The 144,179-nt window shown below is 37.5% G+C and overlaps 2 protein-coding genes across 4 annotated transcripts in view; both read right to left on the bottom strand.

Moving 5' to 3' along the window:
* Positions 1–45,346, bottom strand: part of GRB14 (growth factor receptor bound protein 14) — a 58,298-nt gene extending 12,952 nt beyond the window's left edge. The window contains exons 1-6 of the mRNA XM_053948362.1: positions 45,216–45,346; positions 43,459–43,591; positions 12,197–12,353; positions 7,672–7,793; positions 5,418–5,492; positions 343–480 (exon numbers count right to left, since the gene is read on the bottom strand). Coding sequence (XP_053804337.1) covers positions 343–480; positions 5,418–5,492; positions 7,672–7,793; positions 12,197–12,353; positions 43,459–43,591; positions 45,216–45,346 — 756 coding nt within the window. The remainder of the gene's footprint in view (positions 1–342; positions 481–5,417; positions 5,493–7,671; positions 7,794–12,196; positions 12,354–43,458; positions 43,592–45,215) is intronic.
* A 16,789-nt stretch (positions 45,347–62,135) lies between these two features.
* COBLL1 (cordon-bleu WH2 repeat protein like 1) lies at positions 62,136–139,532 on the bottom strand. Of its 3 annotated transcripts, none has more exons than XM_053948033.1 (14): positions 138,761–139,532; positions 97,696–97,875; positions 92,455–92,656; positions 91,320–91,548; positions 89,644–89,682; positions 88,680–88,774; positions 88,316–88,555; positions 80,099–80,243; positions 79,082–79,150; positions 73,698–73,956; positions 71,170–71,255; positions 68,215–69,827; positions 67,368–67,589; positions 62,136–64,671 (listed from the first exon to the last, which is right to left on the bottom strand). In XM_053948033.1, exons 1-14 carry the CDS (start codon positions 138,832–138,834, stop codon positions 64,585–64,587), a joined length of 3,540 nt encoding a protein of 1,179 aa, XP_053804008.1. In that variant the 5' UTR covers positions 138,835–139,532; the 3' UTR covers positions 62,136–64,584. The 3 variants fall into 3 exon arrangements, with proteins under 3 accessions (XP_053804008.1, XP_053804009.1, XP_053804010.1); XM_053948034.1 differs by having other exon boundaries at positions 67,407–67,589; XM_053948035.1 differs by lacking the exon at positions 138,761–139,532 and adding an exon at positions 138,000–138,148.
* Between the last annotated feature and the right edge of the window lie 4,647 nt (positions 139,533–144,179).

The following is a 144,179-nucleotide window of genomic DNA, read 5'->3' as shown; positions in this document are numbered from 1 at the left end:
TCAGAACATCTACTTATACTTCAGAAATTTAACTAGAATTCGAAAATTCATTTTAACAGGGTACTCTGTTATGAGAAATATCAAGCAGAATGAAGCAAACTTATCAGGCAAAAAGAAACCAGAGTTTCTAAGACAACACCTTCCCAGTTTTGTATCTCCATATCTCTCTAGAGTATCTATAATAACTAGATTTATTTTTCCTTTTTTTATCACTGTAAGTTTAATTATTTGGTTATAAATTTTGGTTATTATTATTACAATGAATTATAAATACATACATTTTTGCTCTGACTTCACAGTTCTTGCTTTCTCTCTTTTTTTTTTTTTTTTCTCCTCCCTTACCTTAGATGTACCTTTAGTGGAAAAATAAAGGCCAGATCTTCTCAAAAGGAAGTACAATTTTTTCCATGATTTCTTCCCCTGCTCCTTTGCATGCAAATAACCATGAATCTCAGGATATGTGCTGGAGCTAAGGAACATCTGAAAGAAAGTATCAGACATGCATTTTTCTTTTCCTCTGAAACCAGTTTTGTGTTTTATTAACATACTCAGGGCTAAGGGGAATAACTCCTAAATACACTATCACACCACAGTAATTCAGTTATGATCACATCTAATCCCATCAACATCACCTCTCATTTAAGGCATGTAAGAATGTTACATAACTCCAAGGTATGCTAAGTTACATATTTATATGGAACCATATGGTTTGGAATGAGAGCATTACTTCTGCAATATGTGAACTTCTGCAACTAAACCAGTGTAAGAAGTACTGATGCCATGCCTCAGACCCTATTTATATAAAACTGCTAATCAGTGCTAACATCAGAAGAAAAAAATTATGTCCCTCCCCTCACCCACCATGTTACAAACCAGAGAAATTAACTGACCTGAGTTAAAATTAATTCAGCAAACCACAAACTCTGAATTACAAAACCATGCAGGTCAGGCAGATATTAGCATTTTCAAAAGGAGGGAATAAAGGGCTCTGCACCTGAAAGGTGCTTAAGGAGGAGCTTTAGTTGAACCAAAACCCGAGACACGGGGCCAGTCCCCAAGACAGCTCCTGCCTCTACTCAGTATATTCCGTGACTTCTCTTCAGCCATTTCATCAGACACTGACAGAGTGCAACACAGCTCTTATCTTGCTGAGGCTTTGACAGTTCTACTCAGTCTTGCTGCAAAAGTGACCACTAAAAGTGAGCAATCATGTTAACTTTACCCCAATTCCATGTAATGCATTAATTTTTATCACTCTTCTTCCAATAATACTACTCAGAACTATGACTCTAAACATATTAACCCAGAATTCTTCTATTTCCATATATGCCACAGAATCTGTTATTACTGAGCTCTTCAAGGAACCTTGCCCCAGGGTCTGTGGTATCATAAATTCTGTCAAGCCTTATATAGAGATATGGCACAAAGGATTTTCTGGTCAATATCTGCAGTTTTCATTGCTGAATTTTCCTTCTTACACACTTCTATTTCCAGAAAATCTTATTTGAGGAGTGAAACAACAGATTACAAGGCAAGAGATGGACTGGCCAGTACTGGACTCCAGCAGAATAAAACAGTGAACGTTATTTTGGAAGCACACAAAGTTCTCTGGCCACTAAATAATACAGTCCAACCAAGATATACAAGGTTTCTTTGACTTTTATTGTTTTGCTGCCTTGCAGTGAGGTGCATGAGTACCAGCTGCAGACCAACCTGAGCTGGTGTGAATGCAGTAACATGAGTAGGGCTCCACTGGCCAGGGCAGTGCCCCAGCCCACCACCAGGACTGCATTATGAGCAGCTTCACAGCGATTCACCTGAACAGTTCAATTACAGTAAGCCTAGGCACATCTATCTAAACGTGCTGCTGGCACACAGCTGTGTGCAAATGCAGTTTAAGCTATTTTAGCCACACTGAAGCAGATGGGTAGGACTTCATACATGTTCCAGCTGTTCATCTTCCCTTTTGCCATGTACTAACAGGTACACTGGTGGGAAATATGCAGGCTGAACTGAAAAAGTATAAAATCCATAAACAAAGTCAAATTAAAGCCTTAAGAAAATCTAAACAAGCCAATGTATGCAAAAACAAAAGAGCATCTTTTTAGGCTTTAATGTCTCTGCTAAAACTAAAAGGAGCGGTTGGCTTCCTGCCTGCACAAGTGTCTTCCCCAGAATTTCTGCCATAAGAGCTTCAAACCAGAAATGCTGTCATGAAAAACACTTCTCTTACTCAGCAGACCAAAGTGGAGGAGCAATACAATGCTAAGCTTCGACAGTCACTGTTGTACCCATGCTATCAATTAAAATAAAGTAGAAGTAATGCTAGGAAAAAGGCAATCTTAAATCCATCTTTTCCTTTCTAAGGAAAGACAGCTGAGGACTATGTGAGAAAATAGAACATGAACAAGCTGTAGTCAAAACCATTAACTGTCAGAAGGATGAGCAGTAAAAATATTTCAGAGTGAGAACTGAATGTCTGTAATAAATGCCAAAAATGAATTATAGCAGGAAAGAAAATTTCCTTGGGTTGATTTTTGTTTCAAGATGATTTTTCTTGGGGTTTTTTATTGCCTTTTGTTTTGTTGTTGTTTTTTTTTTTTTTTTAATGGAGGTACGTACAAGTTTGTTATAGGAGGGAATGGATCCCTGTTTATGCAGATAAAAATAAGAAAAATCCTTAGTACTGGAAGAAGACAGAAGAGCTAAATGATAACTGCAGACAGGGACTACTGGTCACACAATATGCAGAAATAAACTTGCACCCTCTTCTCCACACAATCAAATATATACCCTGATAAGTAGAGTGGTGTCAAGTGCCACCATGTCCTTCAGATACTGATATAGACAGCACTAAGGAGTTGAAACATATGCAGTGTTTCAGGAGTTAAGAAGCCATCATTATACTAGACTTTGTGAATCATGTTGAATTTGATGACTGATTTCTTCAAAGATGTGATGACAGCTAGCCATGATCCAGACCAATACTACTGGGAATGAGCTGGATTTTTACCCTGAACCTGCTGAAGAATTTTGGGACCACCAAGTAATTCTAGTGAAGAATTGATTCTGAATCTCAATATTGTCCCCTATAGACTTCAGTCCACCTGAAAGGTTTAGACTGGGAGGCAAACAAACTTCCTAGAGTGGAAGACAGAGTAAGGCAATGGGGAGATTAAAACTACATCCAGGAGATTGGCAAGAGACGGAAATTCAGTACAGGTCTGTTTCAGCCTGAAGCCCGAAATGGCAGTCATGTGAGAAACTGGTTAGGGAAAGAGGGACTTGCTATAGCAGAGAGATTAAAGAAATGAAAGCCTGGCTCTTAATAATGATCTTCAAATTGTCATACTGTGTTCATTTTTGACATATTTTAAAACATCCAATTTGCAAAAATAGCCTAAAGCAAGTTCTAAATAGCCCAGACTGCCTACCACTACACATGCACATACAGAGCTGTGTCTCAGAGCTGCTGTACCCTGACACACCTCTTTCGTAAGCTAAAGGCTTTCATGGCAGCAATTAAACCTCTCTTTGGTATACACAGACATTCAGTATACCCTAGACCTAGTGCTTTTACTTAGCACATGCTAAATGGATAGGAGACTCATGAACTTCTCTTTTGTTTTTGTGGCTCTGTTCTACAAAGATGCTCTGATTCAAAATCATCAGCCAAAATACTCACTCTTCCACTTCCAATGAGAGTTAAAAAAAAAAACAGACCTTGAAAACATTTTACTTGCTTACAGCTCAATCCACAAAAGAATGTCAAAGTATCAGAAGTGATTTTTTAATCACTTGTAAGCATTGAACTGTCAGACTAATATCTCTTTTTGATACTTAACCAAGCACATCACAAATAATAATGCAGCCCATTAACTTGTCTTAATGAAAGTTTCCAAGGAAATAGTGACTCACTGTAAACAATTTACCCAACAGTTTCTGCTGAAATGTGCACAATGGCTGCACAATCCACCAAGGTAGTCTCTACTTTGTGCCTATTAAGTTTTATTTGTTGAAATACAATTAAGCATACAATGCAACAAAAATAGCAACAAAGGAGAGTTTGCAACATGTTTTTCAATCTACCAAAATGGCAAGTAACTACTTATATATTTAGAATGATTCTTAAACTTACCTACCAGCTTTGAACATATAGATCTCACAATATGGGCTCAAATAAGTTCTGCACAAGAATATATGGCAAACAGTTCTCTTATAAAAGTGTTCATTATTTTTTAACGACCAAATTACATTTGTGAGGAAAATTATAAAGTTCTATTAACATAGGGGACAGAATTTTCTAAATTAAATGTTTATGCTAGACCGCAATATCTGTATTATATAGGCGGCAAAAGGGACACTATTTTCATTAGATTTGCAGCACTTCTGAAATCACAAAAATTTTATTTAGGTTTGTAAAAATTATTTACTGAATCTAGTGTGTGTCAAATCTAATTCACAAAAATTTTTACTATATTTGGGATAATCTTAACATCTTGATTAAAATCTACTCTTATAAGGATATAATTATTTAATATGAAGGATTGCTTTGAGAATTAGTTACTTAAAATGGTTTCATTTACTGGTGGATGCTAAGGTAGACTTATCATATAGATTTTTTTAAAACTGTAATTTCTGTGTTTCTTTTGCTTCTGCCTTAAATATCCTGTGTTATGTTGCCTTTCCAATCATTCTTTATCCCCAAAACTCGTGCATAGGGTTGTTGTCTTAAGTCCAGTGGAAGTTCTTCTTCTATTATTTAATTTTTCTAATGACAAGCAAACAAGAGTGATGTGTATGTTTCCACCTTTATTACTCATTGTTCCCCTCTTTGAAAGTAAGACGGTGATCCCTGATACGGTCATTTTGTATTATCATTTCATTAATCCCACTGTAAATTAGAATCTTGTGTCTGCTTAAAAGATGACTAACACTGACTGACCTACCATAATTTTTTTTGAAGGCTACACTAGCCTTCAAGCTAACAAATCATACTAGTCAGTTTAAATTTTCTACTTGTTAAGTTTAACCATTTAACTCTTTTTTATATCCATGTGTGTCACATCACCAGTATTTTGGCATTCTACCATAGCCTGCTGCTAAGTTTGTTTAGCACTCCTCCACCTATTTAAGGAAAAAGGGTCTTTCACCTGAAATACCCACTAAAGGTATTTGATGTTTTCACTGTATTTTCTCTGTTTTTGTGCTTCTTGATTTTTAAAGGATGTCCAAGTTTCCAAGTGTGGACATATAATAGCTGCTAGGAAGGGACACATAGTTTCTTATCTCTTGAGGAAAAAAGTTATTCAAAACCTAGCAACACCTCCAACAGCAATAAGGAACTATGCTCACACAGCACAGATAATGGGAAATAATGAGCTGTGCTGGTTCATCTTCATTCAAGGATTACATACCTGTAATATCCCAGAGTGGCTTAGAGCTGCATTGGTCTCACTTGGAAAAGATATCATATGATCTGGAAAAAAGCTCTGTAACAACAAGAACTTGCTTCAAAATTCTGTAGAAATAAATATAAAACTTTCTCTTTTGGAAGTGTAATTTAAGTTCTCAGTGCAGTGCAAGACACTGAAGATTCCCTGATCCAATAATTTAAGCTTACCTTAATATCATCCCAAAATTTGGCACATGTTATATATTATTTGCTGAAAAACATAGAATTTTGAGAAAACATCAATAGCCTCTGGAACAGGGTTTCAGACACCAGTGCAAATCACATTGCAATATTTGGCCCTTAGTGTTGTTTTTCTAGCAGTAATTTCTATTGCTGTTGACATACAAGACTTGCCTGGGGAGTCAATATGCTACAAAGTAAGGAGGCTATACACCAACATGATGAAAAGTGTATTGTTTTCTGTTGTTTTTATTACACTAGAAACCCAGTAAAATATTTTGAATAACTTCCACTAATACAGAAAAAGTTGACTCAGTTTTTTTTTTTAATTTTCTATTTTATGTATTATACAAATTAACAAAAAAAAAATCTGACTACATCAACATGATGGGGTTGAAAGTCTACAATTAAAATGCCAGTTTCATTATCAAGGAAAGCTCAAGGGATAATTTATGGGACAGACCTGCAGATGAGGTGTTCAATACAGTCATGCAGATACGAAGCAGACAAGGGTTTGACCATTACAAACAATGTTTTCTCAAGGCCTGGACAAGTTTGAAATTAATACTCCCTTGGCCACCCAATGTCCAGCAATTTCCATTTTTAATGAAACTGAACTGCTGGTAGGGTTAATTCACATTAACTCATTATGACAAAGCATTCTTGCTACAGCTGGGACCAGAACAGCCAGAAAAACTCTGCTTAGCTATAGCTGCTGAAGCTGGTGTAGCTGCAGGTCTGCCGTGCTCCACAGACAGTTCCACTCACTGGTTATACAATAAATAAACTTAATTTTTGAAGGCAACAGACAGAAACTGATGCATAGAAAGTCCCACCTGAATTTGAGGAAAAACTTCTTTACTATGTGGGTGATCACATACAGGAACAGATTGCCAAGAAAGGTTGTGGAATCTCTCTCAATGGAGATATTCAAGAACCCTCTGGATGCAATCCTGTGCCATGTGCTTGGGGTGACTCTGCTTGAGCAGGGAGGTTGACCTGTGATTGCCTCTTTACGAACTATTGCCAATTCTGTGATTGCCAATTCTGTGATTGCCTCTTTACTAACTATACACCATCTCAAGCTGAAAAAATTTTCACTGGTATAGTGATATCTCCATATCTGGGTCAAATCTATCATGATTTGTCCAGAGACATACAGGTCAACCAAACAAAAAAATTCCCAAAAGTCTTATATTTCTTGGTATCTTTATATTTACCTTTTTATCTTTTTCATAGGTAGATAATCTGAGTTCCTTTTCACTTTTTACCTTTTAAGCTCTCACACAGTTCTGCTATTTCTCCCTTTTACATCTGAAACAAGCTGGTTTTATAAGAGACAGCATTAGGAGTTGTCCAGTTACACCATGGAGCAACCAGATGGCAAGTTCCTTCCGCTGAGCCAGGACTGCTTCCATGGCCTTTGCCATCAGCCAAGGTCTGAATCAGCAGCATTAACCTTTGGCAACATCTCTGCATTACAAGATATCTCTGCTCTCTTTCTATTCCTTATGTATGCTAACTTTGGCTTCACTTTCACTTACCCCTAATAGGTTATGGCTGCTCATGGCCTTTCATGTCAGTTGTCATTTAGCTACAGCTGGGAGAAGTTGCAATTCGGCAGTGCTGAGCCAGAACATTCAATTTTCACTTCACAATAAAATCATCTTTGCTACAGGTGCCCCTCCTCACCGTGCTTCATTTTATATTATGTTGTCACTTGATGAAAAGTTCACTGAGTTGCAAAATTTAATTTTGTTTTATGTCCGTGTGCAAATTTCAATACAATTAAACCAAATCGCTGCTCCCATCACCCCCAAACATAAAAAATGAACATGGATGTTTTACAACTGTAAGAAAGGGACCAGCCAATGATCACATGCACTACAATACATTGCTGTGTTTCACATATTCCTTCTTGATTATTCCTTTTGACTCCCGTTACACTAAAAAATTTAAACTCTGTGTGTACCAAAAAAACCTGTTTTTTAGAAACAGTAACTGCACCACTTCACAGATATAATGTTAAGACTTACCAGTGGATTTTTAAAAAACTCATACTTCGCATAATTTTTTCTAAAATACAGTTTGGTTTCCTCCTCCATTACCCAATTTGACTGGACTTCCATTACTAATTCATGGTCTTCTATAGCTCTTCCTATAAGAAAACAAAAAAAAAAAAATTAAAATGAAATGCAAAAGCAAATATCAAGTTCATGACTGGCAGAAGACAAAGAGCTCTCCTGATCTACAGATAAAGCGGAGCAAAGTTAAACTTCCATTGAATTTAACTCACTCTGCATTGAATTTAACCAATTCTCGAGTCCAAAAAGACAGAGATTAAGGAAAATCCCATTTTGTAACCAGATTAAATGAAGCACATAAAATTATAAAGAAACCCAGAAAACAAAAAATACCCAAAAATAATGAAAGTAAGCATTTTGAAATCTTGTACAGGTTGTTCTACTCCAAAACACATTCTTCAGATGCAAGGGCAAAGAACTGAAGCTCTGTTAAAACCAGCATTTTTTTTCCTTCAGCTTTATAGAGAGAAAGTGCTCCTCTGACATGACATTTAAAACTCTTAAATGCTTGGCATTGTGACATTTAAGAAAACACCATTTCCTCAAGACTTACTTCTTGGTAGAAAAATATGACATTGTGCATCACCCAAAAAGATGGGTAAAGGTGCTGATATTTCTTTATTTTTAAGGTGTCACAGCAAAAAATATGTTATAACTGAGTAAACTTACTTTTTTGAAGGAACTGAAACACTGAATGCCCTCCAAAAAACAGCCCTGTAATCAAATCCCTAAATGGTGACATGAAAAAGCTGCCCTTCAGTTTCGGTAGATTATTTTTATCTTCCAACTCGACTGGAGAGTTTCTACCTCCCTTTCTGTCATCTCTTTTATTACTGCTGTCTCTAACATGAGGAGCACCTGCTACAGTCCACAATAGCCTCCTTAACTATGCAAAGTATTCAATGCACATGAAGGATTTCATATTGGAGTACATGATAGAACACATTTCAAAAAGCCTCTTCTCTAGCCACCCAGTGGGGAAAAAATTTAAACTAAATAAAAAATAGACATTGTTCAGCACTATTGCACGGGTAGTGCTTTATGAGCCTTCCCAGCCTTCACAGACTACCTGAAACAATGCAGAGTGAAATCAAATGTGACTGAAAGATACTGATAGGCCTGGCCAAGGCACTACCCTCTACTCAAAAGAGGAGCCCTAGAACATGTGTGTTCAGCTGAAGAAACAAACAGAAAACTGTTTACAGCCAGCAGAAAAATTTCTCAGTAGAAAAGGAAAAATTTCTGTGTGAAGATAGTACTGCCCTTACAAAGGAGAGCAGTTATGGATAACTGTTCTGTTTTCAGAGCCTGCCCTGCTCAGAGGAATTGCAGTGGGTATGGCACTCCCAGCACCAAGGTACTTGGTGGTAGGGTTGACATGGCATCATCCAAATTTAGGCACACTTCAGCTGTTTTCAATGATCTTAGACATTGTGAAAACCATTCAAAAATGTATTTGAATTCAATATGTTAGGATAAAAAGAACACATACCAGAAAGACACAGTTCTGAAATATATTGATTTATAGAGCTGCAAGAATTGCTGAACTTCAGATATTTGAAATAGAACCCCCACTACTGCAAAACTGGGGAGGTGGGGAGGAAGGCTGAGCTTCCTGGCTGCCAAGGCAGCAGCAGTGAGGACACAACCATCCTTAGTGTTCAACAATAGAGCTCTGCACCCAAGGGCATATATGTTTGTGAAAACTGAAATATATAGACTGTGGGTTTATGCTTTGCTTTAGGTAGGAGTTTTGTTGGGATTTTTTCCTTTTTAAACCTTCTCAGCAAATACCTCACACAGCAATGAAGGCACAATCCAGTGATGTAATTAATGTCTGTCTTGATTAAAAGTAGAACACTGTGCTCAGCTCACTAAGATTCATGCAATTATATCTAAATTAGGAGTACTCAGACAGCTGTTAGATTTTAAAGAAAATGTTCACTAATTGATGGATGAATTATTAATCCACATAATCCTGGAGTTTACATAGACACACACATTTTCTCACAGCACTTCTCCTTTCAATACCAATTCACTTAACTTATGAGATGAAAAAGACTTTCCAAATTTACATGGGTAAAACATACAACAGTAACAAAGAGAAAACAATCCCAAACTAACTCATCATTTGAAAAGTATTTGTTCAAGCTACTCTTCCAGTGCTCAAGAATATACTTAAAGCAAGTCAAGATTTTCTTTCTAACAAAACCAGATCTAAACCAGTTAAAATAACTCCATTATCATTCAGTACTCTAAAAATACATAGGGGATATCTCAAATTGTTCCTTTCTTTGGCCAGTAATGTCAAACTGCCAACCTCATCATCTAGGAAATTATTTTACTTGTAAAATTAAGCATTCACCTTTTTCTAGAACTACACTGAAAGCAGCTGGAGCAATTATAAGGCTGCATGGTGAATGAAGGTCTTCAGTAATTTCCAGAGTATCAGAGTATTAGGAAAATCAATTTCACTACTTATTTGATATTGAAATCTTCCAAGAAATCCTCCAGATGGAAGAAAATGCACTACTTGTCAAAAACTGTACTGTGCAAATACAGAAATCTGGACAAACAGTGCCGCTATTGTTCTGGCACGGTTGCTCAAAGGCATCTTCTTCAATAGTTACTACACTACTTGAACATCAGCTACACTACAAAATACAGAAAACTTCTTCTGGTTTTATAGTACTGTTTTCTAAAGCCATTTTGCTACCTCTTCTTCTATAGCAGTCATTTTCAAACTCGACCCAGATTTAATTCTGACCTTACTCTGAGTTGGAAACATCTTACAGCATCTTACAGCATTCAGTACAAAAGGTTACAAATACCTTTGAAATTTTACAAAACAAGAAAAGAAATTTGAAAAATGTTTGTGTCTGCCTTCATAGGATAAAGGAGTATAAAAGGGCAGAAAAAATAGTTTTAGCTTTTGTAGTTCATCTTTCAAATATAGCTGATGAACATAATTGAGTCAGAGATGCACAGTCAAGTTTATTTTCAACAAATGCACAGGGCTGGATTCCCTAGATACATCCAGAGAAAGAAAGGGACTCTAACAATTGCTTTTAGCCATATTTCAATATCTGGGGGGGAGAGAGGGAGTAGCCAGGAAAAATGTTTTTGGGGGTGTTTGATTTTTGTCTGTGATGTGTATATTTTTTAAAATCAACAGCACTGGAGTTACCAGGTACCAGTACAGTCTCTTTGGAGAATTAAGAACTCCATGGAGTTTTCTATGTATTTTAGAATGCAGGAAGGCATCCAGAACATCCTCTTTTTCAAGCCACACTTTGCACTAGCAGATGGAACTGCCCTTGAAGTTGCAGAAGTACTACCTTTTTTAGCTCTAGTACAGTGCCAAAGTTCAAGAATAACATGGAAATTTTGAGTGATATGAAATTATCACCATATTTCTTTGGCATTTGTCTTCTAGTAGATTTTTTCTAGCATAATCTCCTATCAAAAGAATACACAACACAGTACTGAAACACTGTGCTGTAAAAGCAAGTAAGATTGTATAACTTGAGATTCAGTTCAATATTACATTCCAGCAGTGGGCTTCTAAACTCCTCTCTTGCTAAGGAAAGTCTTTTCTGTATTCTTCCTTTTTTACATCTCTGCAAGCATCCCTTTCTCCCTACAATTAATTTGCCTTATGTTTTTTATACTGCAAAAGTACACCTATACACTTCAAAAAGGAACAGAGATCAGACGTTATATTTTGAAACCACAGATTACACGTTTTGAACTGTATAACAGAAAAGGAGATGTTTTACTACACTAGAGAAACACTGATGATGTGAAAGAATTTTAGATCTTGTTACCAGAAATTTAAAATACTACACCTGGCATGGCTTCAATACAGTTCACTGGTCCTATGTGGAAGTTTAGAGGAATGGTTTTGTTTTCCCTTTAAACAGCACAGTCCCTGAGTTCACCATAAATATAGCCAAACTGAATGTAGTGAAGGAAAATACTGACCGGCCACTCTGACATTATTTCTGAAAACCGAGTCCTATAGTAGAGATAAAATAGCACTGTGTAACCTCTTTCTGTCCCTGATGTCAGATATTTCACTAAGGTATGTTAGGAACAAACAGAATTTTATTTCCAATGAAAATAACCCAAGTCTTTCTAGAGATAAGCAGGAGATACCACCTATAAGAGAGAAAGAACTGCCAGAGAAAAGCAAGGTACAAGAAGAAAGAATTTGCAGTGAGAACTTTAACTGTTAGTGTCTTCCAAATCCTTCTTACAGATCAAGCAGTGTGAAGCAAATATACCATGAAAAAAATCTAGTTTATGCCTATGCTTTCAAAAATAATCAGAACCAACAACCCCCAAAAGAAAAAAATTCACACAAAACTTCCCATCATTTTGCTTCCAAGCCTTTCTATTAGAATTGCACTTCCATATGAAAATGAAAACCAAACACCTTATTTAGCATCATATCATTATACATTATTAGTCTTACCTAAACCTGTGTGGGTAAGTTGTTCAAAGAGAGTCCAGCTGTGGTCATCAACATAGTGGTTCTTCAATATTAGGAGCTGACACACATCCCTGGCTGTTATATCACTTGGTACTTCCAAAGCTCTGCTAGTATCATCTTCACTATACACTTTGATTACCTGCAATAAATAAAAACTCTAAAATATCCATAAGTTTAATCTTTGCTTCAGTTTCTCCATGTGTTGCTCTCTCAGCTTCATGACTGAGACAAGAACCCACACACACAGAATGCAACATGAAAGACAGCCATTCCTCTCTAGTGCAATGGCATAATTGAGAACAAAGCAGCCAAGGAAAGCATATTCCACTACTAAATTTGGTGACTGGATATCCCTGGCCACAGGACACTGGTTAGCTTGGTGCTTTAGCTTTAAAAAAGCATTAATGGGGAGATAAATAAATGCAGTGAAAATGTACATTCTCAAGTAAGCTGATAATGAAACCACACAGCATAAACGGTGAAACTCAAGAATTCTATGACTGCAGAATTGTAGAAAGATTTGATAAAGGAGTTAGTTCAGAGAATGGCCATCAGACTCAAGATGCTCACAGTTCTGTAGACAATAAAACAGGAGATGTTACAGAGTGGCTTCAAATTTTGACAAGCAAGAACTGGAGTTCTTGCACACACATCCTCAGTTTAAAGGGTGCCCAAGATGCTTTTAACTGACAAAATACTTCTCTCAGTTTATTGAATTTATCCATATTCATGAGAATGCAAGACAAAACTCTCTTGAAATTTATGCACAAAACCTAAATACCATTGTAAACCCCTCATTAAACAGCAAGATACAAGTTCTCACTTTAAAGACAAACAAGCCCGTTACTGTCAGTCATTCTTAACAGCTGCCTTACCGAATACACGCTCATTTCAAGCATCTAATAAACAAGCAGCAATGTATTGTGCCCTAACGTGTCAAGGCAGCTCCCTCTCTGGTTTCTGCTGAAATTGGTAGGAAAGTGAACAAGAAACTCCAACTGCCTCTTCCCACCAACACAAAAAATCCAAAAATAATTTTAGAAAAAATAGGTCCTCTCACTCATGTTCTCCGAACATGAGATCAAGGAAAAAGGACTCCATTTGTAAACCACACTGAGATTTTAAAGCACACTGATGGCCTTACTCCTCTACAAAAACCTATTTTTTCAGTTGAATTAAAGAGATAAAGAAGTTTGGTTCCAAATTTTGGCCCTGCACATTAAATGAGCATGAAGTCTATGATAATTTGCTTTAATATTGAACCTAAAAAATGTTGACAGGTCAAGAGTTCCACACAATATTCAGCCAGTCTTGCCACAACACCAATCTTCAGGATATGGCAAACATTAAATTCATGCTCCTAAAGTGCTGAAAAAACTCTCCCTACTCATGAATCAAAGCTGAGACTTTCAAGGGAAATAGCAGCCCTCAGAGAAAGAAGATCCAATGTTTCCATGGGCCTAAGCTACAGCCCAGTATTTCCATTTAATACAAAAGGCAAAAAGACCACATTGCTACTGAATTTAATACTGCCAAAGCAGCCATGGGGGACAGCTCTGGTTGGTTCTGTAAGATGTCTATGCTTTGGCAGTGTCCCCACTGCTAAGCAAGAGAGACCAGCAGCAATGCAGGCTGCTTGCAGCAGAGCCTGGTTCCACACAAGGTCCTACTCCAGTCACACAGAAATGATGTTTGGCCATTCAGGATAAACCAGCATGAATCATTTAAATTCCTGCAATATTTACAATGATTCAAAGATGAAATCCAAAGACGTGTCTGGCAGGGTGCACTGTGAATGGGATGGAGGGCTATAGGGGTGACTAGAGGAAACAGTGTCCCATCACCTTAAAAGAGGTCCTAAGGCTCTGGGCAGCACTGAAGGTCATAGACAGCTTCATTAGTCTGTCCAGCAAGTCTGTGTCAGGCTGAACCTAAAGGATTTTACAGGCTGAAATGCCAGAAAGCAGAGAGACAGTAGAGAAGGTGAAAGCAAAGGTAAGAATTGAAGTAACTTTCCAAGTATTGACAATTGCTCTAAGTCCCTTCCAGCTGAAATATTCTATTCTGTTTCCTAATATTCTCGTACTAAAGCCAGGGTGGGAATGCATGTGAGCATGCTGGCTAGGGACTCCATGGCACAGAGCAACAACTGCAGTTTTCCCCAGGCACTCATCAAGTTCAGTGATAAGCTTATTTTACAGCAAGAGCACGTACAGCCCATGCTGAGGCTCTTGACGGATATTTTAACAGAAATTCTTTTTAAAAGGGTTAAGAGTCGCAGTGCAGATGACTTCACCCTTATTGCTAGAGAAACAGAAAAAGAGTTTTTAAAATGCTGGAGACAGCAACACAAGTCATGATAATGAGCTGCCTGTGGCTATTCAGCTCAGGGAGTGGGAAGCCTTGGAGGTGGCCTTGGACTACTGGAGCTCAGCTAAAACAAAACAAAACACAACAAAAAAAACAATGGGAAAAAAAACAGTTTATATTCTCTGTGAGTATTCTCACTCAGCTTTCTCAGTATAGGGAAATAAATCCTGCTCAAGTCTAGAAGAACACATTACCCCAGCTCACACCTATGATGAGGTACCTTATAAAACAGAAATGCTGTAACCTTTTTCTCTTCCTTGCAAGGGATTCAGATGCAACAGGAGAGAAGAGTCACCTAATAGACTCTCATCAACTTCTGTCACACATTTTGCGTAACAAATTGGTGTAAATCTCATCACTTAGAGTGATCTTTGAGGGTTTTTTTTATTAGAAGTTGCTCAGTATGCACTTGGTGCTGTGTTGAAGCAAAGTCTCCTGTAAGATTGCTGGGAATGTACTTATTCCAAGGGGAATGGATCCGATGAAAAAGGATAAATACAAAATCCCATTTTTCCTTGGAAATATGTTGCAATACTTCCCTTCCTAGAGGTAGAGGATGCTTTGAGAATTAAAGGGTGGCAGAGCTATGCTAAAGATGAAGCTATGCTGACTTCCTGTAGAAATTATTAAGCTTGAGTGATCACTTTACTTTTATTAGTGGTTTTCATCATGTATTTGACTGGCCAGTCATTTCCACTTTCTTCCATTTTTTTTTTCCCTGAAAAATTTTTATGAGAAGTAGCACACAAGAAAAGAGCTGCTAATTGAGAACAAGGTCTCATTACAGTTTTCATTACCCTACACTCTCAAACTTTGCTCCAAAGCAAGCTGTTTCACTTCCTTTGACTATACCTATTAGCAAGCAGAAAAACCTGCCTTGGCAGCACTGAAATCTTCTTTCCGGTCTGGTTTATAAATACAAGGAGGTTTTAGTTCTTCCCAAGGCTAGAAAAAGAAACACCTCAATAGCTTCTATTTAAGTCACTGGAAGTAAGAAATAAGCAGCTCCAAGATTTTCCTATAAGAGGAAAACACCAAGATCAGCATGACAAGCATTAATCATTTTCACTGCCTATGGGAGCAGGCAAGGAGGTACAGCATTCCTACATGTCCTCTTTCAGTTTTTCAATATACTAAAAACCAGCCAAGATCCCAGAATTATTTGCAATGCATCTTTATCCCTCCAAAAATTATTTTTATAAGAAATGTTGCTTCAAAATGAAATATATTATTTTTTATCTTTCACTAATCAAATGAACTCAGAATGTAACATAAATGTTGAAAAATACAATTAAATATTTAACAAGGGAAAACAGAAAGAAGACCCTAGTTTTTGCACTAAAAGTAACCAGAAGAAGCAAAAAAACAGCAATTGTAGAAAAGAATAAGTACAAGAGCACATAAGGTAAGCAGTGTGGGAGGAGGGAGGAGTAAGAGAAGCAAAGCTGGACTCTATTCCCCCGAGCCTTCTTCCCCACTCAACCGTCATCTCCACTACAATAATTAAATAATGTGTTCATAGACTTTTAAGAGAGGGTGTCCAAGTCTGATTCTTCAGAATCTTCATGCCATCTGTTTCGGAAGTTCCAATCTGCAGAAACAGCACAAACATATGCCCTGCACTGAGGAATTTAAAATTTCAAACCAAAGTCCTAACATGTGAAAAAAGCCAGGTAGAACCCACATAAAAAAGAACCACTAGCACACAGATTCCATATTTAGGTGCCTACACCAATATGACCTGACATTTATATGATTCTTAATGCTTCTGTATAGCCATTGACACAGTCGGTAGTCAGCACCTTTAAAAAAAAAAACAGGCCTCTTTTATTTATAAAGATTAAAAGCTCCTAACTTTAGCTTATGTTTTCTAAAATTATTCCCCCCCTTCCCCTCAAATAAAACACTGCACATTTTTGTACTTACATTATAATTTCAGTCACATTTTTGTTAAATGCACAATTATTGTATGCAAAACCACGCTTTTGAAAAGTCTTGCACTCCAGTGTGTCATACTTCTCCTGAAATGTTGGCCTGATACTCTGCTAACCCCTCTCTCTAGTTTAACAATCAGGCTATTTGCCTGCAGCATTTTTTCTCCAACTCCCAACCCTTCTGCCTGCTAGACAAATTTTTTGCTTATTGATATTGGCAAAGGGTAGAGGAATTTGGAGTGTATTTTAACTACAATGGAGGTGCTTGGAAACTTGTAGCATTTTGAACTGGTTTATGACTTTTAGCAATAGTCTGTCTTGGTTTTAGTGAGAGTCAGCAAAATTCTGCATTCATAAAAATATTTAAGAGGTTAAGTACAACTGTTGTTAGAAACAAATAGCACGTTAGTAAAGTTTACTGTCTTCTTTATCAACTGTGAATGCAAGACTTTCTGTTAAAATATCCCAGTCTACAGTTAAAATGTCAGCTTCCAGTATTTCCTCCAAAGGGAAGATTTCCAGGCCAAAAGGATTCACGCAGTTTCCAGAAATCTACATCTGTCATTAAAACAAGGTGCATACAATGTCTAATTGTACACGTCTTGACTTCTCATTTGGAACACAGTATAGCTTCAAGAGGCAGAAGGAACACAGCTCCTATATTGTCTCTTGCAATGAAACCAAAGTGCGAAGAAGGAAGAGCAAAGTCTAGGAAAATTGTCTACCTCTCCTTCCACAACCTAGAGAAACCTCATACTTTTTCCATAATCTAACCTTTTTTAAAATGAGATTTCAAAGACCAAAAATAATGTTAATTTCCAGCCTTTATTCCAATGTAAGATAATGGACAAGGTCAGTTTCTCTGGCAATTAATGAATTTGTTGCCTCAAAACATAAACGCTTTTTTTTAGACCTAAATATTCTTATAGAAAGTATTAAAAATATAGTTAAATTTCATGTTACCATTATGCATATTTTATCAATTAAAACAATTTCTACTTATTTCCTGTAATAATCTTCTGTGGCACTATATTTACTATGGCACTATGGCAACTGTCTGTATGATGCAGCCCACAGAGCCACTGCCCTGTGGCTCTGGTACACACTCCTGGTACAAACTCCATGCCCTACCTAATCCAACCACCTATGACCATCCCAGGAATTACAATATTACACCAAAAATAGAAACTGAATAGCAATGCAAAGAAGTAACAAAAATTATATTACCTACAGGCAAAATGTCCAATTCTTACTTTTAAAAGACATACTTGCCACCTGACTTTGGGCAAGTCAGCATTAGTCCCTCAGTTTTGCTTTTAACAACATGGGGCAGGGGAAGTGAAATCTGTTTCTGTACAAGGTAACAGATTGAACTCATTAAGACTGGTAAAGCACTTGTACCTACTCATTTGACTGCTGCTTTAGATGTGTAAATATGTTGTATTATAAAAAGGGGGGTTAAATTATGCAGATCTCCAAATTGTAATAGGCTATGTGTAAAAATATACCAGCGAAGTTCTTTCAAACATAGGTTATGACAATCACATCATGATACTGGAAAAAATGGCAGAATGAGGACACTATGACATGCAATCACGGCAAAGACATCGTCAGTAAAACTGAAGAGGAACAGAGTTTGAAAGACACAACAGGGAAGCTAAAATGCAAATAACCATTACTTAATCCTGAAATTTTGATACATTCAATTTTACAATATTGGTCAACAGAAACAAAACGTAGTTATACATAGTAATAAAATAGTTCCAGAAGATTTCATTTCCCTGCATAAAACTGAGCAAAAAGGCAAAGTCTAGAAAATGCCACTGCCATGTGTTGGGACAATTAACTCATACTACAACTACTTTTAGAGCAGAAAGTGAGATTCTTGTAAACTATATGGTAATTAGATGACACTTGGCCCAAAAAATTACAATAATTGAAGAATTAAATAGCAACAGCAACACTGTGAAGTTCAACATCCCATAAGTAGGAATGGCAGTAATAAATAGATTAAAAGTGAAAGATTTATCACCATCAACAGCCATTACCACAAAGGACCAAATCAGGAGTAAGAAATACCAAGGGATCTACAGAAATAAAACCCACTATAAACTCCTTAAAAAGAATGCACATTATTTATAAGGAAATGTAGGGGTGGATCAAATGGTTTATTTAAATAGAGTCTCAAGTTAATCTACCTTACCAAAAATCTTTTTCAAACTATGGAGATTCCAAACAAAGCCAGTGAAAGATACTTCAAATACAACTGTTAAGATGTGTGTAAATAACTAGAAAGTTGTGAGGAAATTTAAATATTATCAGCAAAAAATTCAAATAATACACATCCATGGAACATCAGAAATGAATGAAAATTAGCAGACTTGCCAAATGATTAAGCTGTCAAAGGAGCACTTATACAACATAAACACACCACAGAGAAGCTAAATCATTTATCTGCATTAATTATTCACAATGGGTAGGGAACAGCTTCCCAGATCTAGTCTTTACAGGTGAAATAAAATTGTCTGTTTAAATGGAGGGAACACTGGAAATAAAAAGGTAAATAGTTAACAGGAGGTTACACAGTCTAGCATTTAAATGCCAAACCTCAGCCTAGCCTAGCACCAGTGGAAATGGAGGCTTAGGCTCCATCTATCACTTCATCTGCTGTGCACTGAGTATAAAGTTCTGCTCAGACCTGAAAAAGTGGAAAAGCCCAAGGGCCATTGTGGCAGATTAACTTTGGATATCACTTTGCAAATTCATGAGTCACCAGTGCCTATCACCAGGCAGCTAAGAAAGAATCAACTAACATTACCTGAATCTGCCTCTCCCTAGAAGAAAACCTACCCTTAAATTTATGAAAACTTTTTTTTCCATCTTGTTCATAGCAATTCCTAGAGTGATTTAGAGTAACCATCATAATTCTGAAAAATCTCAGTGGGGTAATGCAGTTTAAACTGACTGGTATCAAAAACTTTTCCCAGGTTCTTCAAAAGAAGAGCTATAATGAAAATTAAACAGTTATGAAGAAAGAGACTACAAAATAAAGATAAACTTGGAATACACAGTTCATTTTTAGAATAGCTGTCTATAGTCAAGTAATTTTAGGCTCTTACTCATATTAACCCTCTAAATCAGAATGGAAGAACCATGTCTTACTAGACACGATAAAAGTAAATTACTTTTTACTTAGTTACTTTTCATTAAAATATTATTAATGTTATATGTTAACTGTATACATTGACACAAGGGTATTTGCAAAACTTCTTGGTGCAGGGAAAAGTAAATGGATCCCTATTCCTGTTCTCATAAGCCTACCACTTAAAGACAGCTAATCCAACATAGGTCCCCTCTCAACTCCGGTGCACAGTATGCATGGCTTTTCAATTCATCTAAACCCAATACGTGGATGATCAGGAAGGCAAAGAGAGTTTTACACCTTCCTAGCCACTAAAAATAAATTAATTAATGGTGAAATTTCCGTGAAACTTGGTTAAAATTCTTTATACAAGGGAAAGTAATCTGAAAACTCAGCTGAGACCATAATGTAATCCAACAGTAAGTGTACACAGGCTCCCCCTTAAGCCAAGCGTCACCACTTCTTGGTGCTGGAATCACAATGCTCTTTCACAGAGTTCAGCTCATACAGTCCTCCCAACACAGCTCAGTTGTTTAGGCTAAATGTACATGCTTTATGACCCATTCTTTTCACTCACAGCTACCTTATTATTTCTCATGAAATCCACAGAAGATTGCTAAAAAAAAACAGCAAGGTACAAAAATCCCCTTGGTAATAGCTAAGGGTTTTTGCCCTCAAGCCAAGCCCTTTCTGATAATGGTTCAAAAACCTTGTTGTTTGACTTAAACAGATTAATATTTAGACCAAATTTTATTATTCAGGTTAATAAAAGTGTACGTTCACATGAACTTTTCTTCATGAAAAGTTAATTTAGTGGAGGTGATCAGCTTATTAGCCTTATTAGTAAACTTATGGTGTTACTATCTTCAGCCCTTTGTTTCCACACTGCTTGCAAATCCCAGCTTTAAATAGTTTTTATATATTTAATAGTAATATGCAGGTTTACATTTTTCTACATACAACAGCAATATTTAGAATGCACTTACCACAGACAGATGGAAAAACATGCAGTTAGACTAACTAGACTTAAAAAGAGGGATGGAACAATCATACTGGAGGATTCAAAGAATCTGACTTAAGAAGGCACTTTAGTATTTCATTTAAAAAAACAAAAAGTTTGTCAAACAGAAAATGAGTCATGTCTGAAGACAGAGGAAGAAAGAAATTTAAATACAAAGCCACTGTATACTACTGGGTTTTGTATTCTGTGTACAACGAAGATGAGGGCAAAATGTTATCAGCCTCATGTTTGTATAGCTTGTCCCTATTTATGTCAAGGCACTAACATTATTTAAATGAGGCTTTCTGTATTTAATAGTGCAGTTTGTCCAACATATCCTTCGCTTGTCAGAGATAAATAGAATGCTGTGTTCCAGTACAAGAGAAAGCAAATCTGTTACTGCCGCGTTCTGGCTGCAGTCTATGTTTCTGAAGAGATATCAGCTATAAAAAGAAGTACCTATTGTTTCTACCAGGTTTTTCACACCATGTTGCTGGTTTCTCAGTAGAGCAGATCTCTTGCAAAGCTGAGGAAGACCAAGTCTTTGAATAACACTGTTAAGAGACCAATTAGCTTCCTATTTCCTTTGCAGCAGTCCTGAAATAGATTTTTTAAACAAGAAAAAAAAAAGGAGAACAGATTTTTTTCTTAAACTCTCTTTCACTTTGGCCATTTTAAACAGAAGCTTTGGCTTGAACTGTAACACAGCTTTAAAGAGAAGAATGCCTTTATTATCAACTATATCAACTGTGTATTCCCCTGAAGGTCACCAGAGGAGAAAATCATGTTGACTCCAAGACAAAGCAAAGTTTAGATTTTTAGCTAGAGATACAGTTCGGAAATTTTCTCTGTATTTCTGGAGTGGTACAAGGAATGTCCAGAACAAATATTACAAAGGCCATGAAGGGTAAACTGCTGTAATAAATGGTTGCTTTACAATGCTGAAATACTTTGCCACTTGGTATATGACAAAAAAACTTGCTTTGCTGGGTCATACTTCCAGCCCAGTACTATCACCTCTGAGTATCTCTTTCTAGTCATCAGTGGAATGTAAGAACAAGATTTAACTGTTGTAGAATAGGTATTCTGACAGAAAATTTTATTTCTCAGCACTTCTGAACATGTTATTCACATAGCATTGTTCCCTCTGGCCAAAGCATAAAATCCAAATAAAGAGTAAATCCTGCGGTAAATGTAGTAAGCCTACTCAAACCACGTAAAACCTTCAACCATACACTGTTGTGTTATTAGATTTGTCAGCAGGTTTTGTTGGCAAATCCAAACCCCTAAAGGAACAGAAAAAAAGATGAAGGACATCTGGGCATGGAAACCAGCCCCTGTAACTGTTGGCAAAAGTCTATTAGTCACCAAGTGCACCAGACTGAAACAACTGAAAAGGAAGATAATAAGTGGATGATGTAGTTAGAAGGGGGTGATAATTTCAGAAATTTAGTCTATTTTGATGATGTTTATCTCTAATCATTTGTTCTAAAATGAAAATGAGATACGTAGACTGAGCAGTCTTCAGTCACACAGGAAAACAGAAGCCAGCAGCACATTTCCCATCTCTACACTTGTTGTGATACCCTGCATTCAGAGGTCTGCTGGGTTGTCTGGCTGCTGCTTCGCTTGCCCACACACAAGCCATGTTCATATTACCATAAATATATGCATTTTATTTCTGTTACGATCATCCTACAAGTCTTGTCAAGCAGGATACCCAAAAAGACGGTGACAGACACCAATCCAACAAGTTACAATCAACAGGACCAAAGGAAAAATAACAACACTGAGGACTTGCATATGCAGCTGATGGGTATGATGAGCTATTGAAGCCTGGCTTTCAGGCCAATACAAGACAAGCTGAGGGCTCCAATTGCTATTCAGTTTAGATATCATCTAATAGCTAACCTTTCGGAGGACAGCACTGACTATCTCAGAAAAGCAGTCCAAGTGGCCTAAAAAAAAAATCACAACACTATGTTATGGCAAAGGTCGTCAGTAGAAATGATACAATAGGCAACAGAGTGATGAAAAGACTGTGAAGAAATCAGAATGCACTAAAGAATAGTGGAGGGAAAAAAAGAGGATTCTAGTAGAAAATAAAGGAAAAGCATTAAGGATGTAAACTGAACACCTCCTCCCAGGTCTCAGTCCTTCATCTGAATTTTAGTGGTGCCAAATAAAAAAGGTATCGGCAAAAACACCAGCTACAAGAAGTTGCAACTGCAGGGATGTGCAAAGCATGGGAAAGAAAGGAATTAAAGACGTCTCCCCAAGATATCATTTTTGATGCCCAAGCATGAGTTTTAGTGAAGATATTGGTCAGCAGTCCAAGAGAGCCATGTGGATCTGCCAGAAAAAGGAGATGAAATACGAGAACTGTGACGAAATATGAGATACATGCCAAGAGCCTAACAACTCTGGGTCAAGAAGGTGGATGTGTATTCTTGAAAAGTGCAACTTCAAGTTTGACTCACCTTTGTACTTTGTACTGCTCCCAAGGCACATTATAAACTGTACTGCAGCAGAGTAAATCTGTTCTTATATAACTACTTCAAACTGTGAAAAACTGGTTGCCTTGAAATAATGTAAATATAAATAAAGGGTTGAAAGCAACTGAATACGGACAACTTCAAAACAGAAATTTTAGGAAGTCACTACCAATGTAAGAGACTTAGACAGACTGGAACTGGGCTAAACTGTCCAGTTTTACCGCAGAATTGTATTGGTTGAGGCATTTTGATCTGTAGTGGGTTGACATTGTCTAGACACCTGGTGCTCACCAAAGCCACTCTATCACTTCCCTCCTCAGCTGGACAGATGAGAGAAAATATAACAAAAAGCTTGTGGGTCAAGGTAAGGATGGGGAGAGATCGCTCACTAATTACCATCACAGGCAAAGCAGACTCAACTTGAGGAAACCAGTTTTACTATCAATCAAACCACAAAAAGGCAATGACAAATAAAACTAAATCTTATAACACATTTCCCCACCCCTTCTGACTCCCCAAGTTCAGCTTCACTCCTAACTTTCTCCACCTCCTCCCTGCCAGTGGTGCAGCAGGACAAGGAACACAGGTTGCAGTCAGTACATCACAGATTGTCTCTGCTGGTCCTGCCTCCTCACGGGGAGGACTCCTCACACTCTGCACTCACTCTAGCACGGGCTCTTGTCACAGGTCTTGCCAGAGCCTGTGCATTGTGGGCTTTCCACAGGGTCACAGCCTGCCTCAGGCACTCACCTGCTGTGGCTTGGGGGCCTCCAAGGGTCTCCACACCCCCATGGTCTCACGTGGGCACAGCTGTCTTACCATGTTGGCACCATTGGCTGTGGGGGAATCTGGAGGGGGCACTTCCTCCCTCTCCACCACTGACCATGGTGTCTGCAGGGCTGTTCTTCTCACATGTTCTCTCTCTTTCTTCTGCTACAGTTGCACAACCTTTTTTCCATTCTTAAATAAATTATCCCAGAGGCACTACCACTGTTGATGATGGGCTCAGCCTAGGAGCCAGCCAGCATTGCCTCTATTGGACATAGAGGGAACTTTCTAGAAGCTTCTCACAGAAGCCACCCATGTAGCGTTCCCCTCCCCCTGTTACCAAAACCTTGCCATGGAAACCAAATACATGATAAAACAGTCATAACTTCTTTAGGTCCTTAGGCGGCTGTTGTTTTGTTGGGCTGGTCTTGCCTCTGTTCCTGACCAACAGGCAGAAAAACAAGGAGTGAGGAAGAATGGGGCATGGGCAGTACCTATAGCAACTGCATGAAAATGAGGAAGAAAGCACGTCTAAATATGAATAATTCCTTAGTTCAATGTGATGAGTTTTCTTTGCATTTAGAGATGTAGCTTGAGTTTATCAAAAGTAAAGAAAATTTTCTAATTTTTCAGGCACTTGCTTATGCATGTTGAAAGTAATATGTAACAGACATATAAGTAAGGGAAACTTGATCTTTTGCATAAGACTTACACCAACACCTTGTGTGCCGTTTGTTGAGTTTCTCCCTTCACATACAGCAATGCAGCACAATCAGTGTGGGGTTTACTTTAGCAGAAATAGCTATTCAGCAGTAGCTCTTGATACACTTGAAGGCCAGATAACACAGTCTGAAGGTCAAGTTCTGACTTCTTGAAACCTAATTTATTCAAGAGGAAACTAAAGTACCAGAGCTAGAAAATGGCCAAGCACTTTTTTCAACTGATGAAAAAAATGGTTTTTTTCCAAAGGATTTCTGCCCACAGAAGAGAATTATGATCAGAGTAGGGCACTAAACACTGCCAATTTCCTTGGTTACTGTATGAAGAATGTTAGATGTTCAAAGAAAGCAAGAAGAAACTGAAAAAAACATATCAAAGATTTGTTCAAGAACTGAAGACAGAGAGGAGACAAAGTGCAACGTTAATTGTACCACTAAACCTTGTCAAACTATACAAAGGACAAGTTAATGGCCAAGTGCATTAAACCACTGAGATTTTAAAAGACTTTTAAAAAGCTCAGTGCACTTAATACTCACCGTCTCATAGGCACATACACATCTCTAGCTACCCTTCATGGCAACTATGCAGCACAGTGCTTTACATTTTAAACTTCAAGACCATTGATGGTTTTGTGTACAAAATACTCTAGAAAATCTGATTCCTTGTAGAGACTGGAATCCCAAAGGATAGCAAAAAACTCCCTTTCCGTGCCTGCACGTGAACTATAGGGATTGCTAAAGTTAGTCCCATTTTGATTTAATTTATACATGTGGGATCATTTTTGTAAACAATAAAAACAGAAGGAAGTTTTACTGGTTTCATGCTAGTCAAAGCAGGAACTACGACTGGTAAACCAATATAAGACGACTATACCAGAATCCACTTTGAGGTGCCTGCTTGAGTATAAGGAGTACATATTCAGTGCAAAAACTGGCCTAAAATTCTTTTCAATAATAGTTTCAGATCTAGATTTATTTGGCCTACATAATAAAAAAGGGGATGAGGGCTGCAATACCCTCCCTGGAGGAGGCTCTGTCAGTAGCTCTCTCCTAAACAGTTCCTGGACTTAACCAGAGTTGTTCTACAATGACAGAAAATGTTGGTCTGCCACCCTCCTTCTTCTCTATCATCCATCACTGAATCACTAGCCTCTCCTCATCCTCTGTCACAAGCAGGTGACTTAGTATCTGCAAGTACTGTACATCAGAAGACTGAATTTCAGGCAGTTTATTAATACTTTCAGAGTTAACATGAAAGTTGCACGTTCCCTCCAAAAAAGATCTGAGGTAGATACTTGTAAAGCAAGTGTCACAAAGTTTTTTGTATTAGAAGAAAGCAGGAATTCCAGATGTCCCCAGACAAACTGTAGCTATCTTAGCACACGTTAGATACACAAAGGTAGCAAGACCTTTCTGTAAGCCTACATCCTAGCTTGGCCTTCTAGCAAGCTTAAACATAAGCCTCTTTCAAAAACACACTACCATTCTTCTGAATTCAGTTTGGGTGTCTTCCCATTCCCATATATATTCCGCCTTCTCAACCTTCCTGAACTCTTTTTCTGGCTCAAAACCTTTATTCAATCTGTAACAAACTGCAGATAAAGAAGTAGCCTATTGTGATGTTTTATCCTAGTAATTTATGCCTAAAACGTAATTCTATACTGAATTTCCAGTCACACCCATCCTAATGATTTACCTGTGATTATCCCCAGTACCTTCTCTCAGATCCCTCAATAATTTATTACAGAAAATATTCCATTTTAAATAAAGACTTTAAATTCAAAATTTTCACCTCAACCAACACAGTTTTTCTGACTACTGCTCCTTACGCCTTTAAAAGCCTTTAAGCCCACTCAAATCCATCTCCCACTCTCTCCATCTCTAAGAAACCTCTCAGCTGTCTTCAGAACTTTGCAGGATGCTGCCCTTACATTACTGTATTACAGCAACATTTTACTACTGTATTATAGAATCAAAGAATCCTAGAAAGGCTTGGGTTGGAAGGGACTTTAAAGATCATCTAGTTCCAGTCCTCCTGCCATGAGGAGTTCCCACTAGACCAGATTGCTCAAAGCCCCATCCAACCTGGTCTTGGATTATTATTTATTATTTATTATTGTATTTCTTTTATTTCTATTACTGCATGAAAGACAAAAAGGGCACTGGCATTGTTTTTGTATTTTTAAATTACTATTTTTCAAGCTGTCCTTATGAAGAGATGTTTCATACATGAATGCTTGGTCTGTATCCAGTAATTTTATAAAACGTATCCATTTAATGACACCATTATCATGTCACTTAAAGTGCCTTATGTAAAATTCCTGGATTAGCACACTGGCCTTTCATCTTAGGGGTCCAAATGCAAAACAGAAAAATTACTTTCATGCTCTTAGCCTTGCAGACAGACATTACTAATTCTCAGTACAAATTGGCCTAAGTGACCATTTTTCCTTGGGGGAGGGATAAGTGTTGATTAAAGCAGTACGTGATTTTGGGCCAGAAAAATAGATGGAACAAGCATGCAAGAGCATCTTGAAATTTTCATGCTCAGTCCTAGATTTAAGCAATCTAAAATCACATCTTCCTTTTCTCATCAATATTTCTTCCATTTAAAAGACACTATATAATCTCTTCAAGAATTGCTGGAAAAATATTCAGCGGCAATACATATTGACTATGTAAACAAGGCTTTTTATCATCATCTGACCTAGTGTGTTATGAAGTTCACAGCTGTTGTGGAAAAAAACTACAAGTCTCTGTTTATATACCTTGCATACAACATCAAGTGCCTAAGTCCTCTACTTACCATGTAACATATCTAATAGACTTGTGAGTGTTTATATTGAAGAAATCTTTGGTCTTTGACTGTAAAACAATGTCTTGAATGCATTATAACCTTTCAAATCTAATATTTTAAGTACTTTTAGAGGAGTATGAAGTTATTCATACAAAAGATAAAAACATTTACTCTGAGTTGGATTAAGTATATGTCTAATCTATACATACTATAAATCTGGTTGTGATAGCACTCAATATATATAATTCCCCATGTTCATTAATTTTCCCATCTGTGTTACAAGACCCCTTGGAACCTAAACAAGACTTGGTAGCTTTAGTTAAAAATATATTACTTAAGAATAAAACACATCAACTTTGATAAGCACTTCACATCAGACTTCAAAACAGAAAGTATAAAATAACTTCGAACAAAGTATATTAGACATTTTGAATGAAAATGAGAAAACATAAGTGTTCAAGAAGTTGGCAGAACAATCAGACTAGCACATTGACGATGCAAAATTTTACCTTTTGTGAGATGGAAAAGAAAATCTTGCAATTTTTGCAGTATTGTGATTAAACTAGACTTATTACACAATTACCTATTCCATGTATTTAAGAAATAATTCTTTGTAATGACTGATATGCAAATACAGTATTTAATGAGCTAATACTTAAGCTTCTCTTGACTATGCAGTGTTAATGTAAAAATCCTACTTTTCTAGGTCCTTCAGGTGCAACAAAAACTAGAAATTGCACCACTTTAAGTCAAAGGTTCGAATGTCCATGAGAAACATGAACAAATTTACACATGCATACATGTCAGTCACCCTTACCAGCATGGCTCTTTCCTGCCTACCCTCCTGCCTTCCCTTCCTCCAGTATTCTAGTTCTAGAAATTAAGGTATTGCTACAGAAACAAAGCCCCTTCTGCAGAGAGAAAAGATATTTTCAGAAGGAATTCTACATGCATAGATACAGCCATCACAAGGCTTAACAAGATTATTAAATTTGGCACAGAGTGAGACCTCAGTGAGGACTCATGCCTTCAAGAATTTTATGAAACAGTGTGCAACCCAATAGCTACCTAAGGCAACACCCTATGCTGCTTCCTCCTACTGCTTCCATTAATTTTATTTTGGGCTTACAAAGTGCATAGATAAAGAGAAGTAAAGCCAATAACTGTTGGCAGCTAATTTGATAACAGCATGAAAAAAAAATGAGAGAGAATGTGCAGAAAATTATCTTACTGTGAATTTGTCAAAAAACTCTTGTATTTTCCCAGAGAGAATGATTATCTTTCAACATCAAAAAAAATAAAAATCAATCCACTGAAATATACACTACAGTTAAAACTGAGTTTCCTAGCCTTCTGAATGCTGGATTGAGCAAAGTTACACCTCTCCCCTCCCACACAGCACCAAGTACTGCTGTGTGCATACCAGAGGAGTCTAACACAACTACACACTGCAAGAACAAAGACCTTCCTCTCCTAACAAACAATTAACAAAATCCAGATAAAACCAAAATAACTATGACAACTCAAGATCTGAGCTCTAAAGGGGTGTTAGGGGGAGGAAGAGAGGATTGGGAGGTAACCACAAGATTGAGAGGATGAGAGCTGAGAAGTTAAACCACAGTTTTTAAATGAGTATTTTTCAGAAGAGTAACAGAGATATTGCAAATTGTTAGATAACACAATGTTAACACTGTGCACATCTTGCACGTATCAAACTGTTAAAGTTATTATACCAGAAAAATAGTATATTATCATGCTAGTAAAACAGCAGCATAATCTAATCTGTACCAATCAACCCCAATTATGTTCACAGGCTCCTCCTCTAACTCAAACAATGAAATAATATAAATGACTACCATATATCCCAAATCAATAAAAGTTATGTGTTTATATACTTCTTTAGACCCACAGGACTAAAGCCATAAATATATGCTAGCATTCCACATAAACTGCTCATAAGAACCATTTAACCATGAGAACTGTAGCAATATTTCAGTGAATTTTCATTTTTCACAATGCTGGTACATTAAAAAGCCACTGAGTAACATAAGAGTCTATTAACAATGAGTTAAGCACATTATGCAGCAATGAGGTTTTGAAAAATATCTACACATTTACAATATAAATCGAACTAATTAATAACTTACAACTTGCTTGAAATAACTTCTCATAAGTTAACATATCTGGCTCAGCAGAGAGTCATATTTCTGTACTTCATTTCCGTGTATATTTTTAACTTCACAGATACCCCCGATGCATTGAGTTACACTAGGCAATCCTAGTGCACACAGATGTAATCATTTTGCACTGCTTACACTTTTTATTGAGATAACAAAAAAAGGCAAGCTGCAGTGGCTATGGAAAAACACCATACAGTGTCACCCTGGTTCCCAAAATACATGATGGGCCATCCACTATAAAGGCATTAGCCAGAACAGGTCAGGACAAAGCACATTGTGTTTAAGGCTATGCAAAACCTGTGGAAGCAGACTCCAGTAATCCTTTGTTAAGAACAGTATCGTAGCCTTCAAAAGAGGCATATTTTAATGCAATCATGACACTTTAAAAACTACATTCATCTATAAGAAAAATAATTTGCTCCACAAAGTACAAAATTATAGTTACAGAGAAAAGAGCACCAGTAAAAAAATTCCATTATGGACACATAATATATGTTATAAGCAAACATATTTCACTTAATGAAATCAAAAATTTCTAAATTTATCAGAAAAGAAACATTATTATTACACTAAAGAATGTAAGAAAAGGTGAAAAAATAAATACAGCCATGTTTAAACATTGTTATCAACCCATACTAATGCCAGAATTAAAAGAGTGATTTAAATGCCATACCCTTTTCTGCAGAGTTATTGGCATAACTGCAGGCAATGTTACTCTTCTGGAAGACAAATTCATGTCTGCTTTTCACAGAACTTGCCAACCTTCATCCAGGTGATAACACGAAGCAGAACAAAGATGTTAGCAATATTTCTTGAAACCTAATTCCTCATAACCTAAATATTGGAGAGTCAGCACAAAGACTAAGGCTCTAGTAAATGTCATTCCATTTATGTGAATTCAGTCCTATTCAAAGCCAATGACAGAACACACTGGGGTAGGACAAAATAGGAATCAACCAACCAAAGAGCTTGAAAACTTGTGTTCTGTCCTTGGAAATGCCCACACTATCTCTGGCTATAAAAATAAGCAGAACAACACGCATTTCTATCACTCAGAGCTTTGTCTTTACTGTCAAAACAAAACCAAATCATTAAAGACTGCATTCTAACACCTCACACTGAGTGGTTACAGTTCAGGGGCTTTTTCTCTGGCTTTTTCCAGGGAAAATATTCTTCAGCGCTTCTGATCTTTGAGTTTCAGAGAAGTAACTGAACATAAGAATAGATTTAATGAATCCATGGAGTTTAATTATATGATTCTTAACTACCTTTATTCAAAGCAAAAGCAAAACATCCCTTTTACTTTAAGTAAAGCAATTACTACCTTTCCACTGCAACCAAGGCTTGAAAAAGTGACACATAAAATGTTACAAGGAGTGACATTTAAGACTGTTTTATGAACCCAAGTTTTTGATCACCCCCATTCACATAATTATTTTATGTATCAAATACCTGCATAAAAAATCTGTTTTCATTAACATGGCTTGACAAAAGAAATCTGGGTTTTTTCTTTCCTTCTTTGTCAAAAAAGGCAACATTTTGTATTCCTTAAATAATAAGGCAAGCTATAATTTTTAAAGGTCTCATAATGCACTTAATAACAGAAATTTTTTTCTGCTTTTATGCAGCATGACTAAGCAATATTCCTGTTGTACACCAAATTATTAAAGAGATATTTGAACTGTGATATTGGGTATTTCTTTTATAACTTTTGACCAAGCAGTTCTTATCAAAAACACTGCTTTTTTGTAGCTGAAGATTGCAGACATTTTTAAAAAATTATTTCTATTAAGTATTCATAGCTTCTTGAACAATAACATGTCCAATATACAGGCTGCTGCATTTCATAGGTAGTCACTGCAAGTATATTACTGATCATACACCTGATGTATAGGTCCTAAAAGCATTCAGGACTGACTTGGTAAATATTATAATAATCCACACTAAATTTCACTAGAACATATTTATAGGGGCTTTTTTTCCCCAGTGGAAATGAGCACACTCTGTATTAATCCCAAAGCATCTAGAAAAGAATCTCATCTCCAAGGCATAAGAAACTGTACAATGACAAGTTAAAAATAAACAATTTATTTCATGGGATTTTCTGATTTGAGAGTTTTCCAGGTGGCAAATACATAACAAGTCTCTGGCACCACTGAGATACTTCAGAATCTATGAATCTATAAATCTTTTAGCATGAAAAGAGATTCAGAGCATTTCTTTTCATGCTAAATCACCCTTCTCAAATCCTAAAATCAGTAGTACTGAAGTAAGTTCTGATGATGAACAAGAGGAGCAAACACCATAAATACAAAAAGTACAGCTCCCTCCAAAAACTAAAACCTGCATTGCATTGGCATTTTACCAGCAGCTCTCAAATAGTAATAAAATACTGCCAAGGAATAGGAAGTAAATATTTTCCTAAAATTTCAAAACCTGTTGTCCTTGATTGAGACACACAGGATGGAAAAAAACTGATAAGAAACTTATTCCAAGTCACAAAGAGAATTTCTTTAGAGACAGACATTTGATCTTCATTGTTAGCTTTAAAACAAGAGCTTCTAATAAAACCATAAACCAATTAAAATACAGCATTATTATCAAACGACCCATTTCCTTGCCAGGTAATAAAGGTTCACTTTTAACTTTGACTCCTTTTACATTCAGTTTATAGCAGCAAGAGATCCATAGGAACTAATCCTTTAGGTTTAAGGTATTTATTTAATTTTATTTTTGTCCAATTCCAGTCCAAAGTCTTTATGATTGTTTTGATAAAATAAAAAAGTACTTCTGAGATCAAGTTTAAAGTGTTAATTACGTAACATTTGGAATTAACATCCTTTTCTACTAGACATAGCTATGATAAATGTCAAGTGTTTGCAATTAGGTTTTTACCTTTCAGGCACACAGTTTTTATTTCCTGTGGGAGCATGTTTTCAAAATTCTATAATATAGCTCCAAAATTTTGCTGTAGGAGCCAGAAAAAAACTTGTGGTACCAGAGCTCAATCCCACAGGCGTTTTACTCAAGGAATATTAGACATGCACATAATTGCAGCACCAGGACAAAGAACTCCCTCGACTCTTTTTCCCTTGGATATTAAAAAATGTTTGGGTAATAGCAACTGTAGAACTTGCAGAATTGCATTAGTGACATCACCAGGAAAGAAACAAAAATAGCCCAAGCCATTTTTCCTTACCCCTGGGTACTGAAGGTCCTTGGCTCTTGAAAGCGTGTGCAGCTTTTTGCTCTATGAATAAAACTGACCCATTTGTCTGCAAGGTGAAGCAAAGGCTCATTTTCTTCAGTGAAATTATCTGTATTGTATCTTTTCCAATCAGATGAACAGACCAGACCAATTCAGAAAGTAGTCAAAAATTTAAGTGTTGCATTTGACTTGGTAATAAAAATCCAATATTCAAATAATGATTAGGTTTTATAAAAAATATTACAGCAATTTATGAATACTAGTGAAAGTAAATATGGTTGCACTCAAGAGGACTGAAAATAACATTAAGAAATATTTTCTTTTTCTAAATTTCACAAACACACACTTAAGAAAATAAATGGAATAAAACACAACTTCTAAGTGCAAGCCTTGCAGAATCACTTTGCCATGTGAAAGTCAAGAGGAGTTCTACTGATAAATGTGAGATACAGAATGGCTTTGAAAGCCAAATATGCCTTCAGGGAAACATATATGACCACTTTATTTTTTTTTTCCTATAGATAAAAGATTTCACTTGTCCCTGGCAGGTATGCAAGGAATTTTGCTGGTGCTAGTGGACAGGAAGGAAATCAGATACAGCTCACTTGCTGAAATTACTATGTTTATGCAGCTTTTCACTCCTATTTTTGTCACTAAGCTACCAGATACAGTTGTGAAAACATTGTGCAGATACTTTTTAGATACTTCAAAATGTAAACCACTTCTACTTCTTGCCACTTAAGAAAGCATGACTAAATGGAGTGGGCAAGAATTGAAATGCCCTTAGTAAATTAGTAACTCCAATAAGGGTTTTATAACAACATATGGAATAGAGATATCCTGCTAGAAGAGGAAGGTCAGTGATGTCCTTAAGGCACTGAATATGGAGTCACAAGAGCGGATCTATTCCTAGCTTGGCCAGATATAATGCAGGAATGCAAGCATTTATACGTAACAAGAGCAAATCAGACTCAGCTTTTGCTTCTGTAGATGAAAAAGAAAATTCTAGATGATATAAACCCAGTAAGGTTTATAAAATTTTTTGATCCTATTTTTTGTACTTGTCTTTGCGCTAAGGCAAAAGTTTATTACACAAGACCAAAGTAAATCAGGTATATTCATGGTGCTATTTGCCCTTCCTTGTGACAGCTCCTGTCTGCCTGGCACAGTCACTTTGTGTCTTTTCCAGAAGAGCTCTTTAATATGTGACCATAGAAACACACACAGGGTGGTTTTTGCACAGGTACATTTCCATACATTTGACAAATAACTACCTACTTTAAAACCACCCCACAAAAGAGAGGTTTCAATGTGATTGAGTTGTTGTTTTTCTACTCATATAGTCCCTTACACAAAGAAACTAATAGGTCTTATTCTTCACACAGAGCATACCGTACACCCTCTTGGAGGGTCAATAAGGACTGGTGCAGATGCAGTTGCACTAAAACAGACTGTATTACCTGTAAAGTAACACAGACATTACAATATACCTAGGAAATTCACAAAAAAGTTTCAGCCACAAGGAACATAATGAAGTTTTCCACCCTTGCCAATTTTCCTCACAAACTGAGGGGATCTTAAAGCATCATTACACATGCTCTTTGCAAAGCTTTTTTGTGTCAATAGGTTCAAGCCTAATAGAAAAGCACACTGATGAAGTTCTGTCAGCTGAGTTATTTAAGAAAACCCTCATATAGCATGGGCTTCCCTCTCATTACATAGCAGTGAATTCTAGCAATTATGAGAATAAATTCTTGCAAACTTCCAGCCTGTTTCTCAACAGCTGATACCATTTCTGTGCCATTATCAAGAGCTTGCAGCTGTTCATAAACACCAAGTCTTAATGTAATCAGTAACAGGAGTTATCATAACATAACTAATATAAAAAGGCTATTTATAGCCCAAGAATGCAGTAATTGAAAAATCCTATTCTGATCACAGGACAATCTTGTGTATATTGATTTCCTGTGGATATAATGTCAAGCAAAGAAGCTAAAAGACAGACCTACCAGTATGCAGTATAAGCATATCAGAAACAGGCAGAAGCACCTCATCAGTATCCTAATTAGAAGCACAGGGACATATCTAAGATAACCGATATATGTTTCTCTCTTGAGACTTAAGTATTAAATATCATGTACACTATTGGGCTAAAATATGAGCTGATTAGCTGCAAATGAATGTTCTGTGACTTGAAACAAGAGAAAAGCAACTTCACATTGTTAGTAGAGCAGAGCTCTAATTTGTTCTCCCTCTTAATTTCTCCTCCCACAACTGCCCTTCTTGAAAGATTTTTGTTGGCCTGATTAGTATTTTTTTTTTTTTAATCTTCCCATTTGAGGTGACTCCCATCAGGACTATAACATGAGAGGCATGCTTAAATACTCTGGCTGGAAATTCTCCCTTTCTGTTCATTCCCAAATCAAAAGCAGTCATGAAAGTGTGCATGCCTTTAGAAGTAGCAGCTTAAAATATGCTGAAGACAAACACAGAGAACATGGGCATTGGTCAACTGTTATCTCTCACTTATCATTGACAAATTTCACCACTTGCTAGAGATACAAGTGCCATCTTCTTAGGAGCAATAAGCAACTGCTAGAAAAGTTTGGAAAACTCTGAGCCCTGAAACCCCCAGCTGGAAGCTGTATCAGTTACTGCCTCTGCATATGCACAAGAAGAGATTAGCATGAATTGTCCACCACAGGATGCCCTTCCACTGCCTGGCCATTGGTACTCCTGTTATACAAGCACCAACAGACAGCTATTATCCTCAAGACACTCATCTAAGTGATCTGCAGATGTTAAGACACAGATATAAGTTGTCCTCTACTACACAGTGTTGTAAGAAGGGTGAGATACCTCAGGGTTATTGCCAGTTTCTATAAATTTTGTGATGCAAGGGAAACTGAAAGCAGAGAGTGAAGCAGAGAGTGAATCATGATATCAGCAACCGCCTGAAAAAAATGAGTCCTTTTCCTGTCCTAACAGTGATATCTCCAATTGATCCAGTTTTCATTACAACTCCAGTTTCATCTCTTAATTACACTGGCACAGCATAAAGATTATCACTGCAAAGAGTTAAAAAAAACATGAAGCAAAAATCATGGGGGAACAACCATAATGTATTAGTGACTCTGGAATTATCATGTGAAAGAACAAGTTATCAGTTATCTACTGTAAACAGATTCAAGAAAATATGGATGTATAAAGAGCATTAAATTATTTTATCAATCACAAATATTCAATATTATTCTACATGGATGATCAAGTTAATTCCATCTGGTGAAAACTGACCAGGTCCAACAGTGGTGTTTATATGGAGGCATGGGGTTTTTTCAATGTAAAATCTGAATTATATTTATTGTGTCAACATTTATGCACAGAAGCAGAATGGGAATATGCCTCTGCTTGTTTCTATAGTTCTCAAGCTCTTATTTGAAAAGATAATAAGTCTCAGAACATCAGAAATGCAGCAATCTGAGGATATGCTAAAAACTGCACCAAAACTCCTAGGAAAAACTGATCTGAATTTGAGCGCCATTCTTCAGTTAATGCCCCAACACTAGAATAAAGAAGTTTTATGATTATAAAATCATGAAAATTCACTCTTACACACTTTTTAGTTCCGTAAAATGTATAGTAAAGTACCTTGTATTTTCTCCTTCTGTTGCACACCTTGTCATTCAAAAGGGGCTGTAAACGTTTATTAAGACTCATCTAAGTTGTCAACTTTACTAAACCTATAGCATTTAAGTAATTTAACTATTAATCATTGACTATCCTAGTCTCATTCAATGCAACTATAAACTGTTTATGATATAAAAGTAGCAGTAGCTGATATAACACAGGTGTTTAAAATACTGGGCAATGACACAACAAAAGTAGACCAGAAAAGAACAACAGAAGTTTTATAAGACCAGAAAAGAACATTAAGGAAAAATGAAATGGAGAAAAAAAACCCACAAAAATACTTAAGGCTCCATCTAATTTTATGAATATTACTAAACACTATTCTGATTAATTAGACTGTGTGTCCCAGGAAGTCAGAGGGGAAGGTGTATCTGTTCTGATCAAAGACAGTTCAGACAATGGTCCGTGAAAGGAAGATGCCAATAGCGTTCTGCTGTTACAAGACTGACCTCCTGCATGCCCTCCTTAGCACAGCATCACTTACTGACAATGCCATCACTGAGAAGAAACCTCAAAAAAGATCTGTCAATAAAATATTTCTTTAATCATAGATCTGTCTATGGCAGGTATGGAGTGGCTACAAAATGACCCAAACTTTCCAATTCTCCAGTCTAACCTAAATAAAAGCACCCATCCCTGGGAGCAATTATAAACAAAAACTGTGTTAGTATCTATCACATCTCATTTCCTTCTGAAAATTATGAGGATTCCAGCTCCATTCATGAGAGCTTACTTTTTTAATGTCAAATTCAATAAAACTGAATTATCAAAAGTGACTCAGCAGCATAAGAGAGAAAGTTCCCTGGCTTTAACTGACAAGTCTCTTGTATATTCAGACGTTGAACAGGGCCAAATTATCAGGTAGTCAACACAGAATTCAAGAGATAAATATTAAAGGTTCACTTTTTGGAAAAATTAAGGTTTCCAAATTTAGAGAGGTTTTTCTAGACAAGTTACTAGATCTATTCAACATCACAGAGGTTTCTTTTTTAAAATAGAACTTCCCAAATAGCACAGAAGAGGCAGTTTCTAGTTCTGAAAAACCTGGCCTAAAAGAAAAGATAAGCAACTTCAGGTTTGACTTTCAGGCTGATGAATCCAAAACAATCAAAATCCAAAGGATTGTTAAAACCATTCCAATCTGACAAACACTGGCAAAATGTCTACCAAAATCTTTGACAGTACTGATGATTTTTTTTTTCATATAATATAAGCAAAAACTGTAAAACTTAAAGCCTAACACCCTCCTGATGTTACCAAATTAAGCAAAAAGCTTGCAGAGGTAGTATCTTAGTAACTACAAAAGTTACAGTGCCCTTGTTTTCTTGCCTATTAGAATGGGGGGTGGGGGGGGAAATGCTCTTTTTGCGAAGTTAGTATGTTTACAGTCTTAATGTTCACAGTCTTTGAGTTGTTTTTGGAAAGTAACAAAGTGAAAGAAAACACAAATTTGACAGAAAGCAACTAATTTCAATGTAAAGAAGATAAAGTAAAATACAAAAAGAAACAAACGAGTTCTTCTGAAGTTTCCCCAGGCTGATATATCAGGCAGCTGGTGATAGGGCACCTCCAGTAGAAACCAGGTGATATTCCTGATTGCTAAAACAAGAAACTGTTCAACCCTGCCTCCTGATTTTTACCTCTGTAGACAAGTGACTTTCTGTCACAGTGTTAAGATCACTGGTCAAAGTACAAAGGTACCTGCATTAAAATAGCAAGTTTTAATCGGGCTTTAAATAACTCCAATCTACTGTAATATCAATAAATCTTTCCTTGGTGGGCAGGTACAACCAGATGAATGATGAACAGAGCACAGGAACTGGAGCAGACCACCAAAAGAAACATCACAAAAAGGAAACCAACTGAATCCTTTTTGCAATCCTTATATTAGAGACTTCATTGAGCTCTTTAAGTTGGTTTTGTACAAAATATTTTTACTGTTCATCTATAAACTGGTTGGAAGAACTTTTTTCTTTCCCTTCTGACTTTAAAATCCTAAGTCTTTTTTGTGTAATTTAAGGGAAAGCCATGGGGAAAACTAATATATGTTTAGAGGCTGTAAAGAAGAAAGTATTTGAGAACTGATAAAGGAGGACATGTGCAATTGTCTCCAGCTTGGAAGGAAATCTGGTAAGAAACACACAGACTGGAATCACAGAGCAAATTAAAGTAATGCCTCTTTTGGTTGGAAAAGATGTCACAACCCTTGGAAATTGATTAGAAATTTATGAATCATTGCATTAAAAAAAACCCTTTTTTTTTTTGCACTGTTTGAAAGTCAAGAGTAAATAGGTATTTCAGACAAAAAAATCTGTCATGAAAACATTTAAATACCAAAGACTTAGCCCTGTATGTCTGCTAGTAGAAATATATACAGTTCTGAAGAATGAGGCTCCAAGCAGATACATTAGAAGACCCTAAATTATAACTTAAAAAAAAAAAAAAAAATTGGTGCTCCAATTACACAGTCAATGCTCAATATTTTTCATAAACTTGGAACAGCACACATTTTTTTTTAAAAAATCTGCTCTTAAACATAAAGTTCCTGTTAGCTCTTCTTTGTCAAAGATCTTTACATGAAAATCTTTATGAATACAAAAAGCGAAGTCAATTCCACTACAATCACATGTATTTGAGGTCTCCATACAACTGATTTCCTGGAAAGAATATTGTGCGAGTATATTTGGATTCTACATGACAAAAATATCTACTTGTTTAGAACATCAAGAAAGACAAAAGAGGCAAGGTAAAATTTCAGATTTTCTTCACCTTGAGATTTACTTGAGTTTTATTTTTGCACTTCTAATTTAATTTAAAGAAACAAGGCACTAATTACCTTGAACTACTTTTGTCATGAAACACTTTTCGGCTTATCCTTGAGCAGGGCAAGAACTGATACTGCAGTGCAAATATTCAGGTTTTGTCTTCAGAAAGCAAGAAAACGCTAAGCTTCCATAAAACTACAGTAAGCTCTTCTTAGTTCATCATAGCAAAGACAACAAGAACAGAACAAGTTTTCTTACAATTAATACTTTTCTCTACTAATATTTATTTTGATCAAAATTAAAGACAGAAGTGCAGTGTCTTATATTTTCAGTTCCTTGTAATTTCTTAGAGAACACAGGCTCTGAGGCACAATTACATTTTCCGTATGAGTTCATGAATTCCACCTAATAGCAGCAGATGCTTGATTCCTCAGAGGAAGGCAGCATTTCCCACCATCACCAAACTGACCATACTGTGTTGGACATGAGGGGAAAGATGGGGTTTTTTTGGCCTATTCAGATAAAAGTCTTCCACCCTGAAACATGAAATTCAGTTTATCTGAACACATTTCATAGAATCAGAGAATCACCAGGTTTGGAAGATACCTTTACGGTCATCCAGTCCAACCGTCAACCACTGGCTCGTGGTCAGCTGCTGTCAACCAGCACCCCAAGGACCTTTTCCACAGGCCACTTTCCAGCCACTCTTCCCCAGCCTGCAGCACTGCATGGGGTTGTTGTGGCCAGTTTGTAGGACCCAGCAGTTGGTCATGTTGAACCTCATGCCCCTGGTTTGGCCCATTGATCCAGCCTGTCCAGATCCCTCTGCAGGGCTTTCCTGCTCTCCAGCATATCAAAATCTGCCCTAACTTCCCATGGTCTTTGAATTTGCTAATGGTAGGCTCAATCCCCTCATTCAGCTCATCAGTAAAGATGTTAAATAAGACTAAGTCCAACACTCCTCCCTGGGGGACACTTCTAGTGACTGGACACCCACTGGAAGCAGCACAACAATTCACCATCACTCTCTGGGCCTGGCCATGCAGACAGTTCTCAACCCAGGGAAGAGTGCACTTGTCCAAGTTGTAGGCTGCCAGCTTTTCTGCATTTTATTGGTGAAAGGGTTGTTAAGCACTGGAACAGAGTGTCCAGGGAGGTGGTAGAGTCACCATCCCTGGCAGTGTTCAAGACACTAATGGACATGGCATTTAGTGCTATGGTTAATCGAACATGGTGGTGTTCAGTCAAAGGTTGGACCCAACAATCTTGGAGGTATTTTCCAAACTTCATGATTCTGCGATTCAAAGATATAACAGAAAACTCTTCCAAACTGCAAGGGGAGAAAGAGATGGACAGCTGTGTTGGTGAGGCAGACCAAATAATGTTCAGACACATAGACATACCACTTCCCAAGCACAGAGGCAAATCACTATTCTGCTATGTGGCTTTTACCAGTTTGCTTTTATAAACTTATTTTCAGTGAGTCAACCCCACAAACATGCTGTTCAAGCAGCATGTTCAACGTTTTGAGAGGCTTATGATAAAAGATCATCAGAAGACAGTAAGAATTTCAGCTTAGAAAAACAAGAATTCAAAATAACATTAATAATCTATTTTGAAGTAGAACGATTTCAGATGTCACAGGTGCTATGAATAAAAGAGCAGATATTCATGACAACTTCTTTCTTCTACAGAAGCAGAAAATCTTTTTTGGAGAGAAAAACAAGACAGAAGAGGCATCTTTTCTTTTTTTTTTTTTTTTTTCTTTTAGAAACACCCATTTTGATAATAGTTACCTACAAGACATAAGTAGAAATTCACTCTGCAATTTTCCTGCCTTATGCTTGAAATTAAACGCACAGACTAAATCAAAGGCAAGCCATCTAAAAGAAGAATCACTGAAAACATATGTAGATCATCAGAGGAGAAAGAATTCTGGCAGCTGTCAACGCTATGCACAAAAAAAAAAATTCTTAAGAGTAGCTGGTTTCTCTTAAGAGTTAGTGAACTACCAAACTGTAACAGTAATATTTACAAAATTTTTGTATACAGATATGTATTTGCACACAGAGCTGCTACAAAGTTGACAAAATAAGGACGAGGGGTGGAAACACAACATTTCCAAGCACAGTTCCACAGCCACCTGTGGGAAGTCAAAGTCACTGCCAGTTCACTTCTCTTTGCACACCTGCTTAGCATTCCCTCTCTTTTTAAACCTGAATAATTTTTTTAATTTATTAGAAGACTTCAACCTGAATTTCAAAGATAAAAGTTTAATTTGACCATTGTCATTTGGCCTTAAGTTTAATAATTTTAGATGAAGAATGTAACAACAGTCATGCTGAGTCTGAAAAATGGTCTGATGGTCCACTTGGCCTAGTATCATTTCTCCTGCAGTGGCCATAAACAGACACCTAGCTGACAGAAACCATAGTCTTGTTAAAAAGCCTCCACAAAAGTAACAGGAATATTTCTCTCCATTTTTCTGGTAACTGAAAAACAGGTCAGGCCCTCCAACAGACAGCAGCATTATGTTAGCTCACTTCTGTCAGGAAACCAGTTGTTCTTGTTCTTGCTTTTACCAGCGGAAGCACTACATTCTTAAATGAATATCCAGGAGAAATGGAAGGACTGTGAGCAGAAATCATCACAAGAAGTACAAATGAACCTTTAGGAAGAAGTAGAAGTAATGTCAGTGAAGATATGAACTGCAACTTCTGGAAGACTGACGCTAACATAGCTGGTTTAACCGATCAAGCCTGTCAGTAATGTTAAATACGACTGGCCACAAGAGCAGGTAACCTTAGTGTGTTAAATCATGCTTCCCAGTTTCAAGTCCAAAGATTACCACAATGACTGTGATTTAGGCCTGCAACATGACTAATTTAAACTATCTTTTTAAAAATGTGACTTTTAGTCCTTTTGTTCTGAAAGATAATATTGCCAATGCCGTGTTTTTCCTACCTCTGCAGAGACAGTCAGTGCTTCCACCTTGCCCAAGAAGATGAAACTAGAACAGTTTTATCCCACTGCGTTAGCAACATTCAGATGCACACTGGCCAGAATGCATCAGATTAGTATTGCTATTGTAGGAGAAGTACTAAAAGCAATAGAAGTAGTCCAGAGAGACACCATGGTGGACATGCAAAATAGGGCAAGATCAAATCAGGGCAGTTTCCCAGACACATACAGGTTTTTCACTGCAGAAGTGAGGAGAAGGTTCCTCCTTAAGGTCCTAGCCACAACTTGGCTAACAAAGTTCTCTGGCAGGTGCACAGAAACAGCTGTTAGGTTAGGTTCAGAAAAGTTAATACAACTACAAGAAACTTCAACTTCCAGGCATATTTTTCACACAAATCTAAAAATGGAATAACCAGCAGCAGGATAAGTTCTTACACCTCCAATATCACCCTTAAAAATGTTAAAACACGGATTATGCAGACCACCAAAACAGAGAGTGTGAAGGAGGGAGTAATCTTAATCCCACAGATGTTCCTTGTCAGAACTCTCTCCATCTCAAGAAGAGAAGAGAATGAAACAGGTAAGCTTTCAAAGAGTGAAACTGATCTTCAGCACCAGTAATCTCCATTAACTGGAAACTCTGTCTGAACAGTACTGCCAGGTCTTTCTGACCACTCAGATCTTCCCATGGTTTACTGTTTAAGGTCTTTATGGAAATCTAGTAACATCAGCCATACATAGATAAACACACATGCATATAACATATAGCCAGGTACACAGCATCTGCTCCTTCCCCAACCATTTAGGTTTTTCCCATTATCCTGGCAAAATCAGAACTTCAGAAAAGCTGTTCAGTGACTGTTAAAACCCTCTGTTCTGTAACACTGATGACAGTAATTGGAGGTGGGGAGGAAGGGAAAAAAGAAATTAATTTCTCATTTAAGGACATAAAGTACTGCCTGCCCCTGGTTTCACTTAAATTGAAAAATCTGCAGAGCCACACATATACTCTGTGAAAGAAGAGTCATGTCTTAAGTTACAGATTCCAAAACCTTGTTTCCTACAATCATTGGTGACCCACAGAAAAAAATTCACCAAATTACAGAAATATGAACACTTCTATTTTATAAAATAATTTAACAGGTAACTGAGCTTTCCCTCAAGCTTTCATTTAACCAATTTAGAAACTGTCAAACAATAATTTATAAATCTTACCTGTTTTTTTCTTGAAGTTGCCTTGGGCAACAGACTGGCTGACAAAACTGATGCAAACGGCGAGCAACACAGCTCAGGAAACGGATTTGGAATCGATGGGTTCTCCAAAATACTGTCACCTTTCTTTTTTCTCCTATTTCAACAGAATACATAATATCGAGCAATAATTGTAACAGCTGCTGTTAAAATTGCAATATCCAACCACAATACATGAACTACTAAGGCACTAATACCACGATGCTTCCTGGTTGCAGCAATTAGCTTTTTTTTTTTTTTTTTTGCAGTTATTTTATTTAATCAGTAGGCTGAATATATTAACATACAGTGCCTAACACTACTTGAAAGCAATCCAAGTATTCAGCTCTGAATATAAAGTTGTTTGAATATGCCTGAGTCTTTGCAGAGTAAGAGCACAGATATATTTATATTGGCTTCTAAGGACATTAGTAAATATTTTGTTGTCCCTGTGTTTATGCCATTCCCTATGTACACATATTACAACAGTAGATGCATGTAACTTCTCACCAAAACTTTCCAAGTATATCACAACAGCATTTTAAACAAATGGAAACTTTTTTTAACCAGAATCCAATCAAAGTGACTGACAAGAGAAAATAGTGCAAAACAATCCATTAATTTCTGTTTTCAGTTAGTTTTGTATTGGCATCTCTGCAGCTCCATCATAAAATAAATGTCTCAGTTGTTGCTGTCTGCTGAAACAGGATTGTGTCAGAAGTACCACCAGGCAGCATTTGCAGGAGTAGGGAAGGTAATCACTACTGTATTTGCCTAAGAGTTCAGTTATGCACTGGTTTAAAGTATCACATTAATAATGTGGTTGTTTAGATGGCTGTGTACATTACAGTGCATGGTTTTCTCACATAAAATATTGAAGAGCACTTTGTCTACTTGATTTCGTCTGAAAACCTGCACCCAAAGCACCTGATGTATTTGCATCTTCCAGCATATTATAAGAGTTTTCTACATGAGTGAGTTAATGCCCCCAAGCTTCATATTTTACTTTATTACGTTCTTTATTATCATTCCAGATTTCATATTGTAATTAGTACAAAGTGGGGAAAACCATCAGAATAAGGTAACAATACAAAATTAAGATACTTCACTTACAGAAATCCTTACCAAACTGGTGAGGATTCATTTAAAGTGATATTTTGCTTTAGGAGGAGCAAAAAATCCTGTAATGCAGTATTTTAAGATTTTGTAAACTTCAGTCTACCGAAACTCATCAGATGCTTTATGAAAACCCAGCTTTACTAAGAATAGAGACCAATGCCTTTAAGAATAGCCTGAGAGGTAACAAACGGGGTGCACACCGCTGACAGCGGCACTGCTCCCGGAGAAGCGGTTTTATCTCACCAACACTCTGAAAAAGACACTGCAGGGATAAAGTAGCTGCTGGCTCAGCCTGACAAGGCAGGCTCGGCACTGCCGGCTTCTTCCACCTCAGGCTGAGAAACCTCAAAAATAAAAAGGGGGGTGGGGGGTGGGACACGCACACATCCGCAGCGGCGGAAAGTGTCTGCAGGGCCGGCAAACAACTTTTGAGCTCCAGGGAAGCGCGGGCCGGTCCAGAGCCAGGCCGCCCCCCTCCTGCGCTTCGCCCCCTCCCCAGGCCGCCGCACCCCGGCCCCGCCAGCCCCGCGTCCCGCCCGCAGGGCGCTGCCCGCCCCCCGACGGCAGCGGGCGGCCCTCGAGGGAGCGGCAGGGCGGCGGCGCCCGCCGGGCTCCGGCCTTACCTGTCGGGGGGCGAGGGCGGCGGGTCTCCCCCGGGGGGCCGGGGGGGCGGGCGGGGAGAGCTGCGGGGGCCGCCGCCAGCGGGCTCCGCCGCCCGCCCTGCGCCGGGCGCACCGGGCGGCGGGGCGGCCATCGGCGGCGGCGACGTCCTGGCGGGGCGGCACGGCGGCGAGCGGCCCCGGCGCTGCCGGGCGGAGGCTGCTCTCGCTCCCGCTGCGGAGGAGGGGGAGGCGACGGGGAGCGGGGGGAAGCGCCGCCCGGGCGGCACCGAGCGCCTTCCCCGGCACACGTGCGAGGGCGGCGGCGGCGGCGGGGGCGGGCGGCCGCCGGCTCCGCGCTGCGACGGGGAGGCAGCGCGGGGCGGGCGGGGGCCGAGCGGTGCCCTTCGGCTGCTCCGCCAGGCCGGGCGGCGGAGCGGGGCGGGCTCGGCAGGTGCGCGGGCCCGGGACCCGAGGCCGCGGCGGGACCCGGTGGGGCCGGGGCCGGCGGGGCCCCGCTGAGCGGGCCCGGCCCGGAGCGCTGCTCGCCCTGCGCCTCTGCGCTTTCGCCCGAGGGGGGCACCGCGGGCAGCACGGCCCCGGCATGGCCCGTGACCTCCTGCCCCGCGCTGGGCAGCGGGTTCCAGCCGCGCACCGCCGGACCGGCCTGACACGCGACTCGGCGCCTGGCAAACCATTAACTAAACTGACACATCCCTCTGCGCATCGGGAATTGAGGGACATGGCTTGGAGAAATAAGGAGTGACCGAGGCCGAGGGACAGACCCATCACCTTGTGCCAGAAAAGCGGCTCGTGAGGAGGCTGGGCTCCGAGCTGGGCCCAGCAGCCACGTCCAGTCACAGCCTGGAGCACAGTGGAATGTGAAAAGGTTTTCTCTCGTGCCCAGGGCTGCTCCAGAGCAGCCTGCTCCTGCTCTGCTTTATGTACGCAAATCCCTCTGTGGCAATTCCATGACCGTTCTTATCAGCGTTCATCCGATTTCAAAATAAAAAATACCCCTTGCTGTATGAAGAACAGTTTGATGGCACCAAGCTGAGTGGGTAGTACTGTTTAGGTCAGTCAATTCGATAGTTCCGGGTGAAGACAGCACCATGTAGAAACCTGACTGTCCTTCTATGATCAGGGGCAGTAACTGAGATGTGGGACTGGTAAAAATATAGAATGTTTTGAGGCAAATCCTTTGCTGTTTTCCTGAATCCACTGAAAAAATCATCACGCACAAGCCAAGATTTCAATTCTGGATAAAGATTTTTGTGTCATAGAAGCAATATTCACAGTTTTCATTTTGGCTGAGTCACAGATGATTTTGCAGGACATTCATTTTCAATGAAATGAAGGATTCCTTGTCCCCTGAACAGCTCATTCTGTTACAGCAGAAGTCAAAGTCTGAGTTGATTAACAGTTCTTATATACAAAGTCTGGCAAATATATCAGGATTTTTTAGTGTCAGATAATTGACTGGATTTGCTTGTTGCTTGTGAAAGCTATCCTTTTACAAAACTGCAGAGCCCAGGGCACTGGGGTTTTTTGCCTAATTGATTCACAGGTATAACTGTGACATGTCAAACCTCATTGTCTTCAGAAGAATAGAAGGCAGGACAAATGGTATAGAGGTGCTCTACGTAGAAAACTGTGATTGGAAAGAGATAAAAACCTTCAAGTGGCAATTGTATGCTGATATTCATCAGCATTTAAAAAGTTCAGCCACAAAAAGAAAATACATTTTGACTTTTCACCTATTCTGTGGAACGTGTTATAGAGCTGCAACCTGACAGCCATGGTGTGTTTTTGTGTCTGTGGCTTAGTCATGTAATTGCTTTAAAATACCAGGCAAATAAAAACCACAATTAGAATGAATAACAGCAAATAAATTAAATACTTTATTTTCCAAAATAACTTTGGTGGTAATCTAATTAGTCATGACAGCAGTAATGCCACTTCTAGAAAAAAATCACTAAAAATGTCATGCTAGTATAATTTCAGTCGCATGTTGTAAGAAACAAATTGACTTAAATTGTTTTTTTCTGTATCTCATAGTCTGTCCTGATGCTTGCTGCTGTCAGTGATTTCTCTGGGAATAGCGTTGCGTGAGGGAAATGCAGTCAGTGGAATACTGAGGCACAGAAGGACCTGTGTGATTGCTCCAGTGTAGACATTGGAAATGTTGCATGCGTGAGAATGTGAAACTAAAGGTTCTCCTGCCTTACTGAATCTCTTTGCAAACAACTGTAACAAATATGGTTTCCTGAGCTTGGCTAAAGATACCTGAGAGCATTTGACATAGAATCTGCTCAAGTGTAACCTTTTTTAACTCTTACCGCATAAAACCCCAGTAATCTCTGAACAGTTAATAGAGTTGATATTAAAAGACTGGCAGATTTCTGCTAAGACCCAACACCAAAACATTTGTTGAGCTGTGTGACTTGGTTTCCATTCATCATAAATACACTTAAGCTGCCTAGTGTGGTTTTTGATAATTGCTATGCATGTGCAGCACAGCTGTTCTTGTTCTAAGATTTACCATTTCCCAGTGTCCTGGGTTGGCTATATGATGCTTGTATCCCTAATTGTCTGTTCTGTTTATGTTGGATAATAAGTTTTGTACCTTTAAGACTGGTTCCAAGAGCAAAGGTGGGAGAGAAGACTAAACTAAATTTCTGTGTATTCTTCAATACTCAACTCATTAGGCTTATTCCCTGTCTTTTAATTTTTGTCTTTCTTAGTTATAATCACATGCAGGTGTTTATCAAGTAAAATTAAAATATGTATTGATAAAAATTGCAACAGATTCAAGCTATTCAGTATGCACCCCACTTCTAGAAAATCAAGCTCTCCAGATCTCAAAAGCCTGTATGCTATTTAGAATCACAACACTTGATTAATGTGACAAAATTATGCCTTTAATTAGAGTAAACTCAATTATTGCTGACAAAGTGGAGGCTCAAAAAATCCAAACCACCTCTTATTATCTTCGAAAACTGTAGAAGATTTTTGTTGGGTTTTTTTGGTCACCCTTCCATACATCCTCCCTTACTTTTATCAAAATACTCGCAATGTATGTATAATCATTTTATCACAAAAAGCTTCGCTGACCTAAGAGAACTAATATCCTACTTTTACACCATCATTTGTCGTAGCTGCAGTATTAGAGAAAGGAATTATTTCTATTCAAGTACTAGACTGAAGCCACAGAAATAGCTAGTTTTTCCAGTGCAAGGCTACAACCAGGCATGTCTTGTCTCCCCTTACATTTTCTCCAAAAGCCCCCCAAAATAAGTTGCATCAGCAGTAATGCTGAGGATCACCCTAAGAATACAGAGGATCCCCTAAGAAAAAAGTAATTTGTTCAGTAAAAAAGATATGCCTCAATTTATGTGTATTTATTATCTCTTATTATTTGTTCAAATGTGTTGAACAAATGATCCTCATACAATGAGCATTCTTGCTCCTTCTTGAGCATTTCAAAAGACCATTTATAACTTTGAAAATTGGCTCAAGTACTTAATGAGAGCCAAATTTATCCAGTGACCACAAATGGAGATACCACTAGCTAACTTCCTGGCAGTAGTGCATCAGTCTTTGAAAAGTATCTGTGGTTGAATATTTTGTGCGGAGTCTTCCCTATTATTACAATTTGAATTGAATATTAAGTTTACAATTATTGTTAAAATGTGTATCTTCTATTGCAGGTAAGGAAAAGGTTCCAAGAGATTAAATCAGTACCACCAGTCTGAGTCATTTCCCCAAGGTGCTTTTCAACCTAATCTGAAACTCAGTGTACAGCTACACAAACCACAGCACAGTAAAAATCCAGTGTTTCCTCTGACTACATTCCCTTTTTCTACACTTACTATCAAGAAGCAGATTTGCTCTTGTTTTCTGTTGTTTGGTTTTGGACTTTTTTTTATCAATTGAAAAGCATTAATACTTTAGCATACTTTTGTAAGAAACTTGAGTAAAGAGATGGATTTTATTGCCAGCTTTGACAACAGTGTTTGCTATTTCAATAGCAAGTTCTGTGATTCCCTGTGATAGCTCTGTCAGAACATCCCCTGATGGAATTTTGCCTTGAACTGTAACACAAGCTTGGAATGAAATCCTGTGCAGGTTTTTTAGAATAAGAATGATACCCTTCAAATCTATCAAATCAAATCAAGAGCTTGTGATTTCTGAATTGTTGTAGCCAAGAGCAGATAATGAAGTTCAGCACAGGATTGACTGAGTGGCATGTAGGGCTTGTGAGCTGCAGGTCAGACATGTGACATGCTGGCTTCTGCTCCCTCACACTAGGGCTGCATGAAATCAGTCACACAGAACGTCTGTAATAAACAATGCATTAGGTGATGCAATCTGCACTGGCCAACCTTGAACTGAGGCCTAAAGTTCCTTCCTAGAGAGAACTGTAATAGCGCAGGGTGAGTGTTGCATACGTGGGGGTTACAGTGGCTACATCTGCATCTAATGGTAGTTGGAGGCTGTGCGCTCACTTCCAGAAATAACTGCAGCAGTATATTATGTGGTTCATTTGTCCATAACTACCCCTGGTACCACAACAACTACTGCACTAGATGTAATTTGCTGGAAGGGAATTGACAAGTGGATGACTTTAAACATCACATAAATTATTAACCATTTAGATAAATTAAACAGGCAATGTTTCACAACAGCAGAGTACTGTTGATACTTTTTACAGCCCTATTTCTGGAACTCCACCTTACACAAAAAATGTAATTTCTGACCTCACATGCCCTCAGAATACTGCACAAAAACATGTAATTATTATGGAAGGAAGGTTGCAGGCGACTGTGCTATCTGGTATTCCATGTGTTTATCCATCACATAGAAGTTTAGTTTCCGTAACGTGAGTTGCTGGGAAATCAGATTTGAGATCCTTTAACAGTAGTCATTTTGTAGAGTGGGAAACAAAATACAAGCATTAAAAAAAAAAAAAAGCATACCAAAAACAAAACAACAAAAAACCCCATCCCCCCCAAACAATCCCAAACCAACCACAAAGAAGATAAAAACAAGAAATGTAGAGCAAAAATGACTTTTCATAAACAGCCATACCCCTCAAAAGTCTCAGCCATTTCTGAGCTGCTGCCAAGGACACTGAAACAGTAGAACCAGACAAAGCGCAGTAAGAGCCTCCAGATACATGCAAAAAGGAAGGCAAATGTAAACTTCTTTTGGACTTAAAGAAACAACATACCTGGTCAGACTCAAGGCGTGCAGCACTCCACTTTTGTTATCTGAGTACAAGGCTGATGTATGCAATTGAAAGACAAAATTAATTCTGTTTTTGGAAGAATTGATGTAAAGAGATTTGTTTGCTTAAATGCGGACATTTGATACCAATCTAGATCCCTATTCTGCCATGACCTAAGATGGCATAGATTTCCTGTTCAGCCTATGTCACACAGGTCTGTCCTGTGGGGATGTTTCAGATATCATTGGGTATTAAATATGGCACCAGTCACTTGTATTTAGGTGCCTAAACTTCACTCATATTATTTCTTTTCTGCTTCTATAATATGCAGCTTGCAAAAAACTAGCTGTGGCTTTAAGAAACAGAAGTCTAGGAACATCAGGCATCCTGCAGTGTGAAACTGGATTTTAAAAGCTTTCATCAGATCTAAGGAGATTTTCTCTAATTCTGGGAACAGTAAGAAATTTGAAATGTGTTCATATGCATATCTGCATACATGTGAGGGAAGGAGGAATTTTTCTCTTCCAAAATCACTGGAATAATCTAGCTCAGATTTGCACCCCCAAATTTGCACCAGCCCTGGTTGAGCAAAGCAATTTCCAAATCAATGTACCTGTGCATATGCAATTTAGAATGCCTTGAAAATGGGCTCTGAAACAGAAAGCTCTGTTGAATCCTCATGATGGAGTCATTATGTTTCTGCAAAATGACAGAAACCAAACAAATGCTCATCAGTCCAGCTGGAATTATGGAGGTAGTACACTGTATGATAACATACCTGCCACCACTTTAATACATCACCTGGTAGGACATTTCGCTCTCTTTGGAATGAATTAATCACACAGAGAAGGTAATTTTCTCTGTCTCAAGAGTTATTCCAAGAAATCTATATTCAGGAAATGAGATATTCAACAAATCTTTGAAAAACCAACCTACCGTTCATATTTTAAAAGCATTGTGCTGACTACTTGAAGTCATTATATTAAAAGGTTATTAATGCAAATCTCTGCAATTCAGGAACCCTATCTAACAATGCCAATCTCAGCACTTATTATGGACCTAATTATCACAACATCAATGCACCTAACATTTTAATGTATTTATTCCCTTCATACGGATGAGTAAGTGTTTGCATGTTTACGCGCCTGAACAGGTTTAAAAATTAACCCTAGGAGGGTATTCAGAGTACCTGACTTTAGAGAACTATACTGTGTTGGATTGGTCATCACAAAGGAGAGAAACAGAAGACTCCAGATGTCAACTGAAAAACACAGGAGGTTTAACACTGACAACCATCATAGAAAAGCTTTTTGTTTCCTCTGAATACATAGAAAACCTTAGGAGAACTGTCTTCTTACTTAAACATCTCTGTTTGCTGTTGAAAATTAGACAATGCAATTAATTTGCTAAGTGATTTTCTCAAAATCTAATCGAATTTGTGGCTCAGAAAGAAATGCAAACTCTGAGTCCAAAATTAGTACTCTAACAATCAGGCTGTCCTTCTTTGTACAATGAAGGATTCTTGTTTCTAAAAAAAAAAATAAAAAGGTAAAATGCATTAATACTTTGCCACTTCAAACAATAAATTAGCTTTAAATCTGGTCCAAAAGGTATTTTTCCTTTGAGCTGGAGAAAAAAGTACCTTTTCCTTTGATTTCATGTTATTGAAGCCCTACTCTGGAGTTGTTTAGTACCAACTAGAATTTAATTTTTTTTTCTAATAGTCATAATTTTACCATGACAAGTAGAACAATTTCATAACACTAAATGTAAGCAACTATCTATTTTGCTTTTTTGTATTTATGAAGGAGATACTCCACAGTATATGAAAAACAAGATAGAAGATAATTCTAGACAATTATGTTACACATAGTAACCTTATAAATTCTGTTTAACAGTCAAAAAGTCTTACAGAATTTCCCTTGGGGTGGCAGGGCAAGGGGAGAAAAATGCTGGCTACTGAACAATAATTTGCACCTGACTTCAAAGAAATTTAACATTTGGTGTATCTGAAGTATTTGGAAGGAAGGAATACAAACTGAGATCATATCTAAAATTAAGAAAATTATTATAGCCAGTCAGCCCTTTCAAATTCAACCTTCAGTGTTCTCCTCCACTTCCATAAATTTATCACAACCCATTATGCTTGTCTCAAAATTATAATATAAGAAAGCAGAATGTTTTTTCTTCTTTTTTTACACTACTTGAACTTACTTTATAAGACAGTGATGGTGAAGTTTTTGGACTTCAAATGCACTTGAGCTTTCATCCTGTCCATCAGGAAGAACTGCTGGACTAATACATCCCCTTTCTCTAATGTCCAGGTCTTTATACATCTACACTAAACTTGGTAGACTTTCTTATGGCTGGATTTCTGTGCTGCTGGATCACTCAAGATGACATATCCATCCCACAGATGGACTGAGCACACAGGCACAGTTCTGTCAAATTTGCCACAGCACACAACAAAGAATCTGTAGTAGCTTTATGGTTTTTGTGTTCTCATTATGGGCCGTGGGAGGACAGACAGTAACTAATCTGGCAAAAAGCCTACTGGCAAAAGTTCAAACCATTGAAAGTCTCTTAAAGAATTGGAACTGACAAAGTGAGTTTGAGGATTCTTCTTCCTGTAGTAGCTCTTCAAGGCCTCAAGCCCATTTTAGCATTTTGTCAAGCCCTGACCACAGAGCCAAAACCACCTATTAATCATATTAAAGCCAAGATGTATTGCTGAGGGTGATACATGAAATTTACTGACTGATATACTGGTCTTTGTGCAAGTCCCTTAACCAAGTTCCAGTTAACATTCCCAAACTGCATGGTTTTATTTGGAGAAGGTACTTTGCAGTGTAGCTGGAGGTAGCCCATTGAATATTGCATTCAATCCAAATGTAATTGCAGTTCAGCAATGGGTGAAGGGAGTTCATTCTTGCATGGGCTGAATTTTGCCTAATTGCAACTTGGATTCAGGCAAAAGCTGTTTAAATTTCCATGGGGAGCAAGAAAGATATATTTTAATATCTTTTATTATCACAGTACATTCAGAACATTTCTCCTTTTGTTTATTTTGAGAGAAAAATCTACCATTAAGTGATTTGTTAAAATATTAAAACCCCAGTTTGGCTGGCTCTCAAGCAGGAACGTAGGCTTCTATTATAACATATTGGGAGCTTTTAAACCAAAGCAATTCATAATAAATTTATTCAAATTGACACATTTCTGGTTATAATGTCTTCATTATTTCTTCAGAGTTATGAAACATGAATTATATCACTGTAACCACAACCCTAGTCAAGGAAATCTAATTTTCTCTGAAGTCTGTTTGAACAGTCATCATGTAGCTCAAGGCATACATTCAATTGTTTTCTTCTACTGTTCCTTATATTGGTGTTATTCCAAATGCTATAGTAATATTATAACCTCATTGCATCTAATTCTAAAAAATATTCTTACTTGGCAGGTTCTAAAAATATATAGCAACATAAAAAATTAAAAATAATTACATCATTAAAATCTATTAGCATACATTGAAGAGAAGGGCATTTCAGATTATTTGGTATATTTCAAACACTTTCTCTTTAAGCAGTACATGCATTTTATCATCACAGCCAGCAAGCTAGCATATATTTTATTCAATTCAGATTAAAACTGAATTAAATTAACATGGCATAGAATTCCTAACTCATGAGATCAACATAAACCAAAAAAGAACTTTTTAATGCAAAATAAAAAGGTTCACCATAAGAATCTTTTCTGTCTTATACTTCATTTATTAAATTCTTTTAACAAGAATGAAGTGAATTATAATTTAAAAAAACCCACAACAACAAAAACACCCACCTCTGATAGCTTCTTTTACAGTTGCTTAGGATGGAAAGATTTTTTTTTCTCTCAGTTTGCTGTCAGAAATGAAAGCTCGAGCTGCAATCATTAAAGGTCTGAATTTGCATTTTTCAGCAATCCAGAGAAATGAGAGCAGGTATTGTTATCATCATTATCATTATAAAGTTCTTTGTATATGGATATTCTAACAACGTTGCTGGTCAGCTGTTTGTCAGATGCCTTGCCACTTACCAGATAATCTTATAATAGATTAAAAAGAACAGTAAATTAAAATTATAGTTTTGTGAACTAATAGCTGTTAAATCCTCTATAAACTCAAGTAACTGGATGCGGTGCCTAGTGCTAGAAGCCAACCCAGACAAACTGCCAAAGCTAAAAATAAATGCATGGATTTGTTTGTAAATAGATGGTAGGATCTTGTCTCCTAACACAGTCCTCTTTCCCTCTACTCCTCTTTGTTAAGACAGCTGTTGGACAACTTCACAGAGCTAAAACTCCCCTAAGCCAAGACCTCTCCAACTTACTGTAATTGGACCAGCGATTTTTGAGGATGAATATTAAAGTCAAAATGACCCTTGATAAGACCTTGCTGGCCTGAACTACCAGTAAGAAGAATTGAGAGAGCAGTGTGCAAGGTCCCTTCTGGAGTAGTGGAAGGCAGTCTTCTCTGCCACAGGTCAGACCAATTTAGATGGCTCTTTGAGTAGCTGAGCTGATTGAGTAAAAGAGACAAATTCAGCTTTATTCTATGAATGAATCTTTACAGACCTGCTATGGAACCTGTCCAAAACCAGCTCAAGCAGACACCCCCGGAAACAGTGTGTCACTGTGTTGTTATCTGCTAAAAAGTATCAGGAAAAGTGGAAGCCAAGAAGTTTACTGTTCCTAGGAAGGTTTGAAGTATGCATATTTTACTTCCATTTTCTCTTACAAAGCACCTTTATTTGTATTATTTTTTGCTATTATCAGATATTTGTGTATCTCCAGTTTCCTTGAGGAGTCAGTGTGGAAAAGCAGAATCCAGCACAGCATCCTTTGGTAAGTCTGGACCCTGTTTAAGTACTGTTGGTTACTGTGGAAGACTTCAGTGGAGGGCTGCCACTGGAAGCTTTTTCCAGCCTTCACCCCAGAGCCAAGCAACAGCCTGTGTTCAGTGTGCTACCACATGGAACAGGAGTGAGACAGTAGGTCCTCATACCTGTGTGATGTGCTTTGGAGGTGAGGCAAAACTATATTCCTCTGCACAGGCAATCAACACCACATTTGCTTCCTGGTCCTGCATGAGGTGGGAGAACAGCTGAAAGGCAGTGTCTGCTTTTGGTATAGGTTCCCTCACCATCACTTTGTCTACCTCTGGCAGATGATGGCATGGTCACTCTTCAAAAGCTCTTGGTACACCTTGCTGCAAGGAAGTCATGGATGTGCCAGAAGGGCCTCCCAAACACAAGAGGTGGTGTGGTGTTAGTCAGGCATTGTGGAGACTCTTCTCAGTCTGCTGCATAGATTTGGGCAAGATACTCTGACCTGAAAAGTCTTCTGAGCTGCTTGGCAGCAGTCAGATAGGGCAGGTGAAGTATTGCCATTGTTTCCAGAGTTCAGGGAATTAATGCATTTCCAGTGTCCAGCAGCTGCATAACTAAGGGAACAGAAACAATTTAACAGCTACTACAATTCATTTTCATACTAGGATTCTATTTTTCAGGGAGTAATAGTGAGAATATATCAAATTGTTGACCCTTTGCAAGTGGGCTTCAACATAAATTAATTGTTGTGTTAAAAAAAATGAATTTTATGTTTACACTGTAATTTGTCCCTGAAATGGAGGCTCAATTAGAGTTTCAATGATTTACTAAAGACGTTTTAAACATAATGTCCAAACAATGCTACATAAATTAAATATGATGTAATTGAGTGTAACACTAAGTGGCTCATCACTGTTGATTCATGTGGAAATCACTGAAATTCTACTGATCATTATGCATCCATTCAGTATTAATGTAGATACCATATGTGCTTCCATGGGGATTCTAGTGTTACTCAGCATTCATTAAGTTTTAATGTACCATTAAAAAGGCATCAAGAAACCCATCTAAAAACACTGCCACAAAGGTAGTTCATTTAAAGACAGTTAAAGCAGCATGTTTCACTTAAACATTGCAATACAAAGTAAGGTAACAATGAATCAGCAGAAACAGCTCAGGAAAAGATAGCATTTGATTGCTATCCAGGCTGGAATGTTTGAACTAAAGGCAGTACATTCGCCCTGTTCCAGATTTTTGGACAGCTTGTATACAAAAATACTTAATATGTAAGTACATAGTCTTTAAGTTGAACTTAATGACTAAGTATATATCATATCCTTAAGGTTTTAAGTCATTTTGTTCACTGGCCAGAGAACTGAAAAATCACCTGTGAATCAGGTGATCACATCTGAGAATAAATAGGATTCACAAGATTCTATTCAGGTCAATGTTTAGTGCTTTAGAAGCATGGCACACAAACTTTTCTTGAACTTTGATCGTGTACAGAATAGGTATATCCTGTACGTGACTCGCTATAGCAAAAGGAGACAGATTAAAAATATAAATGTGTCTAAGAAAAAAAATCCTCTTCCCAAGATACTGAGAGAAATAAAGCATTGGCATGCTCAGAGCTACATATTTGTTTTGGCAAACGTTGCTGATATATAATTAATAAAATGGCAAAGCATACAAGCCTCAAATGCCTATGGCACAACTCCTGATGTTATGTAAGGATATGAGTGGAACAGAGAGCATGAATGGGGATTGATGAGTTAATATCTCTTTCAGGAAAAGTACTGGAGAGGATTAAATTAGGCGAGCAAATAGAAGTTCACAACAAACAAAAAATTGATTTTCAGACAGTGTAACATTAAGTTGAAGAACTCCATATCACGCAGAAATGTGTCACTGTTCAAAACTTCTGAGAGTTGAAAAAATAAGTTGCCCAGCACTTGAACAAGACTATTTAAGACTATTAAATACATAAAATCATATTCACTTTGGCATTCTCAAAGCTAAAAATTGTTGAAGGTTTAGCATACCTGGGGGTAAGTATTACTTTGTGTGTTTTATAATCTTATGTTTTTCCCTAAGCATATACTTTTGATCATAGTCAAAAGCCACACAGCCAGCTAAATAAACCTTCAGTTTTACCCAGCATACCTATTCTTCCTTTATGCTCTAAAGCTAGAGCAGTCTATTGCTTGATAGTCCAATGATTAATCACTTGCATTCATGTAGCAACTTTTGTGTTGAAACATGGTTATGTTATCCTAATCAGTTTTCCTTTTTTTTTTTTTTTAAACTAAAACAACCCCATTCCTTTAATCTCTCTTCACATGGCTTCCAAAGGTCTTGTTTTGTTCTGTCACCCAAATTGCCTTCCACTGTAAGATAAGAAATTTAGAGAGTCAGAATTCAATCTGAAATTATGCTGCTTTTAATGTCTTTATTTTTCACTTGGAGATTTGTTTGATTCCTGCTTATGTTGTTTTTCCCACTGATCATCAGGCAACTCACATTTCACATCACCTCCAAATTATGTTTTTTAAAGTAATGTAATAGTTACACAAGACACACCTACTTCCTTTTCCTGACGATATGGTCTAGCAGACCCTTCATTACACCTTTTCATCCTTTTATCTTTAGTTGGCAGCAAAGGCTATGTCTTTTATGTCTATTGAACTTTCAAGCACACCTGACAGTCTAAAATATTTTTTTTACTTCTGAAATTTTCTTTTAAAGAACATGACAGCAGACAGAGTCTGAATAAAGTGAAAAAAAATAAAGTCACTATTTACAGGTAGAGCCTTGCAGCCCATGTCCCCCAGACCTCCCTCTCTCATGGTTCCTTTTCCTGAGAAGCCAAGCCCTAGGTGAACTTGATACATAGAGCTTGTGCCTGTGTCTCATGGTAGCTTCTGCTAAAGCTCTTAACACAGCTCACAGTAGAGCTCAGGTGAAGTTACACAGATGTGTAAGAGATTGTCAAAATATGCTTAAAAAGCTGGTGCCACCAGCAAGCAGCTCAGCTGCCTTCTGACTATTAAAGAACCACCCTGGCACTAGTGCTGCTCTTGAGAAGGGTTAACAGCATGCTAATCCTTGACAGTGAGGCACCTACCTGTGCAGCTGCCTGAGTGCACAGCTTGCTCCCAGTCCTCTGCAATTTAAAAAGGAAGTTTTCTGCAATCCACTTCTTCAGCCTTTGCTTCACCTCCTTGTTTGATTTAGGTGCTGAAGTTTAGAATTGCAGCAGCTTGGCGTTCATAGCGTAGGGATTTCCTTTTTGGTACGTGCACTTTGAAACTGCAGGTGGCCAAATACACTTCAGTTAGCAGAATGCAAGTGTTGAATTAGCTTTTAGCAATTGAAGCAATGGAATGGTGTCTGCTGATCAGACCAATCATGCTGTTTAACCAAAGGTGACCAACTTCAGCTCCTGCATTCCATCTCCCCATTTAGTTGAAGTATTTAATTTAGAAAACTGCAATCAGCTTAACTATTTAAAATATTCTTTTTATTGTATTATTGATAAATTAGGGCTATATAAAGCCTTAAGCAAATGTGAAATAAATTCATTTTTTCTTGCTTTGCCACTTCAGATTAAATGTGACTATAGCCTGTTAGATTGCAGTCTTTCTTGCTCAGGATCACATAGGGAAGAAAAAAGGAAAAAGACATTAAACAGGCAGACAGGCACATACAGCTGAGGGAAAATTACAAAATTCTGAGTCCAGCTATAATTTATTAAATATTTTTTAAGTAGAAATATTTTAACCATTAGTAAGTACTCTAGTGGTTAATGTACACCAGCACTAGCACACTGAGTACACTAGCACTTGCCACTGTTGGCCAGATTTTTTTTAACAGCTGTTGGAGGTTCTGTGGACTTAACTCTCCCTCTGCCCTGGGCTGACTGTATCCTTCAATTCCTTTACTCCTTTGGATGTTCACCACCACATACACAAACCTAGTCCTTAATATTCACATTCTTTACACTTTTCTGTCACTTGTGAAGATTTCCTTGGATATCTGGTATTTTAGCATGTTCTTGTTTCTCTGGCTGGGATGACATCAGACGTAACAGGCAAAGCAAAATCTGCCCTGCTTAGTACTGAGAACAACTGGTAAAATAGATGAAGAGGCTAAAGAAAATTTATTCCATCAGTCTGAAAGACTAGGAATTTCTGAAGAATGCATTCTAGTATTGCCTTAACAAGGACAGCTTACATATCATGTTTGTTATTTGTATTAACAGTGACCCAACTCTCAGTAAAAAGTGTACCAGTTGTTCTGAGAGTATTGACATGACTCAAACTCCTGTTATAAGCATTCTTTGGGAATGCCCAGACACTCATGGAAACTAATGCTTTAGAAATCACCAAGCAGATTTGTTGAAACAGAAGACAGTTGTTCTTCACCAGAACAGCTGCTATCAACAAAACAGCCACTAAAAATACACTCATTGTACAATCACAAACTGTTAATAAGTAAACATCACTGGTGTTTGTTTGTAACGACACTTTATGTTATGGGCACAAGACTATTCTCAAAGTTTGGGAAGTAGCAACTTACATTCCAATTAAACTCTTTGGGATTCTTTTTGGCACTAGAGTTCTATTTCAGCTGAGAATGATACAGCCCTAATTATTTCCAGGTCCATAAATGCACAATCACTCTGAAATAATACTAACAATACTACTACTAAGTTGAAATTTCCTAAAATTATTCCTTTTTGGATACATTTATTTTTCCTTTTCCCAATGCTAAGAGATTTTCTTCCATCACTGTATTAGCAAGTGTGGAACATGCTGTTCAAGTAAAGCATCCAGATCAAAAAAAGTAAAATTCCTTTTATCTCTACCTCATCCCTTCTCCTTCCCCCTCCCACTATTTCTTTTCTCTTAACTGTCTTGAATAATTTAGGAATAATTTAGTCCGTTAACAGTTTTGGTGATCTTTTCATGGTGATGGAGGGATGCAAAAAGAGAAGGGTTCACCTCCTCTTTCATTTAAACACTACCTGTTGTACTATTAGTGAATGTGAGGTTTAATACAGCTAAAAATGAGAAAACCATACATCTCTTCCAAATATGCTCATTGAAGACATAAATCCATCAAAAAAGTAAATTGCTTGTGTTAAAAAGTAGGAACAGATGACAAAAAGTAATGCAACTTTATGTACAATATATTGCAATAGACTCTTGATGAAGAGTTTCTGTGTTAGTTCCCATATCAAATAGCTCTTTCAAGGAAGACAAAACAAAGTATTTAAGTATTTAACAAGCATTGTTTACCATACTTGGAAATTTCATGTCATTTTAACAAGGACACCTTCCCTCTCACAAAGCTACCTCATCAGAAATTTTAAAGGAAAAAACATCCATCCTAGCTATGATTTTCAATTGGATTGTATAAAATAATCCCCCCATAGAAGGCATGCTTTTCAATTAGAAGCTGTGAAACATTTCCATTGATATTGCTACAGCTTTGCTTTATCACCAAAATAGACTTCATAAGCAATCTGTCTACAACAAGTGATATTTCAGCTATGCCATCAGCAGCCAAGCACTAACAGAACACCACAGCTCCAGAACCTCAGGCCATTCACAGCATCCACAAACAGTTTTGGGCCCGTGATTGTGGCAGTTCCTATCCAAACATACCATTTTGACTTCAGCCTCACAGTCAGTTAACCCAGACAGAAAAATTAAGACATGTTCCCTTCTGCAAGGAGCTCCATTTGTTTGGATTCCAACCCACCTGCTTAGTCATTTATATTTAGTCTTTTATCTTGCTGTAGGTGTCCAACACCTCATAGGATGCAGTCTGGCCAAGCATTCAAGGATGCACACCCTACTGCTCAACGCACTTTTATCTTGTTTCTATTTAACAGAAGTATTGCAAACCTTTTGGCAGCTTAAAATAGGATTCTAAGTAGCTCCAACTGAAAATGTTTGCTGTGTCTGGTAACAGCTACCTGAAATAAACAAAGTTAAAAGTATTAGGTGCTGTCATGTGTGATACCATGCTTCTTGTCCATATCCACATCATTTTCATGTCTTCTTGGAGATGATCATGTTGTATGTTACAATTACAAGTAGCTGGTAAAAATAAGGCACTGATTACTGAATGTACATCCCAAAAATGGAGACACTGAGTGGTCCAACATCTTGCAGCTGCAAAGCATGAGAGCTCTTATCTTGGCCTTACAACTTTTAGTCACAAGAATATTTCCAAAAGTTATCTGGTGGTGCTGTCCCAGCAAAGCTGCTCCCTTCTCCAGGTACGTCTGTAGTCTTAATCTTATTCTTCTGTAGAATAAAATAAAAAAATGTATCTTCTATAAGAGCTAACAAGATAATTTTTACTACCTAACTCTTTGCTTTGCTAGCCCTCCTTAACTTGAAAGCCCTGGAGTCTGGACTGTGCACTGTGCTATGTGGATACCTGCTGCTTCTTCAAAGAACTGCTACCAGTAGGTTACAATGCACCTTCACTGGGGCCTACTGTTTTGTCTGGACAATTACACTGACATTTCATTTACTTCAGTATCCTGACTTTCATTCCTGAACATTTTGACTGCCATGGAAAAGCAAGGGGATTATAAGAGGTATGGTGTAACTAGTTGCCTCCTGTTGGAAAACATCTGTGATACGTGTTGTCCAAACTCTAAGTATTCTTGGGCTGAAAAAATAGTCTGTTTACCCTGCATGTAAGGTATCCACAACAAAAATTAAATGCTGTCTGGCTTGGGCTTGTAGTTACTAGGAACACTTACTTCTTACTTGAGCAGAAATGTTTTTATGGTTGAATAATGAATAAACACATCAAGTTCAACAAGAGTCTCTCTAGTAGACTTTAATAAAAGAGTGTAAGAAAAAAAAAAACATCTGTAGAAATACAATAGCAAGATTTTAAAATGTCTTACATATACATGTTGGAAGAAGAGGGAAAGAAAAAGTTTAGCTAAAAAAAACTGCCAGCTAGTAACAAGTCTCATTGAAGAGTTTCACAGTACTATAGCATGTATAGACATTTCAGTTAGTTATCAAGCAAGTTCAGTTACACAAAGAAGAAACCCTAAAATTCAGGCAAGGTGGTTTTAATCTCTGTTACATAAGATGTTATTTACCTTCAGGAATTCACATGAAAAGGCAGCTTATTTTTAATATACAGGACTAAGAAACATACAGTAGCACAGTTTTGTAGTGAAAACTAAAGAAAATAACAAAGCATGGTTATTTGAACTTTCCCCAAAACAAGAAATCGGACTATGTTGAATTGTTTGAAAAGTGAAACATCATATATATTTGTATTAGCACACATGGAGATTATAATTATTTTATGAAATAACTTTGGTCACCTTGGCAGAGAATACCAACAGAGGAAAAAAACCCTGTAACTTCCACACACACAAAGTACAAGGAAGAGACTCTTTTCACAATGCAGCCCCTTCTCTGGCAGTTTCAGATCAGCATGGTGTCTTGTGTTTTAGGCATTCCTATACTTCAATTATCACAATGAGCACAGACTAGAATACAGGGAGCAAGTTACAATTTCCAAGTCTATCCCTCAAGACACAGTGAAATCTAGAATGTAAGCCCCAGTTAGAAACTAGAAAAGCCCCTATATCTTTTATCTCACTATTTTCAAGTGAAGGTTGAAACTTTCCTTTGCAGTCAGACCCTGAAACAGGTCTTTTGAACTACCATGTGAGCTTCCCCCACCCTCGGAATGAACTCTTGATTGGAGACAAGAACAAGGAGGACATGGAAGTGGTAACACACATTGACAAGGGACTAAGGGATAAGGAGAGAAAACAGGAGAGAACAGCAATGAAAAAATGTTTTTCAGATCTCTTTATGAATTTCTATTTACTAAAACATTCCTTAAAGGGTTTCAGCTTTAAGTTAACACCATAACTTGTAATTGGTAATTGACTCTGTACTAGGAAAGTAATTAGACCTCCTCGAGATTATTGCACAAAAACCTGGCAGGAAACAATTTGAAAATGCACATCTAGATCAGTTTCTAACACTGAGTTATGTAATGTTTCTAAAGTACAACATATATATATATATATATTATTAGATAATAGAAACTAAATACAATTGCTTAATTTTAAATCAAGTCCAGCACAAAAATATTTTTATATGGCAAATACCCCAGGACTTGCTGCATGCATCCATAATGTAGCTATTTCATCATGAGTGTGATCATAGTTCCACCCCTCCCCCAAAATGTATAATCTTGACAAGTAACTCAAAATAGATAAAATATAACATCAAACATTTTCTTTTAATATATATTCCCATTTTTGTATTTAATGCTTAATCTATAAATAAGATCTCTGACATAAGCACGATTTATGTGGTTTTGTGCTGTTTTAAGATTGAAATATATTGATAAGTCCAAAGCAGTTCATTTTTTAGTTACACTTCTAGTGAAAAAATATTCTATTTCATTAAGTATCAAAACTGGAATTTGTTTTTTATTAGTAAGTGACTACATGTTGATGGTTACTTAAAGATATAATTAGTTCACAAAAATTATTGCTTCTCTGAGTGCTAGGTAAATACTATATACAGATATTTAAAGAGTAGTTGAGAAACATCATGTTGTGCTACTGATAAGAAAAGGTTCTGAGTAGTACAAAAGTTTCCAATAATTTATGTCCTGATATTTTTGTGTGTGTGCTACCAGGAAAAACAATTACAGGAGAGTAAAAGAAATAATCAAAATACATATCCCAATTACTGTCTGCTAAAGGAACAAAGACATCTAATTTTTTTAGACAGAAACAAAGTATTGCATTAAGATTTCTACTAATTACTATTTTAATTTAATAAAGTAATATGGAGGCAGCATGTGGTATATTTAAGTTCATACAATCTGTTAAAGTAATACACAGTTGAAAATTAATTATTTGATCTAAACCTTTTAGGTCGTTTCCAATCTGTAATTTCAGCATAGTGCTACATATTGTTCAGTCTTGAAGGCTAAAATCAATAATCTTCAATTCTCGTTCTGTCATAAGCAAAGCTCACCTACACCTTGTCTGAAAACTTTTTAGCAGCATAGTCAGCTTTATAAAGAGAAAAAGGCAAAATATTACTACAATTTACATATTCTAATAATCTTTTCAAGGCATCAAAAGACCCAGCTTGAAATTGTTATTACCATTGACAAAAATATATTAACATATATTTGCATTTACACATTCAAAAATTTGTAGTTAGTATTAAGTTGGCCTATGAAGCAGTAGTAAAGTGCAAAATATTTGGTATAATATCTAGGGGTTAGCCTTAGCTTCTGTGGAATACAAAGGATTAAGCCTGGCTCTTCCATTGACCGCTATGGTGTTCGATGGAGGACCAACCTAGAGGCAGGGTGGGGGGAAAAAAAAAAAAAAAAGAAAAGAAAAATATTAGAGAAATGTTGATCTAAATTTCCAGATTTTTATCTCTCTAATATGTTACACAATGTTACTTCATTTAGTGTTTTTCTCATTGCAATGGAAGACCTCCTATATGATTTCTTAACTAAGCATATATTCCACAGAAGTGGAAACAGAAGACATTACTTAGAAACTTACTTTATCCTGACTAAAAATTTCATATATAACTGTTCAGAAGACACATAATTTTTAGTCCTTCTCCACACCTGGTTGCAAATACTTGAAAAACATCACTAAACCAAACATTTTTATTAAATACTGAATAGACCTGATTTCTTACTAAATCTTCTAACACTTTATAACATGATAATATTTCTTTTATCAGAAGCAAACCATAACTTTTAGCACAGACAGCCAAAGGCTGATTTTCAGTGGAACTGCATAACTCAACATCTCCAATAGGAGTTAATGGGAGCTGTAGATGCTGCACAGCCATGAGAACCACATACCACAGCACACAGTTTACTAAACACAATGAAAACATTCTCAAGAGAAAAATCGTTAAAAAGAAACCTCACTTGACCCATTTTAGGTTAGTAATTACTGAGGGCCCTATTGAACAGGAAAGACCAGCAACACAAAAGGCCACAGATCTCAGCACTGCATACTCACAACATATTTAGCAAAACAGTGGGTGAAAAAAATTAAAGAACTTGGCAAGTCGTACCAGGATTTTATTTTTTAAATTACTCTCAGAGCTGCAAGAAGAGAGATTATGGTAAGAGGCAAAAAGAGAAGCAAGTACCTGACAGACATCTCTCATTGTTCAAATGGATCAGATTATTATTCCTTTTCCTGACTGCGGCACAATACTGGAAGCTATGAGGTGTATGCATTCTAGAAATCCTCTCAATTCTCAAAAGCACTTTTGGGTGCAAATAAATTATTGATACAAAATGCTTCATTTCTCTGTCCCACTACTGCCAGTTTTCCATGTTAAACATAAAATGAGACTATGTTTTTATTAAATTTGCTGTAGGCCAAAAAAATCTCTTTCTGCTGTCAGACATACCTGTACCACAGCATACGCACTCTGAGAGCGAAAAGAACAGCATGTACAATTTTATGCTTGGCAAAACTTCAGTGAGTTCTTCACTGCATTTTGTTTGTGTTCCAGGGTTTTTTTTTAAGCCTGGTTCAGATTTCTGTGCTGCAGACTGCTCTTCTTTATGGTTACAGCTTCCTCATTATTATAATTTCTTCTTAAAAAGTACAGTCCTTTGATCACCCCAGTCTCAACATGTAATTTACTGACAAAGCACATCTCCCACCCACAGAAGAGAAAGGAAGGGGAAAAGCAATTTCAGTCATTATCTCTCTCCCCTTCCCCATGCCATTCTTGTACCTAGACTAAAAGACTACATGGGTCAACTCTACACTAAGAACATTTATATTAGAAAGAATGAATAAATAAATAAAGTGTCATATTATTCAGAATGTAATTATGCACTAGAAGAAAAAAAAAATCTTAAAAATATATGCAAATAAAATCCAAACAGTATTTCTGGTAAAACAGATTTTACCTCTAACGGATCGGATTCTGAACAATACAGTGTTTTCTTAATCTTATCCTGTTTTTAATATGATTACTGGCATGTAGTTAGAAGCAATTCTACAGTGTATTATTTAACATTTTTACTGACTAGAGATCAAACCCTACTTGAGCATGCTTGCAACTTTTCCAGGAAACTCACTCTTCTTATTCACTGTAGAAAGGATGGGAGATTTACAAGCCTCAGAGAGGCTGTTGCACTACTACACTGAAACAAAAACCTATGAAATGGAACGTTCCACTATCTGACCATTCACTGCAAGATTTTGACCTGAGGGAATCAAAGACTTCCATAAAATAAACAAACAAAAATGTCCCTTGTATCCACCTACCACAAAGGATTAGGGTCTTTCAAGTGGAAAAGGGAAGGAAAAAAGCCCTACTGAATTTCTTTGACCTTCTGCAATGAAAAATTATTCCTCAAAACAGAATGCAAAATACTAATGTGAGGTCAAGAAAACTTTGTAGAACTATGATTTTCTGGTTGCAAACTCGAAACAGTACAGATTTTAGAAATGTAGACTGTTTTAGCCAATGAGAGATATGTAGGTTAATTTTAGGAGAGAAAGTTTTTAACCAGAGGGAGTAGGGGAAGATGGTCCTTCCAGGACTGTTGACAAAACATTGAGAAATATCTTAGTTATGATGCCTAACAGATTAAGGACTTGATAAAGTGTAATAAATAGGAAAATTGTCCTCAGAACTGTGTGTTATCTGCCTGCAAAAGGTTGTAGCCACTTCAGGTCTAGAACAAAGCTGCTCAGCACGTTTATAAAGCCATTCCATTTCAAACCATGTAAACACAAACAAGTCAGATTTTATGGACAAGATACTTAATGATAACCTAGAGATTTCTATTTCCTTTCAGGAATATTTTAATTACATTTGTACTGTATGGAAATATAGACATTTGAAGCTCTGTGGGTGCATTCACCAGTTTATTCTGCAAAACTGACCCTCTTCCCCACCTCTCTTCCCATTGTTAAGAGACCTCCTGGCAGCAGTTTGTGCCAAAACTAACTGCTTTTAGAATCAGGGATTAGTATGGTAATTTTGAAGGAAGTACCATGAGTTCTTTGTTTTGGATGCAATGATGAAAACTCACTCTTTTCAATTTGGCAGCAGCTTCTCCAGAGCGGATTGCAGCCAGCAGGCTCTGGTGGATCTGTTCGGGGTCAGCACGCGGGAGCGTCATCGCGGTTTGTCTCTTAGTGACAGGGCGTGGGTGGTCAGGGGAAGCACCTGACTGCGCCTGACTCTTCTGCTCACTGTGCACATGGCTGCTTTTCTATAAAGGGAGGAAGTGGAAGGAAAAGAAGCCAAAAAGTTTTAATCTGAATTGGTTATAAATGGAAATCTGAAACAACCTGGCACAAGGTTGCATAGCAAACTGCTGCCATTCTAGTGTTTGCTTGGTTCAAGTTTTCTGACATCAACCACATTTCCAGCATAGCACATAGTTTCTCTCTCAAGTAATTATGCTAGCAAAACTTTATAGCTCCATTCATGTGCTTGTGACATGACCACTTGAAGCCAAATGGATCACACCATTCAGAATTAAATTTAAGAAACCAACACACAGAACTATAAAGAACAAATTGTAAAAACTCCTAACATAAAAGGAAGTATTACACAGGATATATGACTATTTAATTTACGGTTCTTTAAAGTAGGGGATGCTAATTAGGCAGGAAAAAAAATATTTCCAATCATCTGAATGATGTTGCTTTTATTTTTAACATTCCCTGTATTCCTGCACTTCGTTACAGTGCTGTGCTACTGGTGGACAGGGTGTTTTCCCTGCACAAATACAGCACTTTCTGGTCAGGGAGCGGTTCAGAAACAAGCCTTTACAGTGGTTGCACTTGATGGCACTGGATCCACAGTCAATTAGTATTGGAAATAAAGTTTACCTTATCCATTAGCCTATTTTGTGACTCCGCCGTTACAGTCCGTAAGGAAGGACTTTTCACTTCAGGCATGGAGGTAGCTGAGGAGAATCCAGCTGCCAAAGGGACAGAGGAGAGTTCCACTGGACATTCCTCTCTCGGTGCCTGGCTAGTGATCGTACGTGTCTTATTGAATGATTGTGACCTTTTGACTGCAGATGAGACAGCAAGAGCAAAGGGGGATGGTCTTGAACTGGAGTATGGCTTTGGAACTGCAAAAGTTCTGAGAGTTTTTAGATTCAGTGGTGCTGGAGGACAGGAGGGAACACTTAAAGGCTTATTGCTTTTAACAGGAGAAGTGGAAGATTCAATGATTTTTCCATCATCAACTTTTTCTTGATCTGCAAGAGGAGAGGGAATATTTGTTTTTTGTAAAGCCAAAGAAGTCAAATCAGATGATGATATTTTTTTACCCATCTCTGTATTCTTAACTTCATTTTGAATTGAATTAGGTGTACAAACTGTGTTTCTGGCAACCGCAGATGTCACATAGTGACCTGAAGCTCTTCGTTGCATCTGCAGATAAAAAGAACTAGGCTTCATTGAAGGACTTAATGGACTTAATGTATTTGACTTGTCCTGAGTCTCAGAAGAAGCATTTGTATTATCCAAGTTTAGCATCAGTGGGACAGGCTGCCTGAAAGACTCTCCTTCCATCTGGTTGCTCTCAGTAGTAATCTCAGCTCCAGAGGTCACAGTATGTTCAGAAATGCTGTTCACTCTCGGCAGCACACCATTTGCTGCTGCAGCTTCATTTTGTGAACCAACCTGCAAAGGACCCACACTTTTTGACAGATGAGGAATTTCAGTTTGCACTATGAATTCTTTGGGGTCTTCCAAAGTAGATACCTCTTGATCCTTATGATCTGATATAATTTCTGATTCCCAGCTCTTCATCATTTCTAAGAATTTTGGAGGCACTATCTTATAAGTAGTCATCCCAATCTTTGGTATGTAATCCCTTGTAATTTCATTAGCAGGTTTGGGTTTAGGTTTGGTGTCCTGTCTATAAAAAGGCTGATCTTTTAGCGTGGAGTCATCTGGAGTTTCAGCAGTGGTTTCTGGTGAAGCAAAATCACTGCCATTTATACAGATGTGACTCTGGTCTTTTATTGGAATTACTTTTTTATGAGTAACTTCTTGTGTCTTAAGATTTTGTTCTATTGTAGTATCTTCACGCTCTTGATGCATTCCATGCATCACTTGAGCAAGGGAGTTGTTCTTATCTCTGTTGTGTTGAGGAACCAGTTTTCTAAATGTGGATGATTCAACACCCTGAGGAACAGTAATTTCCTTCTGCACAGTCCTTCCCAAATTGCTGTCCAAAGTCTGGATTCCAACATCCTGAGTTTTTACTGTGTCCAAGCCAGTTGCATTTGTTTTGCCATCTTGCTTTTCTGCAATCAGTTGAAGGTAATTCCTATGACTTACAGAGATGTCATTTTTACATGCCTGGCAGTTTGATAGTCTGTCAACTTCAAGCTTGTTATTCTCTCTAAAATCTACTGTTTTAATTTCGGCTGTCTGAAGTTCTTTCCCTTCTTCTGTTGTTGGAAGGAGTTTTGTATCGCTGTGATCTTTAAGTTAAAGAAAGATTCCAAAATTAATACAAATGCCAAGACGATTCAAGCTTCCTCATTATATCATGAAGCTCTGCATCCAGTGTATTTAGTAACAATTACTAGCTTCTCACTGATGCAAATATTTTCCCTAACCCTTTTAAAGATATATTTATATTTGACTAATATTGTCAAATAATTGTATTCTAACTCAAGTATTCTTCCTTAATAAACAGGTTACAGATGCCATGCATCAACTTGATAGAAAAAACTATTCTAGAACAATATAAAAATGCTAATGAATTCCAGTTCATTTTATAGACATCACTGACTCAAGAGCTCAAGGACTATTCAATATTGAGTTAGATGCAGTTTTTATTTAGTAGTACACATTTGTGGCTTCTGTTCTTAAATTTTAATGTTACAAATCTTGTAAACTACACCTTATGTATTTGTACAAGGAAACAATTGAAAAACATACGGACAAGAGCAATTTGCCAAACCTATTTTTCCTACCCTTTAGTTGGTCTGATAATTCAATATTCCACCCCTGGACTAAACATGTGATCATCTCCCAAACACATGAATATTTTGGTCAAATTCTTTTAAACACAATATTGGTAAAAATTACATTTTTCAGGAATAGTCATATGGACTGGTATTTTGTAGTGGGAAAAAAAGCCTCATTTCATGTATGCTATAAAATAGTAGTTAAAATTTATATCACATATAAACAGGACTTGTGTTGTTATGATTTATTAACAGAGGTGTACTGAGTAGAAAAGACCATAGAAGGCCTAATATATAAATCTGAAAATCAGTGTCACAAAAGAGCAAAACAAATCAGTCAGGTCACGAAATCCACAGAGAAATTTATGACCCATTAGATGCACAGGATGTCGTCATTTTGTTTCAGATCAGTGTGTCACTTTCTTTTATTTGTGCTTCAAAATATTTGCATTTTCATGCAGAAAACTCAGCCTAATTTCATAAGCAAAAAACAACTGATGGCTTCTTCTTCACCAGTGGGATGTGGCAGCCATGTCACCCCATGTGGCAGGATTACCTTTGTGTCCAGCCTTCCCCCTCCTCAGCACTGTCCCACCCACACCATCCTATAAGAGCACGATGCAGCTTTGACTACTGCTAAAACAAAAATATATTAAAAACAAACCCAAAAAACCCACAAAACTGCAGCCAATTCTTGCCACCTCATCTCAAAGAAAATACACTAGAGCTATAGCAAGTGTAAAGAAAATAATCTGAGGATAACAATCCAAGAGTTGACTATATAGCCATTTCTTCAAAGGAATAGGAAAGTTCAAGCTTGAAGTATTAACAACAGATTGGAACTACTCACCATCAGTTTTATTTTGATCTAAAATTTTAAGCTTCCTGTCTGTTTGAAATCCAGCATCCTCACTGCTTATCTTAGTCTGTAGTCCTCTGTAAAGCACAACAGTACATTAAATATGCTGGTACCATTCATTTCAGCAAACACAAGGAATGATGCAAGAGAACTGGCAATATTCTCCAAACACAGATGGACAAAACAGAACTGCTCTGCCAAACACTGGAATACTCAACAGAATCGATTTAAAAAAAGAAAAAAACATGAGGAAATGCTGCCATGATATTTTACCAAAATGACATGCAGCTCCACTTGCTTCTGTGTAAGCAGATGATCAGTCTTCCCTTGTCTTCTCCCCCTCCTTTTGTTTACATGTGCAGTTTGAACAACCACTTTCCAATAGCAACTCCATTCCAGTGAAGCCACAATGGTTCTTCACTCATATAAAGTGTTCTGACACCCCCCAATCCCAAGTCCCTGGCTTTGTCCCCACCACGTTGCATGAGACACTGACTGTGTATGAACACATGAACTGAGCAGTACAGACTTCTCAAAGTAGTCCCTTTCAAGAAATACCTTCAGAACAGCAAAGAAACATACATACAACATCTTGCTTGCATTCTAAACATCTTGGAAAATATACAGTAACTATTTTCCTCATTTTGTGGGGACAAAAGAACTGCAAAAATTCTGAATCAAAACCTCATCTTTTTGGGGGTGGGCATATTAAGACCTTGGCTTCAAAAGGTAAATAAAAAATACTTTAAAATTTCTTGATAAAATGTTATTAAAACTTCAAACTTTATTCAAGATACTTTTATAATATGTAGTTAGAAATACTGGCATTATGAAGATCCAAATTATTTACCACATCAAATGCATTAGTTGTCAGAACCAGTGCTTTGAGCTGACACATCTGCTTTGAATAATTTAAAATTATACATTTCTCAATAACCATCCATGCTCGTGTTGTCTGTATAGTCCCAAACACACATAAGTGTCCCATAAACTGCTGAACAGGAGCATATGCTCTCAAAATTATTGTTGGATGAAAGTTAAAGCTCAGTCCTGCACTCTGTTCTCTTGCTTAGCTCCATTCCTTTTAACAGAGCTGGGTGGCTGAGCTAAAACTATTAACAACAGGCTGAACTAGATTTTTAATAGAAATTTAAAAAAAAAAAAAATCAAAACCCACCAAACCCCAAATCCACAAAATACCATGGAGTATCGTTATAGAAATTAGTGGTTTTGACTGGAGTATTTTGCATATATCCCAGGCTGGATTAAAAAGAAACTCTTCTCAAAGTAACTAGATTTTATATATAAAGATAAAAATTATCTAAAGTTTTCCAGAAATATAATGTCAGAGAAACCCCACTCCTCATTTTGGAATCCAGGAAGCAATTGCCAAACTCTAAAGCCAGAGTGTGCTATACCTTCTACCTGATCAGCACCAGGATTATAAGACATGAAAGGTTACTACCAATTCATAGGGAGGGAGGGAAAGAAACATCCCCTGGACAGTTAGGCAAACTGGCCCAATAACACAGGCCTGACAAATTGCAAATGCAAGACAATTTATAAGATCGCCCAATGAGAAGAAACACACAAGCAACTGGGACAATATTCACCAGGACAGAGTATCAAAGATTTTTGCAAAGCCACATTTGGCCTTGGACTGACAAAAACGTCCCTTCAAATACAAGTTAAACCTCTCTTTACTACCTTGAAAGTTCTTGGCTACTAGGGCAGTCACACATTTTGGCTTCAGCACAATAATCGAAATAGTTCTTTCAATTTAATTTGGGAACAGTAGCCAACTTAGTTGCCCCAGGGAACAGAGAAATAGTGAATTACATTAACACAATGGGACTTCTCTGGACAATCAACATTTATTTCAAGCAGGCACTAACTCATGTTGGAAACCTGCTGAGTCAGGTAGTTTAACAAACATGCTGAAGGGCAAAGGTACAGCATCACCAGAAGGGAAAAAGAGCAGTTAAGGAAACTAATGTGTTTATTCTTTAAAAAAGCTGAATTAACTTGTTTTCCTGAGAGCAAATGGATTGAGACAGGTCAAGACCACATATAAGGAAAAGAAAAACAAATATGCAAGCAATAAGAATCTTGCCCAAAAGAACAGAAATGGCTGATGTATCCATTTTCCCCCATCTGCAAGAATGAATTTGTATCTTTTTATTTAACTAATTAATCCAAATTTTTTGCAGCATGCTGCTCTGGTAAATACACTGGGCATTTTAGAGCTGGGTTCAGCTTTTCTGGGCTCCAGCTGTTTGAGTAGTAAGGAAAGGGAAGATTAAACAGAACTGCAGAACACTTCATTGTCATTTTTTGTTGAAAAGCTGCATGAATTACTGTGCACAGAAGAGTGCTACAATGAAAGCTAAGCATATTAAAGCTCATTCCTCTCTCACAATTCTCTATTCTGTGCTTCACAATGAAACAGCACTCTGCATTTTATTTGCCTCCCCCATTGTCCCCCCAATGCTCCTTTCTTTGTCACAAAACGTACTTACTTGCCATCTGTGCTCATATTTTCTTGTTTTTCTTCCTTGAAGCTTTGCGAGTCGTCTGTGGGAACACTGCCAGGAACAGGAGCTGATGAAGCAGGATAATTTTTGTCATTTTCCAGTGATACCTCAGCAGAGCTGAAGGCTGCAGTAACCTCTCCTATCCCAGGAGAGGTATTGGTACTTCCACTGTCCTCTCCCTGTTGCACACCTATCTCCTCCCTTTCATCAATTTCTTCCAGGTTGTATTCTGAGCTTCTTACATCTACAGTCACAAAAGAAAGGAAAAGGAAGTAAAAATACCCCTAAACCAACAAAATTCAAACCAACCCATGGCTCTGAATGCAGGTTGTAGATTAAAAGGGACTGTTCAAGGCAGCCTAAATAGTTTGAAGAAGGAAAACTGATTTTTTTTCATAATTCATATAAATTTAAAAAAATAATTTAAAATTTAAGAGATCCATTCAGACTTCACAGAATTTTCTGGTTCTTTTCAATTCTCTCTTGACACAAGAATATGCTAATCACCATGCTACTGTCCATCTGGTTCTATATCTGTACCTACTGTAAAACATTTTCCATATTTAACCCAAGTATTGAATTAAGATTGTTATATATAGTTTTATTTATCTCATAACTCCAAATTTCATGGAGGTGGACAATTGCTTTTACCCAGACTTCTTGTACTTCCATTAGCTCTCCAATGAGTTTTAAAATGCAAAGTTCCTCTATATCAGAGTAGGAATGTTCAAGAACTAAATTTTGCCCATGGTTTGAACAAGTTTCACCACCACTATCAAAAATTTCCCATAACCATCCTAAGCATATGACAGTGTCTTGTGCAGTGCTTCATATTACAGTACAAAAATAAAGTTCATAGAAAAGTGCTAAGCCATTAAAATACTGACATTTGTAACCAGAGAACAGTTAAACTAAAAGGTTGAGTTGCTGGATTATAACACAGATAAATCAGTGTACTTTAACTAATAAATACTCCTGACCAGGGTACTCCCATCAGCTTTGGGTGCACTGATACCTGTTAGGGACAAGCCTTGCACTTGGACAATTAGGTTTCAGTCTAAGCAGCATCAGTAAATTTCCAAGTGTAAACCAAAGTCAACAAAGAAAACAAAAAGGAATACTGGAAAGTTGCAGATCCCAGAGTACAGGAAAAAAAAAAAAAGTTAGACTGACAAAAATGTTAGACTGACTTTTTTTTTAGCAGCTGGTATCCTACAATGCTTCCAGTACCTCTAGAAAAGGTAAAGGTTATTAGAAAAGTATTAAGAGAATGTATGTATTGGAGAAAGGCTCAGTACAGAACAGAAACTTTGGTGGAAGAGTCATTAGTTAAGAGTTCAGTAATACCAAAGATACTCATTCAGAGTTACAGAGAAACTACAAAAGCCAAATATTTTACTGCTTAATTATTGGTTTTATATTGCAATCTTGTAATAGTGTTTTCTTACACATTAAGCAGTGTGATCAACACATGCCATAGTGCTGAATGCAGAGGCAATTTAGATCCTCAAAGAAAGAAAGGCAAGACTGCAAAGTGGTGCAGGTGAGCTGCTTCCGTGTGGTTTCAGCACAGCTACATACAAATATGTCACACTGGTACTATAAGGACTCCTACAGGTTTACTAGTTATAAGGGCCCTTCTTCTTTTCATTGTCCACCAACCCCTTTTCCACCTAGGGAACACTCATACCCAGCAGCCTCACACTTTGGGGGATCATTTTGGTGATGACAGTATCATTTCATGTGTGACAAGTTAAATATATATCTGTCAAAATCAACAAAGCATAACAGAATGTGAGCAAACACTGAACCAGCTAAGATTATCCCACAGCCCATAACTGGTTCTCCAGAACATTGCCTCCTTCACTGGTGAGACCTATTAAACCATGGGCCTGAGCCATCACCAAAGACAGGAACAAATACTGAGATTTTCAGTCTAAATGCTCTATGGAAACCTGAATTAGACAACAAAGAATAGCCAGGACTTCTGACAAGAAAAATGGAAGCATTCTGCATCTGCTATGGCTTTGTGCCCAGGCACTGCTGGCATTTCTCTGCTGCTTTTCCTCTGGAGAGGAGTGTAACAAAAGCTGAGTTGTATCTATACTCCTGGGATGGAAATTTAGCTTGGGTTGGTAGGAGACATTCCTGACATTCCTGCTATGTGAAATTCTGTTCTCTGCTGTGCTAGAAACACTTCCGAGCGTTGGGGTCAACTAACCTGACCAACAAATGGATAATACCAAACAAAAACAGCCCTCACACTTAAAAAATGCTCTACCTCATCTGTCAGCATAAGATCAGCCCTGCTTGCTAGTGGGTTTTCATCTGTTACTGGGTCTTGTTCCAGACCTGGGCCGTCACTGCTGCAGCAAAATAAAACCTGAATACATTTGAACACAAACAACATTTAACAACCATCCTTCACTTACGTCATGCAAGTAACTCCCCAGGGGAGCAGTTCAGATTCTGATTTGTTTCCAAACCCTCAGTCTACAGCTTTTACATGCAACATATTGCTAGGAAGAACTTACAGCAATACCGGTTATATAGTGTTGCCTTACTGCTTATACACCTTATCCGTAGTTCCATATTTAAACTGCATACAGTTTATTCTCTTGGACATTAGTCACTGGGTTTTAAGTAGCCCTAAACCAATATAGTTAGAGTTAGAGTGTGTCATTGTGAAGGTAGATCTATAGATAGTACACACACGTATATACGCACACACACACACCCCCCTGGTGACTGACATACCAACTGCAGGTCTCCTTTGAGCTGTAAGAATACCCCATGCCCAGCAGAGAACAGGCTGGTGCTACTCTGTGAGCTCACCTGCTCATAAGCACCAGAGCTGGAAAGCCTGACTACATCATGCAAATCTGCTCTTGACTCTACAGCCCCTAACAAGGTGCTTAGAAATACTTAACCAATAGGATTATATCAAGGGACTTGTTTGAGGGAAAGTTTTCTAAAAATCTCTGACTTCAAAATTCGTTCTGAATACTGTCTTACTGTCTTCCTTAGAAAGACTAAGCATTAATTAAACCTTGGGAAGGTGAAGAAAAATCATAACTGATAAAGAGAATTGTAGTTTATAATCCCAAATGTTCACACTGTTTTTACACCATGGGAAAACTGTCATTTCACAAGAGAAATGTTGCCTATTCCATACTATATAATGTATATGTGTCTAAGTAGTGCATAGCTAACAGACATTATTGAACACTGCAAACTGAACATTTGCTGTGGTTTATTTTAGGGCAAAAGGTAATGCCGTATTTGCAGCTTAGGTTTTTTTTTTTGCTTATTTCCTAAAGTAACACTGCATAACAGAAGCACTCTGGAACGCCAGTTACAGCCAAACAAAAACTCACAATGCTTCCCAGATGCCTGACAATCAAAGCAGTATTAATCCAAGTGGAAGGAACTCCTGAGTTTTTGTAAAGTTAAAATTATGTCCAACTTTGCAATTTAAGTGATACTGAACTATTTTATCCATTTAAAACAATACCCAAACACGGATAATATTCAGACTAGGAATAGGACAGGTGTACTGCATCTGATTTTGCTGCAGGTTAATATTGGTTCTCACAGCATGAGGGGCTTTGCTAAAAGGACCCTTTATACACAGGTCTCATGACAGTTTCAGAGATGCCACCAGAGAGCAGCAGTATCCCATGAGAAAAAAAAGAGGCGATGAAGCTGTGCTATGTGACTTATTTGTACATTAAAAAGAAAACTGCACTACATTAAGTCTTCAGCAAAGGACACTGCATGAAGACATGAGGAAAACTAGAGACTGAAGATTGTCACTAACTGCAAAGGTAAATCCAAGGGCTCAACATAGATTGCTCTAAGCCCAGTAAAGATGATTACCTTTTTCTGTTTCTTTCCATTAGAGCTTAAATTAAAATATTTAATTACAGAACTCAAATGCCTCAAGCAGAAGTTTCTAAATCAATGGAAAAATAGACAAGCCATTTCTTTGAAGTTCAGGGTTGTTTACAGCACTTGGACATTACAGTGATGGGAAAGGAAAAAATTTCTAGCACGGACAAGTACAAGAAAACAAAAAAACTTGATTTAAAATCACAGTATGATAAACTTGCTCATCTTAGACCCATTGCATGTAGATGGACAGTTTTCAACACACAAAATTCAGTACTAATGAGCAAATCATTCACTCAGAATTGATTATTCTCTTTCATCTGCTGCAACAGCAAAGACAAGGAAAGGTTACAACTTTGTGAGATCTTCAACCCCAGACTCCACAGTATAGGCTCATACTACCAATTATTACGTTACATATTGTTTCTACTTAATGTCTTTTCCAATAATTTACATAAATTGCCCTAAACGCAAACTGAGCCCAAGTTTACTAGTTACTTACTTTTTATTTTTCCCCCTTCGCCAGAGACCTAGCATCCTTTTGACTTTCAGCTCTTGTGGTACATTTTTGTTTTACCACTCCAAACAATTTGACTAAAACAGCTGGAAAACTACTTAAAAATTCCTGTCAACTAGCACAGTAACTGAATGCTTAGCCTCATATAATGACAGTGGCACTCCACAGGCTTAGCATTTATATACTTCATTCTTATTAAATGCACTGAAGAGTTATTTTTTCAGACTGCACTGGCACTGATTATTCTAAAAGCTTTTGCAAATTTTAGAAGACTTCTAGATGTTGTATACTGTAACTGAACCCCATGGTCTGGTGCTTACAAACAACAGTATTTCACAGTACAAAGTGCATAAATTTAAAAAAGCATTATGTTCAGCAGCTCAATAATTGTATTTTAAACAGTTATACTTTCATAAATCACATTTTTCACATAACACCCAACAAATAATTTAATGTAGAAACAACTATTTATGTATTCAGTTTAGATTTACAACTTATGTTTTCAAAGGCTGTTCAGATGCCAACCAAAAGCCAGGCACAGATTTGCTCCTGCCTCTATGCTAAGCAGGTCAAGGGCAACACAAGGCAGGGTTCTAAAAACAACACTGGGCTTTAGCTTTTAAAAATCTTAGGCAGTACAAAAAAAAAAAACACAGAAATTCTGGATAGTTCTTCTCTGTAACTTGTAAGGAAGAGGGAGAGAGAGAAATCAGGGATAATGTTTAGTTTATCAAATGTAAAGCACAGATAGAAATACAAAGTATATTGTATTTGTTTTTGTAGACAACAAAGGTAAAATATTCTTATTTTAGAAAGACGCATTTTTACTTCAAATTTGATCTGAAGCATTAAAATTGGTTCTATTTTTATGATACATCGATAGTATAGTAATTTATTGCTATGAATTATCATAACTTGCTTTGAAGTAAATTTTATCAGTACTTTTGTGGAAAAAACCAACCTGTTTCAGGCTGCATTTCAATGGCTCTTCCTTCTGCTTTAGTGGAGGCTGATTCTGTTGACTCTGTTACTGCAAAAAGTGAAGCAACAACCTTTACCATCTCTCAGTTTCAGCACCAACAAAAGTTCTAGATAAAATGTTAGATTGTGGTCATACAGACTAGTGATTCCGTCAAGAAACTTTTCTGAAACAATTAGTGTTCATTGTCACATTTTCCAGATATTTTAATCTCAACTCTTAGGTGTTTCTGAACCAGAAAACTGAATTTTTGATCAAATGGAGGAATTATAAAAAAAAAAAAAAATGGACTTTCTCTAATATTCTTCTAGTCAGTTCATTTGTTATTATACTCTCTCTGATCCAGAGAAGCTAATCTTTTCTCCTCACCCAAAGCAGTTCACCTGAGCAACATAAACATTATTCTATATTTAACCTAACTACAATTAATTTGGTATTGTCTGGGTCTGTTTCTGATTTGCATGCTCTAAATACCTCTCTTTCTACTTGTGGGAAAATAACAGAACATTGATGAGGAGGACTGTAAACACACTCAAGTGACTTGCAGTAGGGGTGCAAAATCCCACATATAGGATATTAATTGCTCTTTAATCGTGTGTGTTTGACAAGTGGAACACCTGTGTTCAGATAACATAGGCCTGTGAAGACTTACAAGGCATCTTATGGGGCATGCTAGAGATTCCTGCCCTGCTGTGGGTAAGATCAAAGCACTGTGGTAAATACACCTGTGTGAATGCCTGACACAGAGGAAGGGAGCAGGTTTGGCAATCATCTGGCATGGATGGAGCTCTGCGGTGCTGGTGTTCCCACTTGGGTTCCCACCTGGGTGCTGCTTTGAGGCTTCCCCAGTTGATGAGGTAACAGAAGTAAATGCATTCTTTCCATCTGCAGTTTTGTGGTTGCTCACTTGAGGTTCTGATCTCATAAGGTGGCATTACCTTAATGTTTAGTCAGCTATACTTTCTGTTGCCTTCCAATTAAACAGCATAAAAAGATTACCAGGCTCATTACTGCTTTCACTTTGATCTTCTGGTGCTCTGGAGGGTGGTGAGGGCGCCTTGCGCTTCATCCTGCGTAGCGAGGAGTTCACAGAAGCAGTGTCACTGAGCGGCAGGGAACCTTTCCGCACTAATCCCACAGGGGCCTGCGAAGGGACACAGGGCAGCAAGATTATTAGCAATCAGTGCAAAACAGTGAAATAGCTCCAGTAAGTATTCTCCAAAAGTATATACAAAATTCATTTGGGAAAGAGAGAATGCATTACCAAATGTATTGTGTTTTTCATCTTAATTCCTCCAAGGAGTTGTTTAAAAAAAAAGATTTTCTCGAGTAATTGAATATATTCAGATGTGCAACATAGAGCAATAAAAGAAAATCAATTGTTGCATATAGTCTAAAAGAGAATTTGAATTTTTTTATGCCCAAAGGCTATTCTACAAACCCAAAATATAAATATTTTCTAAAAGTAGCTAAAATCATTGTGGAAAGAAGTTTCAACTACATCCTACCACAACGACATAACACAGTGTTTCCTTCCCCATTCTTTCAACAGCAGTCTTAATTGGCCTGTATACATAAATTAGCATGTATTTCTTTCCCTCCTTGAAATATCTGAACTTTCATAAAAATTTTTGGAATGCCTGATTTCAAAACTTAACAAGTATGACTGTCTTAAAATATTTAATGAAATTAAATTTAGTTAAAATTTAGTAAATTTAATAAAGTTGCAAAAAAAAAGTTATAGTATCTACTGATGTTACAGCATAGTAGTGTCCTCATTATTGTAGCAAAAGTAAAAAATCTTAATTCACAAATAATCCAAAGAATTTTAAATGGACAAAGGATACCTGCTGAAGACCTCATATTTTTATGATATAGCAGTCCAATCGCATTTTAAGCTGTTTTTAGAAACACATTATCTGTCTCAGAAAGACAGTGGTTGTAAATTTGCCTCCATTCTTAACTACATATGCATATGCCTTATGCTGAAGAAAATTATATCCACATCTATTAGACAGACAATGTTCAGGATCCCAGCAATAAAAGAGTGCATTTTGGAACTGGACACAGTTGCCTGTTTCTGTAGTAATTCTGATTCCTATCACTTGTCTCCTCAACAATAAAATAAAATCCTGCAGTGGCATTCATTTCTGTCTAGAAGGATCCACACAGCAGTTGGGTGTGAGGTCATCTCCAGAGAACTCCTCTGTGCTTCAGTTAACCAGCCCACCTCACAAAGCACAATATCAAGGAACAGAGAAGGCATAAAGACACCCACATATTCTTGTTTCACTGACAATCCTTTCAAAAACATCAGACAATAGAATTGTTGATTGTGTCAATTTCCATGTAAAAAGATGCTTATCATTTAGAAAGCTACCACTGAACAAATATCCAAAGATTCCACAGTAAGTGGGATATTAAAGACCAAAAGCTACCACATTTGGTTATATACAATCAAATCTATAAAGAAAATGACAACAGAAAAAGGTGTCATCTGTCAGGCAGTGTTTGGCAGCTCCTGTGAGATTGCAGTACAATACCTGAATGAATGAACAGAGCTTTGAATGAAAAACTATCCTCTGAGCCACCCTGGACACCCTCAGTCATCTGCTTTGTCCCACTCTGATATCAGGTACAACAGATCCACAGATACTGCATTACAAGGAGCACCACTGCCCAAAAATGTACACACAATTCTACCCACCACTCTAATGCCAAAGCAGCAACTCAAACCTTTTACAGCAAAGCAAGAGTCAGGGTTTAAGGGAGAAAATGCAAAGCACAAGGTGAAATGTTCTTTTAAGAACACCAGAGGATAGGAACATAGCACTCCTAATTAAAAATACTTGCATGCTTGAGTAGTTTTTAAACAAGACAGTTTCTAGATTAAAACGTCACACAACAAAAAACACTTTACGCTTTTATAATTTCTTATTCACAGTTCCAAAATAGGTCTTAAAAAGTAAAAATAATTAATAGTATTCAGCCTTTTTACTCAGGAGGGGATATCAAGTACAATATTATTTCCCCAAATAAGGCTTTTTTTGTTGCTGAAGCATTTCCTCCTCGCAGCTGGGCAGTTGTGTTTGTCTCCTCTCTGGCAGCTGTGCTCAGGCTGCAGCTCCTCTGCTCTGCACAAAAGCACATTTCCCCGTTCCAAGGGCTGCACCTCTTGTGCTCCACACAGGCTCCCTCAGCGACTCGGCTGGCACCGAGCTCTGCGCACGCTCGCTGGGCTGAGCAGATGTCACCAGAGTTCCCTTCTGCACACAACAAGTGTGTGTGGGGGGGGGGGAATGTTCTCAGCATAAGAGCACAAATGCTACTAGAAGATTTTTATAAGTCTTTCTACTGCCCTTTGCATCCAAAGAAACAAACAATTTGCAAAGAGAGATTTCAAGTAAGTACTAAATGTTCCAGTTAAGGTTCAAGTGTTGAACAGATTTTCTCAGGAATTATTCAACATATGAATATTAAGAGCTTTCAAATCCTAACAAAGGCTGTAATGTGAAAATAGTACTTTAAACAGATGGAAAAAAATTAAAATTACGTTATTAAGACATATCTGACAAAGCTTTGGAATATACATCTGGGTGTTCATGTGTCATACCAACTGCCTATGATAACCAGTGCTTTATCAGTTACATTTAAATTAAAATTCTTTTTAGGATCACTAAAGTAATTAACTGTGTTTTTGCAGAAACACCAGTGAACTCTGTCATAACTTTTATAGTGTATGCAGGAGTTCTACTTTTAACACCATACACCCTCTTCATCCTGCAACAAGCAAGGGTGGATATGAAAACTTTTTAGTCTCAAATTTGGCACCAAATCCCACCCAAAGCAAACACTAGTAGATACCAGTGCTTCCCAAGTTCCAGCCTCTGTAAGCGGTGGCATAGTACCTTGCCCTTCCTTTCATCTCAAAAAAAGCAAATAAAGGTAATCAAGGCACAGTAATTTTGAAGCTGCAATGGAAGCAAAAAACCAAAAAGCATTTGGGAACATTGTGGGGAACATTACTAACATTGTGGGGCATTTCAGTGTGCTGGAAAGCCTACTTCATACCAAGGGTCACTAGACAGAGATTTTCATATCACATCCTACCTCTTTTGCTCCATACACATCTACGTTTAACAGAGATATATAAGTGACTGTATCATGCAGGGATAGCAAAGCACATTGCTACTCCTATTGCTAATATTTCTTTCTTCCCTTTCTGTATGCAGGCATATGCCCAAGGAGTAACAGCAAAAATATGTATCTGCTCCTACAATAACTCATGCACTCAGCTTCTATTACATGGCTTAAGCTTACCAAAATACTTGAACTTATCCTAAGTACTACAAAGGAAGTAATACACCTCTAATCTATTGGAAAGAAAAGACATACAGAATGTATTTGAAGAAACTCAGCTGGTGATATTCTCTCCAAACAACCAATATGACTACTTTCCCCTAGGATTTATCTTGCTGATACAGAAGCAAATACAATAAAAGAGTAAAGTTATGCATTTGATATACTGAAAAGTGGATGCATACAACATTCATCACCAATTCTGAAACATTTCAGAATAATATCAGATTATCTTCATGCAAACTTTAGGTAGTCCTGAGCACTCTCTTCCTTGACTCTACCCAAAATTTCCCTGCTGTCCATAGTGCTCAATGCATCATTGCCCAACTTCTCCTTTAAAGAGCTGACCATCAAGTTGCAGGCAAGGAAGCCTCTGGTGTAATTTCTTCAGCTTGGAACTCACCCCTCACAGAAATCCTAACTAAGGTGTCCTGGGACACTGGCTAAAAAGATATTTTCAGAAGTACGTTATGGTTTAATTTCTTCCCACCCTTCCCCCATTCTCCCATCTTCTTCTTCCCTTTCTTTTTTAAGAGGTAGCCTGGAGATTTAGATTTCTGTAGGAGCTAGGGTTGCGTAAGTAATAGCAATTTGTATTTCTAGATTGAGAAGTTCTATCCATTATTTTAAACTGTAAATGTTTTAACTAAAAATCTTGACTTGTTCCTACCCAAGCATAGTTTACACATGTGCCTAACAATAACTGTACACAGGGTAAGGAGAGAAGCATTAATGGGATAAAATGCAGCTGTATCAGTCTAGCTTTTATAAATAAAGCAGTAGGAAGAAAATCAGCTCTGGCATTTTGGGCATAATCAAATATTTTTCTTCTAAAGAAGTGTTATTACTAGAAAACTGCAGTCATTTTTATGAAAACTGTGGAGATACACTAAATTATACAACACTTTGCAAAAGCCCTTTAGAGTCCTCTCTACTTGCCAGTGTATTTGAACTTGCTAGTTCTAAACATACTTCTGACCAAAGTCATCTTGCCCAGAACTAGAACTGACAAACAAGTGAGAGATTTCAATATTAGAGACTAACAGGCTCATTTCCCACTTGATTGAACATAAGAAATTTGCTGGACAAACACTAACCATTTAAGCTCACTAGGCATCTTCCAAATCTCATGTAAAAAAATAAACAAATCATGCTAAGTAATAACTTGTAAAAGGTACCCTGTCATCCACTGTACTGTTTTCTCCCCTAAAAATAGGACCATGTCCCTAAAAACTAATTCTATAATCACCTTTAAATAGAGGCAGAAAAATTCCAGCCCTCCTATCAGAATATTAACTATTCACACAAAGAGAAAGCAGTTTCTTTAATGGAAAATTAGCAGAGAAACTACAAACAGTAAACATTAAAACCCTTTTTCATACTGTGAGAAACTGGACTACAATATGTTGAGAATTTGAAGAAAGACAACAGTGAGAACTCTGTTCCCTTATAGTCGGCTCATTTCACTGTTGTCTGATATTACTACTTTGACACATTTCTCTCAAACCTAGGCAGATAGTTCATCCAGGCAAAAGTGACATTTCACTTTGTCTTCCTTGTGGATGTTACAAAAGAGATTTGTCCCTAATGGGACCCATGCAGATGGTCTTCCTGGTCAATAGAAGAAATAAAGTATGTATCCAGTCTGCCGAGTAAACTGAAGGGCAGGCTATGGAACTTAGGCATTGTTAAAAGCAGTATGATTTGCAATGAAATGCTTCTTGCGGGGCAAAGAGAGATAAGAAGTAACCCTTAAAAAAAGTGTATCTTCACTTTTGTAAATTAACTTCATTGGACACTGAAGTTGCAGCGAAATTCCCAGACATGCTAAATATCCCAGTGAACACATCAATCAGCCTGGTGAGCAAGACTAAATCCTACCAGCAATACACACATTTTCAACAGCAGAGAATATGACAGACCAAATTCTTATATTGTTTCCAATGAAATACTTGTGATCTAGTGTGACCTTTGTACTGGCCTCATATTCTGAGAGCTGATCAGGATTAAGCAAGACCTTTGGAAATAATTCGGTCCAACCTTCTGTTGAAAACAAGTTCTTACACGTTTTTACTGGTTATTGCTACAGCCTGCCAAGGAACATCTCAAACATTACCAGCAAAGAAACTTCTGCCATTTCTTATGAGTGACCTATTCCAACAGTCAGTTCTCACAGTGGTGAGTTTTGTTCTTCAGTCTGAATGGAATTTCCTCTGGAGAAGCTAATACCCATTGTTTCTCATCCTGCCATATGCACCCTTGTGAAGAATATACTTCAGATTTCCCCTGTAGCACCATTCAGATATCAGAAGAATGTGATTAGATACTATCTGAGCCTTCTTTCCATTAAAACATTTATTTTCTCCAAATCTTTAAACATCATGGTGGCCTGTTTTCTGTCTCTGTCTTGAACTACAGAAAGCAAATCTGGACACAGTAGTGCAGGTGTAGCATAAATTACTGAGTTTACTGGATTCAAGGAGGATGACGTGACCAGACCCCAGCTGAAACTGGTGCTTACTGGTGCTACAGAAGTTGTGCTTCACTCCAGACAGAGAATTTCATATGCATCTTTTTTTAAATCTCAGCCTGTCACTGCCTCCCTGAGTGGTGGCTGGAGTACCTGCCTCTGCCCATTTTGGTACCGACTTCAAGTTTGTTGAAAGTGGATTCAGTTCCATGATGTAGATTGTTTATAAAGATATTTAACAGTATTGGCCATACTACCAACTTCTTGGGAACTCCACATTACAACCAGTCTGACTTGGAGCCATTACCCTCACTGTTTGAATTGCAGCCACTTTTTGTCCTGTCTTGTGTTTCTTCTGTCCGGTTTGTATCTCACTTTTTCAAGAAAAAAAAATTGAGGTAGACTGTGATGAACATCTTGCTAAAATAAGAGGTAGATTACTTCATCCTTTATCCTCGGATTTCTGCTTGCCACTAATTTACAAATTTCTTGCTCATAACATCTTCTGCCACTTGTAGCTCCAGGCTTGCTTTTGCATTCCTAAGAGAACCATCGCGCGTCCAAAAAGTATCTGTGTATTTCTGTCTGGGAAATGTTCTGCCCCCTTTTATTTTTGAACTTGAGTTCTTTCAGTAGCACATTTAAATAAGACTGTTTAAAAACATTTAAGTGTTTGTTTTTATGTCTATTCCTATTCCCACTTAGGAGAATGGACTACTTTTGTACTGCAGGAAGGCTGTCTCTGAAGATGTCTCTGTACTCTTCCAAGCAGCAATTTTATTCTCCAAGGAAGTCTCCCACGGGATCCTTATCAGGAGTTCCCTGATCAAGCTGAGCAATATGTACCATGCCAAATTCATTCATTAGATGGTAGGAAGGTAGATACCACAAGACAAAATATTTTATTTGATTTAATAAAATTCAAAGGAAAGAGTTAATATTTGTCCACATTTAAGTCCCAAGCCCTACATTTTCTGATAAATCACTGTGCAATCAAATCCTAATGAGTGAGAAGTCACCTTAAAAAAAGCGTGCCAAAGGCCTCTAAATTTCAAGTGAGTTGCACAAAGTACTACAAAATAGAAAATATACACAAAAATATAACTTGATCTGATGTCCTCTCTTTGTAAGCTATACAACTTCAGTCAGATCACTTTAGATCACTAAGAAAAGTCAGTACAAAATAATAAATCTAAGCAATTGTTTGAGTGACAGCCAAGCAGTCATACATTACTTTTAGACATAATAGGATATTAATAATTTAAAGCATGTTAACATTAATAAGCTATTTTTTAAGAAATTAAACTCAATTAAAAGAGAAATATGGTGAAGTAAAAAAAAAAAAAATCATTATTTTCTTACTCCCCCAAAGATTCCTTTTACTAAAATTCAGAGAGAAACTTTTATCTTCTTCAAATGATAAAGCTTTTCAGCAGGACACAATACATAAAAGCAGAACTTCTGTTAAACAGTGCTCTCTTGTGGTTCTGTGCATCAGTGAAAGACTAAATCATTGTATAAAGGTAGTCACAGTCTGAAATTTCTTGTTGCCAAGTCTAACCCAAAATTAATTCCTCAGACTTGGACTTCATTTAGTTCTGCATTTAATTTTTCTAGCACGTCAATAACCTCATATCCAAAGACCACCTTTAGATACTGTATTCAAAGCAAATTAGGAAATAAACTTTAAAATATAGATAACAAAAATTTTAACCTTGATCTTTTATTGGAATTCACAATTGACAATATGTGCAATACCAGGATAGCAGTTAATGCATCAATTCTCACACATTCTCACAAATAGACTGAATTCTCTCTCACAAACAGGCAGAATTTCTGCATGCCACGGGATATATATAGGTTATTCAAATATGTAGCCCAGATCTCATTGCTTAAATAAAATACAGCCCAATTTTTAAAATAAAAATCTTACTTTAACTTGCTGGGAACAATGTTTAGACTGCTCCCCATGTCCACTTTTTCTACAATATAGTGTAAAGAACAAACTACTCATTATCTCATGTAACTAAAACATTCAAAATTAACAGGAATAATTAACCCAAATTACTAGTTATAACAAAGTGAGACCACCTTCTCATACTTAAATATATAAAGTATTCATCTAAAAGAACAAAAAGGTGCTTACAAGACTAATTTTTATAAGAAGTTAGTGTCACCTTTTCAAAGTACAGCAGCTACTCTTGGTTATAAAGTTTAAAAGGAATGCATCATTCAATTTTTATAGTTATTTTCTAGCTAAAATTTTTTAAAGCAATTACTTCATGTTTATTTTCCATTTATTTCAAGCCTCATCATATATTAACAACAAGGTTATCAGGGTTATTGTGTCTGTACTTTTTAAGAGAAGTGAAGCAAATGTAACTCACCTGCTCATTCCTATTAAAGCTGTTGGATTTCACAATACCAGATTCAGGTCTGTCTTGGGCTCGTGCGAGCTCCTGGGGAGCGCTCTGAGAGTTGGGCATGGGCGGCAGAGGAGCTCTCCGTTTCTTCGGCATTTCTGCTGGCAGAGTGCTTGAGTCGTACTGCTTGCTGACAGTGTTAGATCTCGTGATGAATGTTGGCCTTGGCTTGCTCATCAATGGAGTTGCTGGGGCACTGGCAGCCTTGAGGTGTGGGAAATAAAAAGAAACCAAAGTTGCATATATTTTCTGGAAAATAATCAACAGTATTGATTGCTCAATCTGAATATGTTTCTAGATGCTTTCCTTATACAAAGTTACACCTTACTTGTTCTCTTTTCTTCTTGTTTCGTTGAAAAAAGCTGAAAAATCCTTTGTTTTCTTTCTCCTTTAGAACATCTATGTTTTCAGATTGGTAGGAGCCTAAAATAGAAAACAATAGTTCTGCATGTTATTTTGTGCAGAAATTATTTCTCCTGCATTCTTACTATTTCACCGTGTCATAAATCTCTTGCAATGATACACAAAACACAACATAAATCACCTATATTAATAATTTTTCTAGGTGTGACAAAATGAACAGTTTGCCTAGCATCCATGTTCTTCCTCTCCTTCTCAGTACTCAGGGCAGATGAGTTTCAGCTGCTCCTAATACCAGCACATAATCCAGCCCACCCTGCTTGTCATACGCTACGGTTCATATCACAAAGGTAGTAAAAGGGAAAAAGAGCATCAGACTTTTCAGCTCTCCATTCCTAGTGGCTTAAATTTATGGCAAAGTGTGAAGTGGGACAAGCCAGGCCCCAGGCTGCACATGGTGTAGCTATGGAGAAAGATCACCCAAACACTCAATCAGTGCACACATAACTACATGGCAGTCATAGTAAGAACAGTCAAATCTATTCTTCTTATCTTGCAGAATTTATCCTCCTTAAATTGTTTTATTCATGCAGAGGATTTGGAAATCTCATGACTGACATTTTAAAAATTTTACTAGAATGAACTTTCTTAAAGAAATCCTGTTGAATGCACATGTAATGAGCAATAGAAATCAGCAAGTCTGGTAAAAGTATCAATATAAACATGACTCTGAATAAATTGATCTAGGGTAAAGCTATACAAAAATACTTTCTATACAGTTGTGTATATCCAATTCTGCACTATCATTGCAATATGCATTTAAGATAGGACAGAGATATTATTCATGTCACAGTTAAGCAGATGTTGTAATAGGAGCAGGTGTTAATGTTCCGTAAATGCTAAGTTTCACTGCCTATTTCAATAAATCATACCTTGAAAAGATGGTAAATTTAAATCAACTGGTGATGTGGCTACAGAAAGACAAAAAGAAAGACAGAAAATGTGAATCCGAATCAAGGATGTAGTAACAACATACAAATACAGAAAGCCATGCTGGATCTTCAACATTAGTGAAAAATTAACTGGGTACTTTGCAGAAGTAAAAGGATGTGCATCTTTAACACCTAATACTTAAATCATTCCAGAACTTGAGCATGAAGACACAGACTGCAACTGTGTACGTAAGTAGGGAGGCTTCACTTATATTTCTGAAGCAAAGAGAAAAATCAGTATGCTCTGGTTTGGATGGTTAGGCAGCCCAAACTTGGAAAACAAAAAGGAATGTGAAATTAATATATAATATTAATAAAATTAAATTTGAACTTAAATTATATTAAGTAAAACATACACCTCACCATTTCCTTTCATAAAGATAATGGAAAATTCAGAGGTTTGAACCTGTTTGCAAAATTGAAATGCTGAACTACTTCATATTAAGAGAACTTAAGAATATCTAAATTTCCTAGCAGGGCACCGCTGTGTAGAAAGCATATATGCCCTGGTATGTGCTCCTAAGGATTTTTGGTTCCTGCTTCAAGTAAAACACACATCATATCATGCAAAAAGCAGCTTTTCCAGTCTGCAGATGAAAGCAGTAAATAACCAGACAAAAAATAAATAATGCGCTTGGGAGCACACGTAGTCAAAGTAACACATTTAGGCAAATTAAAATTTGTTGGTTTCCAGTATGGAAGAGAAAGATACTTCATTTTTGTTTTCTCTATGCAAAAATGAAATACTGTCCAAATTTGTCATTCTGACCTTTAGCAAGTAAATTGAGAAAACTCTTGACACTGTAACGACCAAACAGTAATGTTACCATATTTAGGTAGAAAGAGGGGCAAAGACAAACAAAACCCCAACAAGCCCCACAAGTTTTAAGCAGAAATAAAATCAAGCGAATAAAACAGTGGTCAATACCAGGAGTGAGTCAATCACTATTATTGCTTTCCACACTGAGGTAAAATTTCCCGTGAGAAATGTCTGAGATGGAACAAACCATGCTGTACAAAATTTTTAATTACAGTATAGTAAACCTGTCACTTGTTCAGATGAAGTTAAATTCTGGCCTAGGAATATCTGTACAAAATATTAGAAAGTTGTGTCCCTGTTGGACCAGAATTAAAAAGACAATTATTATTCCTTCACAATCTTTAAAATTAGCAAGCACTCAGAAATAGACAAAGACCATCCAAATACTCTAATGCTTTTAAAATTTTAAATTATCTTAAAGAAAACTAATTTTCTCTAACATTTCTTCTTTTCAGGTCATCATAATGTCATGTAGGAGCTAAGGGAAGTAGGGTGTTGTTGGAGTTTTTGGGGAAGGTGTGAGGGAAGGAAAAGAAGGCTTTACATTTAAGTGAGCATTTGTGCTCAGCTAACTCTGCTGGTAGTGAATACTTGGTTAGAAAATAAAACTTTTATGCAGCACTTCTGAAAACAAAAAGTCCAGGTACACATGAGTCAGTTTCAATTTTGTGGAAGACCAATGAAATATATATTAAATTTCTAGAAAATATTTTCATAAGTAAAAAACCCAACAACATGTGTGCAATTATTAAGTAACTATCTTTTATATAACAGCAATTTACAAACGTTATCTTACCTTGACTGACATCCATGGCATATAGTTCTCTTAGTCCGAGGTCATTAAGAGATTTTGTCATATCAAGGGGCTCTTGAGACTGGTAACTCTTCAGTAGTAGAGTATGTGAAGGATCAAACTCACATTTGCTACAGATAATTGGTATGAGTTCTTGAAGAGGTGAATGTGGACTAACTCTTACTACTGTTTTCTGTGTCTTCTTGTAGTTTATCACTACCCTTACTGTTTGCTAAAGAGAAGAGAATTCCAGTAAGTACTGGCACAAATTCTGAAAGAAATGGCATTTTTACAACAGCCTCACAACAATCACCAGAATTCCAGACTTGGCCAACTTGACCAGTGCTGTGGGTTCGGAAACATTGCATACAAAACTAAGAACTATTTTCCTATTGCCTTCCATGCAAGAAAAGGACATGTGAAGCAGATTGCTTTCTCCCTCAGCAGTGCCATTTCCCTGGGCAGCAGGGTCCATGCCTGGAGGGTTCTACTGGACAGCTGCAGAATCAGGTGATGCACCACAAGCCAGTGCTTGTGAACACATGTGTAGAAGGAAAGCAGAAGGGCAGCAGAAGAGCTTTCCTAGCCCTCTGCAAGTGCATCAGATAAATTAAAAGTCATTATTCTTCTATATAGCACAATGACAGAGGAGGAAGGAGAAGATTCAGGCAACACCCAGAAATTGGTTCAGTACTTCCTAAAGCTCCTGCCCTCTTCAGGGTGTATAAAAAAAGGCAAGAGGGAACAGTATGTATTGAAGGAAAATGAACATACAATCAGAAGGGTACATATATCACAGCATGACAGATGGTACAAGATGTTGATTTTCAGTTTGTTCAAGGCTTTCCTCAGCCACACTTCCTCTGCAGAATTTTTCAAAAGGCCGATGAAGCATGGGATTTCAAATAATATTGTAATATTTCCTTCTTTCAGCAGCAAAGATGTTTGCTGCAATAAATTGAGATGTATTTTACCTAAGAGAAGCTAATCAAAAACAGACTAAAGCATTTCACAGAGCTTCACGGTGAGAAGATGAAAGAAAACAGGAAACACTGAAACAAGAGGATGAGCTACCAGATCAATTTGTTGAATACAGCAGTAATTCTAATTTCTCAATATGCTTAATTTTATTTCTCACCTCTGGTATAACTGGAGCAGGTTTCTTCTTATCCATTTGTTTCGCCTTTACAATCACCTTTTCTACTTCAAGCATTCCCACTGGTGTGTTGGGTTTGAATTTAATCTGGCTATTTTCTGCTGATACCAACTCTATGGTATAACTTGATGGATTTAAATGATACTGTGCACAGAGAAAGATCAGCAAGTCCATCATGGGCTTCCTGTAAAAGACAAATGGAACTGTCACAACAGATGACAATTAAGCAGGCTATAAAGAGATGTGCTGCTTAAACAAACATTTAATTCAAGTTGTCCTTTCCCTTCCAAGACTAAATAATTACTGCTAGACACCAACTTTAAATATCTTCGAGCTTTAAAAAACACAACTTAAAAAAAAAAGCCAACCCACCCAAAAAGCCACTAAAAAGAAAATGAAAACCAGTTTGCACAAAAGTATGCCAAGTACTTGAACAGAGTGGGAACTTCTTGTTGTGTCAAGCTTTTCCTGAGGTCAACAGGGACATGTGGATTAGTTACTTCATTCAACATTTAGTGGGAACTTCTAACAGTGGTGATAAATACTCTGCTATTCATTAAGAACAGTTCTTTTGCAAAGCTTGGCATTTTTATATCCATTTTGAGTTACAAGGGACTTTATTTTCAGAAACTCTGTGCATTAGCCACTTGGAAGATGCAGGAGAAATGAAGTTTGAGAAAGTCACATTTTAAGCTGGTTGTGCTTTAGGGATTCCAGAATTATCTAGGTGCTTAATACCAACAGCCAGAAATAAGCCAAATGGCAATATAGTGGGCAAATGCCATTTCTTGAGAAGCTCTGTGTGATGTAATATGTCCTTCCCACAACGAAGAATGGCCAACAATTTGTCAGATGTAGTCAGTACCTGTATGTCCTTGTTCCCTCAGTGCTTAATGAAGAACATGCACAATAGGGTATTGAGTATTTCCAGCTGCTACTGAAATACATTTAATAAAATTGTACTATAAACAGAAATGTCATAGATGTTTAAATAGACCAAAAGTAAGGAGAATGTCCTAACTTTGCATATTGTGGAACTATATTAGGTTATAGCACTATCAGGTGCCTCAATACTTTTTTTGAGTTGGGTAAGGACAATTTCATTGTGACACCCTCTGCATTTTTCAGTTACAGCTATGAACAAGAAAATCCATGACCTGCTCTGTCTCATAAGGATATTATGAAAATAAAAGTCTGAAGCAATCAAATGGTATGTTGAAAAAATGCTGAAGCGTCTCTGAGAAAATTAATACATGGTTAGGCTGGTATGGCTTTATCAGAAATCTTAAATTCTAGATGTAATCTCATTACAGAGGCAAGTATTCTGGTAGCACAGCCAAATGTGGAAATAGCTTCTACAAAGAACCATCAGATGAAGCAGAATTCTAAATAACAAAGATCATGAATACATTTATTAAGCAGTAAGTCAAAGCAGACTTTTCATATGACACAGTTCTGTAAAAATAATTAAGAATGACTCAATGTTAGAAGTTATTGTGAATACTGATTTTTTTTCCCCTTTAATTTACCCTAGAATATCATTCCTGTTTCCTTCATCTTAAAGGACAAATGTCCCATAAGCAAACTGTCTTCTGATTTCTAGCAGCAGGACTGGATTCTCTCGTGCATATGCTGCACTTCCAGAAGATGATAACTGAAAGCTGACAGGTATTTCCTTTCTAGAGGAAAGCTTTTGCCTGCTTAAGTGGCAGGAGAACACTTGCCTCAGGAGACAAAGGCAGGATGAACAATAAAACAAAAAAGCCAGGCAGAAATGGTATTCCAATGTGTGAAAAAGCAGTCTGAAGAGGTATAGGAGAATGCAATATCCTCCATGCTTTCTCTAGATGGTATACAACAGCCTGAGGAATACCATGAGAAATGCAGAATAACTGCTCCTCCCTTTTCACATTGCTAAACCAGAAAGTTTATTTCAATGCATCTCCTGTATATAGCACAACCTGCTTCAGTTACAAGACAGAAGGAGGGAATACTTTATTTCTTGTACTTCTAATCCCTAGTAAAACAAGTGCATCCATCCCACAGTAAGAAGAAAAGGGCTGCAAATGCACATCTCGTCATTCCCCCATCTGGCTGGGGGCAGAGCAGGGCAGGGCTAGGGAGGAGGGTGCCAGAGGAGGCTGCAGACACTGCTTCTGTAGTGACCTTTCTGCTCACCAGTGTATCCAATAAGTTACCTGTTACCTTTTTTCCGGTGAATTTTTATACACTGAGTGGCTTTAAAAGCAGCACTTCAGTTACTGGAGAGTAAAAATATCAAAGATGACCAGAGCAAGAACTGACAAGCAAGGACCCCAGAAAGCAGAAATGCACCACAGTCATAGGGGCACACCTTCATGTTAACCAGAGTCACAGTAAGCGACTGAAAAGTGAGAAACAGCTGCTAACAAACAACAGGTACATGCAAATTAGTACATGAGAACAGTGATTCTGTGCAAACTTGCTTTCCAATGGTACTTCCAGAAACAACCTACTTGACTGAAGGACTTTTAAGACCCCCCCACTCCATTGGAGGCAATGTATCTTGAAGAATGGCTTTAGAAAGATATTCCTTCAGCAATCGGAAAAAAAACCAAAAACCCAACAAGCTTTTCTTGTAACCACATCCTCCAAAACCTGTCAAACTCTTTGTCCCTAAAGCCTTTAAGGATTATAAGTGGAAGAATACATATATCACAGTATGTTTAACAGCTTCCATAATTAATATTTAGCAAAACATCAAGAATAGGCCATCAGCTACCTCAGAGCACATCATCTGCTTGTCCTCCTTTATCTAACTTCAGTAAAATATTTATTTGCAACTTAACTTCACCAAATTACTCTAGTTTTTCTGGAAATCTCTGAGCATAAATGTATTTACGTATTCCAACTTCTACATAATCAGGACTTTTACTTCAATAACACTTTGCTTTGTGCTACATAGCTCTTGCTATCCAGTATGCCAAAGCAGGGAGCAAACCAACCCAACCTAATCTGAAAAAGAAAAGTTTCTTCTAGTGGACTATGGGATTTGAGCACACATCTGTTAAAACTCACCATTTTGCTTTTTCTACTATGAGATTTAAAAGGTCTCCTCAGGACCTTCAGAGCTGCTCACCTCCAATTATGAATGAGGAAAGAAGCAAAGTAACAATTTGTCTGTTTATGCCATTTCTAGAGGGATTATGCCTATTTGACCATGATAAATAACTATATATAAAGCCAGAGAAAGCTAGAACAAGAGATAGTTTGAAATATACTTCAAAGTGGACTGCAGGTCCTGCACATCTCCCCTCATTCTGAGATGAACCTCGCAGTGCTAATATTGGTTCTTATTTGCAAGACAGTCGCTTATGAAATCAATAAGATACAGTATCTTGATTGAAAAATCCTTTAACTATGGGATAATAAAACTGATTGAGAAACAAGTGCAATTCCTGATAAGCCTGTAAGGCCTGTCTTGAACATTTGAACATTATACACAATGTAATCTGACCAAGTGAAAATAGATGCAACATTCCTTTCTGGCACTTTGTTCTGAGCAAAGCATGAGAGAGGGCCCGTGGCACTCAACAGTGTGGACAAAGGAAGCAAAAAGAACAAGAAGTTCCTGACAGTGTACAGATGAAGTCTCATGTCTAAGAAGGAAGGCATCATATTTACAGACTGCAATATTCCATGCTATAAACATGCTGAAAAAAACAGCATAAAGCATCGAGTACACAGACTATTTGAGAAAGTTTCTTCTGAGAAATAAAATCTCATATTTAAGTTATCCTGCAGATCACAGAGTCAGGGGGAGGTGCAAAAAGACCCACTACAGCTCTGGTGAACAAGCTGATATTTGATGTCTAAGCAACAACCTCATGAACTCCAGCAAATGATAGTGTGCAAACAGACTCAAGCCAGATTTAATCTCTCATTAAGAAGCAGATATAAGCACACATTTACAGTACCTGGTTTGAATGAATAAGTCAGCCTGCTTGGTTTCAGTGGGAGAGACATGAGCTATACAAATATACACAATATACAAATAGGTTGTCTTATTTCAGCTTAGGATAGCAACGAACTGGCATCCAAATTGCTGCTATCCATACACAGCCTTGCACAGGACTCCTCCCAGTAGACCAACATTTTCGGTCCCAGGATTTATGATTTCAGCTCACCAGTAAATGTGCGGGTCTTTCTGCACAAAAGGTGATTTGAGAGTTACATGCATAATCTATCCTACCAGTTAACAGTCTGAAATAGGCATTTCAAACTAAAACCAGCTTAAGGAAAACATAATTGTTAAAAGAAATCCAAAGCTGTAGCTATAATTTTTTTTGAAGCTTTACAGATTTTGTCTGAAGTGATGACATGTTTTTTGACGACTGCTAGTAGTCTACAGGTAGCAGTGTTGAGCAAGTGCTGAATACATAACTTTGTACCCAAATAGGATGAACAAACTCATCTTTTGATGAGCAAAAAGCAAAACTTATGTGAGAAAATTCACTGAATCATACAAAAAGCAAAACTTATGTGGGAAAATTCACTGAATCATACAAATAGATATTTTATAGAGATTTTTAGTGACTAGAAAAAAATAGGTGTGGCTACACATACTGACAGGTACCATACAGAATTTCTGAATCTTAAAAAAAGTCTTCTGAAATGGTAGGTATATGTACAAAGAAGATGTTTTCATATCTACCCAAAAATCATAGTAGTATCACAGAATCATTTAGGTTAAAAAAGACCTTTAGGATCATCAAGTTATTAACCCACTAAACTATCATCAAGTCCACCACTAAACCATGTCCTTAAGTACCACATCTACGCATCTCTTCACAATTCCCTAGGCTGCCTGTTCCAATGCTTCCTTTCCATGAAGAAAATTTTCCTAATATACAATCTAAAGCTCCCCTTTAGGCCATTTCCTCTTATCCTATCACTTGATACTTAGGAGAAGAGACAAACCCTAGCTGGCTACAACCTCCTTTCAGGTAGCTGCAGAGAGCAATAAGGTCCCTCCTGAGCCTTTTCCCCAGCTCCCTTGGGAACCCAAACCCTCCTAAGACTTGTGATTTTGACACTGCATATGACTGCTCTTCTTTAGACACACTTTATGTTCAGGCTTACACAAGTCATGCATTTTACCAAATGAATATAACCTGGATGAAGGTTGAAGTAAACATTAGCAAAAAGTAAAATTAAACAGAAATATCATTCTGTGTAACATACCTCCCATTAACTGTAGTGTACTTGATCACATCTCCCGGCAGGACCACTGATAATTCAATATCTTTATCGATTACATTCTCTTTCTGTTCCATGATGAGGTTGGTTGGCTCTGTGTTATCAAATGGAGAAACGGCAATGGATTTTGTTTCAGATGGAGGAGGTGGTGCTTTAGATTTTCTTCTGAAATAAATAGATAAAAAATAAAAATCAAGTATGCATTTATACATATGATTCCAAACTTGCAAACCAACAAGTCTCAAAACAGAAATGAACAACACTTTATTATTTTCTAAAGTAATATGTGCAACAAAGGGATAAGAGAATATCTTAAATATACTATCAGTGATGACAGAAGACAAAACAGGCTAAGGTATCCATCACAAAAAAAAAAAAAAGAAAGCACTCAATAAGTATCAAGACAAAAAATTCTTTAATGTACCTTGAAAGAGTAAATTAGTTGGTTGTTTATTCCTCCCTTGGGTTATGCAATCACCCTATTTGTGCATTCTCCAAAGAGATTTACTGGATTAGTATAAACAGAAATATTGCACTATGCAGTATGAAGCCAATTATACTACCATTGTGCTTAATACAGGATAGATACTGGAGCAAATAGTGACTCTTTTCCTCCACAAATTTTTCTGTTGGATATTAAAATTATTCAAAGAAATCCTACCAGTTCTACATTATTTAACTTCTATACAGTAATAAAATAACAGTATAACCAATTCTACTGTGCTGTAATATTTCCTGACATTTTACTCACAATATGCTTTCACATATTCCCCTCACCTATGCTGACCTATTCTAATTTTCTCTATACCCTTTCCCATGTCAGTGACCAGACAGTTTACTTTTGAATACAAGGACTGATCACTAAATAAGCTGCACTTATTTCACCAAAAAGAAACCATTCTAAAACAGCATAAAACCCTCTATATCTCTTAATAGATCTATGTTACAGCAAATTCTGAATGCAGGACTCTCATGTCCTAAAACATCTAGTCCAATATCTGCCTTTATTTAAATAACTCTCCACAATTAACTAATATATGCAGAAGGAAGATAGTATTTATTAAGAATTGTATCATTAGAAACAAAACCAAAACACAGTCAAGACACATTACCTCATGATAGCTTTTGATTTTCTTATAAACATTCTTGAATGGAGCCACATTAGCAGAAAGTTAAAATACATTTCAACATAATACACACAGGCTCCAAAAATAAGTTCATCATTTAGATGGAGCTGAACCAAAGTTTGTTTACTTTAAACCTAAGGAAAGAAATTAACCTCTATAATTGTCCTACAGAATTAAAACAAAAAGAACCTAGCACACAACTAGAAACACACACCTTTCTTGAGAAAACAAAGTTTAAAGTCACTCACAATGAAGAGCAAACAAGGTCCAGAGCAGCATTGCAAAAAATAACTGTAACGAGGTTTCACATGACTGATCTGTTGCTGAAAGTGCTTAGAGTTTTGAACTTCAGAACTCTGTGCTGAATAATTAACTATTCACAGCCCCTCGGAGCTAATCGGGAGTACTCACAGGCCTCCAGAAACATTGAATGAGGACCCACATTCAAAATTTATACCTGCTCTCTCAATGATTTAAATTAGTTTGGTGTGCTCTCTGTGCAATTCATGATGTGCAACATGAGCTGAAAATTTGACTTTGGTCTCTACAGCAGCTTGTCTAGGTTGTTTCAGGGTTACACGAACATTGCAAAATGTATAAATCAAACTTCTTTGTATTCCTCCCCAGCTTCTTTGGGGGTTTTCTTACAAGATTTTTAGCTTTCATGTAACTGTCAAATATAAATTATTAGCAAGTACAGAGCATCAATACAACTATTAGAAATAAATAAAATCCCAAAACCATAAAAACGTACCCCATGACATTAATACCAAAAAGCCCAACATGAACTAGTACTGCTTGTCCTCCCTTCTTTACGCCTTCTTACATCTTTAACTTCAAATGACTATTAAAAGCTATTTATCACAGAATTCACTCTTTGAAGAAGTGTCACAGAAAGATTTCTTTTCAAATGCTAGGGGATTATTTTCCATTAAGTAGACAAATACAATTTTATCACTGCAACGCTATTATCACCAGAGTACTTAATGACACACAGCAAAAAATGTGGTTTAGTCATAGAGTGTCTAACTAAATCTGACCAAATACTCTCATCAAAACACGTGTGCAGCAGTTGAAGTTCCATGTATTTATGAAGAACACAGACACACAGGGTCAGGCGGTCTAACAACGTCACAGAAGCCTCATGTCCCCCACTGCAGAGCCACATACCCCACCCATCTCTAGAAAATCTGAATGTGCTTTATGGTTAGTTATGCTCACCTGTCCCACCCCACACAAAGAAGGAAAAATCCCAAGTGTACTTTCTCAGAAGTCACGCCAAGTTTTTGGCAACCTCTTATTAAACAACAGGGATTCCAATACTTTAATTTTCTGTTTCCAGACGCTATGTTTTTGTTTCTTCAGTTCTCACCAATTCTCTCATCTCTCCTTCTCAGCCCAAAGTATTTGCAATTGGTTTAATTGCTTTTTCATTATTTCAGCTTGTGTTTCAACCTTGTCAGGGGAGCAGATGCCTGACAGTCAGGCTGGGCTGCACTCCCAGCCCCAGAACTGGTGCTGGACAGCAAGAACAATTCAGGTGACCATGATTACATAAGCAGGTAATGGTGGAAATACACTTGCCATGGTAGGTTTTACATACAAACCCTCCTCTCCCTACTCTGCAATTCAAGAAGCCAATGAATGTGATTTTCTCACCAAGGCATCCTCCTCACATCATTTTATCCCAACATCAAAACTAACTCCAAGTCTATACCACCACTGCAAATACTTCTCCATCATAAAGAACCAACAAAAGCCTGGTTCTCTCTTGACTCTTAACCTATACCAAGATCATGAGAGGAAAAAGTCCACTGTTACAAAGCTTCTTCTAGAGCTTTTCTTGTCTTCAACCTCTCATTCCAAGCAATTATTATAATCTTGTCCTGACTATTGCAACAATGCTGTTTCACTGCCATGTCATACATGCAGACAGCCAAAACCTCACACATAATCTTCTCAGACAAGGAACAGCCGAACAAGACTTCAAGCCTATATTAAAAACATTGATTTGGGTTTTTTTAACATTGATACATCAATTTTGGCCAACAGGTATACAAAATATTTAGGCTATTTTCACCTATAAGCATCCCCAGCCCAATACTCATCTTTAACACTCACAGAACAAATTTGTCTTCTAGACTGAGTTAATTCTGTTCCCTCTTTGTGGATAATGGTTTCACAGCATCACCACTGCAAGTCTCCAAGATCAAGCACTACCTGCTAGGAAAAAGCTTTGGAGACAACTGCAGCATTGCTATCTGATCTGCTCCTCATAGTCCAGCACATGACTTAAGTTATCAAGGCAGGTCACTCAAAAAATCACTCCTATATATTTCAGGTATAAGTATAGATGAAAAATACTTAAAAAATAAATTCTATTCATCTTTACTAAATTATTAACAGGCATACAGGTTTCTATACAAAATTTGGGGTGCCACTAAGTGCTTCAAAAAAGGTTTATTTTAAGTAAGACGTATGGTAGTATTCTAATATTTTTTCCTTAACATTCAGCAGCCCAAATATTTGCTGTGCCAGCCACATGTAACATGACTATCAGCCTTGATACTGGGCTTTCATCTCAACATCACTATCACTGCTTGAGATAAAATCTCTCTCTTTATTTCTACTATAAAAGCACCAGTTAGATGTTAAGATCAAGGTATGGATCAATGAGAGTCAAACAATGTCCATTCTGTGGTTATCCCTTCAAGCCAGGCTTATGATACATGTAGGATGATATAAAGGAAAAATATTTGCTGTATCTGCTCCAGAGAGAAATATGATCTTTCAGATTCTCAACTCATCCATTTAGTTATTTGGGGAAGAACATGAGGTCATATTGTGCAAATACTGAGTCTAGCAGGTGGCTCAATAGGTACCAAAAAAACCCCCAAGTTCAGAAACATACTTTAATTTCAATTCCCAGGCAGAGAAACAAACATTAACAGTTCGTAAATATTTTGTGATAACAGGTAATTTTACAGGGCACTTCTCTATACTAATTCCCAAGAGTGAAAGGATACAAATATAGTAAATAACATTGGTATTTTAAAAATAATAGAGAAAAATAATATGGCATAAAACAAGGCACTGGGTATATAGCTCTGTCAACACAATAATTCATAGTGCAACTGATATATCAACTGACATGGCAGTAGTAATGCTATGGATGATAATATTATTAATTAAGTGATCTTTGAAGATTATCTCTATGGATTTACTCAGTGAGGTTCCAGCAAACAACAGATCATCTACAGATGTTCTCTTACTCATGCCTTTACTCTGATATAAAGAAAGCAAAAAAAAAGTAAAATGCATTTCCACTCTCTTTCAATAAATAAAGTGGATCAAGAAAAGGAGGCACCCCTGGAATCAGACATTTTTTCAAAGATCTTGTGAAAGAAAAAGTTTCCCTAGTCAATGGGATGTGTGGATTTACCCCCTAGCTAGCCTCATTGCTCTGAAGACTTTTTTTTAAAGTCTTATCCTAGAGAGAAATAAATCACAGGACTGGGACGGTAACCATGACAGTAAGGGGAAAGCTTAATGGAATCTCTGGATGTCTGGTTCACACTAAAAGCAAGAAAGCAGCAAATGAATCCTTCAGTTCCCTCCAGACCATTTGGAACAGACACTTGCCCTCTCTGATTATCTATCACCATGGCAGTGACAGTCTTGAAAACAGAAGCGACTGCATTTGAGCCATAATTCATTAAATGTTTTCTATCATTACAAGGAAAAAGAGGCAATTCTGAGACAACATAAACACAAGTCTGTATTATGGTCATGTTGTTAATTGTGCCCCTCTTAGCACTAAAGGGGCACTAACTCTGGCATAAACATATAATTTAATTAAAGTACAAATTTAAAACTTTTCTAGAAAAAATATTAATTCATTGCCCTTCAAAGCCAAATCACAACTAATATTACAATGATCTAGTCAAGCTCACTTAAAACTTATGAAAGACCCAACTGCTGAGAACAGAAAGCTGCTGACAGTGTTGTCTTGTACCATCCAACAAAACACTGTTAGCTGCCCTCTAGGCATAAGAATCACTTTGCTCTTAGGAAGAGAGCCAAAAGCTCTCTCTAGAAGTCTAGCAGGCAAGAGAGGATAAAAGAAAAAATTCCTTCTCCTCTAAATTAGCATAAAGTATATTATTATTATTGAGGGATTAAAGAAATGTGTTCTGATACAAAAGTTTTGTTACAACACATTCTGTTGTGCCAAGAGAAGTACTTCTTTTACTCCTGGGAAAAACAAAAAAAAAAAAAACCAAAAAAAAAAACAAAAAAAACCAAAAAAACAACAAAACAAAAAAAAAAACAAACAAAAAAAAACACACAAAAAAACAACACTAACAAATAAAATGAAGTGGAAAATTAGTTCCAATGGCATTACTTCTAAAGAGGTTGAGAACTTAAACTTCTGAAGTAAATAGGGGTAACACAAAATACAAATACAAACCTGGCATGTCCATGTGTGACACACCTCCACAGAAAGCAAATATTTTATCTATTTTTGCAACCTTTTCTCAAAGTAAAAAATGAAAAAAAGTAGCCTAGATTTGCTACCAAAAGAAAGAACAAAAAAACCTGAACAGCATTCAAAACTATTAAAATCTTGTATGGCTCGATAAGCCTTTATTATATTTACAGTTACAAAAACAGCCTGACAGAAAAGAAGGACAGCAGGGAAGAGAAAGCAGTAAATCTGTAACAGTAATTGAGTAATATATAACTGGCTGAATCAACAGGAAAAGAAAACAAAGAGCAGCTTGATCTGAAAGGGGGAGCTTAACCTTTGATACACTAATAAATCTAACAAATACTTAAAACTCAAGCAAATGCATGCTACCTCCACAAAAATAAACCCTCAAATCTTTATCAAGAACTGCTAAAGAGGTTGCTCATACAGCTGTTTTTCTCCCATGACTAGTAAGAAAGTTCAATTAAGGGCTTTCAAATAAAACAAAACCTGAATCTGTCCTTCTAGTCATTACTCCCAGTCATGAAAGCAGGTAAAATGCTACTGTCTTTTCAAAGCCTGCAGATGAAGCACCTAGCTCTGCTCCTGGCTTTTCCAGCTGCTATTCTGAACATCAATAGAAGTAAGAATTGTCAAATATCTGAGCTTTGCTGCTGTTGCTTTTTTCTCCTGTTCAAAATAATGTTTTAGAAGTAACACTGGAGGCAGGGAATGGATAGATTTAGAGGCTGGGAAAGGTAAGGAAAAGAAAAGCAGAGCCACTCAGTACCACAGCAGCCAGGAAAGAGGCTAATACAGACATTTCCCTTTTTTCTCACACACATACATGCCTCAAATATATGTACCTGGGTGTAGATGTAGGTGGGTAACAGATGAAGTGCTGCAGGACAGCAGCTAAGAAGCTCTACACTAACAGGGAAGACAAAAATCCAACCCCTCTCCTTTTACCTGCTGTAGAAGGCTGGGTTCAACTACAACAGTAGCACTTCCCAGCTGAAAACTCAGACACAGGAAGAATAATTGAGAAAGCATAGCAATGCAACTTTAGAAAGCACTGCAATTTATTTTCATTTTTCCTGCAAGTGTTTTGAATAGAACAAGCTTTTTCCCTTTTAGAAAGTCCTTCATTCACCAGAAACTTTCTCTTAGCAGTTACATCCTTTATCCACCTAGAGTCTGGTAACACTTAAAATCTTTTACACATAACCCAAAAATAGGAGAATTTATTAAACTGAAGAACAGAGATGATGTTAAGTACTGGAAGGGAATGGGACACAGGAAAAGTTTCTTATCCTAAGCAAGATTAAATAGAAATATCTCTCTGTGTGTATCTATATGCATTTATACGTAGATGCTATGAGACACATGATGATGTACAGAGAGTTCCTACACAGACAACCAGCTCAGCAAATAAGACACCCTTGCTCATTACAGGAAAGAAAGAGAAAATAAGAGTTAAGTTTAGGCTGAGAAATTGTACTAAATCAAACATTTTCTTCACTAGATTTCAAGAGAAGCATCTTGGCAGTTAGTATCAAGAAAAATTTGATGTAGTGAAAAGGTTTCTCCCAATATATGAGGACTGTAGCTACAGTTCCCCAAACAGAAACACCAAGCATCTTGGGCTAACACTGCTTGAAAAACTAAGAAATGCTTTGAGTACCCACCTGCCACCAGATTCTCCTGCTCATCCTTTACAGCTGCATCCTCAACATTCACTCTCCTGCCTGCATCTTCCTCAGAAAGCAAAAAGTTCCTTTTACCTTCAGGAACAGGGTCATATTTACTACCTCCTCAAATGCCAGTTCTGCTGCTGGAGCCCCCAGCCTCATCTCAGGCACTCTGTGAGGGGCAATGAGCAGTATGAAGCAGAGCCACAAGTCCCATCCCAGCTCTCTGCACAACATAAACCCAACCAGCAGTTTTCACAACCACCTTTGCAGCCACTGAGGCAGGAGCTCCCTCCCCTTTGCCCTACTTTAACTTTACCTCCCTCATTGGCTGGCAGCTCAGGGCCCCAGATGAATGCTCCTATTTTGTCTCCAAACTCATCCCCATCGACACACAAGAGCTGCCATTATCCCCTTTCTCTGCTTATATCTGCACACTCAAAATCCCCTACACCCACTCCTCACCGGATTCTTGCAACAGGCAAGAGGCAAGGAAGAAAGAAGATATTTCTTTGAAGAAAGCTGGCTCCATGCATGAGGGTAACACCAAAGCTATTTTGGATAACCACTTCCATTAGAAAGCCTCTGCACTTTCTACAAAAAATGTACAGGCCTTCAGCACTAAATATAAAGTAGGGAAAAATTCTTATTTATATAATAATGATTATAATCATCATCAGTGTGCTCTGGGAATGTAAAGAAACTTCCCTAATGAACGCTTTGCTCTAACTACTATACTTCATTTCTATATTCACCCCTGCATCCTTTTCAACTTTCTCTACCACAGCCAGTTTACAGCCAATATACTTCACTGCTGTGTTTTTAACATGCTAACAGATGACACAGTGCCAGCAGCATACTGGCTCCTACAAGAAGTTCAACTGAACACTGTTTCTTAAATTCTTTCTTTGTTGCTGTAAGCGAAGTCCATCTTGGCACTGTGCAGTTATTTACGAATTTAGTCTATTCAGGTACTACAAAATATTTTAACGATTTCCATGATAAATGAAACCAGTATACAACATACAAGAAACACACAGACTACACAGCAAGGACTCTACCATATTAAACACTAAAAGAATCAACTTTTACAAGGCATTACAAGCAACTAGTGGGGCTTTTTTCCCCAACAAAATTTTAGCTCAAAATCCGATGCAAATCAAAGAAATCAGAAAAGCCTTACAGTCTGCATAAAGTAACAGCATTCCTCACTTAAAATAATCTCAAAAACCTCATTTGAGCTTCTAAGCACCAAATATCAATTTAAAATAAAATAGGCAACAGCTTTTATACCCAGAAATGTACCACTGAAATTTCAGCAGTCTGTCCACATGGATAAACATCTTTACACACCCTTATCTCTTAGCCAGAGATGGGATTTTAAAAACCTTTTGTAGAATTATTACATACTGTATCTGAAAAATTACAACAGACATTAATTCTTCTTCCTTCCTACAGGCCTATATTTAAGTTCTGGCAATTTATGTACTGCCCCGCACCTGAATTCTGCGTTCCCTCCAAGAGCAAGGACTTACATGATACTGAAGATACATAATTATTGGTAAATATTTTTTCCTCACAGCAGGTATTAGGACAACATAACACAAATATTACTTTGAAGCCATTCTGCTCAGCCTCTAAACAAGGAGAAGGACGAATAATAGCTAAAATTGATTACACTACTTTTCTGCTTACCTCCAAGCCAGCACAGGTGGTTCTTCTCCATTAATATCAGGTGAATTTCCTTCAATAGCATATGGAGGTAGAAGGGAGGGTGTTTGTGTGTGCATGGTAAGCTCACTGTTGCTCCCTTCTGCTGCTGCTGACATCAGTAAGCCTACCTATTTATAATCCCACCACCTGACCAAACAGCCTACAGAGTACATCTAGAGATTTGTACAGCCTGTAATCCCAACATATCTACTTCAGCCAATTCAAAAGAGAGTATTAAGTAGCTTTGTTATGTCTTCTGTGGCTTTATACCATAAAAAGAACCCAATCCTGTTTTCCGCACCCTTTTTATTTGCACAAAACAAGTTTAATGGGAATTTTCAGAATTAGGACTAGTCCTTCCATTCATGCTTTTTAGCCTTTCCCATTTCTCTGCCTGTGAGATATCCAACTAAACACCTCAGGTGAGCATATTCTAGGGATTAATGGAATATTTAGACAACAGAGGCAATTAAATCCAGTTAATTTCATCATCAGTACTACCTACAAAATTACTGAAATTTAAGATTTTCACAAATCAATTTCACAAGCCAAGTACAATATTTATGCCGTCACAAAACCAAAAACAACTCAGAAGTGTTTAAAGTAGGATAATTTACAGAAGCTTGACCTCATTGTCAATTAAAACCAGAAGCTGCTTAAAAGCAGCTTAAAAGTGATTCTTGATTCAGTTACCTCTTCCTAAAGTCAGCCCTAATGCATTCAGCCATGGGAGGGCTGCTTGCAGCTGAGTCTGCCCAGGGACTGGGAAGGAATGCAGTCAAACTCTTAGAGCAAGTGCTGTCATCACTGGCAACATCCTCCAGGTTTCTATCAATGATAAATGTTGCTTCCAGATCTGTATCAGCCCACAGTGTTTTGAAGTTGCTTGAGTAGTGCTTCAGTGAGAGGAAAACATCTGTGTGAGTGCCTGTGTGCTGAGTAAACAACATTACTGATGGCTCCTTACCTAACCTTTCCTACCAGAGAAGTCCTATCACCAGCATCCGTCCCACATTAATGCCAGACAAAACAGAAATGTAAGTCAGCTTTGCCTAAATATGTGTGTAAGGTTGAATGAAACAATTAGATGAATCAGTTGTGTTCCAAGTCAAATGCACTCTGCAACCAAACTTCAATAGTTAACAATAAAATAATAAAAATCCTTTCACTTGATTGATAAGCTGGAAAGGGCAATAATACAGATGCAGCCCAGCTGACAGGACTGCTGGTAGGAAAAGTTTGGTGCATATAGGGTATCAGCACTGGCTAAAACACCAACGTATTGCTTGTGGCTGGTATGTCCCACACAGGCACAGTATTTGAGATATTCACTTGGAAGCTTTAATTATTATCTGAGCCCAAGGGCTACAGCTAAAAATATACAATTAATACTCACAGTGATAAATCATCTGATTTTTTTTAGTCCTGCTGTTATCTTGTGGTTATTTTACATACAGTTTATCTAGTTAGCAATATCCTCCTTATGGCTTTCATAGATCAAGCAGTAAATTTATCACTGCTGAGAAATCATAGGGCTTTCATTCAGGGAGTGACCAATGGAATTTAATACTACTGACCACAAACAAGTGCCCAACAACTCAGATAACTCGAAAGGACAGAAAGATTTCCCATTTCTACAAGTATGTACCTGGCCATTTTCCATTCATCTGACAGAGGTTACTTTTACTTTTTCCCCAGTATCATTCAACATAGATTACTTGCTTTTTGGGGTTTTGTTTTTGTCTTTTAAGTTCCCAGAATACTTGTGGAAGGTAAAATTTTAAGAATATTAAAAGATGAGGAAGGAGGAGAGCTTACACAGGGCATTAGAAAAAAAAAAAAGAAAAGAAAAGCACCACATAAAGGAACGGAATTTTAAAGTTTTGTTAGAATTTGGTTTGGAATTTTGAAATGCTTCTCATTTTTTCACAAAGCATCTACTTAAATTACAAATCCTGGCATTGCTCTGTAGCAACACTTCCTAAACTGAAACATCAATTGAATAGTATTAGCAATGAAAGGCAATGTATGTGAATGCACTATAAACTTCCATTTATTTTATAATTTATCGTGTGTATATTTAAAAGAAGCAAAATAATTCTATTTTGCTAAATAGAATGACAAATACAAAACACTTCCCAAAGAGGCCCCTGTAGAGGTCACATTTGAGTACAGATCTTTCATGCTTTTTAATCCATAGAATTGTTTCCAAGGCCAAAAAGTTAAGACTTGTATGTACTAGTGAGGAAAATAAAACAAAACTTTCCCAGTATTCATTCTTAGATCTTTAATACTTTCAGATTCATCTGTCTGTGATTCCCCAGAGCATTTAGTATCTTTGCAATGGGGAGAAAAAAAAGCCCAAAACCACAACTCCAAAAGCCCAATGCACTGTTAGAACTCAATGGATGTGCATCAATAATGTGTGTATGCAAAAGCTTCCCAGAATTATCTGTTTTTTAAAATCCGCAATAGGAATTTGTGAAGCTGGGAACTCTTTGAACCTATTGTCTCTACTGTTATAAACAAAAGACCGTTTTTTAAAACTATCTGATATTTCATCTAACCCTTAAATAGTAATGATTATTTTTTTTAAATAATATCCATGAGAAACTGAAGTCTGAAAGCAGCAAGAATAGCAGGAAACACAGATTACCAGGGTAAAAATGGCATTCTTCCAGATGAAATTCTTGCTTTATTAAATACTGTTTCTTCAGTTGCTTTGTACCTACTGAGCTGACATCTCATCTGTGATGGACCAACACAGTCAAGTCTCCAGGGAAAGGCAAATAGTTTTGTTAAATCAAAAAGAATTGGAGAAGAGAGCATAGACAAGAGGCTTCCAAATAGCTTGGAAACAGACCAAGAACTTCTTTTTCTTATGCAAGTCACACATCAGTGAGGAAAGTTGATTTTAGATTGTATCATCACTCAACAATAAGTGGGACTTAATTATTTTACCATTAGTTAACATTTGGTTTAAGGATTTCATGCATAATCATTAGACAATTCTTTTGCATGCTCTCCTTTCACTTACTTGGAACAGTTAGAACACAACAAACTGGCACATGAACGAAAGGTAAATGTAAGAACACAATGACATGGTCTCAGCTCTCATTTCCCTTAAGCCATATGTCACCTTTGACCATCTCTCTTGATTCTCTCTGAACCTTCTGTTTACTACTTCCCTGTGGATATGGCAGAGACCAGAACCATGCACTGTATTGTCATCAGAGACTTACACACTGGCAAAATCCTGGTTTCCCTCTTCTTCTTCGTTCCTTTGCTAACACGCATGGCAAACTGATTTGTAGTAAGACTATCTAAAGTGAATTTAATCTTATTTTATTATCCATTTACTTTTGAAAAACTTTTCTGCAAGTCTTCAGAGTTATATCTGCTCTTATTACAATGAATAATAACTTTTTACTGTCATCATAGTGTCACCTTACTATTCAGCTGCTTTCCTAGATTATTAACATATTGAACTAGGAGTTCCAGCACAAATCCCTATAGAACTCCAAGGTGGCCTCACCTTCACAGCAGAACATTTCCCATCCCACTGTTCTTACTGGGACAAATTATATAACCATGCAAGGTTTACTGTCTTATGCCAAGTTTGTTTAGTTTCCAAAAAACCTTTGGGGTAGACACTAGGAAAAGCCTTTTGAAGGACAAGCATGACTGTGCCAGTTGGCTTTTCCTCATACATTAGGTCAGCACAGCCCTTAGATTGTTTTCTCTTTCCACAGCCCTAAGACATTTACATTGTAGATACACTGCTGCAGCAGAGTTCCTCATTTTATTCTGTGCTTGTTGCATGAGTCTGCAGAGAAAGATTTTTATTGTTAAATTCAGCCACCAAATTTAGTTTGTCCTGAATAAGGTAAGAGCCCTCAACAAAGCTGTCCCAGCTGCTGTGCAAATCCAGAACAAAAAAGAGAGTGCCTACTCAGAAAACATCTGTGGACCAAAGGACAAGCCTGTATTTTGGGCTGCCTGTTGACAGTATGACTTCGATAAACTGATGCCTGACCTTTTCACTTCTCTACCTCTATTACAACCTTTTATCCTCATTTTAATGTTATAGATCCAACTAACACAAAAGGTAATATGCAAACACTAGCACATTTTTTTACCTTACTGAGTCATTATTTCATCACAACTGCAAAGGATCTGCCTCACTATTCCAAAATTATTTCAGTATTCTCTTCTGTGCCAACTCTCTATCCCACCCCTCCAAGAGCAAGTTCTGTAACTTTTTCTACCTTCTTACCTATAGCTCCACTTGCATTACACCTACAAATATCTGACAATCAAGAATCCATAACATTTCTTGTAAGTGCAAGGTAATACATGAAAACTTCCCTCATTGTTAAAGTCAAAGAGAACCAGAAATTAAGGAACTTGGGCTGGCTTGTGACAACTAAGCTCAAAAGAAGAACACAAGGGTTAAGGTAAAAGTTGCAAAACCCCCAGCATCTGATAAGCAAAATGCTTCAATTCATGCTCACTAGGTTAGAGAATAAGAGCATACTAATAGATGTTATCCAAAAGTTTTGTTCACTTAAAACCAGAAGAACTACGAATTGCAAGACAATCCTCAACTTCTGAGTTTTGATGATTCAGACATAGAGAGAACATAACACTAAAATTAAGAGGTCATTAATAACCCAAAAATTATCATTTTGGGAAGTAAGCATCTTCTCCTCCCAGGTACACATGTTACAATACAGAAATGTCTAAGTGAACCAAATATATCATTTAAGGACAAAATGACATGTTACTGCACGTTGCTAGATAGTACTGACATGGGGTTAATGGTTGAATAAAAGGTAAGAAATAAAGAGACAACCAGGGTTGTAAACAGGGGGATTTTTTCCCCAATATTTTTCAAGTCAATTTGATATAGCTAGGTAACAGATGGTATATTATGTTTTTCCTGCCTTGACACAATTTAAAAACAAGTTACAGATGGTTATAATGAAATCCTCATTAACACACTTATATTTTCACAGTTCAGTATAGCAATAATGAAACTTTCAGGTCTGGAATTTCCTGTTGGTTAATTAGTGGTTAGGTTAACAGCCTGAGGAAGTGCACAAGCCAAAAAGTTTCCTTATTTTTTAATCATGTAATTACTATATTCATATTTCTGGGAAAGCTTTCAAGATAGATTTAATATCACAGTAAAGCTACCATTATAGCTCTCCCTCACTTTGTGAAACAACTGTATTATTTCATTTAGCAGAGCACGTGGGCAGGAAAGCCAAACAGACTTAATTCAGCTGCCTCTGGGAAGTTTCAACTTGCTTTTATTTTGAAGATAAGAACTTAGAGAATTCTGCCAATACACATTACACCAAACACCCTCTGCAGAAAAGCTAGGATCAACAACTATGGATCTATTGCTACAATGTTATCACAAGATCATTGATTAATGCTTAAATAATTACTTTTTTTTAATCCCAGTTTATAATCATCTACCAAAGCTTGAAATATGACATATGGTTAACAGCATACTGTGATACCCCTAAATCTCTGATCTAGAAAGAGGAAAAAACAAAATAGAACCCCCACAAAACTTGCACTCAGGTTACTTCCACAAGTTAAGCTGCTGCCAGCTGTAAGTTGTATTATTAAACAGTATGGTTAAAATAGTAGTGAAAGATGTGGAATTCAGCACAGAAAACCCTCTGGATTTCAGTAACCACACACTAGTTACTAACTGGTACCAGTGTGCCCTCATTACTGTGCTGTACACTGTAAGGCAAAGGCTGCAGCCAAAGCCATGCCCTGGCCCAGCCGTGCCTTGGCCGGGCGGTGCAGCCACACCTCCAGGTAACCCACACCCACACAGTGCTACAGAACAAGGAACATGCTTGGCACAACACAACTAAGTCCCAAAATATTATTGAGTGCTGTTGCTGACTTTTTTCCTTTTTTAACTGCCATCACCAAAAAACTAAATTGAGACATTGTCACACCCTTGTTACCAAGCTCAGATGGAAACAACCATACAGCTCTTTGAAGTGCTAGAGCTTCAAAAGAGGATAGCCACTGCCAAACCATCATGAAAGCAACATAATGTGGAAAACCTGACTTGTAACTGAAGTTACATAGTTAAGAAGAGACAGTATCCAAATATTTAAAAGTTGTAATGTTAAAAATATCTTTTAAGCCCAGCAAGCTGACTTATGACAAAGAATGTCAGGGAAAAAGAATTTGGATTCTCTAAGAAACATAGTATTATTATTATTATGTAAGATTTTGCAGCCCTCCCATTTCTCCACAACCTATTTTGACATTAAGGAGAATTGAAACACTATTATCTTTCTTAACCAGCAGAAGTGGGAGCCATGTACTGTAAAGACTTTCTGAAACACTAAATGTCACCACTGGGTTCAACAGTCAAGTACACCCAGAAACCAACTGAAAAAACCCACAGTGTTTTTATAGATCTAAGAACTACAGCTCCAGAGTTACAGTGCTTACTTAAATCACTCCCAGAGTCCTAGAAAGCCAATAAATAATATATCAGACAAAATAAAGCTCCTGCAATTATTTTCTTCTGGAAAAAATCCCATATTTTAATTCAGAAACTTTCAGATCCCATTTTGCATACAAGTTTCCATAATCATATCCATTCCTTGACAGAACAGCCTGTCCTGTGACAGATCTTTCTATGGCAGTGAGATAATTAGATGTAGCTTTACTAAGAAGTTAAACAAATTTCTTGTTCTGAATATTTACACACAGTGTAATGTAGTTTTTATAAGCCTGTAACTCTGGCCAAGTTCAGTAACACTCGCTCAACTCCTTCCAAAACAAAAAGTTAAAAATAATTGCAATGTTTCAATGCTAAACAGCAGTTTGTGAAGCAAGGACACCTCGTGTTTGCTTCACCCAGCGCTCACTCACTTCATTCTTCAGAACAGTGCATCTGGTGCAACAGTTCTCTTAATGTTTTGAGTTTCTGTGCTTATCAGATGACAAAAAAGAAAAAATATATAAAAATTGATTATTATATTACAGTTATGGACTTTGTCATGCAAGTTTCAGGTACTTCTTCAAAGTGAAGTAAACACAAGACAATGGAAAAATTATACAGTTAATTGTACTACAAGGATAAATACTAAAATCTATATAGAAAGTCCTCCCCTTTTTAATGATGAAATCAAACAACTCTGATAAGAGTTTTGTTTTACAGAAGCTGAAACTGATTTACAAGAGGGTCTTAATTCCAGAGGTGTAAGAAGTTGCCTGGGGAGCAAAAGTCCATGGCTATAAAGATGGCATGTGGGAAGGAACATGCCTCAGGTTCCCTGCTACCCACAAGACAGGAATGAGGAAGAACAATACAATTCTTTCTTACTTAACACACACACACACATAACCTTCTTAATTCAGATAACCATCTATCTTTGGAATCAGTATCACAGACTGGGAGTGTACCACACCAGCTTCTGGAAGGGGCAGCTAATCATGTTTGGGAATTCTCTCTATCATTCTTTAGAAGAAAGCTCAAATTAACAAAGGAAAAAAAAAAAAAAAAAGATAAGGAAATATGCCTTCCAAAATACAGACTTCATTCTAGATAAAGCAGAGCTTATATGGTACCATTACAAAACAGTTTAAAATATTTCAAAGAAGGTCAAATGTAACAGGTCAGTATGATGAAAATGTTATTTGTGCAAAAAAAAAAAAATATTTTAAAACTTCATTTGGTTTTCTCTGCTTCAAACCCAAATTCTAGACTAATATTCAGAAGTGCAAGTGCATTCAGTCTCTATTACATGTTGTTTTGACCCAGCACAGAGCACACCCATTCAAGCCATAAGCAGCCACAGATTCTCCAGGAGAATGCCATGGGAAATGGTATCAGAAGCTTTATTAAGGCCCAGGTAAGCAATATCCACTAGACCTTGTCACAGGATTACATTAAGTTGGTCCAGCAGAACCTACCTTTACCAAAACCATGCTGGCTGGGGCAGATTCCCTGGTTGTCCTGTACATGCTACATGATATCACTCCAGATAATCTGCTCCATAACCTTCCCTCATTGCATGGGGCGTTCAGCTCATCACACAGTGCCATACTGCCTGTGCAGACTGTCTGCTCTGTGTAATGGCACAGAAATGCTTAACAAAATTTTGTATACTACTAAATTCCAGGTTCTTAAAAAGCTCTTCACATAACTGGACCATGCCCTTGATTTTCTACCTACCCAGAAAAGATTAAACAGGAGGTGATAAAAATATTCAAACACTTGTATTTGTGTGGACTACAAACACTGAAATTCTACCAAATGTAAAAAAAAAAAAAAAAAAAAAAAAAAGAAAAAGACGAGAGAAAGAGAGAGAGAAAGGAATATATTTACTCAGAAGCAGTAATAGGCCTCTTATACCACAGCAAGTTCACCAGTGTTTCTAGGAGTCTTGTCTTGATGTGCTGCTAGAAAAGCATTACATCATTATGGTTACAGTCACAGAACATTTGCTCTGCTTTATCTGTATTATCTAGTTTTAAACTTAAGAACACAATATACCAGGTTTTTATGACTCAGTGTTTTACTGCAGCCCTGTAAACACTGCAAGCCTCCAACAGAAAGGCAAACAGTTACAGTAAGTGACTATTTCTGGCAATATTTTTTTCTATAAAACATCAAACAGTCCAAGTTAGAGACAGCATATCCCAGAACTCAAGAAACAGAATGTATCAATTTTTTTTTCCTTGGGTTTTTTGCTGTTTTCCTTTCCCCTTGTTGGCTGTGTGTACAATTCAAAATGTATCTTTTCATAAAGGTTCCTAGAGACGGAAAGTTTCAGAGGTGAGCTCTTGTGACTATTTTCTAAATTTTATTTTAAAGAAAGACATGAACAAAAGTACCTATCAAAAGGATATGGCAGAGCTTACAGCACAGTCATGAATTTCACTTTCTCAACAGCAAGCAGCAATTTTCTTTCCTAGTGAAAAGCCACTAGAGACACCAACAGGCTTTTATTTAAAATGAATAATAATGAGAATTTGATATAAGTATACAAGTTTTGAAATAAATTTTCTTAACATACAATTACAGTTCTTTTGTGATCTATGGTATTGAAGGAAACATTGTGCCAGGCAAAATCCTAATACAGGAAGGACTCAAGTCAGGACCTGTGATACAAAAGAACGTACATTTATGTATACGTTTCCATAGTCTGTCTTCTCTTTTAAGGAGTAATCAGAATTGTCCATGACTTATACCTGAGTCATTTTAAAAACAAAACCCAAAATCTAAAGTACAATTAACTTGTTCCTTCCATTGCAATTTAGAGCAGCCTGAAGGACTTCTGCAATAACTAAGTTAAATCACAGACAATTAAGTTTACACACTACCCCAGAAGCCTGATGTGCAGTAGAAAGACCAAACAAACTTCCTAAATAAAGACAAGTAATCAAAAACTTCTCTGTCCCTGTTACTCACATCCACTTCTACCTTTGGTTGCTCCTATGTGGAAATCCAGACTTACCAAAATGTGTATTTAACTGCAAGTATTATGGCACTCAAAACTGTTTGACAAAAATAAAGTACAAATAAAGTACAGTTTTTAACTGCTTCTGTGTAAGCTTTTTGTTTGTGATCTTGCTTAGATACACACTGCATTTATAATAAAAATAATAAATAAAAAAAAAGCATAAGCCTGCTTGACAAAGAATGGAATCATCCTGACAACACTGAAAGAAGAAAACTGCATTTTTATCTCTCACTACTTAAGACTTCCCAGCATTTACTACAAAACTTTCCAACAAACAGTACAGCTACAAGTATGGACTGTAGCACCAGATATTTCCACTGCTGGTTTTAAGATTCTGCAAGAACTCGGATACCACATTCATACAGCTCTACTTACAATTTACACACAAAATATGTTAATTTGGAAAAAGAAGCATCCACTTCCCAAAAAAGACCAAGTATAACTTTCGTAATTAGGAGACAAATGTAAATGTAAGCAACCTGCTTATCAGAAAAGCCTAGACACATTGAAAGTATATAGCTAGATACTTACCATGCTCTCACATTTTTCGTTTCTTTTACTGGAAAACACAAAACCCTCAGTGAGGACGCTGAAGCCCAGAGGTGTCTCAGTAACGCCTGCTGAGGCTTTGCTAGCCCGGACTTGACTTGTCCCTTAGTCACTCGCCCTGCCTCCGCACAGCGTGAGCGGCTCTGGGGCAGGCAGTGGAACCCAGGCAGCGCCATCGGCCCAACCGCACAGCACGCGTGGGAAGTGTCTTTTGTTAAAATAAACACTTCTGCAGCAAGAAAATACTGACAGCATGGTCAAAGTACTACAATAAAAACTCTTACAACACTAAGAGCACTGACTCAAATACGTATCCAAATGCTAGGGAGTGGCAGGCCAGCCTTAGGGGTGTGGGGGAGAGGTGGTGGGCAGTGGCCATAAGCCCAGGGAATGCCACGGAGGCCCCGCTGAACAGGGATGTTACTGCTCCCACCTGGGCAGAAGGGCTGTTCTGCTGTTCCCTGCCAGAATAATAGTAAGAAAATACAGACAGGTAAAACCCTGCCTTTCATTTAGAGATGTTACTAAACCTAAGCTGGCTACGAGGAAAGAAAGCTTTTCATCTCCAAGATATGCCAAGCAGGTGCAGTGCTGAAAAGTTACTTGCTATGTGCATGCTTGTTGTGAAATATCTTCCACATTATATTGCTTCCTATATGTGAAAACCAGTCTTAAACATTCAAGTACTTATCCCACCAAGATCTGAGCAACTCTGTAAAATGGTGCAAGGCAAAGCACTACTACTTCAAAGCATAATGCTGCTTTTAAAAACGTCTCTCTGACATCCTTCAGTTTAAGTCAACAAAAATGCAGACGTCTTGAATACAAAATAAAATATCTCCACAAGTAGTATTGTGTCTACCTAGACAATCTAATTTTAAAGTTAAACCATCTGTCTAGAAAACTGACTACCTGGAAATAAAATATTTGCATATGTAACATTGCTGGAACTGAACGAGACCAATTATCATAGTCCTTCAAGTTACTTCTGAGAAGTGACACATTTGCTTTCCAGCTCCAGTGTGATCTTTCCTTTTCAATGACCAAACCAGGCATTGCTTAGTGATTTGATCCAGTAGGTGAATGAACTGGTATTGCTCAGAAATTCTCTTTCTGGTTCTTAATTTAAGCAGGTTTCAGCAAGGACAAATAATGCTAAAGATAGGCCAAAAAATGTGCTGTACTATCCTGGGTCTGCAGCTAGACCAGGTCTGCAGCTAGGAGCACAGACATTTTATAAGTTCACAAGTAACTTTCCCACTGGGGATGAGGCAACAGAAACCGGTTGCTTTAATAGAAGCCATGAAAAAGAAAGCCACAGGGTGGCACTGCAAGTAGGATGTATTTTGAAACTACTTGCTGTTTATTCTTTTCCAGACAAATCAGAGCATATCTAATCCCATCTGTATAAAACAGGAGTGGTTCTGTAGTTTTTATTCAAACGTTGTATTTTCCAGCAAGAAATATCTCTAGAATATAAATCACATCATAAAAGAGTCACCTACTTCAGAAATGTCCGGATGTTTTATAAATTAATAAAATGGTATTTAAGAATATTAACATGAGAACGCTATTGCAAAGACAGGCTAGGAATTTATACCTATTTTGGGTTTGTCAGTTCATTCTGAAACAATTAAAGAAAAAAATCTTTCCAAAACACGTGCATTTTAACACAAAAGCGAAAGAATTTTTTTTTATACCATAACTTTTTATCAATGTTGAGATAGCAAAATCTCAAACAGATCTCTCTCTGAAAGGAAGAACAGTATTAACCTTAAAAAAACTATATGAAAAAGTCTTAAGACAGCATTCAATACTATCATATGCTTTTAAAATACTTCTCATATATAAAAGAAGCATACTTAATTTCATTCAAACTAGATGACTTAGTACAGTAGTAGTTCAAAGCTAAACTTAGAAGTGTATTTAATCTGCTTTGTTGGCTTCTTCTCTCCCAATTTTCAAATCTCTGCCATTTGAGTTAAAGCAGAAACATTTGCAAAAAGTGCTATTCCTGTTCATTTAGTGAACTAACCAATTTTCAAAGGAGAGTTGGAGGTCATCCAGGATCACAAGTTACTTTCTACTTTATAAAACAAAAAGTCCCTTCAAGGTATAAATTTGATATTTCAGTAGATTCTGAACTAACAGACACTATATGACTATGCACAACCATTTTAGTTGCTGAAGTCCTAGATCAATTTAAGTTTTCAGTTTGAAAGTACAATCAGTAACATACAAAAATAAGCAAATATTGTATTTTTGTTCAGTTGCATTATAATATAAATCAGAACTCCAATTCATTTGCTATAATTTTTCTTATTCCAGAGGACAAGAATTCTAAAAAAAAATATAAAGTTTTAATTTTTTCCCTCAGACAGAAGTTCAAGAGTGGACTGGCAATTATTCCAACTGCCAAGGCATTCTTCCTGCTAGGAGATTGCTCCCTGTATTTTTTAAATTATTTGTATATGGAGATTATTTTGCTATTAGATAGCATAACATTAATATATGGACAAAGAAATACGCCAATATAGCTGTGACTTTAACATTAAATAAGGCAGATAATTATGCAATAGTATTGATTGCCAAAGCTATATAAATTTGATTTGAGCACATATTTGCCTACTTTGCAGACTCATACTAAAGCACTCCACATGCTAATAAAGGGTTTCTGCCTGACAAAGACTAAATTAAAAAGTTAGTGACCTGGAAAAAATAAATTAATTTTGGTACCAAAACATCAGTGCCTGGTGTCAATATTGCTTAAAAAACATGTATTTAATACAAAAGTAATTAAGGCATCTCCCTCTCAAAAAAAACTCCAAAAAACCAAAACAAACCACCAGCCAACCACAAAACTCAAAGGAAAATTCTTACTACTATCAAGATTTGTCTGTTATTATTTCCTTTCCTAGGAATGAGAGAGCAAGGGCTTCTATTGAATTGCTGGTGTGTAGACATTGAGTAACTGTACTTCCAACACTTCATACAATAACTTCCCAGTTCATCAGTTCAACATCAACTATGATACTGTTTACATACAACACTGCAAGGTCATGTGCTGAATGCAACTAATGGAAGTGAACACCATCAATTCTAAATAAAGTAACTATTTAAGCAAAAAAATAGACACACTGGATGCAATCTAATATGCTTCCAACAGACTAGTCTGTGCCCCTCTATTGACACTTATGCCATTATTAATCGACAGATAAATTAAAGTGGACAAATTTGGGTAAGTAGGTACATTGTTCATCAAGGCCATATCCTTAAAAGTATGAACTTTGAGGAAACTATGTCTTAAAAGACATATGGAAGTAACCAGCATGTCTTCTGTTTGAATTAGGTTTTCTTCTACTTTTTAATTTCCTTATTTAAGGCATATTAGTGCTCATAGTTAATTTGTACATATTTTTCATGTATTTTGAAATAATATTTCTGGACAGCAGAAACTAGCCAATGCATTAAGCTTTCCTAGTTGGACATTAGTAACTGGAACAGCACTTGGTCTCTGATGTGCCATTACAGAATTTTCACATCTAGATAAGAGGTCACACACACATACAATCCCACCAAGGGAAAAAAATAAAAAACAAATAGCCAAATTTTGACTCATAAAATCAAAACCAAAGAAAGGATTCTACCAATCCTAGTCCTGTCTCACCCAATGTAGAACAAAAATCCAAACAAATATTAATTATGTTTTCACATCTTGGGTATCTCAGAACTTCAAAGTTATTTATTTATGCAGATGACTAAATACTTCCCTTCATTATTCAACTATTCTTGAACAGAAGTATTTGTTCAAGAACATAAAGGACAGAAAATAAATGGCTGTATAGCTCTTGTCACCGCAATGCAAAACATTTATGTCCAGTTCGTAAAAACTGCAGTATCACACAACTTAACACTCTTCGAAATCAATATTTAGTTCAAATTTCTGCACAACCCACAAGAATTTAGATAGAAGAAATTTTAAAAAGCCAAACAAAACCCTGCACACAACTATTCCTAGCCAGCACTGTGAGGCACATTCTTACATTCCCATGGAAAGTTAACAGGATGAGGAGCATGGCTCCAAGTTCCCTTGAGGCCAGGCACAACTGAACTATTGGACAAACAAGTTCTGGTCCCCATCACTTGCACATTCACATAGATCATGGGAACTCATTTTCTCTGGGTCACTTGGCTACACAGCTGTGTGTGTGTCATTTGTTTTTAGAACACAAATATTTTCTTTTAAATGAACAACCAAGTACTACATGATTTAATAAAAAAATCCAGAAGAGATAAAAATATCTATCTATCTGTATGGCATGCTTTACAGCATAAGCTAACCACACATGCCAAGCCAGTTTTGTAATGTTCAGTGAAACCATCTTATGATCCTGCCAAATTAAAAACTTAAGACAGCTGACCCTTATCATCATAATCCTCCCAGAAGGAGTCCAAAACCTATGATGCAGAAGCTCTATCACACTTTGGCAATCCTGTCCCTGTCCCACTTTCTACCTCAAAGTCATGAGCACTTCTTTAACAATTTCAGTAGGACTGAGGAGTGATGGTGGATGGAAAATTGACACAATCATGTTACTGCCACTACCATAATACATAAGTGGTTCTGTGTACAAAGTTCTGGGACAGCCACAAATTATGTTTTTTGGACAAAGGTGGTCTAGCATTGAATCAGACATATTGATAGGGAGCAGAAAAATAGGATACAGCTTTGTGACAATTTATGTAAAGCGCCTCAAACAAGGCACAACCTGCTGCTAAGAGATACCAGAATTCACCTGTCATACTGTAATTAGGAGTCACAGACGATAAAGACAGAGGAAACTGAGTGATTCTCAGGCTGGTCGACCAGCCTTTCACCATGTTCTCGACCTAAGGACCAGCCATTGGCTACACAACCTCACTGGGTCCCACTGCTAACCCTGATGCAAATCACCAGACCACACCTTCTAAATATTCACCAGCAGCCCGGCTGACTCTATTTGCTAAACAAAAAAAAACCCAACCTGGCTATAAAATGGGTGTTATTCAAACACTTCACACCAGTGCACTATTTCTGTGCCTAAGTTCGCATGGTTTCTCAAGCTCACCATTATTTATATTCTCAGAATTCCATTTTCTGCATATTTGCTGATGTGAAACAGGGCTGAATGGGGGACACCTCTGCCATGGTAACATTGCAGACTGTGTGAAACATTTTTTCAGACTGCAAAGATGACCCAACAGCATTTAAAAATATTCTATGTCATTAGCTTTCTGGTGTCAAAGGTGGCAAATAATGATATCACGTGACTGTCAAAAGCAAAGAATAGTAACAATGACAAAAACTTCTGAGAAAATTGCAAGAAAAATTCTACAGCTAGGCCAAGCTGTCATTTCTCTCTATCTTTCTACAATTACATGACTGCATAACTTTATCACCATTGTTAAGTGATGAAGCTAAGTGGCTGGGTGAAGGAAACAACAGAAGAATAGAATAATTTAGGTTGAAGAAGACCCTTAAAATCATGAAGTCAAATCATAAACTTAAAACTGATGGTTCTTATCTTCTCCACTGGAGGGATGAAACTGCCTTTTCAGGTTGTCCACTCCTGTTCATATTATTTTAATTTTTTTTTAATAATAAAAAAGACAAAATACAATCATCCCTTCCACTTTGGCAAAAGTACATACCAGCTTCGTTGCCAAGGCATTCAGTTGCAGGCCTTGGTACTCCACCTTCTCTTATCATTTAAAATCTCATTATTTTATTGCCAAATTCAAATCTGAAACTCCCACTTAGGGAAGCTCAAGGGATGTAAATCATCTGCTTCCTTTCTTGGCTTCCTGTGTCTCCAAACATGACACTGTTATGTTCAAATCAGACTGAATTAGGAAGCCTAGACATTTAAAGTGACATGAAACAGACAACATTGGGGTAAACTCTTTCAATTCTTTGATATGACAGCTTTATCTCTCATCAGTCTTGCTTATTTCCAACAAAATTATAATAATGTAATACAATTTAAATAAACCAACAAAGGAAAACCCTCACTGTTATTTCACTGGATTTGCTGTGTATCATTAAGCTTAAAAGCAAACTGAATGATCTCTTATACTTACTATTATTTTAGTATTGCGCTAACTGCAGCAGGAGTCCTTACATCTGCTGACCAAATTAAAACAGAAGTCAGGATGTATCAGCTGGGACTATGAAATGTTATGGTGCAATGCAACTATTCTACTTACAAGTCAGTTAGTCAAAACAGCTCAGATCATTAAGAATTGATTCAAGCCAGGATAGAGTATCTTCCAGAAAATACTGATATTTTCTGATGACAAAGCCAACATTTAACAATAGGAAGCAGTGACATCCATGACTTCTGTACTTTAAGGCCTTAAGTGAAGCATCAGATGTTCTATGAAAAACATTCTCCTTATGGTTTTCTTAATTTTTTTTCTTTATTTTTACTACTGAGTATCTTAGCATGTCAAAAGACAAATTTGATCAGTGAAAGGATCCATCAGAATTTATCAGCTCCTTGTACTTAATTTCTTCTTGATTTAATTCCCAGGATATCAGTTATTCTTCTGTTAATTGTAAGGTCAAAGAGGACTGCATGGAAGCAATAAGCAGCAGGAACTAAATAAACAGAAGACCGGATCTTTAATGCAAATGTGTTTCCTGGAGGAAAGGAGTAAATCAGTGCAGATAATGTAGTACAGAAGGAGGAAAAAAAATTTAAAAAATAAAAATCACATGTTCTAAAACAATCTGTTCAAAAGTTTTCCCCTGGAAAGCTCTTCAAAACCAGTGCCCTGCTGAGGAATTTACAAACTTGCCAAGGTTTAAGTTACTAATCAAAAGCAACAGCTATTTGCTTTGTGGATGAAAAGTCATAGCACTTGCTCAAAATTAAAATAAACCAAACAAGCAAACAAATCACAATTATTTTAAGGTACAATACAAGTGCAGTGTGAGAACTGCCTGTGTGAGTGTGTAACTGAGTCCAGAATACATCCCCTTTCATTAGAAGTTTTAAGAAAAAGAATACTGGCAGTACAATTAAGAGGCTTGCAGAGTACTGAACCAGTTCAAATAATTCTTAATGTTTTTCAAATCCATCAGTTACAAGGTCACACCAGGGTAATTCCACAGCATGTCTCCTGATAACCATGCTTCTGTCCTGTTAAAGAACCACACATTTATATGAACAGGTAGAATTTAAAGTTTATCTTTAATAACCAGAGAGCATGACTCTTTAAATATCATGTGCATTTTCCAAAATCACTGTTCAACTCTAAAACATTATCCTTATTTAATAAACCAGTGCTACAGACAGCAGGACATCTGATAATTGACAAATATGTTTTCAAAAATTAGTTTCTGGCTGCAGAAAGGGCTCCCCTTCACAGAAGTTTTTTCTCTCTGCATGTAATATTGTATCCTCCCAAGTACACCCAATGTAACTTGACAGAAACTCCTTGTGTTTAAAAAAAAAAGACTTCACACCTGATTAATTTCTACAACTGCTTAGTAAAGAAATGAAACATATTTAAGACTTTGAGACTTCTGCCTCCCCTGTGAAAAAGCAGAAAGAAGCAGATTAGAGAGGCCTTCCTTCTTCAAAAACACATCATTACTTGTTATTGGAATACAGTGAAATCCTAGTTTCAAATGTAAAGTTATTTTATCAACACTTTTAATTAAAAAAACACTGAAAAGTGGGTACTATAAGGAATCAGGAATTATGAAAAGGAGATACCCATAGATATCAAGAGCCTGAACACAGCTACCTACAAAGTTCCTGCAATATCTTCCCTCACAGAACTTCAGTGAAATGTAAATAAGTGATGGTAAATAATGGAATAGTCATTATGAGCATCAAACTTCATGAAAACTATGCATTTGAAAGATGAATTTATGTTTCAGTACAAAGCACAATTGATATTAAAACAATATTAAGGTTATGCTGTGCCAATATTCTTTCAGGAGTGAATTATATCTACTTTCCCTTATTAGAGTACGGCACACCTGACTCACCATTGCTGCCTTTTCCCCTTCCTTCTGTGCTCCTGCTTCCATCAGCAGCATGGTTTCCCATCTGATTCATGGTCAAGATTTTCACTGCAGGGAGGCTAACTCTGCACTTGAGTACAAATGCTAAGAGGATGACAACACTATTAACCGGTGTAAACTGTTTCTGCTGAAGAAAAACTCATTCATATTTCCTAAATAACAATCTGGGCCGTTCTACAGTACACTACAGATCTACCACAGCTTGGAATAGATGATCTTCAAAGGTTGCTTCCAAGCCAAATAATTCTGTGATTTCCCTGAAGACAAAAATAAACTGGTAGAAATCAAAAGCAGAAGAAGTATTTTGGCATACATTCTTCCTGAGGAGGGAAAGTACACATGCATGTAGTGTTTAGAAGCATAAAAGCTATTAATTTTAAAAACAAAGGCAACACCATTCTAGCTGGCATTAAGAAACAGTAGAACAGTACAAACAGGAAAGAAGTCCTTTAAAAGAGAATATGAGAACAAACCAAAAATGGTTTAGGCTATCAAACAAAAAATTAAAGAGGATACAAGTGAATGCAAAAAAAAAAAACCAAAAAACCCAAAAAAACCAAAAAAAACAAAACAAAACAAAACAAAAAAAAAAAAAAAAAAAAACCCAAACAAAACAGCAAGGACACCGGCACAGGGAAAAAGCCACCTGGCCATTTCCAGATGCCACAACTAGACACAGCTTGAACCAACAGGGTTCAAGCAGGCACCTGGGAAATATTTCACATCCTTCTCAGTAAAATCACCTTTGACTTAAAAATAGCAAAGGGGTTTTCTACTTGTTCTAAGCAATCATAAAGAGGTAAAAATAACCCCATTCTGTTTGTCCTATTGAGTAGAGGATTAAAATAACTGGCAAGGCTTTAAGTCGTGAGCTTGAGATGGATTCACCAGGTCACAATTGGAAAAGGAGAACTGCCAGTCCTTGATAAGCACAGCAATTACCATTCTTTTATATACAGAACCACTCTAAGGGAGTACAGCTTCCTTAAACAGCAATAACAGCATATCCTTTGATTTATACAGCAGTCCTGCAGCAATACAACCAACATCCTGTTTTCATCTTAAAGTACAGCTGGGCACTTTGTCTACAGGCTTTATTTATCAGGGTCCCCATAACTGAGTGCCTTGTCATTATAAGAACAGCACCCTTCAACTTAGCAACATTTTATCTTCCTCGTTCTTTCCTTATGAAAATTCTTGGTACACATAGTACCCACCTGACCTATAGAGCAAATAGAACTTTTCTGCAAACTTTGACACAATGTGACTTAAGTTTATAAATGTTAAGTAAATACAGTAACACACTTCTCCCACCCAAAAAGTCATGTAAAAAATCCGCCCAAGAAAATTCAGGCAAAAATGGCTTTCTTACTTCATGGATTTCAAAGGAAAGGACAAAAATATCCAAGTTGCTAGATCTCCTAAAGCCTGTAAAACACACAAATTCCTGATATGTGAAACCACCCCTGTAAGTTCACCCTGGATTTAGAAGTTTTCCCTGACTATAACAGCAAATCTATGTAAAATGCCTGAAAGAATATATGTCTAAAACATTTGACCAGACATAGCATGGATTATTTAATAATTCTGTATACTGTGTTATCACAACAGTCAGAATCCTGTCAGAAATGCAGTATTTTCCGCAGTCTTACCCATGAAAGTAAGCAGCCAAATAGCATTTTGAATTATTTACATGCTCATACTCTGTAATCATGCAGCAACTCATGAACATGCCATTCATATGCTGTCACACTTTAGAAATAGAAAGAAATATAGTTAAGAGTGCTTAACTCTACCACTTAATTTTTTCAAAAGTTTTAGAAGAAATTGTTGCTTATTGAATACATTAAATCACTAAAAAGTCATAAAATGAGGAAACTTCTGCTAGCTATAAGACATGCACATTTTTTACCCATTTATCCTCAAGCAATTGGCAAGCTGCATATTAGCACAATCTCAGTGAAAACAAAGAGGCAGTTACTAATACCAATATAGGGTAAACTTCTTACTTAGAAGTTAATAGCCCTGATTTAAGAGCAATAGAGAACGCTGGATTAGTCTGGCCAGAAAACAGCCTGTGGTAGGGGCAAAGAACAGGCAAAATTACTGCCATCACTGTGTAGCAGAAGAAGCCAAAGTGACAAGGATGCAGATCAGAATATCACCTTGACCAGAGCTTCTGCTCCTGTCCTTAGTGGTAGGAGATAGATGAGGGACAAGCTGCAGATACTTCATTTGCTAAAATCTCCAAAATCTGTCATTATTTCCCCACAATTAACTGCAGCAGATCAGTGCTTCACTTGTCATAAAACTGAAGTTAACAAGTGGAAAACCAGAGCAGCCAATTTGGATAAAAAGTTCATGAGCAACTATCTATGCAGACCATAGAAGCAGAACAAGACATAAATAAGGGAGCACTAAAACTCAGCTGCAAATCTGTGAACTTTTCCAAAGTTCACCCTCACCCTGCTGAGTAAAACTAAGTGTCAGTAACCTAAAGCACATCGACCTCTCACAAGTACCTCATTTTCTCTCTCCCAGTAAGTATGGGTTAAGTTTTGAATGCCTCCCAAAAGAGGAAATTAATGTAAAGAACTCTGGCTTCATATTGGAGAAGAGACTGAAATTGTGGCTAATGGCCATCCCACTGTTCTTTTGACACACATAAAATGACAATGATCAGAATTTTAGAAATTTTTATTACATGGATATAAAGTCACTGGCATAATGCTGTTAGTTTAAAGCAGAAAGGCTCTTTGGGTGCAGGAATTCAAAGCTGACACTTCAAAAACATCACAAACCACAATATCCTAAGGTGAATACAGACAAAGAAACAAAATCCTTGTCTAACAGTAAGAACAGAAAAAGGAACTATGCCAGACTTCCATGATTTGATTACCAGCAACTTATCACAGGCTTCTTCTGACTGAAGAAGAGAACATGAAGTGGCAACAAACTGAATCCATCAGCTCAACAGCAGCAGCAAACCTACTCAGTTGAGAACAAGACACACAAATTTCCTTCTACCTGGAGAGTCCATAAGAGAGGGAGAGGGGTATGCAACTTCTGTCAATTATTCAAAATCCAAACAAAGAAACAAAAAAATCAGGGGAAGAGGAAGAAATAATCTCCACATCCAGTGTCAGCTCTTTGAATTAATCAGCTTTTCATAGACCAAGTGATCAAGCCACTTCTTTCTCACTGTCACTTAAATATTTAAGTAAAAATATTTGTTAATCAAAGTCACTGGTAAACACAATGGTACACAATAGTGGTACAGCTACATCAGTTTGAGAATGTGACTCACATTTTCTAATGGATCTCGTTTTATCATCAGAAGCCAAAAGTTTTTTAAGTTGAGTTAAATGACTGTTTCAATTCCAACCAATGCTATGCCATGTTTAGCTATGCCCTTTTGTCTTTGATAAAGGATCACATGGTCTTTTACAGACAGATGGGAGATCTTTCAACCGTGTTGAGCTTTTATTCACGTGATACCACAAACTGACTCAAGGAAACAGTCAGTGTATGACTGAGATGTGAAATATGATGTGACAGGATATGGGAAAGGCCAGTAAGGGTAGATACAGTTTTCCAGATACCATTAAGATTTTAAAATTATTTTTAAATGAAAATAAAAACATTATAAAGTACTTCTAAACTGGGAGCTTTTGTTTCCCTGTAACAGAAGGACTCTGACTAGTTAACCATTTTTCCTTAGTGAGAGTATTTTGTCGGCAAATTAATTGAACTCTTCTCAATTAACTAGGGTAGAACTTTGCAAGGATGTTTCTACATTAAGTTGTTAAAGCTCTTCCAAGTGGCCCTGACAAACATTTCTACAAAATAAACAATTCTCTGGAGACGTCATTTCCTACTGTCCATCTCCACCATGAGCAGGAAGAGGCAGCATCAGCCTGTCAGAATACACAGATTTCATTCAGGAAATGTGAAGCTGCTCTTCTCTAGTGGACACAGAATGCAGGACAGCTGCCTCTTATGTAGAGGGGCAGAGTGGTGACCAACACTAGAGATCCTTCCACAAGTGCACTCAGTCAGGGTACCAAGTCATTTCAAAAACTCCATCTATAGGAGTAGTATAGTATAGGATGAAATCTCAGCAGTCATGTTATGTGTCATTATTTCCCAATGTGTCAATTCTAACATAAAATCTTATTCTGGATTAAGTACTGGCAAGCAGTCTTCAAAAAAAAAAAAAAAAAATTCCTATAAACCTGTTAGCTGGCAGGCTTTACATTTATAACTAAAAATCCAGGAAAATTTTGGGGCAAGTAAAAGCAGGATGAAAAGCTAACAACAGGAACCCATAAGGAGTATCTTAAAGAACACCTAAAACAAAAAAAACAAACTACAAGAACCAATTGATTTGTTTGAATCTTTATAAAACTATCATAGTACCACACCCTTATTTTTTTTCTAAAATAAATCATTGTATACTTTTAAGGCTTCACCCAACATTTATAATTCATTGCATTTCTCTCTCCTTTATTAACTTAAGATTTATGAATAAAGATGCATTACAACAGTGTATTTTGGGACGAAGACTGGAAAGTTTGTAAGAATGTTTGGGCAGTGGAAATATAAGACCAGTCAAAGAAAGATGCCTAGAAATCAGACAGATTCCAACAGTTCAGACAGTGATGTCAGATCCTTATTACTTTTCCAAAATAAATCTCTTCAGATTCTCTTTTACACTCCTCACTATTGACAACCAGCTCTGAAGAAGTGCTTATAAAATGCTGTGGTTTTCCCTGTCTTCTACATTTTCACCTTGCTTTTCTACAAAAGTGAACAAGCATTGCCTGGTGTATTGAGAATATCTCAACAATACCTAGGACAGGACAGGGGGCATTTTGTGCCCTGCACTGCAGAAGAACCATCAAAACAAATCACAAAAATTATCTAGATTCCAAAATCCTCTGATCCCTGCATATATCACTTGGCAGAAAACCAGAGCCCTCTCCCTGCTCAAAAAAAAACCCAAACAAAACAAAACAAAAAAACAAACAAACAAACAAAAAAAACACAACCAACCATCAGAAAACAAGAGAGAAGCATGAGAAAGCTGAAGGAGTAAAGGCACATCTGACCCAGTGCCATCAGTTCATTTCTACAACAAATTCCTGATAATCTATTGTGCAGATATCAAATTATATACATATCTAATTCTGAGAAGGGACAGAATGCAATACATCAATAAAATTACAGCTACTGGCCCAACAAAGTCATAGGTAAACTCTGACTTACTTGAATAAATTAAAAAAAAAAATCCTATTTCATGTCTGTAGCTATCACTGCCAGCTTTGAGACCTCAGCTTCAAGTCCTACAATGTCCAAGGCGTTACTCAACTATAGATAGGTGAGCAACTGCAAAGACAGTCAATGACTCCACTTTAAAATGCCACAAAAAAGGGCCTGGGAAACCCTTCTCCCCTTCAACAGTGTAGTGAAAAATGTCTTCAATCCTCAGTAAGAACAAGGAAATAAGATGCATTGAGCTAGGTAAAACAGAACACACAATTTTTAAACACTAAAGCATATTTATAAAAAGAAGAGTTTATAGTTTCAGAGTGAACTCAGGGAAGAGGAATTAGATACAGTCAGAATCAGATAGAGGGGAAAAAAAAAGAAAAAAAAACATAAGGAAAGACCAGACTTTTTCTAAATGTGAAGATTTAAAAGAATTCACAAAGCCAGAATGCTAAAAGATCCACTCAGCTTGCTGGGTTCTTACCCCTTCAGGCAAAAACAAAGTACATCTTTCTTTACTAGTAGCTGTAGACTTACAAATTTGCTTAAGACTGAGCAAAAAGGAACTTCATCCAAGCAGTGAATACTTCAAAAAGTGAATGAGGTAAATATAGCTCAAGGAGGGTGCCAAGGATGGAATTAGTGAGGCTGATTTGTAATGTGGGTGGAAGGAGAGAATCAAAATTGCAGGCAAGGGGAAGTAAGAGACCATGAACCAGAGACCAGCAGAGGTTACAGACTGGAGACTACAGAGGGTAAATTGAAAAAGCAGTAACTCTTCAGAAATGAAAGTTGGGAATCTGGGAACAACTTTCAACATAAAATTATGTCTGATTTATGAGGAATTAAATATTCTGAATTTTAAGATTTTTTTTTAATTAAAAATTTTAAAAATCAAAGCCCAAATTTCTGGCATGGGTTGAATTTCTGATTTTACACAAATGTCTTAAAATTATCAGAAATTCCGCCTCTAGAAATTCCACCTACTGCATTATTGTCATCAATTGCCACATACCTTGTTTATCTTACTAACTAAAGAAATAAAAACCTCATCCATCCATGCAAATAATTTCTATGTTCTCAAAGCCAGAATGGTTGCATTTTGAATTCTGCACAATATTATTTTTTAATGAGAAGGACAGTATGCTGAAGTCCGTAGCTACCAGTAAAGAAGGAAGTATTTCATCTTTGCTTCAAAGAGTTACACCCAGCAGACAAATTGTAAACGCTTTTTCAACTTTGTTACTAACAGATATTTTGGCTCCTCTTCTTTTTAGATCAGATCTTTAGATCTTTTATTCCTCCCACATAAAAAGAGCTTTCAACATTACTATCACAAGAACAGTTAAACAACAGCCAGCTCAGTAGATTATCCTGTACCTGCACTATTATGCCATTATTTTGTCAGTCTAGTTTGACAGTACAGAAGGACTGAGCTAGGTTTTACAAAAGTCAAGAGCAATACAATGATACTTAAACAAATGGCAAACTAGTGAATGACAAAAAAAAACACAAACCAAACTTGGCACACCATATTTTTCCCTAATGCCCTTCAAATTACTTCAATACCTACATATAAAAAGATTTTGGGCAAAAGTAACACTATTCTGTTGATGGTCAATTTCCTTGAACATTGTTATTTAACTCACTTAATTCAGCAAAGATCCCAGTACATCAAACAACGGGTGAGGATGGAGACACAGATGGACAAAAAACCCAAACAAAATAGGCCAACAGTCAAACTCAATGAAACAAAAATAAATGTAATTTGTTTTGTGAAAAAAAAAAAAATAGAAGAAGCAGTTCCTCCAGACAGCTTTGTAAATTGTAAGTCTGTATTAAGGGCAGGTGAAAATGCTTATGCTCTTCCCACTGCACAACATTTAAAAGTTACCTGTCAAACCCCATGTATAGAAAAGCTTCAGTCCTTGTAAGAAAATCTATCTGAAGGCCTGACATTAAAGTAAGGTAAAATACCAAAATGGAAAACTAATCAACAGAAAATCAAGGCCCATAAAAACAAAAAAAAAGAACATTGTTAAATCAATACATCAATAACTCAGGAATATTAGATTGAAAATTGATTTGATTTTAAAGAAAATAAACTTATTTCTAATGCTATTCTTTTGAGATAGGATGGTGTTTTCCTTGTTGGAAGAAGTTTTTTGTCTCTTTCTGTTTGAGGAAAATTCAAGTTCACAACATTTCTTGTTTAACATAGAGCAACAGTTTGCATTGTTGGGGAAGGAGAGATTTGTTTGTCTATTATTAAATAAAATTTCAAACCAAGCTCTTTTTCCAAAAGAGAAATGAAAATCAAATAAGCAGGCAGAAAGTATACTTAAAACACAGCTAAGAAAGTTTCCAAGCTGTACTGTTTCTTCAATGAGAACCTCTGTGAAGCTAAAGCTTGCAGCAAAACCAATGCTTTCTCACAGAAGAAAGCTTAAACCCAGCTAAAAATATTCACATGCTCTATTTTCTTTAACTGAAAATAGTAATCCTCAGAACCATAGACATGCAGCAGAGTTGACATTAATATAAGTTCCCAAGGGAGATATTTCATGGATAGATTAGGGACTCATCCTTTAACCACCTATGGCACTCTGATCATTTACAACAACCAAACAAATGCACATGCCCCTTCTGAACTGGATAACCTCCTAGCAAATAAAAACACATCCAGGAACTCTGAATTCTATAAGAATTCCCATGGTATTCAATTTCTGCATAAAAAAAATATTTCTTAAGGCATGAAAAAAATGCAGTTATATCCATCAGTCTATCACATGAAGATTTTAAGTCAGAACACATCTACCTGATCTCCAGTTAATGTTTAAATTTATTTCATAAAGAGCTGCATTTTTAATTGTGGGATCTTACCTCAGGAGGGAATTCAGGTGAAGCATCAAGGTTTTAATTGATTGCTACATCTCAGAACAGCTGGTTTTCCCCCTTGAGCCCTCCATTGTTGCTAGCTGCACAGTCAGTTTCCTCTTCATTGTGCTAATGCTGGGCACAGCCACAGAACTCTACAGGAATCTAGGAGCCAACATCCCAGCTTCTTGTCATCCTCTAATGCCCTGACGTCAGTTCTTTTAGAGCTGTACACAGTGATAGTCACAGTGAGGAGCAACTTCCTCAAACTGCAGACAGCTATGTGAACTTAAGAGTAGCAGGGCAGCTTCTGGGCAAGTGAGAGCCAGGTGAGAAGAAAAGAAAGTGCACAATCAGATCTGGTTTAACTTGCAAGCAGCTATAGAAGAGAACACCTGGCATTCCTTGTATCCACTACATTAACACAGCAACTCATTATACTGACTTGTTAATTTCTAGAAAAAAGAATAAATATTTAGTTGAGCATGCTAACCTTGTTACAGCTCAAAAGGGCTGGCTGGATAATCTGGCATCTGCTGTTCCCCAGCACATATAAAACTACAACAGTAGCAGCCCGGTACAGCAGTCAGGCTAGAAAATCCAGCATGTTCAGAAATTGTTTTCCAAGCTACAGTCAAGATTGTCAGTCATACTGCACTTTATTAAGGGAGACCTATTTAGGTGTTGCAAGATTGCAGGAGAAACAATTTGTTTGTGACTTTAAAATATTCCTACTCAATTATTTTGTCTGTTAGATGACAGAAGTCCTGTGAAGACTTTCAGTTTCCTCTAAGGTTTTGGTCCCCTACAATGAACTCTTTTTCTTCTTCCACCCAACACAGATGGGCCTACTCAAAACTAATAGTGATCTTCAGGTTTAGGAAAACACTGTGGTCCCATTTAAAGTAGATTAAAAAATAAAAAAAACTAGTAACTGCAGAAAGAAAAGAACCTACCCTAAGGTAACACCAAAATCCACCATCCAGTCTCAAGCACTTTTTCCCCTCAAATGCTTTTGATACCTCACTATCTAGCTCTCACTTTTCTTTTTCACAGGATACCAACACACTTGGACAAAGCTTGGAAATAACTCTGCTAATCTCTATTTGTGTATTACCCTCCTACACATTTTTTCTCCCTAGTATCCGCATTCCACCCCCTAATGTTTTCTTGATCTCATTCCCACAGCAACACACTCCAACAGGGAACATTACCAGTAACTATTCCATATGCACCCAGCTATGACTTCAGACTTGACAAAGTTTGAGTAAACAGCTTTTAAATACAACACTCAGTTAATGGCATCAGTGTCATTCCACTATTTGAGGTTGCCTTGCTTAAGGCAGATACATTAAGAAGAACAACATAATCACCTCAAGAAGTGTTATGTGTACATTTGGAACTCAGCTGGCAAATTGGCCCCTGGTATGATTAGCATTCAAGTGGCTCCTAATGGGCATCCACCCACAAAGGAGCTAACTCCCTGCTTCAAACAGCCAGCAAGCTCTACAGTCCCAAATTCTCAAAATTCTTTCCGTTTTGTTATTGCTCATTTACTTGTTCTTCATCGGGGTCAAGGGGGTGAGAAGAACATGCTGAGTATTATCTTGAAATCGCAGGTCTAAGAAATGAAGCACATCTAAGATGGACCCATAATGGCCTAACCTCTGATCCTAGACAGTGCTACCACTTAGTAGAGTAGTAGAGTACAAAAGGTCTTGGACTTAATGATAAACAAGTGTACACAATACACAGAGCAATGGAAACAGATAATTTATTGCAAGAGAAAAACGTAGTTTCACCCTTACGTAAATTTCACCAAACTGAGCAAATTCAGACACGTACCCAAGTCCCCATGCCCACTCTGGGGCCGTGGTTCAGGCATAGAACACTTGGTTTGAAGCTGCTGCTACACTTGCTGTCCCTTCCCACACTCCGCAACAGGAAGGACTTTCATTTATACTTGAACAAACCTGTGGCTATGTTTGAGCTGACTCAAACAAACACTTGAAAGAGAAGGAAGAGAGCTCAAATCAGTATTCCAAGCTTGACAGCAGACATTTGCCAAAACTGCACCACAGCTGACATCTACATAATGTGATTGAAAAGATTTGATAAAAACTCAGTTGTGTGCCAGAGAAAATGTAAATTTCTTGGGTTTTCTGAAAACATCCCTTACTTCCTGAGACAGCCCTGGAAATCATGTGAAAAAGACACTTCTCCTGTTCTCCTAAATGTTTCAACTACATCCACTACACCCAAACAACAGTGAATGGGAATCTGAACACACTCAGGAGAAGCGTTTCTGGCACTAAGCTAATCAAAGTTGTTTGGCCCCACCCCTTTCCCCACAAAATCAGCTCTATCTTCAGCCCTGGAAAGCAGCTCCATCTCCTAAGCATGTTTTTGTTAGACACACAATGACAATGATAAAAACAAAAGGGGTTTGCTTGGGTAAAGCAGGTCAGAAGCTGTTATTTTGTATGTAAGCATATAGCTTTAAATATGATTTACGGGAACAAATGAAATAACACAAAATTCTAGGAAACATTACAATTGAATTAAAGGTGGATCTCAAGATGAAGGCTAGTATTTCAAAGGATATGAATATTACATTTACCAAAATTCAAATTTGCTCAAATATTCTAATGGCATATTAAGCCATAATACAGTTCTTCATGGTAAAATCCTGTGTCAACTACTGACATCTGCTTGTAATATAAAAAATTATTTACTCCAGGTTATGAGATTGCTGTCCAGCAACAGTAGGAAAATTGTATTCAGAAGGTAGGATACCAACTACAGGCACTCCTTTTTTTATTTGTAAGTATTAAGTCACACATTTTCCTATCATTTCATAAAGCAAATTCAGCTCTGTGATGAACAAGACCAGACTTTGTCAACTGGCCTGTTGGGAGCTCTATGCTGCCAGTGCTGTGCAGACTCAGGGTAAGATAGATGAGCTATAAACTCCCTAACTGTCCAGCCAAATCTCTCCTGCCAGGAGAAGAAACTGTGTGTCATGGCCAGCCAGTTACTGGACACACCTCCTATTCATCATATTCCAAAATACTCCAGTCAGTTGCTGGGCACAGTCTCTATTCACCATATTATATTGCAAAAAAAAAAAAAAAAAAAAAAAAAAAAAATCCAGCAGAGGCCATTTTTAAAAAAATCTTATTTACCTTGACTGTACACAGAGGAATAACATGGCCATGTTTCTCACCAAATTCAGACAAATATTTTTATCCACAACCAGTTTTAATAAACAATTTTTCAATAGAAAAGCATAATCCTGCATGCAAAAAAAAGAGATACGACAGGATCCTTTCCCAAAGCTTGTCCCACAGATCTGATAACAAAATTCTGTATTAAAGGGCCACGAGCAATCAAGTTACATAGGAGTTCCCAAGTTTTAACTTCAGTGTTTGAAAATTCACAAAACACTACCTTCTTAGCAGTTAGCATAAACAAACTTTCCCAGCTGTTGAGAGTTACCAGCAATTACTCCACAGAACTTCAAACAGTGATTTAAGAACACATTGGCTGGTAAACAGTTTTCAGCAGCAGATTAACAACACTTTCAACCTGGCTAAACAAGTTAAGAAGAGATGTAATGCAGTATATTACATTGTCTGGTAACACATTTAAAGAAAAATGTTATTTCAACTGAAATTCTTCCCAGATTGCACAAATTCTCCTATCATCTCAGAGAAGGAACAGTAACTGCATACTATTCAAAAATGTATCTGTGCACTATTTTCAGTAGAACTGGGAGTTGTCTTCTTTTCTGGTATAGCCACATTTTTTTCCTCAAATCCAGCATTTCATGAGTAAATGAGAGCATCTTATGGAAATAGTTAAGACTGTCAATAAAGAACTTTTGTAGCAAGAAAGGCATGGCAATTTGATTTTCTAAGTACTAAATTATATGTGAACAGCTGATAAAAGGCCTAAAAATCTCTCTGCAGGGCTAATGCAATGAGCCCTACTGTGAGTGCATGTTTCTCAAAACTGAGAAGTGGATGCTGGCAGATGCTCGAAGTCACATAAAGGGAACTTAGATGTCAAGCAGCAGCCAAAATTCACTATACCAAACAGCTTTATGGTAGGCAACAGGCCTACAGGAACTGTCAGAACAGCCCAAGTTTTAATTGTGTCTTTTTGCTTGTTTTTATGTTCCCGCTCACAAGTAAAACAGAAGATTTTCAAGACATACTGTTTTTGCCACTCCCTAACCTGGAAAAAACCACTATTAACCTACACTCAATCCCTTCCAACACTGCTTAAGTACATAGCGTCTTCAAAATGCAGTAATTATCTATGCTGTAATTATACCATCTATATTGATTCACAACATAAAGTCAATTTCTTAACGGCTACATATAAATGTGGAATAATGACAAGGCCTTAAGTGAATAAGTACTCCTCCCTTTATTAATCTTCAATATTCACTACAGCCATGACTTCAAACTGATTCGAGTACTCATGCAAATACTACAGTAAACTGCCATCATCTGCACCTGTTTATCCTGTAGCTGCTTAGTCAGCAATCCAAGTAATCCATTTCTGCAAATAGTATGGAAGTTTCAAAAAAATGTTCATGTTAAAAAATACACCGACCATGTATTTTGTCCATTCTATTTACAGATAACTTCAGCAATCTTACCAGTATTTTGATTCACTCCACTTCCTAGTGAAGTCACTGAGTAAACTAACTTTCTTCAAACGTACCTGACTAGTCATGGAAAAATCCTCCTCCTCCTGATCTATAACTGGCGTAGTTTTACTTAGGCATTAAAAAATATATTCTTTAACGTTAGATTTTCTGCTATAAGCAAAATAAAAACAGAGGGACCTAACACGTAAAAAGAAACAAACCATCCCTTTTACTACTCCAAACAGATGCTGCTTGTTTATTTTCTTTTCCCCAGCGTCGGCAGTTCCCAGAGCACCGAGGAGGTCGCAGCCCTCCCAAACTGCCGCCACTCTCACCCAGAGAGCTGGAAGTTGACTCCGCACACCTAAGGATGCTCCGAGGCAAGTGCTGACCTGCAGGGATTTGCCAGAGGCGCCGATCCCAGCAGTGCCGAGCACCCGGCATGTCCCGCGCCGGCAGCGGCACCGGGACGGCAACGCCGGCGGGCGAGTTGCGGCTCGTCCCTGCGGGAATTGCCCGCGGTGCAGGGCTGGCGCTGCAGCCGCTGCTCGGTCGGGCACGGCCAAGGAGGGCGGCGGCCCGACGGGCTAGTCCCGCAGCCCCTGCCAGGAGAACCGGCCGAGGTGCCGTCCAGGCGCCGCGGCCGCTCCCGGAGCCGTTTAACGGTCGCGCCGCCCCATCTGCCCGCGGTCCCGCCCGGGGCTTCCGCCTCCCCCCGCCGCAGAGCCCCGGCAAGGGGCACAGGGAGCACGCCCGCCCCTGGCGCTTGGGAGCCGCCTCTCGCCGCTGGCTGCGTCCCAAGCAACGCACCTCAGAGCCGGACGCGCACAGCCCCGGCCTCCCCGACCCGAGCTGCCCCCTCGCTCTCACCTCACCTCACCCAGCCCCGCGCACGGCCCGGCACGGCCCCGGCTCCCGCCGGCTGTCCCTTCGGAGCCGGGGGCGGCCGCGCTCCCGCCCGCGCTGTGAGCTGTGCTTACCCGGAGGGTGGCGGGGCGGCCGCCGGCCGGGCGCGGCCGTCCATGCCGGCGGCCAAGGGAGCGCAGGGCGGACGCAAGCCGGGGATCCGCCCGCACAGCGCGGCTCCCCGCCTCACCTGCTCGGGGCGGGCTGAGGAGGGCGGCCCCGCTCCGCAGCCCCCGGCGCCTCCTCGCCCCCGAGCCCGGGCATTTCCCGCTGTTTACGGTGCGGACACTGGGCGCCTGCCCGGGGCGGCGGCCGCGGTCACGGGCTGCGCCAGGCTCCTGCCGAACGCCGAACCACACCTTGGGCGTAGGAGAAAAAAAAACACAGAAGCAAGAGGGAAAAAAAAGGCAAAACAGAACTTCGCGGCGAGAAACTTGAAATGCGGAACCTTCTCCGCTCCGGCACGCACGGAGACAGAGATTCCCTGTTCCCGTCCCAGCACCTCCCTCCCTACCGCCCGCCCCCACACCCCCGGCTGTCCCCACACACCCGGCTGTCCCTCCAGCCGCGGCCGGAGCGGGGACTCCGCTCGGTCTCGGCCGCGGGCTGTCAGCGGCCAGCGGGGGCAGGGCCGCTCCTCTCGGCTGGAATTTTCCTCTCCCCGAGCGAAGCGTCCCGGCGGCCGCCTCGGGCTCAGCCCTTTCCCATTCCAGCCACCAGGGCGCGAGGCGAAATCCCTACAGGTGGGGAGAGCCAGGCGCGGAGCCCGGGGCCGGGATGCGGTCGGACCCCGCCGTGGGGGATCAAACTGTTCTGCCCGGCCATCGGGGCTGGGCCGCCCTGTGCCCGCTGCCGAGCGCGCCCGGGACTCGGCTGAGCCTCGCCGTGTCACGGGTGACGAGCTCCCGCCGTCAGGAGTGGTTTCAGGCTGATCAGAAGTTTGCTCTCTGAGCATGACGGCACCACAGCTTTTCTATGCAGTAACAGCTGAGCAGATCGGGCACTAACGCGCTGCATACCTGTGTCAGCACAGAGCGCCGTTCCTGCTGTGCTGGGACCAGACGACATTGGCCAGTACACACAACTCTTTATACAGGTAATATTTTGCCCAGTGTTTAACAAAAATTGAAAAATAGCCAACGTCAAAGCATTTATACCTTTCTTTTTTTTTTTTTTTTCCTCCGTAGGAAAAACCAAGAACGTTGCATTGAAGAATAGCTAGTGTAATACTGTATATAGCATTGTAGAGATGCTGTACTTTAATAACATTTTGCTTCTCCCTCAGATGCCATTCTCATCTGCAGTGTGCTTCTTCAATAAAATTTTTTTCTGCTTTTTCACTGGAGACTAACCCTGAAGCCACCTGTTTTGACAGACCCTAGAGGTTATTCACACCCTGAATAACCACATGCCATTATCAGGCACACCCCGTTAATCTGTGTATGTTTCTTAAACCAAAAAATTAATCACTGGTGAGTCAGATGCATCTTCCATGGTCCAGTTTTCAGAGAGGCAGTGTTCAATGAACTGATCCATTAAGACTCTCAGGAACAGTTTCACTGAGGACCTTATGTAAGTTTTGGACCCTTTTCTCTTTTAACAGTCCACTTTCTATTCTCACACTCCTCAAATTGTTTGGCTACTTCCTAGGTTAGGATGAAGGTTGATAAATTATTTTGTATGTTGACTGTTCCTGCAATCAGGGCACGGTAACTTTCTGCATTCAGTTTGTAGCGTTAGTTTAAGTACAAAGCATTCTCTGCTTCCAACCAGCTACTTCTTGCGCAAAACCATTATGTGGCAGCACCTTCTAAATTAATGAAACTCCCATGCTGCAAAGGTGTGAGATGATTTAACAGTATAATGATGTTTCAGCTGAAGACCCTGTAGTTGAATATACTATAATAATACTTAGAATAATTACACGTGTTGGTGTCCTGTTGCCATCCCTTCTAATAAACTTCGTGTCACCACCAATAGATAAGGAGCTCTTGTACCACTCCCTTTATAATCTAAATTGAAAACCAATACATGCTATAGTCTAATTCTTTTGGCAAGTATTAATGCCACAAAGATTGCAATCTATTGAATAGCTCATATGGGCTCATAACAGAACCTCAGGAATGCCAGGCAGAAAATGACATTAGGGAAGTAATAAAAAAATATATTAGTGGTGACAATTTCCAATAGAGCCTGGGAGATTATCTAAAAAAGCAGTTCACTGAATAGTGCCAATCTCACATTAGGAGGGAGAGGTTATGCTTATTGTCTTATACTACCACATGTTTTACTCTTATCTCAGTTGTTAACTAAGCACATCTGAAATTCTGATCACTAGAAACATTGTAGGCTCTAAACTTGAGTGCCTACAGGCCATGTTCTGCAGTGGCAGTTTTACAATAACTAGACTTAAAATAGTTGGATTTTGAGGTAGTGGAGATACCATTTTTCTTCGTGGTTTCTGTTTTTTAGAGACATATTCTGGATTCCTGTGGCACTTTGTTTCTTTATCAACAGAATATCCGTTCTGTGTTCAAGTTTCAAAAGATGTTGACAGAATCAAATGCTATTTTTAAAATTTTTCTATTATTATAAAGTTTCCAACTTTATCCTGAGCTCAAGACATTGTTCATACAAATCAAACATAATTCTCACACACAATAAACAGAAGGCTGCATCAGAGAATACCAAGTTAACACACTATGCATTGTCTCTCCTACTGAATAGCCAAGGGGAAAAAAAAACACAACAAAACCTTTAAAGTTCCCTAGATATTTCAAGCTGATCCATGAAGATATCATTGCAACAATTAATGAAGTGGTAGGTTATTAATTGCACTGTTGCAATGTCATCTTTTGTCCATGGTTTGAGGTAAAACAATCATTTATCTGGAGGCATTCATCCATGTGGCAAGCTGCCACCCACTGCACTTGGTGAATGTACTCGGTGCTATTGTGTATTGAGTATAAATGTTTGCAGATTAATACCCAGTTCTGACTACTGTTAGCATAACCTTCAAATTTTGCAGGTAATGAGAACTGCTAATTGCAAATGATATTTGAAGGAGAACTTCTATCTTAGGTAGAGACATGAAGTTCCAGGTATATTACTAACTATGGGATTTTTATACAAGTTAAATTATTGAAAACAAAGCCTTGCCTGTTCTATAAAAGCAGCAATATCCCATGGCATTTTTCATAATAGTCAGAAGTCATCCTAGATGGCTTCAGTACTTCTGGTTGCTCTCCTCTGTTCAAGAAATTGCCACAAATGTGAATACAAATATTTTTGAATTAAAGATGCTGTAGAACTGTACTGGACAGTATGATTTTCAAAGAGGTATGCCCATTATTGCATAAAGTGAAAGCTTTTTGAATTGTTAAATAGACCACAGGAGCCTTACAACATTTTTCACTATTGTAAAGGTCTGCTTACAAGCTTTTTTAAAATTTCTTAATTCATAACAGGTTAAATCACATTTGTGATTTAAGGATTTAACCTGAATGCATTCATAAAGTAGTTTTGTACATTGAAAATCATACTATGTCACGCTATAGTTGTTTTGAATGTTATTGTGCAAAGTAGGTGTCAAATAGATTATGGAATTGAAAGGTGTTTTCCTTGTTAAATTGCTTTTCTGATGCATAATTAGATGCATTAAAAGGCTGACCTGTTTATTCTGTACGTTTTATCATATATAGGAGACATGATAAAAATCAGGATTTTACCCTTTTACTACAAAGATAAAGCAAGGAATACATTGTGGCGTTAGCTTTCATTCTCCCTGGCTGCAGGCAGCTCTTGGGAGCCCGGCTGTGGCATATATGATTCTTCATTTTGTTTAAATGAAAACGAAATACATATGTAATTCTTCTTCCACAGAGTAGTCAATTAGCCTGTGTTGCATCCTGCTGAACAGTTGCTGTTTCTGTGTTTGCATTCCAGAATGTGGGTTAGGTTTTGGGAGCGTGCACACACATGTACATAGCTACTGAAAGCATTGCTTAGGCACAGGGACAGGTTTAGGAACCCATTTAAACTGTGCACTTAGCTGAAGAGGTCATATTTAGGACCTGCATAATGATACTATCATGTACTCTCGTTACTACCACTGTGTTTTAATTCTGACAGTATTTCTTTTTCGCCTTTATCATGAAAGCAAATGTTTTATTGCTTACAAGTCATGATTTCTAAGTTATTTTGTTGCTGAGCAGTATTTTTGAGGATAACAATTAGTGAGGTATTCATGTGGATTAACGTTGGAATTGAGTAATACTAGAAGGCTTGAGACTATGCTGAGTAATGAGTGATATAAGGTGTAGAATCACATATGCTATGAAGTATTCTTGCAAAGTTAATTATCTTTTAAAACAGTTTTGTCTAATTCTTTGAAATCATGTTAGCCACAGTAGTTGCAGTGAAGGATAGATGAAAATTAATTTAAATGTTAATCTTAGCTGGGGTTTAGAAGAAACTACGAGTTCATTAAATTACTCTCATGCACTAAATTTCCACATTTTGAATGCACATAGTGTGCAAAATCCTCAACACTGAAGTCTGCAAAGTCTAAACAGTAAAAAATATTTCTGAAGAAAATCACCTCTGGAAAGAAATATCTGTTCAATTGATTAGTAATTCATTAGCTTATGGCTTATTGTATCATATACCATACTACTACAAGAAACATATCTCCTTTTTGTATTAGAAAAATACACTTAGTTACAAAGGGAATTGGGGATTTCTTCTACAGAGATAATGTAGCAATAGCTAAGCTATAAGCAGATGAGTTATTTTAGGTTCCGAAATCTATATTGCTATGGTTGTACTGTGTCATGAAAACAAGATATATTAGCCAAGGAGAATCCTTATGCTGCACAAATTTGTATCTCTTGGTACTTAGCCAGCTTGCTCAGAACTAGCCTGGGTAGCTTGAAAGCTCTCATGCTTTCTGGACAACCCCAGAGGTGCTACATACATAGAGTGGAATTGAATGCCATATGTTAAAATGCTTTGGAAGCATGGAGAGGGAGTTAAATGCTTCATTTGGATGATATGAACTGTGTACTTTGATTATTCAACTGAATAAATGGGGAGGAGAGAGGGAAAAGACACTCCTCCTCTGGAATGCTAACAAGAAAGTGAAGCTGTTCTGTGTACAGTGTGCTTATTCAGGTGTGCTTTAGGGATCTACAGCTGGAACAGGCCTCACAGCCGAGCTCCAAAGGGACACATCACATCTGTTTTAAACACCAGATAGTAGTGAGATGTTCAGCACAGACAAATTAAAGATCATTTTCATCACATATGCACACAGAGTGAATTCTAAGGACCTGGAGGAATGTATTTGTTGGAAAGAAGCTCATCCCACCTTCATATGCTGTCCGTTTCAAGAATATAACACTGCACCAAGTTATATTTAAGTCACATTGTAGGCACATATTCTGCTTCATAGATCCACAAATTATTAGTGTTCTAAGCTTTTAGAAAGCTGGATTTTTTTTCCCCCCCAGTAAACATTTGAGTAGAAGTCATGAATATATACTTACACATAGGTTTCAGAGTACCTGACAGAGTTCACCAACCTTTTCAAACACATTGGACAGGAGCCC

This window comes from Vidua chalybeata, chromosome 7, assembly GCF_026979565.1.
Source record: "Vidua chalybeata isolate OUT-0048 chromosome 7, bVidCha1 merged haplotype, whole genome shotgun sequence".
NCBI classification, from domain to species: Eukaryota; Metazoa; Chordata; class Aves; order Passeriformes; family Viduidae; genus Vidua; species Vidua chalybeata.
This window is presented reverse-complemented; position numbering and strand designations above follow the sequence as displayed.

Coding starts and splice junctions, on each gene's coding strand:
- COBLL1 (XM_053948033.1), bottom strand. CDS start 138,834: ATGCCCGGGCTCGGGGGCGAGGAGGCGCCGGGGGCTGCGGAGCGGGGC. Junction 88,775..89,643: donor AAATTTACCATCTTTTCAAG/GTATGATTTATT, acceptor TTTCTATTTTAG/GCTCCTACCAATCTGAAAAC. Junction 80,244..88,315: donor GCTTTAATAGGAATGAGCAG/GTGAGTTACATT, acceptor GTCCCTTCGCAG/GCCCCTGTGGGATTAGTGCG.